This window comes from Pseudonaja textilis, chromosome 6 (genome assembly GCF_049901715.1).
Source record: "Pseudonaja textilis isolate UNSWEBS1 chromosome 6, rPseTex1.2, whole genome shotgun sequence".
NCBI lineage: Eukaryota > Metazoa > Chordata > Lepidosauria > Squamata > Elapidae > Pseudonaja > Pseudonaja textilis.
In genome coordinates this window covers 62,433,542-62,559,122 of record NC_141995.1, presented here as the reverse complement: position 1 = coordinate 62,559,122, position 125,581 = coordinate 62,433,542, and the positions used below count along the sequence as shown (strand labels likewise).

At 39.7% G+C, this 125,581-nt stretch overlaps 2 protein-coding genes and 1 pseudogene across 6 annotated transcripts; 1 reads left to right on the top strand and 2 right to left on the bottom strand.

The window, feature by feature from the left end:
- Positions 1 to 1,357: 1,357 nt before the first annotated feature.
- On the bottom strand, positions 1,358 to 34,443 carry C1QTNF7 (C1q and TNF related 7). 3 transcript variants are annotated; one of them, XM_087936703.1, is made up of 4 exons: positions 34,150 to 34,425; positions 16,980 to 17,175; positions 12,892 to 13,137; positions 1,358 to 2,130 (listed from the first exon to the last, which is right to left on the bottom strand). In XM_087936703.1, the coding sequence occupies exons 3-4, from the start codon at positions 13,127 to 13,129 to the stop codon at positions 1,499 to 1,501; spliced, it is 870 nt and encodes a 289-aa protein (XP_087792829.1). In that variant the 5' UTR covers positions 13,130 to 13,137; positions 16,980 to 17,175; positions 34,150 to 34,425; the 3' UTR covers positions 1,358 to 1,498. The 3 variants fall into 3 exon arrangements, with proteins under 3 accessions (XP_087792829.1, XP_026555431.2, XP_026555433.1); XM_026699646.2 differs by lacking the exon at positions 16,980 to 17,175 and having other exon boundaries at positions 34,150 to 34,443; XM_026699648.2 differs by lacking the exons at positions 16,980 to 17,175; positions 34,150 to 34,425 and adding an exon at positions 21,059 to 21,195.
- A 22,746-nt stretch (positions 34,444 to 57,189) lies between these two features.
- Positions 57,190 to 123,162, top strand: BOD1L1 (biorientation of chromosomes in cell division 1 like 1). 3 transcript variants are annotated; one of them, XM_026699997.2, is made up of 25 exons: positions 57,190 to 57,579; positions 59,578 to 59,702; positions 61,919 to 62,109; positions 64,988 to 65,572; positions 66,896 to 67,033; positions 68,717 to 68,886; positions 70,019 to 70,133; positions 70,279 to 70,423; positions 76,117 to 76,192; positions 81,631 to 87,304; positions 89,779 to 89,846; positions 93,302 to 93,368; positions 97,534 to 97,607; positions 97,974 to 98,043; positions 98,165 to 98,220; positions 98,790 to 98,874; positions 103,786 to 103,865; positions 105,738 to 105,807; positions 105,887 to 105,921; positions 111,118 to 111,166; positions 112,026 to 112,054; positions 112,183 to 112,267; positions 112,660 to 112,831; positions 119,383 to 119,526; positions 122,126 to 123,162. In XM_026699997.2, the coding sequence occupies exons 1-25, from the start codon at positions 57,310 to 57,312 to the stop codon at positions 122,232 to 122,234; spliced, it is 8,682 nt and encodes a 2,893-aa protein (XP_026555782.1). In that variant the 5' UTR covers positions 57,190 to 57,309; the 3' UTR covers positions 122,235 to 123,162. The 3 variants fall into 3 exon arrangements, with proteins under 3 accessions (XP_026555782.1, XP_026555780.1, XP_026555779.1); XM_026699995.2 differs by having other exon boundaries at positions 93,299 to 93,368; positions 105,741 to 105,807; XM_026699994.2 differs by having other exon boundaries at positions 93,299 to 93,368.
- On the bottom strand, positions 113,080 to 119,032 carry LOC148125499 (E3 SUMO-protein ligase KIAA1586 pseudogene; annotated as a pseudogene).
- Positions 123,163 to 125,581: the final 2,419 nt, after the last annotated feature.

The window sequence follows — 125,581 nt, the reverse complement described above, 5'->3', positions numbered from 1 at the left end:
ATGATGCTCCCACAACTTCCAGGGCAACTTCTGTTCCATGGGTTGATTGTTCTCCCTGTCAGAAAATTCCTCCTTATTTCCAGGTTGAATCTCTCCTTGTTCAGTTTCCATCCATTATTCCTTGTCTGGCCTACAGCTTGACCCCTTCCTCTCTGTAATAGCCCCTCAAATATTGGAAAACTGCTATCATGTCTCCCCTGGTCCTTCTCTTTACTGGACTAGCCATGCCCAGTTCCTGCAACTGTTCTTCATGTTTTAGCCTCCAGTCCCCTCATCATCCTGGCTGCTCTTCTCTGCACTTTTTCTAGAGCCTCAACATCTTTTTTATAGTGTGGTGCAGGGATAGGATTCAAAAATCCCAGCAACCGGTTCACTTCCCAGTTGCTGGGTGGGTGTGACCATGGTGGGCGTGGCCTGCTGGAACTTCTGGGAAGGCCGTTTCTCGCTTTCCCGAGGGTCCGGAGTCTTCCCCCGGCCTCTGGGAGGGTGAAAACGGCGTTCCCTAGGCACCGGAGGCCCACCAGAAGCCAGAAACAGGCCCGTTTCTGGACTTTCAGAAGGCCCATTTTCGCCCCTCCCAGAGCCTCCGTGCAAACCCTTCACTTACCTGCATCACGTGGAGATTCCTGGGAGGGGCCAGCCAGTCAATTGAAATACCGGTTCAGCGAACCAGATGAAAACTTACCATCCAGTTCGCTCCAACTGAACCGGTAGAATCCCACCCCTGGTATGGTGACCAAAACTGGTTGCAGTACTCTAGGTGTAGTCTTACTAAGGCTTTATAGAGTGGTATTAGTACCTCACTTGATCTTGATTGTATCCCTCTGTTAATGCAACTTAGGACTGCATTAGCTTTTCTGGCTGCTGCTGCACACGGCTGGCTCCTATTTAACTGGTTGTCCACTAAGAGTCCAAGATCCCTCTCACAGTTCCTGCTATTGAGCCTGATTTCACCCAGTCTATATGTGTACATTTGGTTTGTAGGACTTTACTTTTCTCTACATTTAATTTCATTTTGTTAGATACGGCCCAGTGTTCGACTCTGTCAAGATCCATCTGGATCTTGAGCCTAACTTCTTGGGTGTTAGCTATTCCTGCCAGCTTATCATTCAAAAAGATAATTGTAATAGCATGTCTTATTACCCCAGACTTACCTCTTTTAAAAAATAAAATCTTTACTACTGATATGTTTTCATATTAATCATTGTTAACTAACTGACTCCTGTCATTCACAAGAACCATGTCATTACTCAATATCTATTGTCTAAAATATTATGTTTAAATGTATTTAAATACTATTAAACCTGGTTTTTTATTTCTTGGATTCTAAAAGGAAGCAGACAATAATTAAAGTTGCTATTATTTGAAAATAAGTCTTTTACTTTGGGGCCTTTGGCAACGAAAACAAAATTCCAGATAAAGGCATTGCCTTACAAAGAGGGAAGGGCAGAGTCTATCCACTGCCGTTTGTCCATTTAGAAGTATGTAGCCATCTCCATCACAGGTCATCTTCGTCTGACAGAGCATCAAGGTAGTCTGTATCTACATATAAGAGAAATCCCGAAAACAGACTGTCTGCCCACGTGGGATCAGAAAAAAGGCCATTTTGGTCAGTGTAGAAGATCTCAAGCCACACCTCATCCTCAGGTTGAAGGTAAATCACCGTTGACCCAGATGCCACATCGTGGTTTCCGGTGTTAGCATCAAATGTCTTTATCCGGAACTTCCCATTATGAACTAGACCAATGGCCAGGTGCTTATTTGCCAGTGTGATGTCATAAGAGAAATAATAAATCCCTGGGATGGCACAGATGAACTTTCCCGTTGAAGGATTATAATGTCCCTCTTCGTTAAAAAGGACCTTGTTAAATATGATTGGCAATCTTTCCTCTGGGTAACTTGTAGTAATACCAACAGAGAAAGCTGATCTCAGTATGATTTGCCCACATTTACAGATTCCCGGTGGGCCCGTTTTTCCTCTTTCTCCTTTCTCCCCTTTTGGTCCTACTGGACCAAGAGGTCCCATGTCACCTTTACCTCCTACCGATCCTGTAGGCCCCCTTTTGCCAGGCTGCCCTTGGTCTCCTCGGTCTCCAGTTTGTCCTGCAGGACCCGTCTTTCCTCTTACACCTGAGAAAAAGGAAACCGTTTTAACCACACCATTGTGTCATGGAGTATTATTAAACACAAGATCATAATTCTCTTTGGCAGCAAGCGGGGCATTTGGTTCCAGTAGGAACAGTATCACTGAGGTACAATGAGGGCATTTTATAGAAGTCTTGACTGATGAAAGCTGTAATAGACAGAGGCCAAAACCTCCAACACTCATCTTGTGGGGACCCACAGCCAAGGGTGGGATTCACCAGTGTGGACTGGTTCTATGGAACCGGTTGTTACGATTCTGCATTCAGAGAACCAGCAAATCACCCCATTGGCTGGCTCCTCCCCTCCCCACCTGCCTCTTCCCTGGAGGGGAGAGGCCCAGCTGTCCTGACACCCGGTCAGCCTCTATAGGCTTCAGTTTCCTTCCCTTTCCTTATTTTAACAGATTAACAAACGGACCTTGCGGGTCATCTCGTCCAAACCCTGCCCCGCCCAAGCAGGAGACCCTACAGCATTTCTGACCAATGGCAGTCCAGTCTCTTCTTGAAAACCTCCAGGGACGAAGCTCCCACAACTTCTGAAGGCAACTTGTGTTCCATGGGTTGATTGCTCTCCCTGTCACAGCTTGCGGGGTGGGGGCGTCACACGGTCCCTGGACAGAGCCACTTACCCAAAATTAAGTGAGTGGTGAAGACTGGCAAGCGAAGAAAGCGGGCGAGGAGCGGAGATCAGTAATATCCAGTTACTTTTAAGAGTGTCTGACACTATAGTTAGCATTTAAAAGATGTTATGGAAGAACAAGTTTCACCAGACAAGACAGACTGAGCTGAAAGTGGATTTGAAAACGACAGTCTATAAAAAAAGATGTTACACTATATATATAAAAGAATGGCTGACATTTTCATAACTACAATTAATCAATTGAAAATAAAACAACGGAAATACAATTACCAAACCAAGGGAGTTTGTTATTTTGTGCCAGTATTGGCACAAAAAATGTTTCCTAGCCAAGACTACTTTCTGATTGATTATCTACTACCTACCTGTCCTTCTGGATCCAGAACTCCCACAGATTCTTAGCTCTATTATTCTCCACAATCTTCTGTGGAAACTCCTTGATGGATGGATGGAGAATTTTGGGAGTTAAAGTCCACACATCTTTCAGCTGAGGAACACTGATCTTCCCCTTGGGTTCTATCTAGTGGGGTAAATCCCTGCTTCTATGGATCTGATGCTTTGTGCCTGTTCTTGTGCTGTTATGATCAGTGATTGGTGCTACCTTTTACACACACACCACTTCAGGAATAATTATAAAAATGATGATAAAAATGGTTTTCTCACTCATTTCTTTGCTAGTAGTTGAAACAAAATAAGCAGCGCAGCCATAAATGTCACTTAAAGTTGGGAACTCAAAGTCAGATGTACAGTAAATGTAGACTGATTTTTAGCTACACATCTTCCCAGCAAACAGCAAATTTTGAAGCTCCAGGTAAAGACAATTCATTTTAGGTTGAGTAACCACAGTTTGCATGTTAGAGGTTCTTAAAAGAATGCTGGGAAATTCTGTATTTTAAAGAACATTTGAGGGAGGGATGCAGAATAGCCCTTCTCTGCCTGTGGCTGTAAAGACCCAGCACCAATCCAAACACTGTTTGTGAAGCAACTGATCAACATTGACAGGGTAAGTCACTAGTACATGAAAAAAACAACAACCCTCCACACTCCCTTCTAGTACTGATGATGTTACCCAGTTTAGTAATGAAACATCTGCAAGAAAACCATAAAGCTCAGAGAGCACCAAGGGCTCCCACAGTTCAACCCTGAGCTACAAACATTCTCTTCTATCGATAAACACTTTTTGGTTAGAGGGACTCGGAGCCTGACTTATATGAGATGGCTCCCAGTGGATTTCGTTCTAAATTTTGATATGATTTCTGTAAATAAGGAATGTAGAATTATAATGGCTGAGTATTTGATCCTTCATACATCAAAAAAAATACAAAGCTAAGGGATAAACAAAAACAGATTTGAAAAAGGAAAAGGCTCAGGAAAGAAAAAGTGTAAGTGTAAGAAAGAGGAAAAGAAGGAAAACAGAAAAAGAATAACTTCCAACTTTCTTTGGTACAGATATAAGTAAAAAATATATCAAATTCTTACTCTAAGATTAGCATTTGTCTACATTAGTTGCATAATCCCATATCTAATCATCAAAGCCCAGATCAACTTTTAATTTCACTTTCTCACAAAAAGTCCAGTAATGGTTCATATCGCTTTAATCGCTATCTGTAAAGGAAGCTGATTTATTTAATTGCAACAAACTCTAAATAAAACAGGAATGAAAAATCCTAAACTGTTGAAAAATTTTAAAGCTGCAGGAACAGATGGCTTAACTGGAGAACTATGAAAATAGCTTTTGGTATGCCTATGTGACTATTCTAATATGATGGGAAGACTACATCAGTATCTGAAGATTGGTAGAAAAATGAATATAAAAATTAAAAGAACATTGGTTTAATTAAATAGTCCTGAAAAAGTTTGTAGCAGAAGTCTGATTTGAGGGACTATAAAAGATGACAATGAGCAAAATTTAGGAAATGATGGGCAAGGGGTATAAATGTGGAAAGCTTTATTGTACAAATGTTGATTTTTAAAAAGTATATGTATATGGTAAAGTAAACATACTTCCATTACGGAACATTTTGTGTGCATATGATATTGGAAGCTTATTGGTAAGAGTGACATATGATGTAAATATAGCATAAGCAGGGGGTTCAACTAGAAGATCTCCAAGGTCCCTTCCAACTCTGCTATATGGGAAGAATATATGGGAATCATCAAATGCTTAGCAAATATTTCAGCACTGAGCAAAGAACAAAGATATGTGACATTTACTTGGTTGCTACTATTTATGTGAAATAAATGCTCGCAGCAATATTAAAGTTATGGGTTGTTTGGGAATGTCAATGTACATGTTATTTTGAATGTAGACAATGTTGTTGACTGAGAACCTGAATGATTTTCAGTGACTGTTGGGTGATTTGTCTGACTAGCATGGATATGAAAACTGTTATATCAAAGGTTATGTTAGTTGTTTTTGCCAGAGAAAATGGAGCGAATCGTTAAAAAATCTATTAAAATGGCAGAAAAAGAGCAAGTAGATGGATTTGTGAACTTAGATTGTTACTGAAAAATAAGAAATAGAGACAATTTAAATGCATAAATTATGCTGAAAAGGTAATAGAGTATGTAGAAAGAAGTGAAAATGGCTATATATCAGAAAAGACAGAATTAATAAGTTTAAAGTACAAAAAGCAATTTATGATGCGGTAGATCGGGGTCTCCAACCTTTGGGACCCCAGGGACAACCCAACTCATAATTTTAAATCCTGCAGACAACAGACCCTGGGAAAATCCCCCAAAAAGTCTGCAGGAAAATTCCCCACTCTGTTTTTCTACCGATCGATTGTTCTTTATTTGGGATCGCAAGGATACCATCTCCAGCTTTGTTCTCAGGGAGAGAGAGAAAGAGAGAAAGAGAGACTTTTGGCTTCATGCAAGGAAAGCAGCAGAAGCAGCAAGAAGTCTTTCTTTCTCTCCTCCAAACTCTGCCAGAAATGAGTCTTTGTAAGACTTACCACACCGATGCAGCCTCTTGGAGCAGGATGCCTTGCAGGGTCCCAAAGACTCATTTCTGGTGGAGTTTGGGGGAGAGAAAGAAAGACTTTTGCTGTTTTCCTTGTGTGCAGACAAAAGCAGCAGAAGAAAGAAGTGGAAAGAAGCAGCCCGGTGCCCAGGCCAGGTGCGTGAGGCGAGTGGGGCAAGTTCCCCTCCTCTGCCCTTTCCCCCCTCCCCTCACTGCCTCGTGTTGTTCACAATGCAAGTGATGCAACCCTTGTGTTCCCATGAGCCATGCGGGCAGCACAGCCTTGTGTTTCTGCGCAGCCTGGGTTAATTGCTTTGGTGGGGGTGCTTTGGGGGGTGACATTGCTCTGCAGACCACCAAAATTTTCTCATGGACCACCAGTAGTCCCCGGCCCACTGGTTGGCAACCACTGTGGTAGATAGATATATAGTTGAACGCTGGTTGGCTAGGATGTATTTTTTTCCTTGCATTAAGTTTTATCAATTGATTTATCCATTATTTAAGCAGTATATATTGAAGGAAATCTACATTTTTTGTTAATGAAGGTACTACAAATTGGGTAAACTGATGCAAATTTATAGTTGCACAAATTATATACATTAACACAAATGACATAAGTATATTACTTAGGAATTTATTGCACATTCAGGTTTAATGTGCATCCCACTCTACTTTCATAGGCTGTCAACCCAAGGGTTTCCTGTATTTCATTTTCATTTTTTAATTCATAATTTATCTGACTTATTGCCTTTTATTCCTTTTTAGTGCTTTGTGCATATGCTTTTAATTATAGCTCAAAGAATAGGGTTCCTCCCTTCCTCTAAAAATTTTATCAAGGGAAAAATTTCCTTCATTCACCATCAACAATTTTAGATTTATGTCATTACTACTTAAAGTATGCATTTAATCCTATTAATCTTTTGTATGATCTACTTTAATTAAATGAATGCAAGCATTAGCATGAAAATTACTAAAGTGACTGAAACTGAAATCTGGATACATGAGTATTCACATCTGCCATGAACTGATTTATTTAATTTTATCAAGTGAGAACTGTATATTGTTATTAACAAATTACTTGAATTTTGCTTGATTTTTACTGCTTTTGGACCCAAGAGTTTACAAAGTATTTTAGAATATGGAGACATTTAAACATCTAAACATCAATAAACGTATTTCATTCATTTTGACAATTCCATTGTCTTTACATCTGATTATGAAATTAGACTCCTCCCCTTGAATTAGATCATAATGCACTTAAGACTTCCTTCTTCCCATAGGGATGTATAACTAAAGCAATATTGGAATAAATCCTAATTAGCTGCAGAGGATTCATCAGTAATCGCATTAAATGATTGATAGCTACTTTTGTTCAGGGAAGAGGATACATAACGACACCCAATTCTGATAATGGTAAGATTTTGGTTTCCCCTTAATGTTCCCCAGGCAACTTTCTAAAGAAATCAGATTTTCTTCATTTTTCTCCCTTTCACTAAATGGGCAAGGGCCTAGTTCATCAGGATACTGCTTACAATCCTAAGTTCTTTAGCCATTCTCTTTAGCTAAAAGCAAAATAAGGGAAGATTTCAGAACTTAATATTCTTTCTTTCTTTCTTTCTTTCTTTCTTTCTTTCTTTCTTTCTTTCTTTCTTTCTTTCTTTCTTTCTTTCTTCTTTAGTATCTACAAACACTACATAGCACTTCAAAAATGTCTGCCAGTTGTGTCCTTATCTAAACTGGGAGGCTCTGCACACAGGCACTGATGTCTAGTCATCTCTTGGTTGGATTGCTGCAACATGCTCTACTACATGGGGTATCCTTGAACAGTATTTGGAAGCTACAGCTGGTGCAGAATACAGTGATGTACACAGTTCTGGAAGCCCCTGGAGTGGCACTTATAATACATATTGTGCCAGCTTCATTGATTACAGTTAGCTTCCGGGTCCAATTCAAATCAGGGGTGTATAACTCAATTTCATTGAGGGCCGCATCAGCATTATGGTTGCCCTCAAAGGGCCAATTGCATGAACATAGCTTGAGTTTTAAATCCCACCTTTCACAAGAGACAAACAAACTATTCTGGCTCAATTTGCATCTTTAGATTGCTGGTCCAAAGAACTGTTTCGCCTAACAAGAGGGAGAGTGTTTGAATTGCTGTGAGGGGCCAGAAATTACACATCTCTCAAGGGATAAACAAACAACCTCTTCTCTATCTCTCCCTGCAGCTCTCCAGTCTTCAAACCCTTTACAAATACAGTTGGAAGAGACTGAGTAATCCTTTCTTGTGCCCCAAAACAAAAAAAGCTGTGTTTTCTCTAGCCCTGGACTTGCCTTCAATTCCTTATTGCTTGTACCTTCAAGAGAAATAAAAAAGGCCTCTAGCCAGTTTACAACATGGTTGCAAATCATTAGTGAAGGGCTGTCTCCATAGCAACGGGGCACTCCCCACCCCCGAAAACAGAAGTCTTATCCAGGCGGGCAATTTAAATACAGAAATGCAGTTGTCGTTTTCTCTTTGGTGAAAGAGCCTAGAAGATTTTTCTTCTTTCTCTTTCTTTACTGAAAATCAAATGGTACAACCTACACTGCTAAGCAAAGGGAAATCATTGGACTAAAGTATAACCTTATTTGATGAATTTTCCTCTCAGCATAAGTGTCTGCAACCCAGTTTTTTTTTTCACAGCCCATCTGCTTGCCAACCAACTGCTAGCCTGCAGCACCATCTGGTGGTCAACTATTAATTTGGATCAGATATCAGCAGCAATTGCCGACTTTCTTTAATTGCCGACTCTCAATACTACCTCATTACTTCAATAATCCATCACTGATTACTTCATTACCTCAAAACTTATAACTGTTCTACTTCATTACATAGGTCAATGATTATATAATCAATTTCTATAAAATAATTTATCAATGGTTTAATCGATTTATTGTTTTAATTGATTCATGTGATTAGAGTGTTTAGTGCAAATAGTGTGATTAGTGTAAAAATCAGGATACATGTAATTTAATTGATTAGTAAAATTAGTGATTTACTGAATTTAATTGAACAGTGTGATAAGCAATTAGTGTAATTAATTGATTAGGCTGATTGTTGCTTAGCATAATTATTTGACTAGAGAGATTATTGTGACTGATTAATTGGTGTGATATTGGCTATATTGATTACCCAAAACTGTTTCATTAAGCAATTTAATCAACGTATTATCTCAACCAACCTACCATGCCAGTAAAAAAATCCAGTGCCAAACCACAACGTAAAGAGAAAGAAATCCCCACCAACTACAATGATCTAATATATATCGATTTTACAGAAGACAATGTTGAAAAAGCTCTACGCAATCTAAAACCATCTCTATCTATTGGTCCAGATGGAATATGTGCCTATTTCTTAAAAAAGCTATCCACTGCCATAGCCGAACCTCTAAGCATAATCTTTGAAAAATCTTTCAGGACCAGCCCCTTGCCAAAACTATGGTCACAAGCCACGGTCATCCCCATCTTCAAAAAGGGAGATCCCAGCCTAGTTGAAAATTACAGACCAATCTCCTTATGCTGCGTCACCTGTAAAGTCATGGAATCAATTATTAACCAATCCATCATCCTCCACTTAGAGACAAACAACCCACTCTCTAATAAACAATTTGGTTTCAGAAAAAGCTATCTGCAATCTGCAACTCTTACACTGCAAAAAACATATGGACTACACAACTTGATCAGGGCAAAACAATAGATGCAATCTACATAGACTTCTGTAAAGCCTTTGATTCAGTGGTACATGACAAACTACTACTAAAAATAAAATCCTATGGGATCTCTGGACAACTGCATAACTGGATAGAAGCATTCCTGTCAAACAGACAACAAATGGTCAAAATTGGGAGCATCCTATCAAATTCTGTACCTGTCAACAGTGGTGTCCCCCAAGGTTGTGTTCTCGGACCTATTCTCTTTATACTCTACATAAATGACCTCTGTGATCACATTAAGAGCGACTGCGTTCTCTTCGCTGATGATGTAAAGCTATTCAACACCACAGAAAATACTGCTACCGTTCAAAAAGACCTTGACTATGTATCAGAATGGTCAAACAAATGGCAACTTCAAATCTCAACAAATAAATGCTCTGTCTTAATATTTCAGCAAATTATTTCAGCAAATAATTCCTCAATTATGTCTGCTCCTTTTTTCTTTCCTTTCCTCTTCCTTAAGAAATGTATTCAATCCAAAAGTCCGGTGTATTATTTCAGCTAGTGTCTTTTAAGTTTATTTTCAACAATCAATGTTCTTAAATCTTTGTTTCCAGGTCTTCTAGTTGGTCCTTTCCCAGCTATTTCCCATGGTCACTGGGTGGTTATAACGATGTTTTCAAATATCTTCTCCCTTATAATATTCTAATGTCACTTTCCCAGGTTTTTATTTTATTATAATGGAGTTTCTTTTATTTTCTTTTAAATTCCAAAGTCCAATTTCTTGGAAAGACCAAACACTTTCCAAAAAGTCCCTGAAATTTTTCCTATACCATCAGGTGGTGCTCCTGATTCTTTTCCAAAATCCATTCTTTCTTTTATTTTTGCTTTCTTTTTTAAATATAATACTTTTATTAAGTTAGCTAATTTCAATTATTAGCTATGATTTCTTTTCTTTTAAACACACTCAATTCCAGCATTTAATTATACCTTTTAAGTTCCAAAAATCCAATAGTTATCCAGTTTAATTTCCAAGCCTTTTTTGTGTTCAATTATTTTCCTTTAGATTTTCTTCTCCAAATTAATCTATTACAATAATTCAAGCCAATTTTATAAGATCCAATTTCCTTCTCACTTTTCTTCCACACACTTTCCTCCAAAATAGTCCTTTATTTTTTTAATACTGGGCTACCTTAATGTCCATGCATTTTGCCTAGTTCACACTCCACTTGCTTCTTCTCCTCTCCAGCACAGTCTTAGTTTTCTGGACTGGTCTTCGTCTTCGTGGTGGCCATTTTAGACCACTGCTACAGCTTGCCTTTGGAAGGCTCCCCTCAACCCTCCAGGCAGTTCCCCCTTTTTCCACCACCCCTCCAGGGTGGTTCTGGTCTTGATCGGGACCCTCCAGCAACTTAGCTTGGGGTGAAATCGCATACGATTGCAGATTCCGCCCCGACTCCGATGATGAGTAAAACAGAGGTCCAAACTAACCATGTTCTGAGTGCTTTCCTTTCACCAAGAATACCAGTTCTCATGTGCTTGATGCCTCCTGTGCGTGTACCCAGGGGAAGTGCCTGGCCAGGGTGCGGTAGGCTGGGGTTGATGGATCCTGCCCCTCACTATCTCCAGGGCATCCCTGCAAGCCAGAGCTAATCATATTGCAGGCTGGATCTGGCCCACAGACATTTAGTTTGACATGTCTGTTTTAAATCTATATGGTATGAGTCCAGGGTATCTGAGGAGCTGTTTTGCCCCATTGGTATTAGCCAGGAGTGGGATTCAAATTTCTTAACCACCAGTTCTGTGAGCATGGACTAATTTGTGGGTGTGGCTTGGTGGTCAGGTGACTGGGTGGGTGTTGCTTGCATGTAAATATTGTTAATATTTATGTAAATATTGAATTTTTTATTAAAAAAGAGCAACTATTACCCAAAATCAGGCAAAGCAGGCAGGCAGATTGAATTGCTTGCAGAATCTCAGATTCACTCATAGATCTACCTTTCTGCAATCTGCTGCTTGAGTCCGTCACATAAAATTTGCTAGCAAGCAAACTCACAAAATTAATTCAAAACACACCATATATATGCAAATATTGATTTTTTTTAAAGAGCAACTTTTACCCAAAATTAGGCAAAGCAGGCAGGCAGGCAGACTGAATTGCTTGCAGAATCACAGATTCACTCACAGATCTACCTTTCTGCAATCTGCTGCCTGAATCTGCACTGAAAAATAGAAGCTTCAGTCCTAAGGAAGGTTCAGCTCTGCTCCCAGGCCACTTCCACTGTCAGCTCCCTAAATACCACCCCTGACTGGGCCTCGGGGAAGCCTCCTGAGCAAAGGTGAAACAGTATAACAGTGATTTTGATTAGCTAGAAAGCAAGAAATCCTATGGTTTCCTGCTTTCTAGTTAATCTAAATCACATAGTACAGCTGATAGTCAGAAGAGATGATTGTCGCGGGGGGAGGAGGAAAAATAGCAACTTACCAAAATTTAGGCAAAGGCACAACGTAGGCAAGTTGGATGGCACACATGCGAGGTAAGGAATGACTGGGCGGGGAGGGGAGGGATAGGTGGAGCGGGCGGGGCCAGCCAGTGGAGCAATTTGCCAGTTCTCCAAACTGCGCAGAAACATAACAACCGTTTCTATAGAACTGGTCCGAAGAGGTAGAGTCCCATCCCTGGTATTAGCCCCCTCCGCTCACACCAGTGGAAGAGGTGTGCTGTAGATCCCATCTGCCAAGGAATTCTGGCATGTGGGACCAAGGAGGAGAGTCTTTTCTGCTATACCCTGACCTTGTGGAATACTCTGCCACTGTGGGTGAGAACTGCCCCGTCATTTTGGCCTTCCAGAAGAGCATTAAAATTTGGTTTTGCTGGTTGGTTTGGAGCCCTGGGGCACTTACAACTGTAGATGGTTGATGAGATAAGAAAACCTCATACCTGTACTGTTGGTATCTTGGTTCCTGTTTGTTTACACAGTTTTAAAAAAATTAAGCCCCCCAGTGTCATCGAGGATATGGGTGGCATATAATGTTAATAAATAAAAAGAATCAATTTTCTGGCTGGCTGAAAATATAAATAGGAATGTCATCGTTAGAAACATACAAATCCTCGTATCCATTACCTTTACCACCAGTTACTCTGTCAAGGTCAGTATTATACCCATATTGTAAAAGGGGAATTCACTTTAGGAACAAAGAGCTTGTCAAGATTTAAAATGAGTTTGATAGCTTTCAAGTGTGGTGGATTACAAGTCTACTCTTCTCTGGAGATCCTGAGTAGTAATACTTCTAAAAGGAGGCATATCAACAGGACTGTCATGATTATTATTTTGTAGCCACTTGGCTGCACTAACTGTAGATACTGCTCAGCAAGGTTTAGAAAAACTGAAGGTCTTATTTGCAATAAAGTCTGTTTTGATAATTTTTTAAAAAGGTTTGAATATTCAGTACCTGCGTTTCCTTTCTCACCCTTTTCTCCCTTTTTGCCTTCTCGGCCATCTCGGCCTGGGATCCCAATCCGGCCATGTGGTCCAGGTGAGCCATGGTTTCCAGGAGGGCCTGGGGGCCCAGGTAACCCAGGTATACTACAGACGTATTTTGTGGAGTAGTTTTCTCCTTTAAACTGACTTTGGAGAGGTTGGCCATTGATATAGAAGGCAAAACCTGTTATACAGAGCAGCACAAACATCTCTGGCACTGGAAAAAAGAAGAATGCTAATGTGAGAAAAGTAAAACCCATCTTATTTAAATTAAGTGTTAAGATTAATATACAGCATAATATTTCAGGAGCCTCCCACTAGACATGGTAAAACGTTAATATGGAAACTATGAGAGTATAATCAACGCTCCAATTGTTTTATAAATGTACCACATGTTGCAATAGGCATAACAAGAACAGAGCTTAATCAAACTCTCATGGCTGGCATCTTGGGTTTTTTAATTTTTTTTTTACTGCTCTGTGGCCACCCACAATCACTTGTCAAAAGTACAGTTTTTCATCTATATCTTAAATGTTGACATTACAATATATTCAAGATGTTTGTTTTTGTTTGTTAAAAGAAAGTATGATTGAATGGAGTAAATTAATCTCCAAATAATTTATTTTTTCTTACTAAATAAGATTTCACTGACACATCTTTCCCACAATTTCTACATAGCAAAGAAAATAATTCTCAAGCAATATACAGCATGTGTAGGGTAATATAACTGTATGAAATATTTTTAAAAACTAATTATATACACTTGTATGAAATTTGCCTAAAATACAATTTTAGCTATCAACTTGGGCAACACTTTTATAGTAGTCTAAAGGTTTTTTAAAAAGTACTTTTCACATAAATTATTTCTAAACTACATTAAACATCCATTCTTGAAACTGTTACACCCATCCACAATTTGTAGAAAAAAAGTAGCTGATGGCAGTCATTGCTGTTAGTTGTAATATTCTATAGATCCCATATGGAAACGATATGTAAAGAGCAATATAAAAGGAAATAAATATATTCAGGGCTGTAAATATTTAATACTTCACCAAATGATGTTAAACCTGAGTATTTCTCAACAATGTAATTTTGAAAGTAAATCTCAGGATGTAATACATTGGTGTAATTTAGAATTGTGAACCCAAAGTTATTAATTCCTAGGCTGAGTTAGGGACCTATTTTCCCCTGTCATACATCTTATAGTTTCCAGTTTAATGCCTTTTAATTGGTTCCCATACCCTTAGATATTTTTGTTTAATTTTTATTGCTGTAAATACTTAAAACTATGTAGGATTAGAACTTCATCTCTGGGGTCTTCTGAGATCTCATGTGAAAATCTTTTGGGTTTCATGGCTATCACTTACGGATGTTAAAAGCACAGAGCTGGTGTGATGGCTTTTGTGTGAATTATGCAAGGTGATAATGGTGCAAAGATCCCCTGGTGAAGACTTAGGAGACTGACAAACATGAAAGTTAGAAAGATCAGAAACCAAAAACGTTTGATCTATAAGCAAGGTATCTGCAGCATTGAAATTGGTCTTACTATACACTTAATGTTGTGTTTTATAAAGTTGTTCCATGAATCCAATTCAGTGAGACCTAATTTATGTGGAAAATGAATGAAATGCAACTGTCAGCAACCAAAGACTAGTTATTCCCTTCTTAGTTTTATTGTACAGGTAGTCCTTATTCAGCTACTAAAACTGGGATTGGCAACCTGATCATTAACTGCAGTGGTTACTAAGTGAAACTACAGTTATGCTGATGATCTTACTTCAGCTTTTCTTTGCTTTACGGACCTACAAAGGTTGTAAATATGATATTGGTCATAAAGATACTTCTTCATCTTATAGTAACTGTGAATAGTCACTAAATAAGGTAACTGCTAAATGAGTTGCTGTTGCTCTAAAAATTGAGAGAAATCTTCAAGCTGTGGAGTGGTTCAAGAGTAGAAGAATTAAGAATTTTGTTTCTGTAGCAACTAAACAAAATAGGATATTGGACAAGATGGCTCCATTGTCATCCGCTCTATTCCATTCTGATCTGAAATAATTTGCCTGCTGGAAATAAAGACAAAGGTCCCTCTTCCTGGAATATTGTTGCCTACTCTTAACTTGTACTGCGCTGCCGTGGAATACCACCCCCAACCCACGCTCTGGCCTCTGCTTGTCTTTTCCAAAGTCTCTTCTGTAATTGTGCAGTGCACATTCAGTTTTACTTGGCCTCAATGGGCAGAGCAATTTGTAAGTTTGCCAAAGCCTCGTTGGCTGTGTGCCTGGTTTTGTGGATGATGCTATTTGTTGGATTGTTTTCATTTGTTTTCATTCTATCAAATAGCATTAAAGTGATTATTCATCTCTGTGCCAAATGTTATACAAGGATACACATTAATTGAATCAACATAATCTGCCAACAATCCACTTGCAACAACTTCAAGCTTCATCTTAGATAGAAAGCCACAAGAGAAATAAACCAGACTTTCAGTGCGTCTGTGTTTGGACAAAGGCACAGGAAATGCAACCCTTTGCAATTGCCCTGTGAAGCCACCTCGAACACAGAACACAGAACTCTCACAATTACCGCTATGGATCCAAAATCCACCTATTTTAAACCTGTGCATTTGGCTTTTCTTGCCTAAATGTAAAACGTTACTTTTATCTATATTGATTTTCGTTTTGTTTAGATGGGGCCCAGTGTTCAAATCTGTCAAAATCCTTCTGAATCTTGAGACTATCTTCTGGGGTGTTGGCTATTCTTGCCAGCTTTGTGTCACCTCGTCTTTGATGAGTTCCTCTTTTATCCCTTCAACCAAATCATTTATGAAGATATTGAAGGGTACTGGGCTAAAATGGAGCCTTGGGGTACCCCACTGCTTATTTCCCTCCATGTAGATGTAGTTCCATTAGGGTCTACATGTTGAGTGAAGATTGTCAGCACTCAGTCGGTGGTAATGCTGTTTATCCCACATTTTTCTAACTTCTCAAGAAGTAGACTATGATTTATTTTGTCAAATGAAATCCAAGTATACTATGTCTACGAAGCATTTAGCTAGTCTGTTAATTTAGTCACTTTGTCATGATCTGTTACCGACAAACCCATGTCGGCTTCTGGTCATAACTTTGCTTGCTTCCAATGTTCATAGATCTGTTGTTTGATTTTGTTTTCCAAGATTTTCCCAAGTGTCAGGTTGATTTGGTCTGTAATTTCCTGGATCTACTTTTTCCCCTCTTTTCCTTTTTCCCTCTTTTCCTTTTTCAGTCTAAATCCACGACCTTCTCCTTGAAATCATAACATAGAGATTTGTATGCAGGAAGGCCAGTGGATATCATATGAGAAAGATTTTTTTCTTGTTACGAATTGTTCCAGGATTTAGCATCAAAAGTATAAAATATCACTATATTCATACTGAAACACTGAAATAAATAATACGAATAAATTCTTTCAGCAACAAACAACTCTGCACCTCGATGAAAGGTATCCACACACAGGATGTGGCAAAAATAAGTAAAGATGAAAGGCATAAAGCTCAAACTTTAATAAAGCTCTTTCCTTAATATAAAGGCAGAGCTTCTATCATCCCATCATGGCTACCATCTTGTTTTACTTGGGCACACCTCTGGACAACATCTGTCCTATAGGTTAAATTAAACAAATAAACAACAAAAAAGAATAGTCGACCTTCTCACCATTTATGTCAAAGATTTCAGATCACACTTGCCTTTTACTGTTCAATAAAAAAGAATGATAGTTGTTCATATTATTAAGTATAGTTGTAAGTCAACAGTTTGAAAGCATTATAATTTCATGTGGGAAATTTGTGAAGCTGGAGTTGCTCTTTCCATGTTGGGCTTTTCCCCCAGCAAATAGTTTGAAGACTATGATTTATAAGTTTGTATCTTACCAAAAGATAGATAGATTTTGGCCTTATTCTCAAATGAGTCAATGGGATAAAGGGGTTAGTATACTGTGGGAAAATATACTGAGAAAGGAATAAATTGGTCTGATTAAATAGACTCCAGTGATTTAGGTTTAGTCCAAAATAAAACCCAATGGTACCTGTATTTTCTGTTTGAAGTCTTTTTCCTTTAATATCGTATTATTTAAAGTCCATCTAGATCTCTTTTGTCCTTTCCATGTAACTGTCATTGGATTATGATCTTCCCAAGTACTTGTTTCTATTTCAATTTCTTGTATATTAGAGATCAGTTCTGTTGACATCCATTTCATATCTATTCTGGACCATGACGTATGTCTATTTGAGTGAAAAGTGTATTGTTTATTTTCCGCATTTCTCTCTCTCCATGCATCTTTTAAATTTATTTCCTTTATCATTCAGAAGAAGGATTTTGGCAATGTCTTTCTAATTTTCTTTGTTTTTTTCTTGTGTTTTATAATCCAATTTATCATTAATTATCCCATTAAAATCTCCCATCATACAAAATATTAACATAGTCCAGTTCAATTATTTTCATATGTAATTTCCTATAAAATTCTTCTTGATCCTCATTTGAAGCATAAATTGCTATTAAAAGTGTTTTTATGTTATTGTCCATTATCTCCACCATCAAAATCCTTCCATCATTGAAGTTATTAAAAAATTATGGACTGTGCTGAAATGAGTAAATTGACATTTGAAATTAGAGACAAGAAGATAAACAATATTATATGATATGGGATTTGTTTTATCAATGGTTGGACAAAAGGATATGGTAATGCAACAGAATAGATAATCTTGTTATAGAAGTTTAATAGATTGATATAAAATATAATGTATATATATGTAACCATTGGTTGAAAGTACAATATAAATTTTAAAATAAGATTTGGGATATCTCATATAAAATGATGGAATAAATAGTTTAGTCATGGATGATTAATAACTGATAAATATATAAGCATCTGTTAGTTTGACAACGTGAAATTTATATAAACTGTGAGTAACAACTATGAAAGGAGAGCACAAAAGTTTCATAACCAACTGACACACCGTATGTATAGAAAATGGAAGGTGGTTTTATGTTTTTATGTATTGTTTGTATATGTTTGTCTTAAAAAATAAAAAACTTTTTCAAAAAGAAATCCTTCCATCATCATCTGTATTAAATATGTTCCATAGGAATTGTATCTCTAAAATATAAAACCACTTCTCTCTTTTTACATCATGTCAATGCTGTAAATAATTTCCCTAATTTTGGTTGTTTCAATATTTATTCATGCTGTTTTTTAATATGTACTTCCTCTAGGCAGGTTATATCAAATTTTAGTTTCTCTAGTTTATGAAATATTTTCCTTCTTTTAGTAGCTAAATTAAGTCCATTTATATTGATTGTAATCAATTTTCTCTCATCTATTTTACACTTTATAAGAAGGATTTGTTGCTCTAGTAGATCTCGGTTCTCGTTGCTCTCTGGGTACACCGCTTACGGCTCCTTCTTCTTTTTCAATTGATGTTACACATTTCTCTTGGAATTCGATTAATGACTCTTCTTTTCTTGTATCCTCCTCTTTTCCTCTAAAATATTCTAGATAGAATAGCCCATTTTTTATCTGGCCGTTATGTTTTGGGGCTGTTTAGAGACTACTAACTATGAATGTTATATAAAGATGGGACTCTTGCGGCATTTACAAGAGGACCTCAACTTCTTCAAGAATAGGAGACGGTGGCCCAAAGGGGGCGTGTCTTCAGTTTTTTCTATTCAGTCTATATCCAAACAGAGCTGAATACATCTCATGCATGGATCCTGTCTACACCATCTGAGAAGGCGCATTCTTGGTAAATCTACCAACGCCCTGATAGTGCTGTATTTTTTATTTTTATTTTTTTGCAATAGGAGACACATTGAAACAACCTTCTTTTTTTTTCTTTCTAGCATTTTGTCCCACTTAGTCTTTTTTTTACTGCATTCATATTACTTCATACATACATATCTGCAGTGAAATTATCAATGAACCATGCAATCAGTTGGTTGTTGGAGAGCCTGGCATGGATTTAGACTGGGAGGAAGAGAGTGGGGTTTAGAATAAAATGTTTCAATCTTGTATGAACAACCTGCTGTGAAATGAACAACCATAAACCTCATTTAAATAAATGACGATAAAATAAAATTGCTACACAGGCAACAAGATTATACCCCAAATTCCAGTTGCAAGCTGTTCAGTTTGGAGGCTCACTATTTTCCTCTCAGTACAGTATAATTAGAGAATGAATTTCAGATTAACTCTGAATTTATACAGCTCTGACAAGCATTATTTTGCATTATCGTCTAGATGATACTATCTAGCACATTCTTCCACGCACAAAATATGCAGCCAAAGCATTTGGAGGATTAGGAAGAAATGAAAAGAAACCAGCATCTGCAGACCAAAGGACATCTGTTGAAGCAAAGAGATAAGGAGCATACCGAGGAGCTTTATTCTATAGAACGCGCATCTGTAACGGATCAATGAAACTTATTAGAAATAACTGTGAGCTGCATCGCCCCCTCCCCCGCCTCCCTCTCTCAAAATAAAAACACAGATTTTTGCCTGCTCAAATAGAGTGGAAATGTTGAAGCTTCAAAAAGTTTTCAGTTTATTCTTCACAAATTTATGCCTGGTGAAAAATCCATTTTGTAACCTTCCACAAATGGTGAGAAGGAAAATCGGACTGAACGAGATGCCCCATATAGCATAAGAACATTTTAAGTCCCATGACAAGGGACTAATTTTAGAACTATAACCTTCTGCACGTTCCAGGAAAGCAAGTTATGGTGAACAAAGAGCAAAATATATCTGCATAAAGCTGCAGATGATCACAATATTAATATTTGATCATTGTAGAAAAAGGTAAGTTGTCTAGCATAATATAGGAAATTGCTATAGAAATGACTGTAGATATTCTTTTAAATTATTAGAAAAGAGATTGAAAACAATGGCCCTAAGAATACCAGAATAAATGCTTGTCAGTTGAAATGTTGATTAAAGAGTAATGCATATTTATGAATAAATATTATTCATAAAAGATTATATAAAGTAGGTATAAAGTTAAGAAACAAATGAAAATAAATGGTTTAGCATCAATGCAGTGGTACTCAGTAGTTTAACACCCAAGGAACACCCAAAATTTTATGTTCCCAGGATGTTGTACATCTACATATCTTTTTTTCTTCTGTTTATAATCAAAGGAATTAACTCCCTGATAAAAAAAATCCAGGAACTGACCATACCAGTTCCAAATCAAGTGTCTACAGTAGAGTGCAACTCTTAAGTAGAGCCAGCAATTCTCAAGTAAAAGTCTCCTGCTTATGTAAGAGGCTTCTGGGAGCAAATAGGAAGAAAATGCCCAAGGGCTGTTGAAAGAGTCATCACACTGAACCTAACAAAACATGAAACTTTGAATTCCCTCACTGGGAATTCCTGACATCTGAAATAATATCATGGGCTCAATTTCTCTTATTAGTTTAGCCTCACATATTCAATAAATTCCATGTGGATTAGATCCTAACTGACTAGTTTAATTAAATTGTGAAAAAACTCTCTGTCATGAACAAAGAATATACCCTGACTGTCTAACAAATACATAACTTAACAGGGCAAATATGTCAGAATCTTTGGATTTTCTGAATTCCTCTCAGTAGAGTTATGTAAAAAAAGAAAAAAAAGGTGGTATTTTTTTAATCGTAGGAGCAATATTGTTATCAAGCTTCCTTCTCTATGTTAAATTCATTTTAAATCTAAAGTTACTGGAAAGAGAGTGAGAGAGAGACGAGATGGAGAGGAAAGGAAGGAAGGAAGGAAGGAAGGAAAGAAAGAAAAGAGAAAAGGAAAGGAAGTCTGATATATGCCATACTAATTTCCAGTCTCCTGATAGCATCATCATCTGCAAAGAAATGGTACATATGAGAAAACAAATAATCTTTTTTTTCTTGTAAGGTGAAATGTGGAGTGAAAAATTCAGTGCATTGCAGAGAAATGACTGGCTAAGAAACAGGATAGCAAATCACTAAATTCATATGGAAAACACTCTCCTATCTACCATAGCCAAACATTATCAAGAAAGCAAATGAATAATGTATTTGGAAAATGAAAGTTTTCGGGGTGTGGAAGAATAAAGGGAAAATAAGATTTAAATGAATAAAAGTTATTTTTTTACTTACATAGCTTGAAAGTGTTCTGAACAGCTGGAGCCTCGGGATTATAATGTCTGCAGATGTTGTGTTTGGTTGAGCCTGCCCCCTTCCCCACTCAAACTTTGGCACCAACATTTCCGTAATACTTAAACTTGATAATTTCCTGGTTCCCCTTTCTGAAATTCTCACATATTTGATCACTGGTCCACCCTAATGGCAGAAGAATGCGGACTAGATTAGGCAGCCTGTATTTCTTGCTTAAGAACACAGCCTTTCTAGCTGCCGTGATCCAAAGGAGAGATTATCTCAGCTACACTGCCTACTCCCCCCAAATATTATACCTTGGATCGGTGCTGAATGAATAGTTCTGCAAACACAAGAGAGACACAGTCCCAGAGGAAGATTGGGTGTCCCTAACAGAATGTGGAGCATTTAGGAATCACCTAACTTCATCTGGAATTCAGTTGAACAAAGTAGGTGAATTATGAGATCATATTGAATGTAAACATGGGCAAGTTCTATCTCTCTTCAATCTCTCTTCGATCTTCAAAATTGCAATTGTTTCTCAACAGAGATTTGAATATAGCGATGCATGCACACTTCTATAAGGTGAGCATGATTGCTAGAATGGTCTTATGGTTTTGGTGACCACAACTAGAAGTGCTCATCACTGCCACAAAAAGTTCTTTTTTTTACACTCCAGTATTCTACCTGCAGCATGTGTAGGTTTGAAACAATCTTTCCACACATTAAAGTTAAAAATTAATAGATATTTCCTACTCACCATTCTCTTTAATCACTACTAATCCAGAAGGTAAGCTGTCTGATTCTTCATCTGCATATTTACCAACCTGCCTGTTTTCTATTTGATTTTATAAACCAGTCTTATTATTTCAGTCATTTTCCATCACTTGTCAATTTCACACTTAAAAATTAGCCAGGCCCAATTTTCTCTGCTTTTATAGGTAGTATGAAATTTTCCCAACTACAAGCCCATAGCAGAAACTGGTAGGAAAGCAAGTCATGGTACTCAACTGCATACCAAAACTTTAATTACCTAAAAGAATAACCATCAACCATACGAAAGGGTTAACTACCGATTCGGGATTTACGAGCTTCCCTGCCTGTAAATCGTCATAAATTGTCATTAGCACATCATCAACATGCTGCGTGCTGAGAAACAGCCTTTGAAACAGCCCTCTTTTCTTGTTTTTTTAACTGCAGCTGTGCCTCGTTCGGCAACTGAAGTTGAAAAATCAGGAAATGAAGATCAGGTAAGAGCCCAGGTGGGCGGGTGGGCAAAAACATCAGCAGACATAGAAGAGGAGGAGGGAGGAGGGAGTGGAGGGCGAGGGGCGAGGGCAGCCAGTGGTGGGATCATCCAACAGGGAGCCACAGCGGGGGAACGAAGAAGCTTCATTTATCTGGGAACCTGAAATGACTCTGAATTTAAATCATATGGTAAAAAGCACCCAAAGAAGAAGGAGGAACAACATCAGCAAAAACAACAGCAACCTAACCCTCGCCTGTTTTTGGAAATGGTTCAAGAGGGAAAACATACAAGAGAGAGAGAGACAGAGAGACAGAGAGAATGAGAGAGAGAGACAGAGAGAGAGAGAGAGAGGGAGAGGGAGAGAGAATGGTGATGGGTGACTGTGGAGAAGTGAGTAGCTTGCATTTAAGGCCAGCAGTAGTTTGAATTGAGGTAATTTGGGGTGTGAGTGCCTAGTTTTGAGTGATGGTGGGTTGGATGAGGTAGGGTTGGATGTGGAGTTGTGCATTGTGTAACTTACTTTTGATACAATCAGCACAGTAATCAATGTACAGATCCTTCTCTCCATTGTCTAGATGTCTTTTGAGTTCATTGTGGAGTCCACGGGAGCGGATTCTTTGCGGTATGGATAAGTCTGGTCTTGAGCGAAGTTTTTTGTGGTTGGGATTGGTTTTTGCAACGGCGTTTATTGTATGAATGAATATGCATTTGCTGGACTCATTTTTGCATACAACTCTACACAATTTTGGGGCCATCGAGCCATCATTGTATTTGAACTCAGGGCCACCTCTGGTTATTTCAATGATATACCAAAGTGTCAGCTGAAAAGTGAGCGGTTACCTTCTTGAAGCTTGATCTCATATATTTCTCTTTGGGAATGAAAAATCTGAAGAAAGCTCCCAAACTTCCTTTCCAGTCCGCTCACTTTGCACCTGACATTTGGAGATGGAGATGTGGTATCGTTTTGCTCAGTGCTGCATGCATGTCCACCTTCTGTCACCTGACGTATTGTTAACAGCAGGAACAGCACTCTTTCATTTTTAGAGGTGGGGGAGAGAGATGAGAGGGAAAAAGAGAGAGAGATTAGAGAGAGAGAAAGAGAGACAAAGAGAGAGAGAGAGAGAGAGAGAGAGAGAGAGAGAGAGAGAGAGAGAGAGACACAGAGATACCAGTTTCCCAGAGAAAAGAAAATACTGGGAACCACAAAAGAAAATACTGGGAACCACAAAACCTGGGTAGGCATGGCTGGCGGGGGGGATGTCATGTGACTGGGTTGGAGTGAGTGACATCGAGTTGGACACACCCACCCAGGTTTTGTGGCTCCCAGTGTTTTCTGTGGGAAATGGATCCAAATGGCTCTTTGAGTGCTTACCCATGGTCTAGTCCCATGATGGCGAACCTGTGGAAGTGGCATGCAGAGCCACTTCTGCCGGCACATGAGCAGTTGCCTGGAAGAGCCCCACTGTGCATGCACATGTGCCGCCTGCCCACCAGCTGATTGTCGGGTATCTGGCACGCATGTGCGGGGTCAGGGGGCGGGAGATGGGAGATGCGTATGCACGAGCAGAGACCTGCAGGGCATGGGAGGATTGCACGTGCATGAGCAGAGAGGTGCAGTGCGCACAGGGGGATCCACGTGAGCACACATGTGTGAGTGCACATGCAGTTTTTGGCACGGGAGCCCAAAAAGCTTAGCCACCACTGGTCTAGTCTCTTCTTAAAAACCTCCAGTGATGGAGCGCCTACAAAAAGGCAAGTTATTCCCCTGGTTAATTGTCCTCACTGAAACTCCTAACAGACAGGAGGCAGCAGGTGAAGCTAGGCAGAATCACATCTGATACCTGTACAATCAGCACAGGGGCTCTGTGCTTTCTCTGAAATGACTGCATCTCAAAAGATCCATCTGTTAAAATACTGAAGTTTGCAGATGATACAACAGTGATAGGTCTCATTTGAGACAACAACAAATCTACATACAGATGGGAGGTTGTACAACTTACATCGTGATGTAATCGGAACAATATGGAACTGAACACACTCAAAACCATAGAAATGGTGGAAACCCTCCCATACTACCACCTCTTACAATCCTAGACAACACAGTATCAACAGTAGAGACCTTCACATTTCTAGGTTCTATCATATAACAAGACCTAAAATGGACACCTAACATCAAAAACGTCATCAAAAAAGCACAACAAAGGGAGGGCGTTGCTGGCGTCACGATGGTACGGCATGCGATCTCAGAGGTCTGAGATCGCTGCCAATATCTTTGCTCCTGGACAGTCCAATCAGTTCTAAACCGTCCCGAAGAGACGGTGAATGTAAAGAGCACATCCCGTCGATCCCAGGGATACCGCAAAGTCCCTGGTAGATCCAGGAGAAGCTCTTTTTGCCAGCGGCAAAGAGGCAGCCATTAAAGCTGCTGAAGTTGGGACAGCTCCGAAACGAAAGAGAACGGGAAAAGAAAGTGTGCCGGTTTGGTGAGAACTTTTTCTTTGCTTTAAGATTTGAAAGGACATCCTAAGGAAAAGAAAGAATCTGTAAAAGTTTTGCAAGAAGTGATTAAGCGGTGATTTTAAACAGGAAGTCAAAGTAATATTTTTATTTTTTTCTCTCATTGCTGGATTTTCTATACATGATTTTATATTTTGAAACTGGACTGTTTTTTTTCCTTCTTCCACCTATTCTTTCTCTCCTTTTTGACTTCATAATATTCTAGGTTAGAGACTCCCTTTTAGTCATCTTTTTAAATATCTTTTCCCCTTTTTAATTAATTTTTATTATATTTTGTTTGGAAAAGGAGGGGGAAAGTGAAAGCAAAAGAAACTTGGTAACGCTGCCAACTAGAGGCTTGGAAATATTTTTTTTTCTTGACCAGACAAAGCTGAGAAAGAACTGAGACTTCTTTTCAAGGACTTTGAGCCTGTTTGATAAGATAGAGGGAAGAGCATGGGAGAGTATTATTGCAGGTGCTCTTCTGGGTTTCTATCAGCAGCTGCAGTCTGGTGTTGAAGTTTATAGGAAAAAAAGGTGATAAGACTCTGGAGAAGAGAGTTATAAATTTTAACAAAAGCCTTGGATAACCAAACAAGGTGCAGTGTTTTGTTTTGTTTTTAAGCTGGGCTATTTCTTACTTTAACAAACCCCCTCCTTACTAGCTTACTTTTTGTAATAGCCATTTGGATTTTTGGCCTTTTGGAACTTGTTTTTCTCTTTCTCTTTGTCTTTTGAAGTCTGATTTTTACATTTGCATTTTATTTTAAAGGAAAAGCTTTAATATTAATGATTTCCTTCCTTTTTTTTCTTTTGAAGGGAGTAGTCTCTTTTCTTTTTTCTCTCTCTGTCCCTTGTATTTTTTTTTTCTATTTATCATCCATATTGGTCTAATTGGTCCAGTCGTTAAATTACCCACCACTCTCACTATCAGAGTGGATCCTGGGCATTGCACTGCAATGGAGAAACCGTTAACAGAGCAGTCGGCACGAGGAAAGGAGAAGGCCGCTTTCCCTCTTTCTTTACTCTGCTCCCTGCTTCCCTTGTGCCGGCCACTCTGTTTCCCATTTCTCCATTGTAGCGCAGCACCCAAGATCTACTTTGATAGTGGGGGGTGGGTGGGTGTGGGTAATTTAACAACTGGTTGACCCAGGGTCAGGTTGGCCATCACGGGAGGCTTGTCCTACATGTGCAGCGGAGCTGGGGGATTTGGGATTGGCCCATGCCTCCCACGATAGCCAACCTGACCCTGAGTGAACTGGTTGTTAATGTTTTTTTAATCCCACCACTGGATAAGACCCTACAACCAGAGACAATTTCCCTGTTCTCCTTTTCCTGTTTCTGCCAGGTCTGTGATGAGGGATGGTTTTTCAGAAGCTCTCAAGATCTAAGGAGCCTGCCTCAGATTGTCTGAGAAATCACGCTTTTAGATGATTCATCCCACTTGGGAAATCTGCTCCAGGACATCCTTCAAAATATTTTTATCCTTCCTCCTCATTTCAAACTGGATTCAGAAGAATTTGGCTGATTGTGCGGAAGAGTCATACAGCTGCCCGTGTCACTTGGCAGTCCGGAAAAAGTCCATCAGTTTCTGATTTGAAATTCTGATGAGCAACAGCAAATTAATAATCGGCTGTTCTATAACTTTACAGCCGAGAGGTAGGGTAGAAGTGCCTGTGAGATCCTCTGCATCTGCTACTGACATCCTCTACAATCTCCCCATAGAATTGTGGACTAGATGGGTCCTTGCTTATGTTTATCCAAGATTTTCACCTGCTTTTAGTGCAGGGTCTATGGGTCTCTAACGAAAGAAATGAAGCACCTGGAATATTCCAAATGCCCTTCTGTTCACACGTATTCCTTTTCTGCTGGGTGAAATGTAGAGATGCACAAGCCACAAAAAGAGCTTTGACCACTTGATTGGTATATCTTTAGTTGGATTTTCATTTTCAGTTATGATTTCCTCTCCCACTCCCCACAGCTGATTTATTGCTACTTCTTCCATAGCCAGAAACATGTTAATAAATAAAATACTTCTCAGAGTTGACATTTGAGACAGTTGAGCACAGCACTTTCTGTTACTATGCTGTTGGGTTTATGCTGCCTGTCTCATCCCAACTATTAGGCCTGGCAGCTCCAATTTGTTCTAGTAGTTAGAAAACCTAGGGCTGTGTGAAGGGAACAGTAATGCCCACTTTGGAATAATTTTGGCTAACCTGGAATGTGGCACAAAAACTTTATTTTGTATTGATAGAAAGGGTTAGGCAGACAAGTGCCAGAACACTGCAACAATGAAACCAAATGCTTGAATTTATATTCCCATTTTCACACCAACCCAAATCAATAAGAAGAGGTTGTGAAATCAGTCCAGAGAACAAGATTAAAAAAAATGTATTTGAAATACAAGAAAGGAGATTATGAGAGGCTTTGGGGGGAACTTTCTAACAGGAGAGAGGCCCAGTAGTGAAGCCCCCTCTTCAGTGTGGTGGTAGATTCTCCTTTCTTCGGATACATTCAAGCAGAGCAGTGGTGGGGTTCAAATTTTTTTTACCACCGGTTCTATGGGCGTGGCTTGGTGGGCATGGCAGGGGAAGGATACTGTAAAATCCCCCTTCCCTCCCCACCCACTAACCTGCTTTCCAGCTCCATTCTCCTGTGCAGGGCAACAAAAGAAGACCCAGCCAACCAGCAGGGACTCAATGGGAGGCAGATAATAAATGGGGGCAGGGCCAGTCAGAAGTGGTATTCTGAACTACTCAAAATTCCTCTACCAGATCTCTGAACTACTCAAAAGTTCTGCTACTGGTTCTCCAGAACTGGTCAGAACCTGCTGAACGCCACCTCTGAAGCAGGGGTGAAACAGCTGCTCTGATTCACATTCCTGTGCTGAGCAGGAGGACTGAGATTAATGGGTTCAAAACCTTTTCTAAGTCTTGGATTCCAGGAAATAAAATAAAACAGGCACAATCCAACCAAAATCATATTTAATCTTTAATGAAATAATCTTGATACAAACAATTCCCAAAAGCTCCAAGACTATTATATCATAAAAGTTGAACTAGATAACTGTGCCCATTTTCTCCTAATGTTCAAAAATAAAATATTTTCTTCCTGTATACTGTACTACTTACTTTTTTAAAACTTTTTAAAATAAACTTTAATAAACATTAAAAATATACACATAATACAAAACATTTCATAAAATATGAAAATAAAAAGCTATACATAACCAATAAACATAAAAACATAAACATTTCTAATTGCTTAGATGGTGTGTTCTTATCAAACAATTTTGCAATACTTATTTTCTATATCTGGTAAATACTCATATCATAACCTTTTATATTTTCCCTTTCCTATCTGTTTACTCACTGGTTTCTATCCTTTATCCAATTATACCAGTTTTCCCAAACTGTAAAATATTTTGAGTCTTCCTTATCTTTTAACTTTTGGGTGAGTATATCCATTTCTGCACAGTCGTAGATCTTCTGGATTATCAAGTTATGCGTTGTCATCTGATTACCCTTCCAACATTGAGCTAATGCTATCCTTATTGCAGTGATTATATGTAGAATTAAATATTTTATTTCTTTTGCAATATCACCTTTTATTATTCCCAACAAAAAAATTGCAACCTTGAGTTCTAATTGAATGTTTGTGATTTCTCTTATCCATATTCATATTTTTTCCCAATACTTTTTACTCTTTGGGCAAAGCCACCAAGGTGGGAAGAAGGTACCCCTTGTTTGTTTAAATTTTCAACAGAGTGGGCTTAAATTTGGATACATAGTGGCCAATCTCAAAGGTGCCAGATACTACCGATAGCATATTTTATATTGGTTCTCTTTATTAACCACCAATTTCATTAATTTATAGTTTTGCTTCCAAATTCCTTCCCAGTCTTCCAAATTGATATTTTGTCCTACATTCCTTGCCCACACTATCATTGGACCCTTAACTATTTCCTCTGCCAATTCAAATTCTAATAAGTAGTTGTACATTTTTGAAATTGCTCTTTCATCTGTTCCCTCTAAGAGTTTATTTAATTGATTTGGTTTTGTATCTATTCTGTGTTCCTCTACATCTTTTTTATACCTTTTTTTAAGTTGTAAATATTGCCACCAATCCATCTGTATCCCTTAGTCCCTGAATTCTTGGTTTGTTTTTAACATTCCTTTGGAATCTAAAACATCATAATATTAGTCATAACCTAGGTTATGTAGACAGTAAACACAGTGTCAGACATAAAGATCTCAAGTGCCTATATACAAATGCACAAAGTCTGGGGAACAAACAGTGTGAACTCGAACTATGAATACATGAAGGTAGATATGATATAGTTGGGATAACAGAAACTTGATGGGATGAAACCCATGATTGGAACATACTGGTAGAAGGATACAAACTCTTCAAAAAAACCAGACCCCATAAAAGAGGAGCTGGAGTTGCACTGTATGTAAAGGACCACTATATTGGTGCCGAAATGCATGAAACCAGGGATGGGATTCTACCAGTTCGCACTATTCGCTAGAACTGGATGTTAACATTCTAAGCAGTTTGGAGAACCGGTTGTTAGAAGAAATTACTGGCCTAATCCTGTAAGGAAGACAGGAAGGAAACATTCTGGTGTTGCTTACAGAAACTGCCTCTCTGTTAACTCTTATTACATTCTTGGCAGGACTGGACTTCCTATCTCAAGAATTTCTCTAGAGGTTCCCCCCCCTTGCCCCCTTGCTGGTACTTTGCTTGTGTGATGTGACCATTTAAAGTTACAATGGCACTGAAAAAAGTGACTTATGACCATTTTTCACACTTACAACTATTGTAGCATCGCCACAGTCATGAGACACCAGGTGAGGAGATGTGTGCCTCAATGTGAATGACATTGAGTTGGCCACACCCAGCCAATAACGTGACCACCAAGTCATGTCCACCCAGTCACATGACCACCAAGCCACTCCCACCAACTAAGCCACGCCCATAGAACTGGTTGTTAAAAAATTTGAATCCCACCCCTGCATGAAACCAAAGATGAAAACTTCCTAGAATGCATATGGGTCAATATAAAAAAAAAATGACATGGCCATAGGTGTATATTATAGCTCACCCGATCAAGTAGAAAAAATAGATTCCCTTTTTGCCAACCAACTGGCAAACATGCAAGAAACACACAACAATAGTAATGGGGGCCTTCAATTATCCTGATATCAACTGGAAAACTAATTCTGCACCAAGTGAGAAATCAAATAAGTTCCTAACCAACCTCGCTGACAACTTTGTTGTCCAGAAAGGTAGAGGAGAGAACTAGAGGGACAGCCATACTGGACTTAATTCTTACAATTAGAGAAGACGTGATAGAGGGAGTTGGAACTGCAGGAACCTTGGGTGAGAGTGACCATGACATACTAGAATTCAACATAATGCAAACACAAGCAACAGAACATAATGACACCAGAGTCTTGGATTTTAAAAGAGCTGATTTTAATAAACTCAGAGAGAACTTGGGAAAGATTCCATGGATGAAAATCCTAAAGGAGAAAACAACTCAAGAATCTTGGGAATCTCTGAAAAGTGTGATCATAGAAGCCCAGACCAGCACAATACCACTGAGAAAGAAAAACAAGAAATCCAAGAATAAACCAGCATGGCTACACAAAGATCTCTTTGGCAAATTGAAAGGAAAAAAGAACAAGTACAAAAAATGGAAAGAAGGACATACAACTAAGGCAGAATATCAGCAGATTAAATTTTTGTCCACAAGATGGCACTTTCCGTTATGCAAACTCTTCACCTTTTTTCCCTGTTTTATTATTCAGGGCTTTTCGAGCCTTGATATTCCAGTATGATCAAAATCTCCAATTTGTAGATTCCCCCCCCCCCACTTTTTACACTCTTAAGTCCAGGGGGCTGTGCCCCATTTTGGCTGGCAGAGTGCTGCAGGAGGCCATCCAGGCCGAAAATGGGGTGTGCAAAAACGGGGTGCCCGTGGTCCGTTTTCGCTAGCAGAGGTACCATGGGCTGGTCTTTTGCTATTTCCAGGCCAGCTCCATGGTCCGGATCTAAGCACCCTGCAGGCCGGATCCAGCTCATAGTCCTTGAGTTTGACACCCCTGGCCTAGACAGTCACTTGTCTGAAATGGTATAGGTGCTCCTGCTTGATCAGGGGGCTGGTCCCTTCCAGTTCTATTCTATTCTATTCTATTCTATTCTATTCTATTCTAGCCCTAAGCAAACAGAAGCTACACAATGTTTACATCGCCCAGCATTAAATACATATTTCTACAACTTTTCTGCTAGTTATGTGCAGTTGTTTACATATTCCAAATAAGAAAATAATTAATATGGCAGGTACAGAAATTTGGTTACCCTTTCATTCTGTACTCTACAACACCGCCTTTGCCAGAATTAACAGCTTCCAAACTTCCATATTACTAAGAATTATTTTGTTCTTGATTTTGGAATCTTTTCCCACAAACAAGAAGAAGTTGAAGCTGAAAAAAAGGGAGCATATTTCAGCAAGACAATGAGCCCAAATATATATCCCGATTGGCCATGAAATACAGCCCTTCAGATGTGGGAGTTAACTATTTTGGAATGGCATTTGCCTTCCCAGATCTGGGGATTACTAAAACTCTAAGTTTAGTGCCTGCAAGAAGCAATAAAACTATTTTGAGCAAGAAGAATTCTGCAAGAAACTTTTGCTCACCAAAGTAGCAAGTTTTGAAAGTAATAATAATGAGGATAATGTGTGTAACTATGGAGCAACTAGAGGCCATGCCAGCTGTCCGTTTTGGAAGCCAAATTAGTACCAGAAGCTCCTACACTGCCACATTCCTGTGCCTGGGAAAGTCGGGGGGGGGATTTTTAGAACGTTGGTAGTTAGACATAATAGCATTCTTCTTTTTGGTCAAAGTCGTGTTATTCCTGCACCTGGAGGAGGAGCGGTTGAAGGGATGTCTCTAGCTGGGGTGGATAGTGATTGGACCATGCGATGGACTGATGGGTGCAGGGGTTGGTTTTGCACTTTTGAATTACTAAGGGAAAACCTGTAATTCTCAGATTCCGGGTTTTCCCAGATGTGCCAGTATAACTACTCTAATAAAAGGAAACTTTGAGAAAATGCCTGTCTCAGAGTTTTAAATTGGAGTTGGGTTTTTCTGGAACCCTGACACTAACAGTTCATTGAAACATTCAATTTGACCAATTTTGTATACCACTGCACACTTATTTGGGATTAAACTCACTAATGCAGCCTAAACTAACATATAGAATTGTGCTACAAGTAGAATGAGCCACTGTTCACGGCACAGTTACTTGGCAGGGGATCTGAACTTTTATTGCAACAACAACAACAAAAAAAGAACATGAAATCTCCAGTGTCCTAAAATGGATGCAATGCCAAACATTTTCCTCTTTTGGTATTAGTATTTCAACTAAGGACTGGCTGTTGATATTATTTATGGAAATCAAGATTAATAAATAGTCCAGCAAAGAAAGGAGAGAAACGTTTACATTCCACAGGAGGGGAGAAATCTAGAAAATTTTTAAAATTTGGCGCAGCTATTTTGGGGCTTGGATTCCCGATAACTTCTCTTTTCTGCAATCCAGAAGGTCCTAGGTTCATCTTGCTACCCACACCTTCTTGTCCACTGAAGCAGAAAATGGGTCAATTTTCTCCTTCACCTTCCATTTTTTTCTTTTGATATTTCCTATAAAAGAATATTTACTTAATAACCACCATTTTAGCTGGTTGTAAAGCCCTGTATCCAAGTAAAGAATTGGGTATAAAGTATCCTCTCCTAATTACTGCAGAAGTCAATATTCTTTGTAATTAATTTGAAAATGAGAAATTCCATGCTTGGGTAAGGATTGTAATCCTTGCGTCTGTTTGTAGGCTCCACCAATATTATATCCATACTTCGTTATCCTGTAGAACATGGCGGTTACACCATCTTGTTAATGAGACTCCTGACAATCCTGTCCAGGATAATCCAATATTGTGATATTCCATTTCAGGATATACTGGGAACTTATACACAGATGTCCTATAGCAAAAATCTGGATGAATACTAGGGGGCAGCCAAGAACAACGGTTTTCAATACTTCTTGCATTTGTCTAGATGCTTGCAATCCATGAAGGAAAATGCAGTCAGGTTGGGATTGATTGTACAACTAGACTAGATCCCAACTAGACGAGAATCCAATTCATTGGATTCCCATCCATTGGAAAATTGGACGCAAGGCCTGGAGACCAAACAAAGGCCTGTTTCTGAAGCCATCATTCAAAGCTACAGTTACATCTGTGCACTGTTGGAGCCTCAACATTTTTAATTATGGTGTTGAAATGCTACATTTTAAATGTGAAATGTATACATTATAAGTACCATTGCACTCTCACTGGGCATTTTTCTTCCTCTACTGTCTGATTTGTTTTTCTAATCTTAAATAAAGTAATCACAGAAAACTGGGCGTGGGGTTACCAATCAGACCCTACTTACCAGCTCTTCTTTCCTTTCCCATCACTCCTAAGTCCAATCTCAGTGCACACACACACACACACACACACACACACAAATCAACTCTCTCCCAGTTGTGTTAGCCCCTTTCCTAAATCGGCACTGAGGCAGCATGACAAAGGTGTTTATGAACTTTTCAGAAGTCATTTAACTAATTTTAAAAACAATACAGCAGTATCTGAGTCAACTCATCATGAAAATGTCTACAGACACCACCAACCCCTTCCCCCATCCAGTTAGACCGAGAAGAATCAGGAAAGAATATCCCTGCTTTGCACCCTCTTAAGTGAAAATACTGGAAATACTGGATTCAATTAATAACACAACACTAATTTATTTCCAGAAAAGCGAAACAATTAATAGCTTCTAAATCTGTAAAGATTGCACCAGTCAGGATTGCATATCTACTTTCTAATGAAGTAAGCTAAGTTGCCTTAAATTTCATTTAGTCTTTGTCTAAAATTTCATTATTTTGTATCCTAGCTGGAAAACAAGTTGGAATTTGAAAGGGAAATCAATAGGACTATTTAACCCTTCTCTTCTCACTTCATCATTTGCATAATTAGCAAAATATTTGCAAGCATTGCAGATTTGATGAACTGGAACATAGTCATAAATTTGAAAGAAACAGACAATTACAAATGTTCTGTTCATACAACCAAATAATTAACCAGCCTCCGCACTGTTAAATTTTGGACACTTAGCAGACAGATCTCCACGGGATCCACGGGGTTGCTAAAGCAGCTCTTCTTTTGTGCAAACCTCCATTTCATTTTGCATTTCCCATTAACTGATTTTCAAAGCGCTTCACGAGAAAGTCACCAGCCTCTTACCTTGCTTTGGAGCCATTGAACTCAAATTTTCCAGCAAAGCCATATGTTTCCTTTGGAGTTGCAACATACTTTAAAAAGGCTTAGCAAATAAAGATGTGCCAAACTTATGCAAATCCTTCCAAAAATAAGAAGTATCTTATGAATAATGCAGGCTCAGTGTCCAAGTTGTGCAACGGTCTTTTTTAGCTAAACGAACTCCCACTCGTCTCGTCTTGAACTGCAGCCAAAGACTCTAATTTAAAGCAACTGTCAACTTTGCTATAAAGCTTTCAGAAGAAGTCCACACACACACACACACACACACACACACACACACACACAGCAAAACGGGCAGAAAATCCTCTTGGCTTCCAAACTAAGGAAATGGTTAAATACACTTTAAAATTGTAGCATACTGGGAAGTAAATCTCCCTGAAGTCCATGAGCCCAATTTTTTTCTGAGCACATAAATCTTAAATTATATTGCAAATCTAAGAGGAGAGATTTGCCTCTCCTCTTCCGGGCAATAACGTAGAACAATAATTGTGCATATTAATTGTTTAAATCAGGGAATTCCCCAGCCTCCAGGCTGCAACCCAGTACCGGGCCATGGCACACCCAGAACCAGGTTGTGGAAGTAATGCACAAGCGCAGGTGCGCACGTGCAGTTCTATTTGCATGAGTAGTGGGTGAGTGCCGCACACAGCTTCATTTGTATGATAGGCATGCGTACATGCCTGCTGCTTGCACAAATAGAGCTCTGCACACCACACACAAAACCATCCCCTCCCCCCTCCCCTGCTGACCCCAAAAGCCAGAAAGCTGGTTTAAATTATCTTATGTTAAAAAAAAATACACAAAAGAAGAGAATCTCTTCCACTTCTGGTGGAAGTGAACTGGGGGGACCAGAACAGAACCTGTGAGTGCAGCTCAGCTAAGGGCACTACCATGTTTCCCTGAAAATAAGACCCACCCAAAAACAAGCCCTAGCCTGATTTTTGGGGTGGGCCTAATATAAGCCCTACCCCAAAAATAAACCTGGGGGGTGGACATGGCCAACATGAGAGGCAGCAACTGCGCAGGAGTCAACAGTTTCTGGCTGCAGCCACTGCCCAGTGGCCCCTTGGCCCTGTGCAAATACGGTTAATTCCAAGGGTGCAGGTAGGAGGGGAGGAGACAGGCCACCTGGATGTGCTGTGCAGCTGCCTGACTCACGGGAGGTTTGTACAACAACACCGGCAGCAGGCAGAGGCCTGGGGGGTGGGGGAGGCAGGTGACTCTGAACGATCGGCACAGCTGCGGGCAAGCCAAGAGATGGTGGAACCGAGTGGGTGATACCTTGGGGTCGCCTCTGGTTCCGTCTGGCTCTGCTGCTCACTTTTCGCCCAGAGGGAAGTGAAGCTTCGTGTGCTTGCAAAGGGAATGCTTTGAAATGAACCTAATTACCTTGTTTCAAACTCTCCTCTTTGCAAGCACACAAAGCGTTGAATTTCTGTCATTTCTTCATCCGGGCAAAAAGTATTTGGTCCTCTATTAGGTGTTTGGGAATGGAACAAATCCCTGCTCTGACAGGCACCTGCACAGTGTTGGGATCACCTGCCCCGTCCATCCCCCCTGCTTCTGCCTGCTGCTGGTGTCACCACGAAAGTCTCCCCTGAGTCTCCCCTGAGTTAGGCAGCTGCACAGCACATCCAGATCTCCTGTCCCCTCCCCCCGCCTGTGCCCCCACACTCAGAATTAGGAGTGTTTGCACTGCATCAAGGAGAACAAGGCAAGCCGAGAGCTTGGCCCGTTGCAGCTGCGGCCAAGCAGACAGCGGGGATGGAGAGAACAGAGCCAGCAGTAGCTGTGCTCCTGCTCCCCTTGGCCCCCGTGCTCGCTGCCTCCCGCACTTAAAAAAAACAAGACCTTCCCAAAATAAGCTCAAGTGCTTATTTTCAAGCCCAAAAGAAAATAAGATAGAGTCTTATTTTGGGGGAAACATGGTAATTCATGACTGTCCAAGGTTTGTGGCTTTAAATTTTAATAGTGAAGTAGTAATCCCTTCCATTGGGTCGTTTCAATTGAGAACAGAGTAACTAATGGGACGGGAGAGTTAATTTCACTCCTTCTGGATCATAGCATTGCTGGTTGAATCAGTTGGACAGGACTTCTCAAATCCATCTACAGATTTTTTTACAAAACTTCCCTGCACTTCCATATTGTATGTGACCAAACTGAGATATGCAGCTTTTAATACAAAGAGGGTCCTCTTCGTCCCAAGGAAATTCTTTTTCAAGAGGTCCAGTTATGAAATAGCATAAGAAATTCAGATGGTCGGCAGCCAGGAAGTCAAAACCCGATAGAACAACAGAATAACAGAGTTGGAAGGGATTTAGAAGACTTAGAATAACTTTATTGTCACTTTCAATGTACACTAATCAACATACGTTAAAATGAAATTTCCTTGCATACAGCTCACAAAAAGTCACCCCCTCCAATATACACTACATAAACATGATGAAATAAATAAATAGATAATATTATGCATATGCATAATATTATATGACATATAATATTACATAGTCTAATCCAGAAGTATACATGTAGATGGCAAGAAAAACAAATCTTGTGAGTTTACCAGATGGATGGCATAGGGGAAAAAGTTGTTACAGAATCTGATAATCCTGCTAGAAATACTTCAAAACCTCCTTCCAGAGGAGAGCAACAGAAGCAGACCATGTGTGGGGTCTCTGACAATGCTTTGAGCTCTAAGCACATAACACTTATAAGCAGTATCCTGTGGCAGCTGAATTTCAAAGCTGACAGGCTTTGTGGATGCCTTACATCCTGAATAACAGAAAGCGAGCTTCCTATTATTTTCTCGACTGTCCTTATTACTTTTTGTATGGATTTTGTATCTGAGGCACTGCTGCCACCAAACCAAACAGTGATGCAGTTTGTCAAAATGCTCTCAGTCGTGCCTCTGTAGAAAGTGGCCAGGTGTTCTGACCCACGCCCTTTTCCAACAAATCAAACACAATCCAAAAGGAAAAAAACCTTGTAATGCTTTTGCAAAATAATTAGCTGTGATAAGCCACAAGCCTTGCCACACTGTGCAAGACTTGCCAAAAGATAACAGACAAGAAGTAATTTGCAATACAAGAATCTTCAAATACAAACTCAGGATACTGGAATGTCCACGAGGCTGGAGTTTCAAAACGACTTTGCCTTCTGCAAAGTACATTCGTTTCACAGCTGGCTTTTATCTTCTTGAAGATATTACCTTGCAGTCTTACTCCTGAGTCACCCGTGCTGTTGTAGCTGCTGTTTCCTATGAGCAATCCTGCGTGCGCGCACACTTGGAACAGGCTCCTTGGGAATCTCCTCATCACTGCTGCCAGCCCCCATAATCTCTGAAGGCAGCAGTCCACTCCCTAGGTCCTGGCCCCTCATCTGAGTCCTCACTCTCCTCAGCCGTCCGCACCTGCTGCTGGCTAACCACAACACTAGGACAGAAGGAGAAAGATATGTTCTCCTTATCCAACGCAGGAAATGTAGATGCTAGTTTGTACTGTTACTAAGAATGACATGTGGAGAGACCAGATCGTTAGTTATCTGTACCCCCAGATATTTAATACTGTTGACCACCTCTACAGCTGCATCCTTGAAACTGAGTGGAATATGACTATGCTAAAATCTACAATGATCTCCTTTGTTTTATTAACATTTAGAACCAGGTTACTTTTATTGCACCAATCCACCAGAGCTCTCACTTCTTCCCTATAAGCATTTTCACTATCATCCCAGATAAGACCCAGCACTGCCATGTCATTCACATACTTCACAATATGATTCATAGCAGATTTGGCACAACAGTCATGGGTCATCAGTGTAAACAGTAGTGGACTCAAGAAACAGCCCTGTGGGGAACTTGTACTCATGAGTATTCTACTGCTCCAGGTGTCCCAAGCTAAGATGAAGCATACAGGAAAGTGCAACATCTATGGAGTGGTTCTTCTGATAGGCAAACTGCAATGAGTCAAATGTAGGGGAAAGGCATGAAACCACGCAGTCCTTTACCAATCTCTCAAAACACTTCATCATAATGTAAGTGAGTGTAACTGGATAGTAATCATTAAGGTATGTTAATATAGTTTTGGGGGGGCACTGGTACAATTATTGCAGTCTTAAAACCTGATGAAACCATGGGCTGATGCAATGAGAGATTGAAGAAAATATCTGTGAGAACAGTGGCCAGCTGTTCAGCACGGTCCTTAAGTATTCAGGGATATTATCAGGACCCACAGCTTTTTGAGTATTGGCTTTCTGCGGGACCTTATGAACAGTTGTATCGAACCCGAGCACCTGCTTACCAGGAAGGAGAACAGCCTTCCTTGTTGGAATATTGTTTGTGACCTTGAACCATCCACAAACATACTGTGTTTCCCCAAAATATGACCTACTCAGAAAATAAGTCCTAGCTTGATTTTTACATGTGTGCCCAATATAAGCCCTATCCCCCCAAAATAAGCCCTAATTAAGATCGCCACCCACTCCAGGGTGCACAGATAAAAATTAAGCTAGGCTGGGGGTGGGGGAGGTGGGGCTGCCCTACTACTTACCTTTGGATAGTTGCAGCTAGGCCTCGCACACCTTGGCCCGTTTCTTCTGCAGCCAGCAAAGCTTTCCTGAAGGCCTTTCTAGTCGATAACAGAGCTCTGAATCGATCCGGAACTCTGTTATTGGCTGCAGACAAAGAAGTTGGACAAAGAAGTTTCTGAAGGCCTCTGATAGTGAAAAAGAGGCCAGGGGCAACACACACAAGTGAGGTGCATCAGTGGATGATATTCTGCCCCCAAAATAAGACCTGGTGCCTTTTTTGGTGGCAAAAAAAATAAATAAGACAGGGTCTTATTTTGGGGGAAAACATAGGTATTTAGCTTGGGTAGAGAATCCATGTTACCCTTACGTGTCAGGGAAGCTGCTTTATAGTCCATAATAACTCAAATACCTTGCCACATATCTCAGGTCCATAGGATCTTGAAAGAAATGCTGTACTTTCTGACAGCCCACTTTGCTGTTTTTATAGCATGTCTCAAATCAGCGTTTGCTTTTCTAAGTGCTGCCACATCACTTGATTTGAAAGCAGTGTTTCTCACCTTTAATATTGCACAGACCTCCTGAGACATCTAAGGTTTGCTCGCATAACAATAGTCTTAAGAACACTGACATCCTCCGTACACTTCTGAATATAAGCAGATCCAGTAGAAGCATACTGTTTCACATCAGTATGTTGCCCATTTGTTGCAGCCTGTTTAAGTATGTTCCAATTTGTGAACCCAAAGCAATCCTGTAGAGAAGTGGTTCCCAAAGTGGGCTGTACTGCCTCCTGCGGGGTGGGTGGGATGCCTTAAGGGGGCACTAAGAGGTAAGGGGGCCAGCAGGGGGCACTAAGAGGCAGTCTGCAGGGCCGGCACCTCAAACACCCCCCCCCTGCCGCCTCTTAGCGCCCTCAATTGGGCTGGCAGAGGGGTGCTAAGAAGCGGCGAGGGGCGTTGTTGGATCCCATACATGGTTTTGGGCCTGATTTAAAAAGGACTTCTTGTCACTTGAGATCTCAACTTGCTTCTGGGCTTTTGTCAGAGTAGAGTAAAAGAAACTTCATTGAGCTGAGAAAGTATATACTAATATCTGGTTTTATAGAGCTGAGAGAATGGATTTCCCACCTTCTCCAGCCTTAGTTCAAGTAACTATTTGGCAGGTTTCCACCATTTTCTTTTAACTTCTAAAAAGATCCAATTATCCTGTTTCTGTAGTTCATCCTTCCTTCGTAGCTTAATTATAAGTGAAGACATCTTCCCTGTCCAAATTGAGAATTCCAGATTGCTTTTGAGAACCTCTGCCAAGTATTTGTAGTTTCTGCTTTCTGTTGCAGCCATGCACTCAAAATTCCTGAGATGGTGTAGTCCTGCCTACTACAGTCTCAAGCCTATCCTCACTTCTCCCTTTATACGGATAGTCTGTGTACCTTTTCCACAGCCTCAGACTCAACAATTCTTTTTCAAATCTCATTTTTGACCGAGCAGGGAAATTGTAACAGTGGAATTCTGCGTTCACTAAAAGAGGATTCATACGTATTGCAATCTATAAATTTAAATCTGTCTTGGGCCAAAGAGAGAATTATGAAAGCAGATGGTTTTCCTGATTCTCTTTGCTAGAACAATACGATTCAACATCTCTTTCTCAAATGTAATATTTGACTGAGTTGGGAAATGTAATTCTAATAGTGAAATTCCGCTTTCATTATTAAGGCCGGTTTGAATCGAGCGTAGTCACCTTCATGCTCCTGAGGCAGCAGTAGACAGAGAACCATAACCCTCTTAGAGCAACGTGGTGATGCTCAGAATAAGAGTGTGTTTATAATAAAGTCATGCTTTCAAAATACACACATTTGGGTTCTTTTTATTTCAGTTCCCACTGATATAGAGGCATGCGACCAATTAATTGGCACACTTACCACCTTTGTTTTGAAAGTCTCAAGATATCTGAGGTAGAAATCCTAGGTGGGGGAGACTGACCACTTTTTGTCAACTTGTGCCCAGAAAGGATCCATATCCTTCAACAAATGGCATCACAATCACTGGATCCCGTATGTTAAGGTGAAACATCTTCAACATTTGCTTTTATAGTCACACTGTGAAGGGATTCTGGATCATTCCAGAAGCTGACAGAGTGAGTACCTGTATCTCAGGAGGTGTCCTATCCAAACGTGGTCCTGTGAGAAGTTCCTTGAGTATAAGCATAGGGTGTGTGTGTGGGGGGGGTGCTGAAATCTTAATTTTCAGAAGGTCTCTTCTGTTGGCAGACGCTCAACAGCGTGAGGTTCAAAATAATAGCTGTGATTGTCATGTAGGGTATACTGTTTGGCAGTACTCCATCTTTTACAGTTCACCTTCTGGGAAGTTCATAAGAATTCATTGTCAGCTTTCAAACTAACCAACTCCAAAACAATAACCCCCGAGACAAGCATTTCTTCAAAGTTCCATTTTATTAGAGTTGTCATATTGACACCATCTGGGAAAACCTAATCTGAGAGTCCCAGGTTTTCCCTTCCCAAAAGAAAATCAAAGATCCCTCCCCTGCACCCACCAGTCTATCACATGGCCCAATCGAATTACCATCCCAACTGGAGACATTCCTCCATACACTCCTCTCCCGGTTCAGGGTAACATGTCCTTGACTCTCTGAGAAAGAATGTTGTTGAGTCTAATCTTCTCCCTCACTATGAAGTCCCCCCTCCCAAATTCCCAGGCACTGAATGTGGCAGCCTCAAAGCTTCCAAGTAAACACAGGGCTTCCAAGGCTGACATTCTTGTTCTTCCAAGTGCCAAAGAAATAACTACTCAGTAGTATCAAGAGATATCCGGGTCTTGTTCCTAACAGAGGTTAGAATGGTTGGGACCACAGAATGGAGGAGAAGAGGGAGGCCAATGCCAGCCAGAAACACTCTGGAGAAACGGGGAACAGGGAAGGGAGAGAGGGAGATGATGAAATGCATGTGAAACATCCTGCAAATGCTATGACTTGCACCTGGATGGCTACAATATTATAACAGTGTTTGCAGGGGAGACATTATTATTCTGGGATGCAGTTTGGCACTGATGTGGGGCGAAGGGATAAGAGCATGGAAAAATATTTCAGAAAGTTATGTTGGAACCTAGTGTGAGATTAGTGGGTTTTAATCTTGTCAGAATGAGAGTATTTGTGGGGGAGAGGAGAAGGGGAAGAATAAAGTAAAAATACTTTCCCCCTCATTTTGTCAAAGAAGGCAGATGAATGAAATGACATGAATGAAAGGTTTTACAAGGGATCCCAACAAGATTTGTAGGATCAGCTTGAGAAATTGGTGGAGAGAAGCTATGAAGTTATATGCCTACAACTACAAATATTAGAAGAATCATTTTAGGGAAATGGGGAAAGAACTCACCTGCTTAGGAACCAGTCAGAAGGAATAGAATTAAATGAAAAGAGTATCTGGAGATGGGTAATACAATTATTCTGAATTAAGGAGGTGATCACTTCTTCCCAGGAGTTGGTGTGAGAAGATCAGGACAGTTGCCTTTATTGACTCCAAAGTCAGTATGATTGATTCAGAGACATTTCATGAATAAAATAAAATAAATTGATGGGAGCAACTTCAGTCACGCCAGGAGGAATTTTTCTAATGTGTCTTTTGAGACAAAGTATGGCATTATTTTCAAATTTAATCGAACATAATTTAGAGGTTTGTGTTAAATTAAATTAGAGGCTTGAACATTGAACAAGCAAATAAATAAACCTGGACTGTAAATTTACCAAATGTATTTAACTTTTGATAAATTTTTACCAAATTAAATTAGGTTTAAATCAATTTAAAAACCATCTACAAATCTTGCAGAGTTGATGTTTATAGTCACTGGGCCTGGAGTTCTCAAAAGTTATAAAGGGAGGGGAACCAGGGGTGGGATTCCAATTTTTTAAGAACCGGTTCTGTGGGCATGGCTAGGTGGGCGTGGCCATGTGCCTGAGTGGGCGTGGCTTCTTTTTGAGCAGCAGCGCCCCCCCACTTTTTTTTTGCCTCTGGAGCCTCAGGGGAGCCTCGGGTGCTGGGGGAGCGGGGGCGTGTTTGCTCCCAGAAGGCTTCCCTGTGGCTCAGGAAGGCAAAGAACAGAGCCGGGGGTGGGGGGCGGGGGGACTCTCCTTCCTCTGCCTTCCATTTGGATCCTGCTTTACCGGTAGCATGTCGTCCGAAGTGCAGGAGGCAGCAGCTCTTTCCCAGAGAGCAAAGACAGCGGAGCTTGGAATGTCTGGTGGGCAGAAAGGGAGCAAGGCTGGACTCTCCTTAGCAATTCACAGAGTCTATTTATAGTTATTGCAGAGAATTGCTTAAGTCTGGTAAGAAGTTTGTTTGTAAGTGAATTACTCAGAAGTAACTCCACAGGTCATTCTTGGTTCTTCAAGCCTGACATTTTTTTCATCCATTGTTCAGTCAAACAATCCTTATTAGGGAAAAGGACACTAATTTTATTATAATTGCAGCGCCAAACAATTCCACGATTTTCAGTCCAGTTCTAGGAATATAAAAAGAAAGGTAGGTTGAATTCTTCTGCTCAAAATCTGGAAGTGCAATCTTGACCCAATCTTGAAAGGTAGCTGTGCAACTACAGTCTTTCACATGGGAATGTTTTAATGAAGAATTCCCTTATTAAATAATTGAAGCCAAAGCTCTCTCTATAAAATGGAATATACAGGGGAAAGAGACATAGAAAACCACATAAAATTGGTTTAGCACGAAGGCTCATCACACAAACTTCTAAATAATCAGTAAAACCAGTCTAGCAAAATTCGTCATTGCCTCATTGAATAAATTCATTGATAGATTATAAATACACAAGCCCTTGTTACTCTTCTTTCTTCGTTGCTATCCTCAGGTTTACGGAATACAAAAATAACTAAAAGCCAGTCTCTTCACTAGAAACTGACTATTGCTTTGCCCAATAAAGGAAAACGCTCGGTCTCACTGTGGCCAATGCTGAACTGGTGCAAATCAGCTGAATCCCACCACTGCAATCCCACTGGCTCTGCAATCCACCTGTCAATATGGCTCAACTGCATCTATACTTCTGTTACTTTTTTGCTGAGGGTTTGTCTGGTTTTCCAGAACCAAGTCTGTTGGTGACCTAATTGATGATTGCATCCTGAATAGTTTCATTAAAGCTGTGTATTTAAGTGACATTTAGCCAAGAAGCCAGTCAGATGATCTTAAACTGGTCAGTGTTGAGCTAAACTCTAAACTCTTCCAGTCAGAGTCTGGTGGGGCAACTGTCTGCTCCAGCTGCGTCCGCCATCCCCGGCTCTTCTGCCAGTGTGGCAGCAGCCAGAGGGCACAGGCTGCACAATAGGATTCAGTGGTGTTGGTACCACCATGGTCACATCAGAGGCACCAGGGCAGGCAAGGGGCACTCTGGGCATCGCCCTGCCAACTTGGGCAGGAGCATGGCTGCAGCTACGGTGTGGCAGGATGCATTCTATGTTTCCAGCTGCTGCTGCTATTGCTGGTGGTGGTGTGGTCATTCTCTTGCCAGACCCCACACACCCGCTTGCTCACTGTCTGCCCGGCTCTCCCTCCAGCTGTGGCACGTTGCTATTGTCACTCGGCGCAGAGTGTTTCCATGGCAAGTTGGCCACATGGAGCTGCCCTGCAACAAGTTGGCAGTGGTGAATCAGCAGAGGTGAGTTGAGAGCAGCGAGCTACCCATGGCAAGTTGTCCCATTCCATACTATAGAATATTCCCAGCTTCTTGTATCTGATTATAATAGGGTCATTATATGTGTTCTGTAAAAATCCAGGCAACCTATAAATGGGAGCAAAGAGATATATAAAAAAAATACGAACTCTGATATACATTGTTTTTATTTATTTGTGGTCAATGACTAGTGATGTAACTACAGTATTAAAGCAACTTATAAAAGCAATACCAGCAGAACAATAACCTATCATTTAAAGTTTACAGATATAAAAAGTAAATAAGTATTTTCAAGAATTGCCTGCAATTGTATTTTTAATCTTTCCTTAAGAATAATTTCCCACCCTTATGGGGTACATTGGCATATTGTATCTCCTACCATAAAATCCTGTTTACACTGCTTTAAATTGAACAAAAACTGGTTTTGATTCTTTTTTTTTTTAAGTCCAAGGGATGTGTTTGCCTACACTCCACTTTGGTTTCCTTTAAAATGAAAAAACTGCAAATTATGGAATAATACTCCCCATCTTCTTTCATTTCTACTTCTCTGTTAAATCTGCCGTGTTGGTCATTATCTGGTCGAGAATAACCGATGCTATGTGCCTTCCTCTACCCTGCAGAAGAGAGTTGTCAGCAAGCCAGATTCGGGAATGCCTTGAGTATCCTGTTTGGCAAAGTTTATTTCTTAGCAGATGTTGGGGTAATTAGCCTCCTATGATTGCCCCCAGTTAATTGTTGTTTTTAGGGCAATTTGGATTGAGTCCATAGTGAGAGGATGCAAACCATAGTGGTTCTGTTTTTTATAATGGGAAAAAAAACTGTTAGACGATTCAGTTACAAATTTCCCATAGCATGATTGGTTGGATGCCAAGTTGTGAGCAACAGCTGGAAGAACTTGTTCAAATCTTTCTTCTCAAATCTTTGCCCAGGAGACAAAGCAAAGGAAGGAGACCTATGAGATGGTTTCATTGATCTCCCTTCAAAATGGACTTTGGGATTCTGGACCCTTTGGTAAGTAACTTTAACTTTAGTTAAAGTTACTTAACTAAATTTTAGTTGAGCATCATTACTCCAATGTTTTTCAATAGCGCGCATCAAAAATATCTGGGATCCATAATGCAAAGTAATGCTCCTCCCAATACAAATGGTTATGTCATTACATAATGATGGAATTTATGTTATAAATCATTTTCTAGCAGTTGCTTCTTGATTAGCAAGAAAAGTGACCTTTGGAATAAAGGGAAAAAAATTCAATAGTCATAATTTCTACTAATAATTGTTCCTAGCAAATGCATGCTTTGGGATAGATAGACCTGTTCCTCAGACACCCACGCTACTGAATTGAGGAGTTTTCAATTTTCATTCCTGTATTTTTATAGTGCAATGTAGTTATTTGTTGTGTGGAGGAAGACAATGAATTACATTGCTGCAAAGAGTGAAATGAATTTATTTCTAGACAATCATGCTGATAAAGGCAAATGATATAGTGAGATAGCCAGGAAGAACTTCGTTAAATCTGGGCTTGGAATTGTTCTCATAATTTGGAAGAAACAACATGGGTGGGCCTTGATTTGAATTTGGAATACAGCGCAAGAATCTAATCTTTTCTCACTGCTATTAATCTTCCCATCTGCTATTTGCATCCCATCAGACATCTGAAAACATCGTGTACGAAATGTTTCAAAAGTTTGCACTAAGATACTGTTTGTCTTATGACCTAGCAACAGGCAGGATTAATTTGATTTAGAAATGTTTAAATTACCCAGTCCACATTGGTTATGATCATTAACAAGCTAGAGGTCATGAATCTCATCAGAGAGAGGGTAAGATTTGCAAAGTGTATCTTTAAGCTTTCAAAGAACTCAGAAGATCGTATTACTATTAGACAGCTGGATTAGTACAGTATTAGATAGCTGGATCAGCCTAGGAAGAAAATTTACAGAATTACAGAATAACAAAGTTGGAAGGGGAGGTCTTCTAGTCCAATCCCCTGCTCAGGCAGGAGACCCTATACCAGTGGTCCCCAACCACCGGGCCCCAGACTGGTTCCGGTCCGTGGATCATTTTCTACCGGGCCGCCGGTACTTGGGTGCTGCCATCTTGTTTCGATGGTGCTTGAGAAAGTGCTTCCGGGTGAGCTTGTCGGTCGTCGGTTGGAAAGCGGCGTTTGGGTGTTGAAGGAATCTTCACGCCTTAGTTTCATAACAATTACTGTTTTGAACAATATGCAGGTTGTATTACAAAAAATGGCTATTTTATCTGTGAAATTATGAAATAAATTTGAGTAGAGGTCCTGGGAAAGGTGTCAGAATAACAGAATAACCCTTAGAGGGACCTTGGGGGGACCCTATACCATTTCAGAGAAATGGCTGTCCAGTCTTTTCTGAAAAACTTCCAGTGATTGAGCTCCTAGAACTTCTGGAGACAGGCAGTTCCACTGGTGAATTGTTCTCGCTGTCAGAAAGTTTCTCCTTAGTTTTAAGTTGCTTCTCTCTGTGTTCAGTTTCCATCCATCGCTTCTTGTTTGCTTTCTGATTCTTTGGAAAATACATTGCCCCCCCCCTTCTTTGTGGCAGCCCGTTAAAAGCCTGTTGCTGATCACCCTTTTGGGCAAAGCACGTGAGCCATTTCCTCCTTTCAGTGGTCCATGAAAGGACATCTATAGTACGTAGATAATAAAGTCAAAGAAAGGTGGACAACATTTTTACAGAACTACAGATACCTTGAGGCTGGGTGACAAGGAATGGCTGGGAGGGGAGGGGCCAGGCGAACACCCCTTGACGTGAATGACATTGAGTTGGCCACGCCCACCCAGTCACATGCCCACCAAGCCACACCCACCAAATAAGCCATGCCCACAGAACTGGTAGTAAAAAAAATTGAATCCCACCACTGGCAGTCTCCCTGTAGCAACAAAATTACTTATATTCTTTTCTTTGATCAAAACGATCAAAATCTAGCCATTTCTGCCAAATCCATCAGTTTCCGTAGCCATTTGTCCACGGTGGGAATCGAAGTATCCTTCCATTTTAGTGGGTACAGTAGTCTTGCTGCTGTCCACATATATAAGATCAAAGTTCCAATTTTTCCCCCAAGTCTTTTTTCCATTAAACCCAAAAGAAAAGTTTCTGGTTTCATTATCTTCATTTTAAGAAGGTTCTGTATTACACTATGAATAACTCCAAAATTTCTTTGCTTTATCATAAAGTAAAGAAAGCACCATAAATGATAAAAAAGTCCCTTCTTTACTTTTACATTTCCAACATTCATTTGAAATACCTCTATACATTCTAGATAACTTACCCAGTGTTAAATACCAGTGATATATCATTTTATAGACATTTTCTTTTAAATTATAGTTTAGTGTGAATTTTAAACCTTTCGTCTACAGATTTTCCCACTGTTCAAGCATCACATTATATCCAAAGTTCCTTGCCCACTGAATCATACAATGTTTTACATGTTCTCTTTCCTAATTCAATTCAGTAACATTTTATAAATTTTAGCAATAATATGTTCATCACTACCACACAGTAAGATTCCCAATTCATTTTTATCAAAATCAAACCCATAACTCTTTTTATTTAGTTTAAATAAAACTCTATAAAGTAAGACCTTGCAGAACGGTCTACGATGTCCCGTGGTAGCTTTCTCATAAGTGGCAAATCTGGAGTTTACTCTATAGCAGTGGTCACCAGGTTGTGGGCCGTGAGAAAATTTGGGTGGGCCGCAGCATGCTGAGGCGGGGAGGCGGGGCAAACCTGCAGTCTCCCATGTCATGGCTGCTGCCTCCTGCCTCAGCGCATCGAGGAGACCAAGCAGCAGCGGGAAGAACATGGACCTCCTGAGTCGCAGGAAGCAGCTGCCCTCAGGTGAAGATGTTGTGAGGGGGAGGGTCGACCCCCTCTTCCTCCTTGCCAGAAGCCCTCACATGCTCAGCGGGAAGGAGGCGGCTTGTCGGGGGCCAGAGGGGCAGTGAGCGCTTTGCACGTGAGCACTTCTGGTGAGGAGGAAAAGAAGCTTCAGGGGGGTGTTGAGCCTCCCCCTTACAACATCTTCCCTTGAGGGCATCGCTGGCAGCCGCTCAACCTCCTCAGTGTGTGGAGGAGAGAGGCAGGAGGTGACACCAATTCAGAGGATCCTTTCCCCTCACCCCACCCCCTCCAGGCCGGGCCTATGCGTCTATGTCAGCTTCCTCGGCCCTCTCGGCGCTCTGCTCTTCTGCCCCCCCAGCCCCAGCCATCGCTGCCCGGGGAAAGCACAGGAAAAGCTGGCAGAAACATAGCTCTTGCTGGTGCAGAGAGCTCAGATCGAGGAAGGCACAGGCAAGAGAAGACGGAAGCTGCCACCTTTGAAAAGTGCCACTTTCTCTTGCCTGTGCCTTCTGATCTCTGCTCTTTCACCCCAGCAAGAGCTGTTTCTGATCACTTTCTTTTCCTGGGGGTGGGGGCAGCAGAGACATCAGGGCTGCTCTCCCCCCCTCAGCAAGCCAGTCCTGGAGGAACACGAAGAATTGCGGGCAAGCGCCGGAGAAAGGTGTGTTGGAAATGCCAGCACACGTTTCCAGCATGCTCTCCTCTGTCCGGAAGTAGGATTGAGTGGCGGGAAGGGAAGGAGAAGCCCGGCTGGCTTTCTTTTGGCACGGGGAGGGGGAAGACCAAATGCACAGACCAAAAGAGCCGAGGAAAATGGCACCTAATAGCCAGTCTGTTTGTGCAGGCGAGAGCTCGAGCTTTTCTGGGCTCGACACCCCGACCCTTCGGCCTCCACACAGGGAGGGATCCTTCTCTGCTTGGAAGCAGCGGGAGAAACCTGGAGCTTAGCCTCAGAGGGTCCTCTCCTTATGTGGAGGCCGAAGCGGGGGGTTGTTCCCCGGTTAATAGGAGCCCATCTTCATCGGCCCTTCCAGCCTGGCCCTCCACCCCTCCCCCAACTCCAACGTGGGGAGATACGAGATGGCTCTGCTTCTCTTCCATTTGAGAGGGAGCTGGTTCCTCCCCGTCCAGACCTTCCCAGCCTCCAGGCACCACGTAGCTTCTTAAATCCTCCCTCTTCCCCCCCACAAAGGATGAGAAAGGCCCCTCCTTTCCCTTCACCCTGTCCCACAGTTATGACTAAGCATTTACGATTTTGTTATAATTAAGCATTTTTATATTGTATATATATGTGTGTGTGTGTGTGTGTGTGTGTGTGTATACATAAATCGAATTTTTAATATTAAATTTATATTTAATATAGAAAATATTTTTTTACATTAAATATATTATCTTTTTTAAAAAAAATCGTATTTGTGGTCCTCGGGATTTAAAAGTATGAGTTTGGTGGTCCCTGAGGTCGAAAAGGTTGGCAACCCCTGCTCTATAGACCTTATCCAGGTCTTTATCAATATTTTTTCTTCTTTATTAATCATGGATTGAATCAACTCAACTTTAGCCGTATATTCATCCACAAAAGGGCCTTAGAAGTTCTATATCTCCTGATAATCTTTCAAATTTTTCTGTCGTTTTATAGGTGGCCAGTTGGGTAGAGTATAGCTAAAATTTAAATTTAAAAATTTGAAATTTTAAAATTTAATTTTTAAAGTTAAAAGTTTTAGCGTTATAGATTGGTACCATAAAATCCACATAATGCTAGTAAAATATTTAAAAGAATTAGCAGCAGCATAGTCTTCGGGTTCCCTCTTGTGGTGAATCAACGCAATTATTCGAAAAGCTTAGGCTTGGCATCTTTGTTGAGGAGCCCACACAGCCGGCCCAGTCAAAAGGAGTCAAAATTGAAACCGTTTCACTTCCTCCTCACAGCCCAACTCTTCCCCCCCCCCCCCAGCCATCTTGAAGTCACAAAGCCTCAAAGATGATGATAGTTCCACCAAAAGGAAACAGCAAGCAAGCAAAGAAAGCCTCTTTCATCATGAAAGGCAAATCACGCAGAACAAACGAGTGACTAAGCAGCGGTGGCATCCTTTATTGTCCCTTAAGAATAGCTGATTCTCCCACAGTGAACTTGCACGGTTGCCCTGCCCCGGCCAGGGACTCGCCCAATTGCTTCTATTTCTTCAAGAAGCAGAGCCCCCAGAGCCTGGAGCTGCTCTTTCAACATTTACTCCAGCTGCTCTTACCTTAAGAGTTGACATTTCCAAACAACTTGATGGCCTTCAGCTCTTCACAAAGATAAAAGAAACTTGCCAAGAGATCTTTGGAGAAACCTAACGATGCAGAGAGCCTTGCAGAGAGCCTTTCTGAACATGAATTTGGGGCTCTGAATATGGCTGCCCTACTGTGAAAGAAAGAGTGAGCCGGACTGCTGTACAACCTAAGTCCTTGCTGTAAATTTCCTGGCTTTTGGGGAGATTCTGCAATCCGCAAACAGTTTGTGAAAAATGAAAAGGGCACAACAACACAAACTGATGAGTTGCGGGTCCCAGTGCCGGGATGAGGAGTCAGCTGGTAGCCCACGCCCGGACCGACTGCCCGGACGGGCTTCTCTCGCAGAGGCAATGAAGACAAGGACACAAAGGCATGTTCTTGGGGGAGGAAGCCCAGAGCAAACTTTGCCCCTCTCTTTTATTGTGCAAGTTTAGGGTGGGGTTTAGGGTGTATGAGGAAACATTCCTTTTGGGTACATTTGACCATATAAGGCTATGTATTTGCATATTTGACCATATAAGGAAACTGACCATATAAGGCATACTGACCATATAAGGCATACTGACCATATAAGGTAATACCTATGTTGACCAATCATAGCTTTACACGTGTTGTTGGTTGTTTTGTTACCTGCCTCACTATGTTGACCAATCATAGCTTTACACGTGTTACCTGGCAGGTATGGTATCATTGGATCATTGGGTGATATTGCAACAACAAACCTACACAAATCCTCCAGTGGTGGACAATGAGTTGTTATGGCTAAGCCTACAATTGTTTAAACCCAAGACGGTGCAGCAAAGGTCTGGACCAGGTAAGACAGAGGACACAACTTCCACAACCGTATGTTCCAGAAATCTGCCTGTCCTGAGTCAGCATCTCCTGGCTCTGAGATTGTTTTGTTTCACTGTTCGATAATATTGGTGTTTTCAGTCTTATTTCCTTTAAGTGTGATGTTACCACAAGAACGAAAATACTCAAAGAGTATGCGTGTGGATTCTGAGACAGAATAACAAGGAAAAGTATTTAGTAGAAAAAAATGTCTGCTTTTCCTGCATGTTTTACAACAGAGTTCTAACCATGGATTTTATTTAAAAAGTCGCTTGTGTTTCAGTGTATAAAAACGTCCATTTTGGGATATCTGTTTTATCATCTATTAAATTTTTAAGGGAAAAAAAAAGAAGCAGTCAGAGAACACCTAGCTACTATACAAGGGAGCAAAATGGTTAATTTCCAAAGCATTCCCCACTTTCCCAGGGAGGTTTCTTCTGGGTTAAAAAAAACATTCTAAACCTGTAACTGTGGAGAGTCCGTAGACAGAGGTCAAAAACTGCACTACGTCAAGAATGGGCATTTCCACTGGATGTGGCATCTTGTTGCATAATGCCCAGTGTTCGAATTTGTTAAGATTCTTCTGAATCCTGAGCCTGAATCTTCTAAGGTATTGGCTATTTCCCGTAGCAGGGTGTCATCTCTAAGTTTGATAAATTTCCCACCTATCCCTTCATCTAAATCCTAATCTCAGAACCCCTGAACCCCTGAATCTTTCACAGATTCTGGAGCACCGTGGAAGTACCAGAGGATTGGAAAAGAGCCAATATCCATCTTCAAAAAAGGAAAAAAATGGACCCAGGAAACTACAGACCTATCAGCCTGATATCAATACCTGGGAAGATTCTGGAAAAGATAAGTAAAGAATCTGTGAACACCTACAGGCAAAGAAAGTCATAACCAAAAGCCAATATGGGTTTGTCAAAAACAGATCATGCCAGAGAAAATTTATTGAATTCTTTGACAAAGTAACAAAATTAGTAGACCAGAAAAATACTGTGGATATAATTTACTTCGGTAAGGCATTTGATAAGATAGACCATAACCTACAACTTGATAGGATAGAAAAATGCGGGTTAGACAGCATCACCACCAGATGGATTTGTAACTGACTGGTCAGCTGTACTCAGCATGTAGTCCACAATGGAGTTGCATCTACACGGAGGGGAGTTTGCAGTGGGATACCCCAAGGCTCTGTCTTAGCTCCAGTATTCTTCAATATGTTCAAGCTGTGACAGCCCCGGAACAGAAAAAGTCTGTCGGTTTGGGTGAGAAAATTTTTTTTTCTAAGTAAAGATAGAAGAGTACCCTGTGGAAAAAGAATTATTAAAGAAAGAAGACAGAAAAGTAGAGGGCAGCATTGAAGTAAAACACATGGCTAGCTGTCAAACTTTATTTGGATTTTTTATTTTTAAAGAGAATTTGGTTTGTTTTTTTTTTGACTGACTGGACTGGACTTTAAAATAATAATTTACAGAAGAACCTGAACTTTTGCTTTTATTCTAAAAGCCTTTGGATTATTTTGTCTTTATTTTTACTTTCTAAACTACATGGATACAGTATAACTAGAATATGTGAAAGAAAAAGCTAAGCAATACTGCCATCTAGAGGTCACAGAGATTAAAAATTGAGGACTTTAACAGATTAAATTGTTTTTTTTAAATATAAATTTTATTTGGGTTTTCACAAAAACATAATACAAATAAAACATCTTTTTTGAGAATAGCATGATCCCGGGTTATCACTTCTCCCTACAGACACAAACTCAATTTCATATTCATCTTTGTGTTCTATTCCATATCTTATTACTATTTTAACATTTTCTCCATAATTTTTCCCCTCCCTTGGTCTTCTCAACTTTATTTTTAATTATCTCATGTCTAAATTCAATTATGTATCTTTTTCTAAGTTTCTGTGTCTTTCCAATCATTATATTTATATTTTTGTCTATCCTGTTTCAATTTCATATTATCTTTTCTCATTAAACAAATTTCCCCCTGTAGTTACTAATTGGAGGAGGACACCTTTATATCTTTTAATTTTATCCATTCAACTCTTATTTAAACTTCAATTTATGCCTTTAGAATTATAACATTCAATATAGTACATAACTTCCAATCAAATTCTGTTTGGTACATTCTTAAAATACACACTATGTTCTTTAGATATATGTGTGTGTGTGTGTGTGTGTATGTATATATATATATACACATACATACATAAAGATATATAGATATATATATACACACATACACACACACATATATAAATAGTAAATAGAACACTCATTCCATTCCAATTCAATCATTAATATGTTACAATCTTAACGTCTTTAACATTTCTTTTCAATTGAATATCATACTTTCCATAATTAATTCTTTTTTTCCATATTTCTCTTCACTTATATTTTTATAAATCATTAATAGTAATTAAAATGTTCCCATCCTTTCCTAATTTCATTCTCTTATTTTCTTTATTTCATTTATTTATTAACAAACATTCCATTGCATTACAACAAGTATTTTATCCATCATTTTAATCATACATTGTTTCATATTTTCCAAAATTTCTATTTCTAATATAACAATACTATCTATGTACCTTTGCAGAATCCCTTTTTCAATTAAATTTTCACCCATTATCTCTAAATAGGCTTATACTTTCAATCCTTATACATTTTCACTGTTTCTCTATATCTTATTTCTGTCTTTTATAACTTCTTTTCCTTTCCTTCTTCCCCCTCTTCTTCTCCCTCCCTTTTTTGCCCCCTTGTCTCTCTACTTCTAATTCTCTCTTCTGTAATCCTCTCTTCTGTTGCTTCCTAATGTTGTAATTATTTTTCAAACTATTTTTTTTTCAAATCTTAAACTTTCCACTCTCTTTCCCCGCTTTCCTTTTTTCCCCCACATAAAATTACTTGACCATTAAAGATGGCTTCTTTTTTGTCCCGACCTTCTTGTTCTACAAGCGTTTCTTGTTGTTTCTCATAGTTCCAGATCTCCATTTCTAAAAATTGAAATACAAAGACAAAATAACCTCTTCCTTCTTGTGCATCTTCTTTCTGTTTTTTAAGTCCCATTTTCAATTCTTCCAAAAGTGATGCCATTTTAAACACTTTTAAATAACCACCCAATTGATTTTAAGTCATTTAAGTCCAATAGCCAAAAATCCAAAAATCAGCAAGTAATCCAAATAATCCAAAGCTGTTTCTTCTTACTTCTTTTTTCCACTATCTCTTCCTGGGGTTCTGTTATTTTTTTTCAAGGTTTCAGTTAGAATGTATCTTTTAGGAATCTTGTTAAAGTGTCACTGTAAGTTCCTTTTAGTTCCAGGCAGTCTCCTCCATTTTTCCAGATCCCGCCCTTTTATTCTTTCCTTTTCTCTCCTTTCCTGCTTTTAAAGGTTTTTGAGTATCCCAAAGTCTTTATTATCCCTTTGACATTTTAATTTCAGCTTAAATGCCTGTTGATGTCAAAGTGGATTTTTGTCGATTTCTTACTTAAATCTCTTAACTGTCAGTATAAGGAAGGGAAGAAAAGAAAGCCAAATCCTTTCCCTTTTGTCTCTCCTTCGCTGTTTCAAAATCTTATTTGGGAACAATGTTCAAATTCCAGGGTACCTTATGTTGTTGTTTTTTCAGTTCAACCCAGTCAACCTTCTTATCTTCCTCCTGCACATTCTTTTCCAGTTGATGAATTTTATAAGAAATTACAATAATAAAATAAGTGAATATGCATCCTTGGAGATCTTGATTGTAGATGCAGAACTGGAATGTGTGGAAATGAGTAGATTGACAATGGCAGGTAGAGAATAGGAAGAAAAAGATTATTATAAGATTTGGAATTTGTCCATGAATTGTTAGATAGAAGAGTAAGAAATTTAAACATGCGATAATAGTAATAACATATCATAACTGATTGATTTGGATTGAGTAAGAGAATGAATATAAATTAGGTAAGGATGGAATATATTTTTGAAAGATAATTACAATGATAATGATAATATAACAATTGACTAATGTGACATAAAATATTGATTAGAATGGTTATAAATATAAACAAGAAATGTATGATCATTTTATTATGTGCACAAGAAATATGTACTCAACTGACACACTGTAGAACTGAAAGATGGTTTTATTGGTTGTTTTTATTATAAAATTATTTTTTTAAAAAAAAGAGTCCATGGAGAGGCGTTCCGTTGTTCCACCCAAGTGTTCTGCCACTGCGTTTCCCATATCTGAGCCCATAAGTCCACTGGCTCCTGAACCGTGAAAACAGGCTCTATGGGCAGAAGCGGGAGCTAGTCTTTGGTGTGGTAATACTCTGGTTTCTGTGAGTTGCGACCACTCAGGATGTAAGTGACATGGAAATTAAATCGGGCAAAGAAGAGGGACCACCGAATCTCATGTTGGTTCAGTTTCTGGGCAGTCTGTAGGAACTCCAGGTTTTTGTGGTCCATCCGGACTTCAATTTGATGTCACACCCCCTCCAAATGACGTCTCCAGGCCTCACACACCACCGTCTCCCAGATGGTATAATTGCGCTTGGAAGAATTGAGCTTCTGCGAATAGTATGCGCAAGGGAAGAGGGTACCGCTGGACATGTAAGCCTGGAGTAATACCGCTCCAACTGCAACATCGGACGCATCTGCTTCCACTACAAATGGATGGTGTTGGTTGGGATGCTTCAAGATAGGCTCTTTCATGAAGGCCTGTTTCAAGGCCTGGAATGCCTGTTGCTCGGGAGTAATCCACCGAAATGGGACCTTTTTCTGAAGGAACCTAGGATGAAGGTCTGATAATAGTTGGCAAACCCAAGGAGTCGCTGGATATCCTTCATTCACCGAATAGGCTACCAACTGCACAACAACTTGACCTTGCTTGGCTCTATCACAATGACCTCAGGAGAGATGCGATGCCCCAGGAACTCAATGGTGGACTGGAATAAAGTGGCATTTCTCCAGTTCCGCATACAAGTGGTTCTCCCAGAGCTGTTGCAGAACCAAGCATAGGTGTTGGTGACTTTCCCTCGAGCTAGAGTAGATCAAAATGTCATCGAGGTAAATCATGACAAATTGATCCAAAAGGTCCCAGAAGATGTCATTCATAAAATGTTGGAAGACAATAGGAGCATTGGTCAATCCAAACAGCGTGACAGTGTATTCAAAATGTCCATACTTGGTACCAAACACCATCTTTCACTCATTTCCGGGCCAAAGCCGAACCAAATTATATGCTCCAAGCAGGTCTAACTTGGTGAAAATGGTAGCCCCTCGGAGCCATTCCAACAGTTCAGGAATCAATAGCAAAGGATACTAATTGTGTGCTGTGGTGGCATTTAACTTACGGAAAATGCAACGAAGCCTCAAGACACTGATCTTCTTTTTTACAAATAGGACCAGGGCAGGCAAGGGCGACAATGTGGGTCGGATAAAATCCTGAGCGAGATTCTTGTCCAGAAAGTCCCACAATACGGCCAACTCAGGGTCCAACATCGAGTACAAATGGCCCACAGGGAGTAGCACATCCGGCAGCAAATCAATGGGTCATAGGGCCACTGCAGGGGCAATTGGTCTGCCTCCTGCTCGCTGAAGACATCCGCAAAGTCTGCTAGTTCGGAAGGCAAGGACACTCCGGGTGGACTCAGCAACCGGCCTGGGCATAGCTGGTGGGTGTGGAAGCCACGTGTTACTTAAACACTTCCACACTGGCGGGAAATTCGGAATCCCCTGTGACGTCGTCGCAAGGGGCGTGGCTTAAGGAAGGTCGCCTCCTCCTCCTCCTCCTCCTCCTCCGTGTCGTCAGAGTCTCTTCCGGCTTTTTCCCCCTTCTGCTTCCGGGGTCGCTGACTGTGCGGGAGAGGGTGGAGCCTCACCGCGATCCCGGCTCGGAACCAGCCGCTGAGGGTGACGCCGCCGCCGCCGCCATTGCCATTATGTCCGGCAGTGGTGGCACCCTCGCCGCTCCTGCCGGGGTCCCCGCCGCCGCCGCCGCTTCTCCTCCCGAACAGCCACCTCCTCCACCCCCGCCGCCTCCCCCGCTACCTCCCCCACAACCGCCGCCGCCGCCGCCGCCGGGGAGCTCCGCGGCCACCGCCGCCGCCGCCGCCGAGCCGGAGCTGGTGTCGCTCATCCTGAATCGCCTCAAGAGCCAAGGCCTTTTCGACCAGTTCCGCCGCGATTGCCTGGCGGACGTGGATACCAAGGTGGGAAGCTGCCGTCCGTCCCCCGTCCCCCCCGATGCCGCGGCCCCACATTGCTCGCCTTCCCCGTTGGGCCCCCGTCCGCCAAGCGACCGTCGGGTGTGGGCGGGGGGGGATCGGAGGGGAGCTGGCGATTTTCTGGGGCATGCTTTTCCCCCGCCGTTGGGCCCGAAGAGCCCCTGGCTGAATGAGCCCCGCGCGCCTCGATTCAGCCCCCCCCCCCGCTTCCCCTTCTCCCCAAGCCAGCCCGGTCCTCTCCCCCGTGGGGGCAGCTCTGATCCCGCCGGCCTCCCGGGCCTGATTCCGGGCTGCTCGGTGGGCAGGTGGGCTCCGTTGCCTGACTGACCTAGAAGCCTTTTGCAAGCCTGGATAACTGGTTGCAGATGCGTTTTCTTTCTTTATAAAAAAAAAAGACAGGAAAAAAACCCCCGTTTAACCTGGCTGGGATTTACCTACTCCGAGTCTTCCCTATCAAGGGCAACGGGATGCCTCTGGAAGTTCAAAGGGAGCCTCTTCCCGACCAGGACATCTCAGAACAGGGACCTTGGATGGCTCTGGCTTAGCAACCGAAGTGCCTTGAATTGTGCTTTAAATCGGCTAAAAGCAGAGACGAGCGTTTCTCTTGCACTGTTGCTGGCAGACATAGTTATTATATTCAACTGTCTTTTCAAGAGCCCGGCTGGTTTATATTTGGGTCCTTAGAATTGGAGTTGTATGCAAAGTAGATAATTTCTGGACTCTTTTTACAACAGAAAATATTACAAAAGAGAATAAGTAAAAAATAATTTTATGAATTTTCTCACTCTTTCCTAGATATATTTGAACAACTTGTCTACTGCTCCAATTCTACCTTCAGTACGATGCTGCCTTATTTTACACACTAAATTTTAGAATTAGTGAAAAATACCAGTATTTTTATGCATTCAGAGTATATATAAGTATAGTGTTGTTCCAATGTGTCATGAAAACTATTTTGGATATTGTCGTGTAGTACTTGTGCTATTCTGATTCTAGGACCCAATTGAGGCTGGTCTTGGAAGTTCAAGTTTAGTTACTGAGATTGAAAAATAGTAAATTTCAACAGAACTAGTGTTTCATGTGGCATGAAGTAATTAACTGTTGTTGAATTATAAAAATACAGACATCTCAGTCAGCCTTGACAAAAATAGGACAATTGATATTACTCTTCATTTAAGAGTAAAATTAAGTTTTTCTTAATTTAAATATTTTTACATCAAATTATAAACTGTCTTGTGAATCACTTCGTACACTGATTGGATAAAAATACCTTACTTATGATTTAAGATCATTACCTATTGGACAGAATTTATTGTTGGACTTATTGTCCCAAAGGTACTTTTCAAAAGGCAACTGGACTTTCTTGGGGGTTTATTCCCTGAGTTCCTGAGGTAAAATGAAAAAGTTTGTTGGATGAGAAGCAAAACATTTTCAAGGGGAAAAAATCCAGGAAAGTCCTGTTTCCTTTTGGAAAGCATTTTTGTGACAATCATGACCTGGGTAATAATCCTTAGATATGTTGCAATTACTATAATCGTGCAACATGACTATCATAAAGGAATAAAGAGAGCAACAAATTGGAGCCTCCTTTAACAGAATTGATCTTTCTCAATATAATGGATTATAAAGGATGCCATGTCTTTGTAAAAATAAGACTTTGGAGAAAAGTTCTGGCTTGCTTTTTAGGTAAATAGCATTGGGCTTCTAATTACATTTTACCTCTAGGGAGCATTCAGATGTCAGAGTGTTTGGTAATTGAAATATTTTTCAGAACTTTGGGCAATGAAGGTTTTTTTAAGTCTGTTTTCTTAATCAGTAGTGTTTTTTTCCCTAGTAGATAAGCCTGGAATTATTATAGTGTATACTCCCTCTACTGTTTCTGTATTATTTTAAGCTAAGGTTCTTAAGTGTTTGTGTCCACTGATGAGAATGTGAAGAAATGTCATTCAAGGAGGCTTCACAAGGTATCTGTCTCTTTTTTAGCCTGCATATCAGAATTTAAGGCAGCGGGTGGACAATTTTGTCTCCAACCATCTCGCAACTCACACATGGAGTCCTCATTTGAACAAGAACCAATTAAGAAATAATATCAGGCAGCAGGTCCTTAAGTAAGTTTTACAAACTGTCCTTCTCTATGGCTCTGATCAACTGATTTGATTGGAAATATGCAGGATAAAATGTTATTTGATACATATGTAAATATTTGGAAGATCTTAGACACTGGTTAGGGTTCAAAAATGGCTACATTTCTTATTTTGAAATTCAGTGCGAATGTATGAGGCTGCTATTCAAAATAGCCGAAAATGTTTGGTAAGGAATGATAAGAGTAAAAATTCACCATAGCAAATATATTTCATGTAGCAATTCATGCACTGTACTTAATGAGAATATGGGAAATTCTGTTCTTACTGAAGCATCTTGTGTTTTATATATGAATGTCAGCTTTAAAAGATCATGTCTAGATGTTAACATGCTTAAAAGAAATTAATATTGCCCTTCATGTTTTTAATGATGTGGAGGTTTTTTTTCTCCTAAATGGTTTTTTTCCCCATTTTAACTTGCATTTAAGCAATTTGCAAGATTGTGGTATAGCTGCAGTCCCCAATCTTTACAGCTCCATGGACTTGCAGCAGTGGAAGGGGGTGGAGAGGATGGTTTTGTGCACATGCCCGCCACTTGCACAAATGGAGCTTTGCGTGCTCGCCCACCGCTTGCATGGCCCAGTTCTCAACAGACTGCAACCCTGTCCTGGGCCATGAACCAAAGGTTGCAGCCTCCTACGGTATAATACTGCTGGTGAATGAAAACGTAACTTATTTATAGATTTTGACGATTGAACATTCATTTGTATCAACCTACCAGTATAGCATTAAACTGATTTTTCTGAAGTAATTGAGGTTATTATAGTATGATTTTTATGATCTTAATTGATTTGTGTTTTTACTTGAATAGTTGTAATATATGGTCAGTGATCTCTAATCCACTGCCCAGAGCCTCTCTCTTAAGGGAAATGGGCAGTTTAGAAATAGGAAATATACATAAATTAAATTAAAAAATCTCATTTTCTGGGATGATATAAGGACTCTTCCTTGAGTGGGGGATTGGACTTTGAAGATTTCCAAGCTCCCTTCCGGCACCCTGATTTCAATGATGCTGAAACAGTACTTTAAGGATACATTAAATGAGACAGTGAAAATTTTAGAAAAGCAACAGTAATGCCTTAGGTGGACCCGAAGGACCATGAAAATTAATTATTGAGTCTTACTTTTTTATTATTTCTGAATACAATTTGCATAAATATTTGTTAGAATTATTCAACTATCAGTAATGTGTGATAAAAAAATAGATAGCCTTGTCAGCTGCTACAAAAAGAAAATCATTTTATTTGTGGTGTCTCATGGTGATTTAAGGAAATGCAAGTTATAATAAGCTTATTTTTTAGAAAAAGTTCATGTGAAAGAAAATATGCAGAAAATGAAGAAAATATTATTATACTTTCTTCATGAAGAAAAAGGAAACATGTAAAAATGCCGTGAGAGGAGTCAGTTCTCTTCAAGGAAAGCAAATCTGTATTAATTTTAAGTTTTGCATTTTGAACTACATTATATTGAGGGGTTTTTATATCTTCTTTTGATGGTTTTTATACCTCCCGGGCCCTGTTTTAGCTGGCAGAGGGTAGCAAAACAAACTAAAAACAAAACAGAAGGAGAAACATTTCCCCTTTTGTGTTTGAGATGCAAGAAGGGACAGGAAAGGGAAAGAGGAAGGACAAAGAAAAGATGGGAAAAGAGCAAGCAAGGAAAAATAAGGAAAGGAAGGAAGGCAGAAGAAAGAAGAATGAAGAGGAAAGGAAAAAGAAGGGAAGGAAAGAATGAAGGAAGGAAGGAGAATATAATGAGAGTGAGGGAGGGTCCGAGGGAAGTCCTGCCTTGGCCACAGGTGCCCCCGACACGAGAGATGGTGAGCTGGCCAGCCCCCCCCCCCCAGGTCAGTCACAACTCTGATGTGGCCCTCAATGGAGTTTGAAGCCCCTGATCTATGTGAATGAATTGAACCCCTTCCTTCCCCAATATTTTGCATTGTTTTTCCTAGGATATCTGGGAGTTCTCTTGAATTCTTCATTATATTATCTCGTGATATATGCAAATAATGATTCTTATCCACCTTGTAATCTTGTTAAGATTACCAAGAATGTCCGTAGACGAGACTCGCTATAAAATAGCATTAGTATATCCCTCCTCTTGCATAAATTATTATATTGATTGTGTCAACGTAATTGTGTTAGCTGTGATAGATAAGAAGTTACATTGTCATTTCATTTCAGATCTGGAATGTTAGAATCTGGTATTGACAGAATCATTTCTCAAGTTGTGGATCCAAAGATCAACCACATATTCAGACCACAGGTAGAAAAAGCTGTCCATGAATTTTTGGCGACAATGAATCACCAAGAAGAGACCAATCCCAGCTTTGCCCTGCCTGAAGAAAAATTAGAACCTTCTATTTTGCTGCAAGGTATTTCTTCTTTCTTCCCTTGGCAAAATAAATATGCTTTTAATTTTGGGGTTTTAAAGAGGTGAGTCTAAGGAATCAAAGAATTGAACCAACCAATTTCCAAATTAACGTGCTAAAGGGAAAAAACTTCTTATCCACAGAGGCTTTGATATTATGATATCTCTTTGGAGGCATCCCAACAAGCTGGGTTTATTTTCTAGAGATAGCCTTCCTTGGAAAACTGGTTTATGGAACGCTATTCCTGCTGCTGCCATTGTCTCAATTTTCAGAGTCAAACTACACATTTAGGAATGTGTATTGTCCCTAGAATCCTCTCTTTTTCACCAGATTGCTGTATCTCAAGCATTTCTCTTTTTTTTAACTAAATTCCAGTGCATCCACCCCAAAATTTCCTCAGTAACTTATTCTTGAATTCATGGGGATTAGGATATAGAAGATTCAAATAAAGCTGTATATCAGTCATTGACTGTTGATATTGCAGTTGAAGCGAATGAGGACTATATTTAGGCTATCAAAGTTACTGAGGGTCCATATCAGTCAGCGTGATTGGGCAGAGTGGAAGATAGAGTACAGGCAAAAAAAAAATGTGTTATTGCCTTATTCTTCCACCATCATCACTGTTGCATCATTCAAGTGATACGTTAATCGCTCATTTCTGAATGACCTTTTCTTCGGCCTATTCATACTCATTCCCAAAAAGATATTTAAGGTTTGCACCTGATGTTGCTCCCCTCTAACCAGCCTTCTCTCCAAGGTAGCCGTCATGGTTTCTGATGTAGTGTTGGAGAATTCGAAAATGATGTTCCTTAGCAACTTCTACTTGTCAGGGCTAACTCTTAACTTCCGGGTCTCTATGACAGTCATAAGACTTGAATATGTTGCAGAGCTAACGCATTAAGAAGGCATATTCTTGTTTTGAAAGTGATAATAGTTTTTGCTCTTTAATAAAATTTGGAGGTGAGATCTCACCTGCGTCGAAGATATTGTTAGGAGGATCTGCCTCAAGAGTTGTAGATTCTTGAATGCTGTAGGAATTTTCAAAGTCATAAGACTTGTGGTTTTGTTGAAGCTCTAGTCTAGCTATGGGGATGAGATGAGCACTGATAAATTCCTTGGATCTCAAGAGAAACAGTTTAAAGGTTAGGTGGTTAGTGTGATAGAAGTGACAGAAATCTTGGTACAAAGTTGATCAAATGTAGGTTAGAGCATATTATCTCATATTAATGAGGGGTTTAGGACATCTTAAGTGCCGACCCTTGGCACAGTTGTACTTTCCTCCTCCAGTGACCTTCTGCCAGCAATTGTCCATCGCCGGTGGCCCCCTGGCACCAGGGGAATGGTCCCCTTCATCCCAGCCCGTTCCCTGAGGCATGATTTTACCTGGGTGTTTTGCTGCACCAGACAAGTAGCTGCCAGCCAATTGGGGTGGGCAGCAAGGATGGTACTGAGGGGTAGTGCCCAATTGGCAGTGGGTGGGGTGAGCGAGGGGACTGTGGGGGCAAATGAGGTGCTATGGGAGCAGCACACAATCGCAGGGTGATCGTGGGGGCTATGTGGGTGCATTACATGATTGGCGATGGGCGGGGCAATCACAGGGACATGGGGGCAGCCCGCCATTGATGGCTGGAGGAATGATTGTGGGGCTGTGGTGGGGACAGGCGGGGGGCATGCAAGCCATTGCAAACTAAGACAACCTGGTCCAACTCCACCTCTCATGCAAGTCATAATAGACCTTGCAAGCCATATTGACCTGCATACCCAAATCCCATTCTGGAATGTCTTTGCACGACCGGGAGCCAGAGGGACCTGAGAACATATGAAGCCAGCTAGCTTGGGTGTTTGGCTCGGTCCATCAGCAGTTTAAGCTAAAAGCAGAAAGGCCTCTTGAGCCAGAGGAAGCTGTTGGCTGCCAGGAATTTAATCCTCTTGATTAGCCCGGACCAACTGCAGGAATTGGGAAGTAGTGCCAGCTTACAGGTTTCACGAAACCATAAAAAGGAGAGAAGGTGAAGCCCGACAGCCCCGAGTTTGTCGCAAGTGTGGAGTTCCAGATTAAAGCCAGGCAGCTGGCTTGAAGTCCCCTTGTTTCCCCCCCCCCCAGCACCCGTCCTGCCCATCGCCAAGCGCACGCTGCCCCTCCACAGTCCCTGCAATTACCCTGCCTGCCCCCAATTGCCCATCACCTCTCTATAGCCCCTGTGATCGCCCCATCCACTCCCAATCATGCACCGCCCCATAAGCCCCTGCAATCACCCCACCCGCTGCCAATCACATGACACCCCCCCATAACTCCCACAATTGCCCCGCCTGCTGCCAATCGCCTGCTGCCCCCCATAGCCCCACAATTGCCCTGCCTACTACCAAACACATGCTGCCCCCACAGCCCTCGTGATTGCCCCACCCGCCGCCAATCGCATGCTGGCTCTCCAGCACCGTTACTGCCACCCGCCACCCGACTGGATGTCAGCTACTTGTTTAGAGCAAAAAAACGCACAGGTAAAATGGCGCCTTGGGGAATGGGCTGGGACCCTGGGGCTGGCGGGCCAGAAGGTCACTGACAGTGGACAATGGATGGCAGACAGCAGCGGAGGAAGAAAGCTGGTGCTGCCAAGGGTCGGCACCTAAATGTCCCATTCCAATAATGAGAGTGACAAAAAAAGTTTCCTTGACAGCGTATTGCCATCACTGCTTCCTAGCAGAGTTATTCCACGTGGCTTACTGTCGCAAATGAAATGTTAGTATCTAAGGATGTACCAGAGTGCAGAGTTTGGCTCACACTGAGTATTCTGAACCAAGAGATTCTTTTTTGTTTGGCTTCTTCCGTACATATGCAGTATCTCATACTAATGGTTGTACTTAACCTTATTCCTATTTGAAGGTGTTCCTGCTGTCACTCCCCTTGTAAATATGGCTAATGATGCGCTGTCTATTTTGGAGACCATAACCTCCCTCAACCAAGAAGCCAGTGCCACCAGGGCCTCTACAGAAGCCACCAACACCAAGGCAAATGATCGCTTCTCAAGGAAACTCCTGCACAGTTTGGATGGCAGCCTAGAGAGAGATCGGAATGCGGAAGACGTTGCTGATGGAGAAAATTCTACCGAAGAAAGTTTTGAACCAGCAGTAAACTGTGAAGATACAAGTAACTCCTTTTCTTCAAGTGAGGAAGGAAAAGCTGCATCAAAAGAGGCTAGTAGCCTGCTTAATCCAAGCAAGGACATTGTTCAGGAAAGTGATGAACAGAGAAGCAAAGTGGATAAATATGATAGAAAACTGGAAAGCTTGGAGAAAGGAGAAAAGAAGAAAGAGAAATCTGACAGAAAAGTAGACTTCTCGAAGAGAAACGGGGATGACGTAAAAGCAAAAGAAGAAAAGACGATCAAAGACAAAGAGGCAGAAGCGGCAAAACATTTAACCCTGGAAAAGAACGCTAGTAAAAACAAAAACGAAAGCACGAAAGAAGGTATAATATCACAGGTGTCTATTCATTATGAACAGGTTGAAACAAATGGGAAGATTTTTAATTTATTTGGAAAGTTTTGATATAGGTGAAAAGACACTGGCATTACAGTTTATTGGTTGACTTTAGATATATTTTTATCTGCAGCATGGTAATTTTCTAAAGATTTTAGCTTACTGGACTTGGAGAATATTTCAGAAGGTAACTTGTTTTATAGACAAGAGATAACGTGTTGGCAAGATAATACTAAATATTGTGATGAATGTTTTTATCTAAAACTATACCTGTTCATTGTTTGTAGTTAGTATCTTTGCATTATTTCTTGGTTTTTAATTGCCCTTTTTTTCAGATTGTTACACCAGGATGGTTTCTTTTTACTCTTCTCTACCACCCTGTGCACTACTTATCAAAGGAGACATTACTGCATTTATGTTTTCAGCCAATTTTTCATCAGACTTTTTTTACAATGTCTCATTTTTATGTTGCATTTTGAGATTGTTATCCTTTGCTTTCCCTTTCAGGATCCTTTATATCTCATTTTATGGTGTTTTGCATTTTAATTTCTTTATGTGCCATAAATATTTTCTATAGGATGGTTTTTATACTTGCATGTTTTGACAGTTTCATCAGTTAACAATCTTCCTGAAATACATTAATTCTCACAGAAGATATGCTTAAACTCTTTCATATGTTTTATTCAGTTTACTCTTAGATTACTGTTACTGTCAGGTTCTCTTTCTTTATAGTCTTATCTCGTCTAAAGCAATCGATATCTTTTCTATCTTTTTTGCCAATTTTTTGTCCTCTTTTATAGGTATTATGTTAAAACTTTCTTGCATTATTTTGATTTCTTGTTTTATGTGTTTTATTAAGCTAGTTGTCTCTTCCTACGGCCTTTTTCAGCTTGGTGCCCTCCTGGTTGATGGCACGTCAGACACAGCAACTCCAAGCTGGTTTAACTAATGGCTGTGCTGAGGATTGTGGGAAATTGGGATCCCAGAGTGCCTGGAGGCTACTGGACTAGAGAATGGAAGCCTGAGGGTTGGCATTTCACTGAGGAGGAAGACTTTCATGACCATTCTTAGGACAAAATATTTTCATACCTGTCTTACCTTACAGTGATGCTCAGTTTCTGCACTAAGACCTTTTTATATGCATGCATACTTTTTGCAAACTAAGAGAGAGAGAAACTTTTAAAGGTCATTTTCTTCAATAGCACTATGGAAGGTTGATAGTACCAGGCATGCGTGGAGCTGTTTCCACTTGTGGGATGTTTTGGATTCTGGATCAGATTTTAAGTTGTCTCTGTCTGTTTTTCTCAACTAGTGTTGGAAGATTCTGATCTGGACATACTGAGTGATATTACTGTTAGTTCTGTGCACACCAGTGACCTTTCTTCCTTTGAAGAAGATAGTGAAGATGTGCTTTCTGATAGCACAGAAGAAGGAGAAATAGTTTCTGATGGTAAAGTAATCTTGACCTTCGGCTAGCGAGAAGAATTAAAGAATGAACTTGTTTTTCCTTAAATGCAACTCCCTTATTTACTTAGGATATTATAATTGGAGTGGTTGAATATTACGTACATTCAATGCAGCGTATCACAAAAACCCAAATAAATACATTTCTTCACTTCACAAGACTGTCCCTAAAGTGGATTTAAATGAGCTTGGGTGTGATTTTAAATGCTTGCATGGGCAGAGAATCCAAGCAAAGATTGGTGAGAAAACTCTTCCCGGCAAGACAAGATATAAACATCCCTCTTGCCTTAACAAGTAGCCTCGATTTGTCTATTCTGATATATTTAGATATCACATAAATTAAAATAATGTTACTCCTAAATAGATTTGTTCTTTAATATTATGTTATATTATATTTAGTATAAGTACAAACCATAAGTGAACTCTCATTTACCCAGTTCATTTTATGTTCAATAGCATGAGAGCTACTTTGGTCTAATGGGCTAGAAATCAGGAGGATGTGAGTTCTAGTCGTGCCATAGGTTGGAAAGCCAGTTGGGTGGACTTTGGGCCAGTCATTTTCTCTCAGCCCTCAGTATCAGTTCCTATGGCAACCAATCAATCAACTTTCAGTTCATCTTAAAGCAGAACCTGCACTTGCAGGAAAAAAAATGCTGGGAAGAAAAAAAGTATTTAACAGATAATCAGTCAGGCAAACTATAGGCATAGTGTCTTTGTCTTCATAAGAACAAAGTTACTTGTTAACTTATATGGAAAAGTCATTTGAAAGATTTCGGTATTTTGTTGTTTTTAGGGTTGAATGTTAGTTTCATCTTGATTGATTTGTATTTTATTTTCTATGATAAAACAATATTAAAAAGATTTCAGTATTCTACGTTCAGAAAGCTGCATTCAAATGCTTAGCTGGTTGCTTGCCTTGATCCTCACCATCTATGCTAAAAGGATAATTCTGTGCTTTTACTGGCTGGAATATCTGGAATCATTTCGTAGTTTTCCTAAGATAATTGTAGCTGAGGCTGTCAGATAATAGATAATATGCAATAGAGCAATAGCATTTAGACCGCTTCACTTTACAGCCCCTCTCTAAGCGGTTTGCAGAGTCAGCCTATTGCCCCCAACAATCTGGGTCCTCAATTTACCAATCTCAGAAAGATGGAAGGCTGAGTCAACCTTGAACCTGGTGAGACTCGAACTGCCAAATTGCAGGCAACCGGCAGTCAGCAGAAGTAGCCTGCAGTACTGGATTCTAACTACTGGCTTGTATAGCAATATAGCAATATTACAATTTGAGAATCTTATGGTAAAAATGAAAGCTAAATTTACTCTGATCTGTAGTTCTGGATTTACCATAATATATGGGATAAAAAAATACTGTGGGGCTTTAACATTATTTCTAACAATATATATTAATAAATTGTTATTTTGAACAGATGGAGGATAGCTAAGGCTAGGATCCTGAAATGCAAAAATATTTTTTGCTTTCAGATAGGGTGATGAATTTTCATTTCCAGCTATAGTCCCTTCTCTACAGCATCAGCTTTGAGAAAGGGTTTGGTTGGGAAGGGTGTTTCATCTACCTTGGGGCTAATATCTGGTTCTCTGGATCTCGGCCTATATCTACATTATCAAATGAGCATTTCCTCAGCTTTTGTTCTCAACTTTTATCTAGACGAGGATGATGCAAGCAGCCAGATTAAAGCGAAATCAGAAGCAGAAGGGACAAACGGTCAAAGAGCAAAATCTGGACGACATGCCTACATCCACAAGCCTTACCTTTACTCCAAGTATTACAGTGATTCAGACGATGAAAGAACAGTGGAGCAACGTCGCCAGTCGGTTGTAAGCTGAACTGCTCTTTTATCTCTCTCCTTAACGAGTGGCAGTTTCCCTGGATGAAGGGCACTCTGAAAAACTTCTTCCAACATCACGCGCATCATTTAAAATGCGGCAATTTGTTCTGTGCTCGGAGCTGAGGGTTCTGGGTCACATAAGTTTTCTTATGAATGTCAGTGTGTCAATTTGTCAAAAGGCAGGGGAAGTTTTGTACACATGCGGTCCCCAAGGTGCTTTTTCAAGAGACAACTGGATTTTCTAGTTTTTCTTTGAAGATGTTTCACTTCTCATCCAAGAAGCTTCTTCAGCTCTGACTAGATGGTGGGGGAATGGAAGGATTATACTCTTTGTAGACAAGGGATTATTTGCATTCTTTTAGAGAGTTGTTGAGGCTACAGTTTTATCTGTGTTGTCAGGGTCACCTGAGTGGTGCAAATGGGAGTGGAGCCTCCTTGGAACTGTTGAAAGGACTGTGTTGTAGACTGGAGAGAGATGATACGGTATCCCTCCCCTTCTGTTCAGAGAGGGCCGTTCAGTTTTGACATAGACGGCCTCTTTGACCCCTCTTCCAAACCCCTCTGTCCAAACTGTGGACTTTGCCGTCTTCAAAAGAGTGGCACAAACACAGAACAAATCCATCTGGACAAGATTCAGCAGTTCATCTGCATTTAAAAGACAAAGGCCACACAGTCCTTTCAACCGTTTCAAGAAGGCTCCACGCCCTTTTGCGCTGCTCAGGTGACCCTGATGACACATAAGCCTCCATGTGGCCTCAACAACTTAGTTTGTCAAACTGGATTTCTTCGAGGGCCAGATCAGCCTCGTAGTTCTCTGCAGGCTGGCTGAGGGGATGGAGAGGCAGGTGGGTGTTTCCTGCAGCACCCTGCCAGCCAAAACGGGGCACAGGGGCTGTACTGAATGAAGCTGCCAGGAACGATATTTGGACAACACCTGGAGAGCCACAGGAAGGAAATGTATGGTCTGCGTTGTTTTCCGACACACCAGAATCCAGCTAATAGTGATAGTTCCTGGGGGCTCATGAACTTAGATAATAAAGGGAAACTTGGATGAGGGAACTGAAAGCTTATCCATGTTTTACTCTGGATCACACACTTTCCTACCCTCTTTGTATCTTCAGGCTAGAGAGAAAGAAGAGAGATTTCTGAGGAGACAGCTTAACAGAGAAAAACTTGAAGAAAAGAGGAAGCAGAAGGCTACGGAAAGAACAAAGTCTCTGAAAACCAGCCATCAAGGTACTGAGTTTTACTTTATGCCAATCTTTTTGCACTGCTTCGCTACTGGGTGTATTTTTGGTAAACCGGTGGAAGCCTCCTTTATTCTGAAAACATGGAAATACGAGATACAGCAGCTTGAGATGTTCTGGTATTATTATTTTAGGTAAAAGCATTCAAAACGTGGAAGACCTTTCTGGAAGAAGCTGTGATCTAAAAACTGGTGGTTCCAGCATGAAGGACGTGCTTAAAGAACAAAGATTTTTGGAAAAGAAAGTAGCACTAAGCAGGAAAAGAAAAAGAGAGTCGAGGTATGCCTTCGTTTCCTTTTACGTTAAAGTGGAATTACATTCATGTTGGCATATTACAAAATTGTCTTGTGGTTTTCAGGTAGTAATCACTGAAGACGTGCTTTCTTGTGTGATTTTTAAAAAATCAGTAAATTAGTTATAGGTAGTTCTTGACCTACAACTGTTTTAGTGACCATTTAAAGTTACAGTGGCACTGAAAAAATGATGCATCACACTTACAACCCTTGGCAGCATTTCCATGGTCATGGATCAAAATCCAGCTGACTCATGGCAACTGACTCATATTTATGATAGCTGCAGTGTCCCGGGGTCGTATGATCACCATTTGCAGCCACCTGATCAGCAAAATCAATAGGGGAAGCCAGATTCACATAACAACCGTGTTGCTAACTCAGCTGCAGTGATTCACTTAACAACTGGAACAAGAAAGGTTGCAAAATGAGTCAAAATTCACTTAACAAATGTCTGGCTTAGCAACAGAAATTTGAGCTCAATTATGGTTGTAAGTCAAGGACTAACTCTACTTTGTTGTAGGTAACAGACAGAATATGCATATAAAAAAAAAATTAAATATAATGAAATAAAGAGTGTCAGGCTTGCCCCAGCTAGGCCCTAGGAAAGAAAGACCCTCAACTCCATTTGGTTGAATGGTAGGTTCTATTATTAACGGTTGCAGCAAAAGCAGGCTAGAACTAAAGTTCCCGTGCAAAAGACTACACATGTTCTCTTTCTCCCTAGTCCTCCCCACCCTTGACCGGTTCATCTTGGACCAGTGGTGTGCCAAATAGGTGTTTTGGGAACTGCTCAAATGTTTGGCGTCTGATGGTTCAATTTGCATTCCTTTCTCAGGCTCCATGGGCTTGAAGACTGGAAAAAGCTGGTTCTTACACTTCTGGTTTCTGTCAAACCTGTCACACACACACCCCTCTTTTAGTCATTTCTACCCTCTTCATGCCAATTGCCTAGCTCCTCTTCCCCCCCTTTTAACAATTGATGGCAGGATGCCAGCAAGGCACCAAGCAGAAGATGGCAGACCTGACGATCTGTCCCTCTTTTCAAACACATTAGTCCTGCAAGGAAAACACAAGCAGCAGGGGAAAGAGAGCGACAAATACAAATACAAGATTAATTGATAGGCAATGAGGCTTGTCCAGGTATTGTTCATGGAATTTCTTAAGTCATTTGGAAACTCTTAAAGTAGGGGTGTCAAGCCTGCAGGCACTGGCCACCCCCACCCCCAGTTTAGCAAAGGGGGAAAATGTTGTGATACATTACGTAATGACGCCGTGTCATCGCGGGTTTGACGCTCCTGCTCTAAGGTGTTGTTCTGTTTCGGAAGGTGGAAACTCTTTCCATGCCATTAAGTATCGGGTTTTCACCTAGTGTGTGTGTGAATTCAAAATGTCTTTGATGTTCTACATGAGGGGTAACGGGTAAACATTTTCCACACAAATACCATTAAGGCCACGGGAGTCGATCCATAGATGTAGGGGATCATCTTTGCTCCGAAAAGGATTGGAGTGGCCACCGTGGGGTCTGATTGGTTGTATGAAGCCATGGTTTAGGTTCTTATCTGTGAATCGATTGGAGTTCTTCAAGCTCCCTGGGCCCATCGAATACAGCTTGGGCTTGGGAAGCTAGCCCCCCCCCGTAGGATTTCTATGGCACAGTCTATGAGGTGATGAGGGGTAGCACATCCAAGCCCTTTTCCCTAAACACGGCTTGTAGATCCCAGTACTCCTTGGGTATCCAGGGGTTCCCCTTAGGGCATTCTCACATGGCTGCTTCCATCTCTTTCTTTGTTTTCTCTCCCCAGTGGTGCTCCGCAGCCTCTGCCTGAGTTCATCCCTGGGTGCTTTTTACCAAATCTTTAATAGCCTCCGCCTCCAGTTCACATTAGAGTTCAGTAGCCACAGTAGACCCCGGAATAGGGGCCTCTCCATGTCTGGTGCCACAATGAAGCTTAGCTGGATGTTTCTATGTGGGCCCTATCCTCATCTTTATGGGCTTAGTGACAAACATTGCACACACCTACACACCCCGCCACCAACCCATCCAACTGGCAAAATGGCACGGGCACTTTTAAGTTCTTGAAGCTGTAGGCCCAGCTTCTTAACTAATGTGGAGTTGACCAAGTGTCTCACGCAGCCCAAGTCCAAGAGGGCAACCAAGCTTCTCTTACGCCCCAAGAAGCGCATTATCAGTTCTATGGGAATGGTCACCGGAATTACAGGGAGACTTACCAGGGGGTTGTCTGTTCCTGTCTCGCTCCCCAGTGATTCTCAAGTCAGAGTGGCCAGAAGTCTCACACCATAGTTGGGGGATGGAGTGAACTCAATGATTTCCACTCCTTCCAGGGCCATTTCTCTGATTTTGGGGGCCAGATTCACTGGTTTCTTGGCTGGCCCTGAAAGCAGCTTTTTTGAGCCGGGCCTACAGCTCAGCAATTGGCGGTCCAGCATCATGTCTTCACAATCCGATTCCCCTGGAATCGCTTCCTCCTCTACTTCCGCACATGGCTCCCACTGGCAGCTCACTCAGCTCCCACGTGTGAAAGTCATGTTGGAGGGCTTCTCATTCCATTCTTCTTTCTTCCTGACCTCCAGTGGCCATCGCGGTCTTGGCCGGCAGATATTCTACAAAGAGAATTTCTTTCTAGGGAACTACAGTATTTTCTATCCCAGAGCTTTATTCACCTCCCAGAATCCTCTCATTTATCACTTTCTTTGGCATTCTAAATGCTTACCACCGAGCTGGAAGTTTAGTTCCTAAGAAAATGTGAAGGGAATGGTTGCCTAATTTGACATCACATAATCAAATAGAATTTGTTTTGGTTTTTTATTGTAAATAAATATATATATAAAAGTTATTAAAAGTTGTTAAATTTGTACGCTGCCCAGAGTTGTTGATAGAGTGATGGGCAGCATATAAATTTAATGACTACATGAATTAAAAACAGCTAGGAAATCCTGAGATAGTTTAGTTTAGTTTAATTTAGTTTAGCTTATTGTCATTGCACCTCGTGCAACGAAATCAAACACCATCTTCAGTGCACTTCATGACCGTGAAAATAAACACAAACACACAACCTTCACCCTTCACACATTGAACCGGAAACCCCTGGCACCACACCAACACTGCATTATACAGCAGAATTCAAAAGAGCTACTGCCCTGGGATAGAAGCTGTTTTTCAGCCTATTTGTCCTCATTTTTTAAAAAAAACAAATTTTATTAATTTTAAAAAACAATATACAGACAAACAAAGCATAGGATATAATAACATAAGAGATCTTTTTCTGAAAAAACCAATAAGACATCTTATTTAAAGACAGAATAATTCCAAATTATCACATTTCCATATGAACACAATATATATATTTACCTTATCTGTTCAACTTCATATTTTATCCCAGCTTCTCTTTATTACTCCCTTTCCTTCTATTTATTCAAATTATATCTCTTTTACTTTAGATTGTATACATTTTTTATATCCATCTGTCTTATTTACAATTTCATTGTTCTCTTCCAACATTCTTCTTACATTCTTCTAAAAATTTTATTAATTCAAACGTAAACGTACAAAACATAAATACCTAAAACTTCTTTTGGAAAGCGGCTTACCCCGGGTTACCTCTTTTTATACAGACATAAATCAAATTCATACTCACTTAATATACTGTTTCATGTTTTAATTAACATTCTGTATTTTGTATATATTTTCTCTCTTCTATTCACTCTCATAATTCTATTATATTTATTCCATCTCATTTTGAATAATTACACTTGTATCTTTTGTCTGTTCTCTTCAATTATCTATTTATCTTTTCTTTCTAATACAATATTTCTCCTGTAGTCACTGGTTGAAGTATGACAACTTTTATCTTTCCCCTAAATTTGACACTCGAAATAATACGTACTTTCCATACTGATTCTGCTTAGCACAAAGTACTACATTTTAAAATAATGAAACAACAATAAAAAAGGGATTGAATTTATAGTATAATCAAAACAATATTCCATAGAGAAATAAACTCTTACTTTTAAACAGTTTGTATATTCCCTTTAATACATTATTAACTCATAATATTTCAATTTTCTAACTCAATTTCAAGTACTAACATCTACAATACAATCTTATATACTTTTGCAGAATCATATATTAAATTATAATTTACCCTTTGTCTCTGAAAAAAAAAACATTTTTTTAATATCTTGTTTTAAACCTTTATGGCTTCTCTTCCCTTTTTCCCTCCCTTTCTTATCAATTCTAGTCTTTTTACCCCGCCACCTCTCAAATTCCACTTTTTTGATTTTCCCTCTCTGTAGTGTTTCTCTTTTCTGTTGCTTTCTGGCATTGTATGGATTTTTCATCTTATTTTCCCCTTTCTTGGTTTCTTTTTTAGGTTCTGAATTCTGCATTTTCTTCCCCCCCTTATTCTTTTCAGCTATGATTTTTGTCCATTAAATACTTCCTCTTGAATGTATTGTCCATTAAAGATGGCTTCTCCTTCTTCATCCCAATCCTCTTGTTCTTGTATTTCTTGGTAAGTAGAAATCGCCATTTCCAAAAAACAAAAGATAGATCCAAGAGAGTCCTTGCCTTCTTGTTTATCTTGTTGTAGCTTTTGAAATTCCATTTGTAATTCTTGCACAGATAATGCCATTTTTTATTGTTATTATTGTTATTATTTTTTAAAAGAGCAACCCAAATGTTTCTAGTTTTTCAAGAAATAGTTCCCCAAAAGTCACAAAGTCACAAAGCAATCCAAAACAAAGCAGACTGTTCCATTAACACTTTCTTCTTCTTCTTCTTTTTTCCCCCCCTTTCTCCTGGGGTGAAATTCAATTAGACCGTTTCAAAATAATTTTTTAGAAGCCTTATTGTCATTAATTTCTAATCTTATAAACTTCAAGCACTCTTCTTCAATAAAGTCTTAAGATAATTTTTTTTTACCTCTTCCTTCCCACTTTTAGCAATAAACTTTTAATTTTTAATTTTATCCCCTTGGCTTTAATTTTTAGGTTTATTTACCTTCTTAGCCCAAGCAGGTTTTCCAGATTTCCATCAGCTACTTCCGTAGGGAAGGAGAGTGAAAAGAAATAACTTTCACCTTCTTCAGCTGCTTACACAATCCTTCTGGGAACAATGTAGCAATAGAAAGGCAAATTCCAGGTTTTAAGGGCTCCTCTTTGTCCCGGCTCAGCCAAAGAAAAAACTTTCACTTTCTTCCTCCTGCACTTTCTTATCCAGCTGCAGATTTCTTTGTGACATCCATTGCTGACCGCCGCTGCACCGCCTTGGGAAAAGGGGGTTTTGCCGGCTGGGGAGGGGGTCTGCAACACCTCCAAAACCCTGTCCGGATCCCCCCTGTCTTCAGCTGCCTCTACGGGGCAGCTATATCCCCCAAATCCACCCGGATCAGGGGCACCTCAGCAATAATTATTTGGATGTAGCCTATCATTCCTCTCCTTCTGGTCCCAAAGGCAGCATCTAGCTCTTGGTTCAGGTGGAAAAGAAACTATGGATGCTGTGAATTTGACCTAATTATGAATGCGGTGACCATTTTAACAGAAGGGACAAGTCAACAGATTGTCAGCTGGTTAATTTGCTTAAACATTTAATTAATTAAAAAGCAGGCTATATTTCTATCAAAATAGTTATTTCCAATAACTTTATCCTTATGCTTCTAGGCACGATGAAGAGGGCTGGAAGAAAAAATGTGAACAGCCTGACGAATATTTTGGAGAATTTGAAAAGATAAATGAAGTAAGTCTTAATTTTTAGAAACGGTTTTAAAATTCTTGCTGGCTAAAATTGTTCATTTGATAAATGTCTTCTAAAGTGAATTCTGTTTCTGGTTATTAAAACGCCTGTTTGTATGTGAGCCTTTGCACACGGCATTTGTGAGTCAGTGGGAGACCTGTGTTCTTAGATCAAGAGAATAGAAAAGGGATTCATCTGAATCTACAGCCTTCTTCAGGGAGACGCGCAAGAAATCTTGAAATGAAATGAGCTCTGTTGACTCCACCCAGAAATGACATCCTGAACTAGCCATGAATTTCTTTGTTCTGCTAGATAAATGTCTGGTTTGATTGCTAAGAGTTAGTCTCTGTAGCCAGTTTGCTTCTGGATTGGAAAAGGAGTGACATGAAATTACCCTGAAGTTCCTTGGATGGTTGCCCTTGTGGGAAGAGGGGGGCACTTTCAGTAGATTTCATCTCCCTGGTAAGTTCAGCGGAAGGAGGAGGGTTAACCCTGTCCTTCCAGCCTTCGTTTTCAAAGGACGCCTCTGCTTTGAATTGCTTTGAAAAGGGTTTTTTTCTCCCTGTGTATGAATTGCTGACTGCTGGAAACTCAATACTCTCCCCATATGGAAAATAGACAAACAATAATAAGTTCTCTTAGATTACTGAGAAAATTATTTAACTGCATTGAATTTTCACCAAAAACACTATCTATCTATCTATCTATCTATCTATCTATCTATCTATCTATCTATTTTCTGAGGTTCTCGCGGGTATTTGTATGTGGATCTTTGGTTGTTCGGGTTTTCTCCCGCGTAAGATTCGAAGTATCTAGGCAACGTTTCGATGAAGTCTCATTCATCATCTTCAGGCTTTTGTCTCCGGCTCTGTGCTTCTCAGAGTAATGGAGATTGCAGCTGCTTCCTCCTTTTAACTGCCAGTGGGGTGGGCCTTGATTGGGTGGGGGCTTGGCTGTGTTCTGATTGGGTGGGGTGTGTTCTCATTGGTAGGGGTTTGGCTGTGTTCTGATTGGTTGGGGGGTTAGCCGTGTTCTGATTGGTTGGAGGCGTGTTCTGTTCAGGTGGGGGCTTGGTTGTGCTCAGGTTAGTCTTAGTAGCTGGGGGATTTGAGCTGGAGAGTTGTGATCTTGCTGTTTGGCTTCTAGTTCGTGGTCCTGCTGCATCTTCATAGTGGGTGTCGGTTTGCTTCATGTATGGCTCAGAGGGGTTTGAAGTGGGTAGTGATGCAGCTGCAGTGCAGCTTCTGGTCCATGGTCGTTTCTCATTTTCTGAATGGGTGGGAGTCTGTTTCCTACATGGAAGTGTGGTGGTGGCATCTTGTGTGGCTCTCATGGGTGTGGGTCCGGTGTCCTTCTTCATGTTAGGTACTCGTCGTTAGGTACTCGTCTGTTCATGAGGGCGGGTTTCCAAATGGCTGGAAGGCGGGAGGTGTCATCTCGTTTGTTCATGCTGTGTGGGCGTTTTTCTATCTCTATGGCTTCTCTGATTATTCTGCTGTTGAAGTGTTCGGTTTTGGCGATAGTTCTATACAAAAGATCCAATGGCTCCCTAGGACACACCATCTACCAGAAGAAAACACATACTAACCGCTATCTACATGCACTCTCACACCACCTCCCAGCACAGATCAATTCCGTAGCCAAGACACTCATCTCCAGAACAAAATGCTTAGCCGATGAACAACACCAAAAAACCGAACTACACACTCTCACCAACGTACTTACAGCCAATGGATTCCAAAGAAAGAAGATTACCCACCTAATCCAAAAAGAAACCCCAACCAAAATCCAAGACAGAGAACAAGAAAACGGCAAAGCCCTCCTCCCATATATAAAAGGCACTACAGACAAAATTAGCAAGATCCTCCAAAAACACAACATCAAAACAGCATTCTGCACAAACAGAAAAATATCCACCATCCTAAGAAACCCCAAAGACAAAATCGAATTAGAAAACCAAGGAGTATACGAAATCCCCTGCACTGCCTGCCCTACCACATACATTGGACAAACTAACAGAAGAATAAGTGCACGCATTGAAGAACATAAGAACTCAATCAAAAAAGAAGAAACGACCTCTTCCCTGGTCCAACACCTCAAAGCCACAGGACATGAAATTGATTTTAAAAATACCAGAACTATCGCCAAAACCGAACACTTCAACAGCAGAATAATCAGAGAAGCCATAGAGATAGAAAAACGCCCACACAGCATGAACAAACGAGATGACACCTCCCGCCTTCCAGCCATTTGGAAACCCGCCCTCATGAACAGACGAGTACCTAACATGAAGAAGGACACCGGACCCACACCCATGAGAGCCACACAAGATGCCACCACCACACTTCCATGTAGAAAACAGACTCCCACCCATTCAGAAAATGAGAAACGACCATGGACCAGAAGCTGCACTGCAGCTGCATCACTACCCACTTCAAACCCCTCTGAGCCATACATGAAGCAAACCGACACCCACTATGAAGATGCAGCAGGACCACGAACTAGAAGCCAAACAGCAAGATCACAACTCTCCAGCTCAAATCCCCCAGCTACTAAGACTAACCTGAGCACAACCAAGCCCCCACCTGAACAGAACACGCCTCCAACCAATCAGAACACAGCTAACCCCCCAACCAATCAGAACACAGCCAAACCCCCTACCAATGAGAACACACCCCCACCCAATCAGAACACAGCCAAGCCCCCACCCAATCAAGGCCCACCCCCACTGGCAGTTAAAAGGAGGAAGCAGCTGCAATCTCCATTACTCTGAGAAGCACAGAGCCGGAGACAAAAGCCTGAAGATGATGAATGAGACTTCATCGAAGCGTTGCCTAGATACTTCGAATCTTACGCGGGAGAAAACCCGAACAACCAAAGATCCACATACAAATACCATGAGAACCTCAGAAAACATATATATATATATATATATATATATATATATATATATATATATATATATATATATATATATATATATATATATATATATATATATATTGATTATATATATAAGTTATCAACTTGAAAAGAACACTTATTGTATTTTACTGTATTTTTCTGCATAACTACTGTGTAGTGAACTTTCTATGCTAAAAGTTCAGAAATCCCTTTTTTCCCCTTCACCCTGAGAGCTTGCATATTAACATTACTTTCCCTGGTAGCTGTTTTGTTTTGGGAATTCTCCCTCCGACTTTGAAAAAAGAACTGTGTATCTTTTTCCTTTTTTCTGCTGCCAGCAATTGGCTATAAGAGGGAAATTGCATATGCAGGTAGTTTTCAACTTACAACAGTTCATTTAGTGACCGTTCAAAGTTACAGCGGCATTGAAAAAAGCGACTCATGACCATTTTTCACACTTACAACCATTGCAGCATCCTCATGACTCCGTGATCCAAATTCAGTTGCTTGGCAACTGGTTCATATTTATGATGTTACAGTGTCCCTGGGTCATGTGATCACCTTTTGTGACCTTCTGACCAGCAAAGGGGAAGCCAGATTCACTTAACTATGCTTCTAATTCAATACCTACAGTGAAAGTTTTGGACTCAGTTGTGGATGTAAGTTGATGACTACTTGTATTTACAAAATGCCTCCTAAGAGATAAAGGAGCCAAGACAAGAGTCAAGAGAAATTCAATGCCAAGCTTCTTATGGAAGTATTTGAAAAAAATGTTTTGTACGTGATATGCTACAAGAGATAAATGAAAGATCTGGTAAAAAGTTTGAATTATTACTAACAAGTTAAAACAAACAAAAGAAGATGTTAAAAATATACGCATCAGATTGGATAGGACAGATACAGGGATGTATTTTTTTCATTCACATTTACTATTATTGGATTTGAAACAGAGGGAAATTATTTTGAGACTCAGAGATTTTCCAAGAACATCAAGAGGGGCACAAATTTAAGAGATGTAATTGTAACAGAAATTTCCAAATGGTTTAATGATGTTAGACATCTCTAAAGAAATGGATAATATTTACAGAATAAACTCAGCATATGCAATCAGAATTGCCAAAGATGTCATGATCCAGTTTCTAAGAAAATCTATTAAAGAGCAAGTAATTCAGAAGCATTATCATCAGAGATTTAACAACTTTGGGAAAAAAAACAAATATTTAGAGAAATCCCAATTATAATATTAAAGAAATGCAAAGAATATTCCTTCCTGACAGATCTCTTAAAGCAAAACAGTGTTCCCTTCCGTTGGCATAAACTGGAACAAGTTATCTTTACCTTTAGAAGTCAATGTTTTAGACTAAACTCAATCTCTAAAGCACAAGACTTTTTGGAAAGATGTGGATTGGAATTACATATTTTTCAAAAGACAAAGAACTTCCTCTTAATAATTGCAAGATTCTGACTTGGAATGTCAATGGGGCAAATTCCTTACAAAAGAGAAAAGTTATTTCATTATTTGTTGATTGTTTCCGACTGAAAAGAGACTGAAATACACGAAACAACACTTTTTTAAACATGCAAATAAACCAGGGAGATGGTTGGCATATAAATTAAGAAAACAGATGATAACAATAATAATCACTGGGTACCAGTTTGTTTCTGAGTCCAATTCAAAATGTTAGACATCACCTATACATTTGTACATGGCATAGGACCAGGTTACCTACAAAACTGCCCAATCTCATCAGCCTGCCTCACTTGATCAGGTAGGGAAGAAATGGCACAGACCCTGTTTTGATTGCCAAGGTTTAGAACAAGAACCTGCTCTGCTGCTGTCCCCACTTGGTAAAATACCGTGCCCCAGAGGTGAAGAAAGCTCCCAATCGCTTGGCCTTCCATGAAAGGGTCAAAACGTGGCTCTCTGGCCTTGGATTTTGGGTGTGTGTGTGTACAGAGCACTGCACAATTGTGGGGTGGCTAGTCCCTCGAGAGCCCGCCCGTCTAATAATTCTTTTAACTATTTTTTAATTTTTCTACATTGTTTACTTTTCAGTTACATTACATTGTATACTTCCCAGAACCCCTCTTTGAGGGAGATGGGTGGTTTAGAAATATGAAATATAAATAAATTACCATTTTGAATAGATACATCATTAATTATTCTTCCAATTAAAATGAAGAATTGCAGTTATAAAAGGAACACAAATTGGAGTCAGATTTAATTCAACCATATGTTACATGAGGTTGACAGTAGCAGTTTCTCTGTTTTCCTAAGGACTGCTGTATCTCCCTTATGCACTAACCCTGATCCAGGACTACTTGGGAGAAGTTCCCTCTTTCTAAGAATGGCATAAGCAATTGTATTGGGATGCAGGAACAATTGTGTTGGGGGAAATTGTTTCTAACAATAGCAAAATTCCACTAAGCAGAGCACTGGATGCAATCCATTTTATAAATAATTATAAATTATAAATGAAGTTATCAGTATTTGAACTACAGATGACTTAACAACTTATCCCTTTTTTGTCTTGCAGGGTATTGAAAAGTTGTCTTCAAAAGAAATGAAAGTCAGTCAAGGCAAAAATGGAAATAAAGTTGTCAGAAAAATTGCAGAATTGGGACTTCCACCAGAGGAAAATAAAAGTGAAATCAAAATTGAAAAGGAACACAAGAGAAGAACGTCTGCCTCTTTCCAATTGGAGATTATCCAGCCAGATGTTGAAGGAAAATCTCAGTTTGAGAGGGCAGAGACCAGTCCAGAAGAACCTCAAAAGCAAAGGAATGTACTTAAAAATGAGAAACATATTAAAAAGGATGAGTCAGAAACACCAGGTGTTAAGAATGTACTTAAGAAAGAGGCCAGACCATCAAAAGAGAAAAATGAAAAAGAAAGAAGCCTTTCTGAAGACAAATCATTAATGAAGTATAAATGTAAAGGAGATAATATTCAAAAAACAAATGAAAATGTTGAAAATGTACCATCTGAGAAGAACATGAGAAATGAAGAAACTGTTGTGAAAAATAATCAGCAAGCAAAAGTTTTGCCTGATGATAAAGCTGAAAAGAAAAACAAGCATAGAAGTGAAAGAAAGGCTTCCATGAACAGCAAAGAGATGAAAAACATTTCAGAAAAAAGTGAGATTATACGTAAAGAGAACCGAAAAGAGAGGCAGCTTTCCACAGAGAAATTGAAAGCAGAATACAAATCCAGAAAGTTTCCGAATGATTCTCGGCCACCAAAAGAGTCACAGAGTGTCTCAAAGATTCATGTTTCTTCCATAACATCAAAGCGAAGTGAAGAAGAGAAGCATGATGCAGAATCATCCAATTTGGATCATATTTTGCGGCAAGGTGATAATCTACACAAAGTCCGGCGAAGATCAAAGAGTGGCTTAGAAGAAAGGATCGTATTAAAACCTGTGTCCAAGAGTTCTAACAAATCAGCCAAAGTACCTGAAAGTGAATTACAAGAAAGTTTATCTAAGCAGGAATCTGTGCAGAAATTGGACAAAGATAAACATTCAGAAGAGAGTGATCCAGATAAACAATCTAAGTTCAAACAGGAAATGAAATCTTTTGAAGAAAATTCCACTGAGTTGGAAATTGAAAGTGAAGCACATTCACTTAGTAGCTTCCAAAAAGATTCTAATCATAAACTTAAGGGGCAATTGGGAGAAAAAATGAGAGAGAGAAGTAAAAGTGAGAAATATTTGAGTACTTCCAGATTGGAAAGGAGATTGTCAGCAGGTAATCACAAAAGCAAAAATTTTAAGAGTAATAACAAGGATATGAAAAAGAAAGAAGATGAGGGCAAATCAGAAGACAAAAGCATTAAAGAAATAGAAAATAATGCAAAGATGCCAGAAAATCTGCACACCGAGAAGAAGCCTGTTAAAAGATTAAGTAGTGATCATCGAAAGGTGAATACATTAATCCAAGAAATAGATACGAGAGAGGAAAAAACACCAGCGGTCACAAGTCCTTTCATTTCTTTTCAAAAGACTGCTGGGCACTTACTGTATTCTGATCAAGCCCAGGAGCCAATGGAGGAATCTTGCAATGTTATAGATAATCAACAAAGCCAAATTGAGGAAGAAAGCAGTAATAATTTACAGAGAAAAGCTGGACTGAAAAATATTGTCAAAGACCAAATACATCATGATTTAAGCTCTGAATTCAGTAAAACATTGTATTCAAATTTCAGTAACTTTGAAGAAAAAGTGGAAGATTTTTCTACTAAGGAAATAAATGTATCAAGTGGTAATTTTAAGCAAATTCCAAAGAATTTAAGTTGTTTTGAAAAAGAACATCATGTAAATGCTGCTTATGAAGAAACTGATCGTGTTTTACCTGATGCTGCTCATGAAAATGAAAAATTAAAGTTTCATGGAATGACTGAGGATGGTCATAGTCCAAAGAACCTTACAAGTAGAGGTCATCGAAGTTGGAAAAGTAGTTCTTCAATAAAGAGTTTAACAAGGGAATGTGCACATCAGAAATCTATAGATGCAGATCTTCCAGAAATCACAGAACCTTCAAATAATGGATCTAAAGAGGGATCTTTGAAAAGCTCTTGTGTGAAATATACCATTTCAGATAGTCAAACCCTTCCTGTTAAAATGGAATCTTATGATAACGTTTTACTCAATGAAAACATGAAAGATGATACTGCCAATATAAGAATTAAAAATTCAGAAGACACAATACATTTACCTTCTAAACTAATACCTAGAACAAGAATAAGTGCTGTAGCAGGCATTCAGGAAGTTACTAGACAAAGAAGAACTGGAAGTGCATCAACTAGTATTTTAGAGAGTGATAATCTCATAGGCTCAGCATCTACAAATAGAAGTGCAAACAACTTGGAGAAAATAGAAAAGGATCGTTTCAGTGAGGATATTGCAGAATACAAACTGAAAACAGACAAAGGTCAGAGTACCAGTAATTTAGTAGAATTATCTTCAGGTTCAGTGCCCAAGAATGCTCCAGAAAAAGAAATCAAAGTATCTACTCTTATCAAAGGAGGAGATGATATGAAAGAAGTTGCTGAGGATAATAATGAAAGCAGTATAGTGGGCAGCAGTGTAGAAGGTAGCCATTGCATTGTTAGTCACAGTAGCATGGAAACTGATGCAAATGTTATAGGAACTAGCACAGAAAGACCTACTGGGAACCCTGCCATAGCTGGTCATATTAGAGAAATCCAAGGAGATGAAGACATATCAAATTTGCTGACCGAGGGTGAAGCCATCATTACTTGCTCAGAAGAACAAAGAAACGCTTATTTAACTTGTGCAAGTATAGAGGCAGATGAAGGTTTCACTTTGGGCCCTTGGATCGAAAGTAAAGAAAATACCCATTCTATAACAGAAAAAGCAATTGGTGAGTGGACCGTCACAACAGCTGAAGAAAGTGTTGCTGTTATGGAAGAGCTTGCAGTATGTGAGAGTTCTTCAACCACTACAAAGGAAAAAGAAAGTGGTGAATGCACTGTGAATTACGTAGAAGAAAGTACAAAGAAGGCAGTAAATGGAAGAAGAGAGGAACTTGATCAAAGTGTGAATAGCTGTGTAACAGAAGAGAAAGACGATGCTGTAACCAGTGCAAGCTCTGAACAGAAATGTGTGGCTTCCAACTATGTTGATCTGAACAAATTTGATGGTGATGCTACGTGCACAGGTGAAATAGAAAGTGATGGTGCTGTAACCAGTGCAGGTACTGAAGCTCAGAATCAGTCTATGATTGGTGAAAATCCAGATACATTTCAGAGTAACCCAGTTCGATCTGAGCAATCTAAAGCAGCCGAGGGCACTGTGACTTGTACAGCTATAGACACTGAGCACATTGGTTCTGTTATCTGTTCAGTGACTGGAACAGATTCCCAAGAGAATGCTGTAAGGGGGCTGTGCCCTGAAATGGTAAATAACATAGCAACAATATCCCATGCTGACAAAAGTGAAGACATTGTAAATGGTGAGAGTACTGTCACTAGCACAGGAATAATAGCAGAAGATGATCCTGCTTGTACTCTGGAGGAAAACCAGAAAGGGTTTGTAGGAGTCTCAAACCCAAAAGAAAAGTATCAACTTGCCACAGACAGCACAGAAGTTAGAACTGAAACAAATGCTGTTGAAGTCAGTCAAGGTTCATATATTGATGATGAAGGTTGTGTCACCAGCACAGGTGAAAAAGAAGAGGATGAAGAAAGTGAAAATTGTGTAACTAGTACAGGAAGAGGCAATGAAGAAGCAGAACATGTGTTGGCTTGTACAGGAACAGAAGAAAGTGGAATGTTGCTTATTAACCTGGGAACTACAGAACATGAAAGTTCTGCCTGTCTATCTACAGATCATCTTGGAACGGGGTTGGATGAATATTCTTTAAATGCAAGTAAAAGTTCTATTGATGTTATGGCATGCTTATCAAAAGAAATGAAGGTTGATAGTGTTCACAATAATATAAAGGGGACAGTTGCAAGTAGCACCACTAGCATTGGCATAAGTAATGAAAATATGGCATTTGTCTCCCCAAAAAAGGATTCTCTATTTACCGAGACATGCAAGAGTAACAATGAACTCTTAAATAAACAAAGTATAAATCAGCCATTGGTTAGTGAAGAGAAGAATGAGAACACTGAATCTTCCTTGGACAACAGGAAATGTGGAGGTCTGATTAAGATGGTATCTAAGGAAATAAATATAGTTTCAGCATCTGCTAGTGAAAATGATAAACGTAAAGGTGAGATCATCTCTACAAGTGGGGCCAAGTTGTGGTCTATTTCAGCACATTCTGCCAAGCTCAATGAGCCAACATTACCACTTGTTGCAAGAACAGTTGAAAACTTAGAGAAGGTTAAAGGTCTGCTAATTGAAGATTTCAGTGTTCCTGCACCAAGTACAACTGTCAAATATACGAATCAAGATGGAGATGTTATGAAATCTAATAAAGTTTCTACTAGCATTTTAGAAGAATTTGAAACTCCAAAGCCAATCGTAACAGTGGAAGATACTGACACCGTACTTGCTACTAATAGAATTATAGAGAAAACCAACAGCATGGAGATAAACGCCATTGACATGCCCAGTGTATTCACTGGAGGAAGTGATGAAATCCAGGTGGTTGGTGATAAAGAGGGAAGGGATGAATGTGCGACAATTTCCACAAGTATAATTGAAGATACAGAAACTCCTGTTTCTGAGAAAGGCAATGAAGACATTGCTCAGTGCTTTGATCCAAGACTGGAGCAAACTACTGATACTGCCACAATCTCAACAAGTTCAGTAGAACATTTTGAATTTTCTGCTGAGAAACAAATTAATCAGATCTCTGTAACAGAAGGAAAATTGAATTTTGCTCAGCTTTCAACTGAGATATGTAACAGAGTTATACATAGTGTAGTTGTGCCAATAGAAACAAAACACAGAAATGAAAATACAGTAGAAGTAGAAAAGTACAAGACTGTTCAAGAAGCTACAAGCCAAGAATCTGAACTGGATGAAAGTAACATGCATTTACCTACAAAAGTAGGAATATTTCATGGCCTTGAGTTCAGTATTGCCAATAGCAAATCTGATCAGATGCTTATTGCATCAACTACAGAGGATCTTGCGAAGAATCCTGACAAATCGGGGGCTGCTGCCTCAGAAGAAACTCCGTGTACATTGGCAAGCACAGAAGCGGAAGAGAAAATCAGTAAGTGCCCTGAAGAATTAGATCCCACTATGTCGACAGGTTTAAAAAACAGTAAGAATTTACTGGAGTTGCCTATTGATGGGCAAGGGATCCAGGACAGGGAAGAAAGTAGAGAACCTTCCGTTATATCCAGGACTGATAGCAATTGTGAAAGCATAGAAATTTCCACAAATACAATGGAACTTGTTAACGTAGTTGAACTTCCCTGTGCAGAAATAAGTTTTGATTCCTCTGTCTGTCGTGGCCTATCTGCTGGAAACAGATCCAAAGAAGATGTGAAATATATTGAGGCTCTGTCAAAACCTGCTGGTTTACTAGGGGAAAAAGCGTGGAATGAGAAGATAGACTTTATTATTCACCAACCATTAAAAGCTGAAGTTACTGGGGAAAAGGATGTCTATAACTCCAGTTCATTACCTTCTGAATTAGGAGAAATTTCTGAGAATGCTCAACATAGCAAGGCTGATGTAAATGCCAAAGTACCAGATGCTCTTGGAAATACAGAAAACAATAATGGTAAGAATTAAATAGAAAAATTATCTGTAGCACAACAGTTTTGTTGTGTCTTTGGTGTTCTCTGAGCTTGGTTGCTTGTTTGCAGGTGTTTCATTGTCCAATTAGTTAATATTATCACTGCAAATTAGTTTGGAATTTTCTCCCTGGTTATATTCAGTACATGCCCGGTATATAATGTCCCTTGGATTAGAGTATTGTTTTCTGCGTGATCGTTTGCTCCTGCTTATCTGGCTGCTAGAAAGGATGCGTTTCAGTCTTTTGAATGGTGTGTGAGTATGGTTTATTTCTATGGGTCTCATCTTCCAGAAATTCCCTAGTGGTTTAGCTTGGCCTAAGATGCTCACGGGGGTTTTCCATTTGAAGCTATTATTGATTTTGTCCATGTGCTGTGAATTTTCAACATGTCTTCTGATTGCAAGTTTGTGTTCATTTATGTGCTCTGCCTATCTTCTACCTGTCTGTCCTACATAGTTGTAAGCCCTTAAACTGCACGTTGTAGATGATTCCTGTTTTTTTCTTCTTCTATGGTAGCACTTATCCTTGTTGGTTCTGTACTGGGTTGAGTTATTTTCTGAGTAGCATAATAGATTTGATCACTGTAATGGGTTGATAACTTCTTGATCCTTGATAAAAAGGGTAACACTGCTGTACGTTTCAGAACAGCCAAAAGACTACTACAACCATACAGCACTATTGTAGCATTATTGCAGCATATAAACCAACTAAATACTTCCGAAACATCTTTTTTTTTTTACTAAGGATTAGTGCTTGCAGCAAAAGTGAATCTAGAACTGAGTATTCCCACGCAAACATTAAAAGTTTTCTCTTTCCATGGACCTCCCCCCCTTGACCAGTGTCCAATAGCATCCCAGTGTGATGTTTTGGGAACCACCTTGTTTAAGTATATATTTTGATTTTTACATATATAAATAACGATCGCAATGTGACCATCCTGGCGTTTCTTCTGCCATACATACTGAAGCAAAAAACAGATAACATACATGCTATTTATACAGTATTAGTTTTGTATAGTTATTTTTGACCAATGTATTCATTTTGGTATATATACACTATCACATTCTGGGTCATCTTATCCTCATTATTTTATGTTCTGATTCCTACCTCTCAATTCCAACCATTTGTAAAATCTATTCCATATCATCGTATTCTGTCTCCCTTTTATTTTTTAGTTCTAGTTTTAATCTACCCAATTCTGTGCAAACCAATATTTTCTTTATTATCTCCCTTTCTGAAGGTATATTTTCATTTTTCCATTGCTGGGTGTATACCATTCTCGCTGCTGTCAGAATATGTATTATTAAATATATAGCCCCTTTACTATAGCCCTTGGTTGTAATTCCTGTTGTACTATCCCAGAAATAGTTCTGGCTTAAATTCCAAGTGTTGTCCCACCATTTTTTCAAACCATATCTGAATCCATTGCCAAAATTCCCCTGCTCTATTACACGTCCACCACATGTGGTAATATGTGCCTGGTAGTTGCTTGCATTTCCAACATATTGGGTAACATATTTCTAAACATTTTAGCCAATCTTGCTAGAGGTAGTACCTCCTGTAAAACATTTTACACAAATTCTCTTTATAAGATGTGGCCAGTGTTAGTTTCCTTTCACCTATCCAATTCAATGTTGTATCCAAAATGTTTAACCCATGCCACTATTGTGTCCTTCACTTGTTTTTCCTCCATTTTGTAATCTAATAAGTATTTGTCACTTTTATCAGTTTGTCATCTATGCCCCTAATACTTTATGTAGTATCGTTAGTTCTCTATTCTCCCCACATTTTCATATCTTGCACATATTGTGACTGTATTTGTAGGTATGACCACCATTCCACCCTTGTTCTTTTAATTCCAACCTGATTTTCAGTTCACACTTTTCATTTAGTATATTCATTTAGTAAGAGACAATTTCTCCCATATTTATTAGATTTGGGTGCACCTTTTGATTGTGGCTATTCTGTCCATTAAGGAAAGTTGCAAATTCTTCCAAATCTGACTTTATTTGATTTGTTAGTTTAGTATAGTTGTCCTCTTTAATTGTTATACACCTTGCAGTTAGATATATTCCTAAGTACTGTGTTTCTCAAAAAAATAAGGCTGGGCCTTATTTTCTTTTGACCCCCGAAAGACAGCTAGGCCATCTTTTCGGGGGTGACTTAATTTCTACCCACCCACCCCCCGCACCCTCACCTAGAGCGCCCCGTGGGCAGCCACACCTCACCACCAGCCGCTCCTAACGGCCAATCACGGCGGAGTCTTAAAAGATGGGGAGTGGTTACTTCTTCCATTTAAGGGAATAAATGAACCTTCCAATCCAAACATGAGAAAGGGAATCATCCTACAGATACTTAGCACCCCCTTAAATGCATTTTAGGGTAGAATTGCCAGATAACTGTAAGATTATAACCTACTGTAATCATTGTATTATAATTGCTTAAATTGTTTTCATTAGACAGTAAAGTGATGCTTCCATTAGAGACTGACAATCTGGAACCAAAGATGGAGACAGCAACTGACAAGGTACAGTGGTGTTTTGAAATGTTTAGTTGTTTAAAGTTGTTTGCACTTAATTTAGAAGAAAACAAATATTTGAAATTAAGACTATTCTTAAACATTGATTAAATTGGACTGTAACGTGACAAAACCTTCCATGAGCAGATTCTTACTGGGGGAGTCTGCCCATGCCTATATGCCCCTTATTTGAAATACAGACTCCATACCTATTTGCTTGCCAACATATCGAAAGTAGCACAAAACAGCTGCAATCCAGCAACAGCTTTATAGAACGTAGATTCAGAAGCTTGTAAATAAATAAAAATCTTAAACAACTTATGACCCCTTGAGCTATCATTTTAGAGATATTTCCTTACCTGAACAGAAATTGAATGACCAAGAGCAAAAAAGCAATGGGAGTGGGAATAATTTCATACCAGCTAAACCAGGGCTGACTGATCTACTCAGCCTCCAGAGAACTATGATTGGACCAGTCTAGATGATCTCCAGTGGCCAAAGGAAAGACTGGTCTGCCTAGCCTCCAGAAGACTAGGGCAGAACCAGTCTACTGAACCTCTGGGAAGTGGCACAGTGGCACTTAAGTGACCACAAATTTGGCAGATTTCAATCCTATCGGTTTCTTTGGTCCCCAGTTTTTTACTCATTCCATAAATTAGCTCATTTGAGATATCTCAGTTCACAGTGTGTTGTCTTTTGGTGCACTGTTTTGCCAGTTAAAGGTTACGGACAACCTTTAGTAGTACACCATATAGATGTATATGCTGCATGTATGTAGCTGCACTTTGTTTGAAGTATTCCAGCTGCTAATTCATTTGTTTAATTGAAATATACTTCTTGTGCAGCATAGTCACAATCACCTCATTTCCCTTCCGTTCACTCTGTTGGAAGCGCTCTCTCCCTCTCGCTCTCTTTTTCTATATATATATATATATAAATATATGTTTTCTTATGTTTTTGCGGGTATTTATATGTATGGTATTTAGGTTTCTTTGGGTATTTTCCAAAGAAAATATATATATAAATGTTACATACACATACATACATACATACATACATACATACACACACACAAACACACACACACACATATATATATATATATATATATACACACATATATATATATATACACACACCTCAGAAAACAAATACACACACACATATATATATTTGTTTTCGTAGATTTTCATGGGTGCAGGTATGCAGGTTTTAGTGTGTTCGGGTCTTTTCCCATATAAGATTGAGAGTATCTTGGCGATGTTTCGATGAGGTCCCACTCGCCATCTTCAGGCTGGTACTTTCGGCTTCTAAAGCACAAAGCCGAAAGCACCAGCCTGAAGATGGCGAGTGGGACCTCGTTGAAATGTCACCAAGATACTCTCAATCTTACACAGGAAAAGACCTGAACATGCCAAAACACACATATGGTGGTGGTGGGATTGGGCGCTGAGGAAGTGGTTGCTGTGTGTTTTCTTCTGGTATATGTGGTGACCAGAAGAAAACACACACCAACCGATACCTCAACGCCCAATCCCACCATCACCCAGCACAGATAAACTCTGTGGCCAAAACACTAATCGCCAGAATCAAACGCCTGGCAGACAAGACACACATAAAGACTGAACTATGCACCCTGACTAAAGTACTGACGGCTAATGGCTTCCACAAAAGCAAAATCACCGGCTTGATCCATAAAAACACACTGAGACATAATGGAGACCTAGAAGATGAACAGACCTATGGAACAGCTGTCCTGCCCTACATAAGAGGTACTACAGACAAAATCAGTAAGATACTACATAGGCATCACATCAAGACTGCCTTCAAAACAGACAGAAAAATAGCAGCCATCCTAAGAAACCCCAAAGATAAAATTGACCTGGAAGCCATCCTAAGAAACCCCAAAGATAAAATTGACCTGGAAAACCAAGGCATATACGAAGTCCCCTGTGCATTATGCCCGGCCACATACATTGGTCAGACCAATAGAAGAATAAGTACCCGCCTGGATGAACACAAAAATGCAGTAAAAAAGCTGGAACACACTTCCTCACTAGTCCAACACATGAAAGCCACAGGTCATAGCATGGACTTCAATGGCACCAAAACCCTAGCCACTATAGAAAACCCCAGCCACAGATTTATCAGAGAAGCCATAGAGATTGAAAAAAGACCTGAAAGCATGAATAGAAGAGACGATTCCACCAGACTGTCAATTATCTGGAAGCCTGCACTCTCAAACAAAAAAATCTCCACACCACAAGCCAGGCAAACTCCTGGGCACAAACAGATCCCCCCGATACCTCCAGCTCAAACACACCCCAACCAGGCACCCAGATGAAACCTAGCTTCCTAATAAATGATAGGCGTCCATTTACTCTGAGCCAAGCTGCACTAAAAGCCTCCAATACAGGAACACAATGTTGCCAGCCAATCAAGACAAAAAAAAGCCACAAAACAGACAGAAGATATTAGAAACACCAATCAAGTAGAACACAGCAAACTCCAAGACCAATAAACACAGACCAAAACTCCCAACCAATCAACATGAAGAAAAAAACATTCTGGCATAGCATTGGCTAGCCCCAAATTTAAAACTGAAACGGCTGTGAAAGTCTGACTTACAGACGAACACAATACAGAAGCCGGATGATGGCAGATGAGATTCTGCCGAAATGTTGCTACAACTTTAAAAGCACAACTATAATGACGTGGGAAAATACCCCAACAAAGCTGAATGCCATACATATAAGTACCCGCGAAAACTTAAGAAAAATATATACATATATATATATTTGTTTTTCTAAGTTTTTGCGGGTATCTGTATGTAATGGCTGTGAAAGCCTGACTCTCAGACGAACACAATACAGAAGCCTGATGATAGCAGGTGAGATTCTGCCGAAACGTCACTACAAATACACAAGCCTGAGGATGGCAGGTGAGATTCTGCCGAAACATCGCTATAATAAAAGCACAAATATTAAGACATGGGAAAATACCCGAAGAAACCTAAATACCATACATATAAATACCCGCAAAAACATAAGAAAACTATATTATATTATATTATATTATATTATATTATATTATATTATATTATATATAAATGTTATATATGTGTGTATGTGTGATGTATGTATACGTATGTGTGTGTATATATACATATATACACACACATACATATGTACACATACATACATACATGTGAGAGTGTCTGTCACTCTTGTTTTTCCCCAAGTTGATTTTTTAAAAGGTTTGAAAACTCCCTTAGGATTTAAGCAAAAATGCATTTTCCACGGTCACCATGCTTCCCGCCTTTGCTTTAGAGACAAGACAAGAGTATATTATTGTTGTTATTCTTCTGCCGTTTACCCTGCAGCACGCTTGCTTTCACATAGAGGTGTATTAGGCTTTGATACTATTTAAGCTGAAAGAGATTTCTTCACTTTTCTTCACAGCAGCTGCTGTGTACAAATCCAGAAAAGGAACTTCCCTATGAAGAGAAACACCCCGAAGAGGTTCTCAAAAGTAAATTCACATTTTCATGACAGTAATTTTAATGACAAGTCATAATTTGGTGTCCCAATCAATGAAACTACATTATCTACATTTAACATAGGACTGTATATCCAATGACCTGCAGTGTCTTGAGGTATTAAAAAAGAAGCCTTAAAACTTAGTCCCTCCATTGCATTTCTAGCAGATTTCAGTTGAACTGAAGTGTCAGGGACTTGAGACTAGTGGATCTCTTCCTCCCTGGAAGCTTCAAGCAGAGCAGGATGGCCATTGGCTGACAGTGATATAATTGATTCTTTCCTAAGCAAGAGCTGAACTAATTGAGATCAACAGTCTTTTGTAACTCACATATTCTGGGATTCTAGTTGTAAAAGGTAATCTAAGGGATTTTAATCTATTCGTTTACAACGTATGCCAGTGTGTGAGTGATCATAGAGAAGTGAAAGTTGCCTTCTCGTTGATCTCTTATTAACAATGCAACATTTCACTCAAAGGGCCTGACATAGTTTCCTGCCTAGTTTCAAACTTTTTTCAGGTCATGGAATCTACTGATGAAAAAAATACATTCCCAGAACACCTGACCAGGAGGAGCAACTCTAGTGAATAAAACATTTTTAAAAACCCTCTTCCAGAAATTCTGCATACTCCTATTTGCCCTGTGTTGTGGGTAGAATTGTAGTTCAGATAAATGATGCCTGGACACTTGTTGCTTGTCCTCCACAAAGAATAGCTATAATACATTTTCACATGTAAGTTTCTTACATGGGAATCTATGTATCTATTATTTTACGTGACGCTAAGTGTTACAATTGTATTATTTCCCCCCCCTACAGACATTTTTAGGAAGCTCCTTCTTCATTTGATAAAATTCAGCCTAAGTGAAAGGAAGTTGTTTAAAGGAGAGTCCTGTCTTCCGTCAAAGATGCGTCTGCAGAGCAGACCAAGAGCTTCATAATCCAAAATTGCAAAGAATGTAAACACCCGGTTACTGTTTAACGAACAAAGATCTAACTCTGTATTTGGTGATATATTTTTAAAACTGAAAGATGACTTCCTTTGCATCCTAATGTAATAATAATAAAAGAAACCATGTGCACATTTAAAATGATTTTAAATGAGCACTCACAATGAATAATTAGAATAGCAGAAGTTAGCTGTATTCTAAGTTTATAATAGGACGTTCCAGTAAACTGGAATTTTAAACAACTGGGAGTTATAAGCTTCCTGTCAGTGGCTCACCTTGACCTTTCTATCTCCTGGGCCTCTTTCTGCCTTGGAGTGAACCATTAGGGAGTATCAGAATTGGACCTTTCCAATTCTTTTGTTGCTGCTTTGCTTTCTTAGGCTTTGTGCAATCTGGTTAATAAGAATATGGGAGCCAAGTTAAAGTTCTCTCTTAATCCCAAAATCTCTTCTGCTGCACTTAAACATGGTCGCTCTGTTATCTTTTCAGACAAATGATGAAAGGAGAGAATTGTAATTATTACCTTAGGATACTTTAATGAAAGTAGCTCATTAAATAGAGAACATAACATTTTTCCTTCCCATCCAGGTAGAATTTTTCCAACAAATTACATAAATACAATATGTATGTATGTATGTGTAAGGCCCAGGCTCTCTCCCCTTCAAATGATAAGAATGAACTTCTGAAATCTGGGTGTTTAAAAAGGAATTCTTTATATTGTTGGAAGTTACGATTCACCCCTCTCCAAGGAAAAGAAAAGAAATTTAAAAATATCAAAAGGGGAAGGAAAATTCCCCTAAAAGAAAGGAGAAGTGGAAAACACAAGGAGGAATCCAGCTCCCAGCCCCCACCCTTTGGCCCCCACCTTTGTCAAGTAGGGCCATTGAAATAATTGGAGCTAGCTACTTTCCGCAAAGAAAGGCTAAAATTACACCATGGGATCCAGATAAAAAGCCTACAAATTAGCTAAGATCCTTTCCCATAGAAATCAAATAGATGGCAAGCTATAAAACTTGTAAAAAATAGCAAAAGCAAACTCTCGAAGCAAAAGGAAATTTAAAAACCTTAGACAGGCGAGAAAAGGAGATATTCACCAAAACACAGTCATAAAAAAAGCATGTCGGGAAGGAAAAGATTTACCAAAAGGCATATATGGCAACCAAATGATCGCTACAGAGGATCAAGGAAAAACAGATTGGACTATAAAACAATGACTTCTACCAAGATCCCAGGAAAAGATCCCAATCTCCAGAGACAGGATTCAAAACGCAAAAAAACCTCATCACAAATCAAAGACTTTAAGGGTTCCCACACAAATAAAAAACGTTAACAGATCAAAGACTTCACATTCCAATCAAAAGACCTGAAGGGTATAAGAAAAGAGTTTTTCTACTTACAAAATTAGTCTCAGGAACGCTGTCTTTCTGCCTTCCTATTAATGAAACTGATTCTGGCTTCCAATGCAGCTGACCAATCATTTTGTAGTGAATTTCCCAGCCGGGAAAATTTGAATTCACAAAGGAGAGAGCTCTGCCTTTTTTCTTAAAGGGCAAGGCTCCCTTTTCCTTTCAACAATTGAAAAGGAAGTTATCCAGGTACTAGTCAAAGCAGGGTCTAATATGCCTCCAGGCATACAGCATAGATAAAGGGAGTTAGGACCCCTCCCCCTAGTCCGATGTGGATTTCGTCAATACAAAGAAGCAACAGGTTATTTCCCCCCCCCCTTTTTTTTTTCTGGGAACTAGTTGAGAAAAGTTTCCCAGGAAGTTACTTTTGGAGCTGGAATTTTTATGCCCCCTTCTCTTGCTATCTCCAAGAAGTGACAAGTTTCCAGGCATCTGGGCTCCAATCTCCCAGTTGTATTTCATGTGCAAGTTATATAAATTCAGTACAAGACTTAAGATATTCAGGTTACATCAAAAAGGATTACTTGTACCAACTCCCCCCCCCCCTTCTTCTTTCATTGGAGAATGGCAGATACACAGATCTATGTGATTTATTTATTTATTTATTTGTCAATTGCTTATAAGATAATAGGTATAAGTAAAAAACATAGTTATGAATACATGGATACATATAAGAAAAATAAAAAATATAAAAGAAACAATAGGACAGGGACGGTAGGCACGTTGGTGCGCTTATGCACGCCCCCTACAGACCTCTTAGGGAAGGGGTGAGGTCAATAGTAGACAGTCTTAAGGTTAAAGTTTTTGGGGTTTGGGGAAGAAACCACAGAGTCAGGTAGAGTATTCCAGACATTGACCACTCTGTTGCTGAAGTCGTATTTCCTGCAATCAAGTTTGGTGCGATTAACCTTGAGTTTGTATCTATTGTTTGCTCTTGTATTGTTATGGTTGAAACTGAAGTATTCATTGACAGGTAGGACATTGCAATGTATGATTTTATATACTAAGATCGGATCAAAGGCGGTGTAGTTCTAGGTTTTCTAGGTCTAGAATTTCAAGTCTTCTGGCATAAGGTATTCTGCAACGAGTAGAGGAGTGGAGAACTCTTGTGAAATATTTCTGGACTATTTCAACTGTGTTAATATCAGATATGTAATGTGGGTTCCAGACTGATGAGCTGTATTCGAGTATTGGTCTAGCAAATGTTTTCCTCTAGTTATTAGTGTAATATTATCAGAGAAAAAGCTATGTAAGATTAGGTTAACAACTCTTAATGCCTTTTTCTCATTTTAACTCCTCAGTGCAATATCACTGGGCTCATGGACACAAGATATCTGTTCTAATTAATCATGGGAAATTAGGATTTGGAAGTACAGTTAATGGGAATGAAAAGACTATATGACAAGCATCTCATTATACACAGTCTTGTGGCGCAGTGGTTAGAGTGTAGTACTGTAAGCTACTTCTGCAGCCAGCTGCCTACAATTTGGCAGTTCAAATCCCACCAGGCTCAAGGTTGACTCAGCCTTCCATCCTTCCAAGGTGGGTAAAATGAGGACCCAAATTGTTTGGGGCAATATGCTGACTCTGTAAACTGCTTAGAGAGGGCTGTAAAGCACTATAAAGCAGTATATAAGTCTAAGTGCTATTGCTATCCCTCCATCTCCCGTCCACTAAAATCTAGCAATTGACACAACCTTCAGGGATGACAATTAGATATGTGGGTAGCATGCTTCCAAGCACTCAATATGTCATGTCAACATTAGATTCTGATTAATACTTCTATATTTCTGTTTTTGTTTTTTAGCCTTTGGAAATACAAATGCTACGGTCATGGCAGAAGCAATAGAAGGCCAAATTCTTAAAGAAAGATTATCAAAGGTATGTACTGGAGTTTGGGGTTATAGAATGCTTGCTTGTTTTAATGGTTGTGGGGTTTTGTCTTCATTGGAAGAGAATTTTCTTTTAAAAAAAAATCCTCATTTTTCTGAAAATGGGTAAGCAAAAGTCAATTTCAGATAAATAGCCCAGTATTGTTTTAAAAAATATTCCTGTAAGATCACTCTGTCAAAGGTATAATACTTGATGAAAGCTCCTGGTTCAAAGGCAACACGTTGAAACCCATGAACAACGGTTACTTCATTCTGCTTATGGCTTCTCCCTGGTCTACCTGGAAGGCTGTTGCCAGCTGGCTAATCCAAGAAGGCAGCCCTTGTCCTCATTTCTTCTCTCCTCCTTTGGTTGCAGAAAGAAAGACCTGATCAGGACGAACAGAGTTTCGTGCCAGACGCAACGAGGAGTCCTGCTACTGGAGAGGGTAAAGGAGGGCGTTCAGACCATGGCCTTGCTTGCTTGAGATAATGGCGCAAACAAGTTTCCATCCTTTTTGACTACCCTTTTGGAAATCATTTCAAGAAAACATTGATGTTATTTTACAGGTAGTGATACACAATGCCAGATTTTGGAAGAAGAGGTCAAACAGGAAATTAATGAGGTACCGTGTGATTCATTAAAATACATTGTAAAGTGATATGTATTATGGGCACATAATGATCGCTAATGACAGGTAGTTTTCCTTTTTACATCCAGTATCATTTCTATATCCCTGCTTTTCTATATCATTTTGTATATCCCTGCTTGGGATGGCAATTATTATTTATAAATTAAAAAAGAGAAGAGTCAACTTATTCCATGTCAACTGTACTCAGGCTCACTTGCCAGGTCCAATATAGGCTTGTGGTTACAATTACTGGTTTACAGAGCCATCTTGCTTTGTACCTTCCTCCAGGTGACAGTATGCAGAAAGTCTGAAATTGAGGGGGGGGACAAAGAGAGATTGTAAAACAGCCAAAATTGCTTACGTTTGAAAAGGAGGTGACTTGGTAACCCATGTCAAATGACATTGAAACAGAAAGATCCCAGTCATCCTTTGTCCTGAGGACCTTTCTGAGTAAATAGAACGAGTTAATGCAGAGTGATGCAGAGAGCAAATTGCCAGAGTGTTTTAGCACTATTAAATGGGGATTGTTCCTTTTAATCAGCAGTTATTTATTTATTCTTTAGGAAAAAACTGTCAACAACTCAGAAGAAATGCCTGAATGTCATGCTGTGGCTCAGAAACATTCCTCAGAATCTGTAAAAGAAAAAGGTGATACCAAGTGTGGTGCTTTTGAGTTTTCCATAAAAAATCAGCAACACACAAATAACTATTTGTATGATCCATTACATGAATGAGAATTCATTTACATATATTTCAGTTTTTGAGCTGATAATGGTGATATAAGGCCTTTTTGTTCTGAAAAGCTGTGGTGGCCTAGTGGTTAGAATGCAGTATTGCAAGCTAATTTTGTTCACATTGCCAGAAGTTTGATTCCTTTGATCCTGACTGGCTCAAGGTTGACTCAGCCTTCCATCCTTCCAAGATTGGTAAAATGAGCCAGATTGTTGGGGGCAAAAGCTCTGTAAATTACTTACATTGTGAAGGGGGCATATACGTAAATTTAAGTGCTATTCCAGAAAATTTGAAACTTGAAAAGTCTCAGACAAGTTATTCAAAAAGTTATTCAAAAAAGTGTTTTCTTCCAGCAGTTGGCTGTACAATCTTAGCAGTGGAATTGCAGTATTTATATTTATATTATGATAGTTTCCTTGAATAATTTTTCCTTATACTCCCTACTTAGTGACTGGACATGGAATCTAAAGACATTGCTTAAAAAATTATTTTAGAAGTGACATGGAAAGGAGAATCCATTAACATTTAGCTGTTACTCAGATGTGTCTGCAGAAGGGCGAGGGATAAAACGGGGGTGATGTCACAATGCAGTTGCTGGGATTTGCATCAGATGATGAGAGACAAGTATACAGTCTTAGCATTTTTGTGATGACATTGCTATGTATGTGGTATTAGTTTTACCTATTTTCTACTTAAATGTTATTTGTCTCCTAGGATGTAGGAGCTGTTTCCTACTCCTTTTCAAATAGATAAATTAGAAGCAAGATCAAATTTGGGTTGGCTGTCTGGTCATTGGGACCAGAGATTTACTCTTCCGAGTTAAATAATTGAAGCCTGGGAAATGGATCCCTTGTCAGTTAACAGGAGTGTTGATTTACCACTAGCTTATCAAATATTTAGGAGCTGAGGGTTTGACAGCACAAGGAAACGACAGCCAGTCGCCAGCCATCAACACACCAATCAGCCATTAAGAAGGCGCCACATAGAGACTTTCAGTGGCACGTCCATCGAAATCGGATTGGAGTCCATGATTTTGCGGAACTTTGACCCAAGCTTGACTCGTTGGAGGGTCCCGAATGGGACTGGAACCACCTTGTAGAGCTGATGAAAGAAAGGGGGACTGCCTGTCAGGTTGCGGGGAGCCATATCTCCCCTCCCTGGCTAGGAACACCCACTCCGAAGATGGGCTGTAGCAGTAGCCTAAAATGGCTACCATGAAGACAGGAAGCTGTCCACGAAAATAAGGTTATGCTGGAGTGGAGAAGCGGTGAACGGTGTCTGGACCAGGTGAAATATTTCGGACTTTAAAAGGTAACCGTGGAAAAATAACAGGAAAGAATTCTTGTTAAGGATGGTATTAGCGGCAATATGAAAGAGAGAAAGATTGGAAAACACAAATTGGATTTTGAAAAAGACCAAAACAGAAGTGATATAATTCAGAGAAAAACTTTTAATTGTAACAGATTAAGAAACTGAATTTGGTGATTATATAGAATTTAGCACTAATTGGGCATTGATTAAAATGCTGGAATTGACTATGTTAAAAAGAAATAACAGCTAATAACTGGGTATTAGCAAAGTTAATAAAAGCTTAAAAAGCGGAAAATTAAAAGGTGGAAAGTAGAAAGTGATTTAAGAGCGCCACCTAATGGTAAAGAAAAATTTCTACAGAATTTATAAAAAGTGTGTGGTCTAACTCAGTGGCCCCCAACATTTTTCGAACCAGGGACCGGTTTCACGATTATTTATTCTTCCATGGACCAGTACCTGAGTAACGTGAGACTCCACCGCCATCGGGACAGCTCTTCGTTCGAAGCTGCCCCCCCTTCGATGAAACTAAGGGGCGAGCACCCAAACTCCGCTTTCCAATTGAAAAACCGGAAGCACTTTCCAACAAAAAACCGGAAGCAACCAAAAACCCGGAAGTGCTGTTGAAACAAGATGGCGGCGCCCAAGCTTTGCGGCCCGGTAAAAAATGATCCATGGACCAGTACCGGTCCGGGGACCGGTGGTTGGGGACCCCTGGTCTAACTAAAGTGTGAATTTAAAATGAAATAAGAGGAACTTTAATACAACAAAACTCTGAAAAGTGGAATATTAAAATACTACAGTAAAGGGATACGTGAAGATATTACCTCAGGATTGATTGGTGGCTTTGAAATTGTTTGATAAAGAACAGACAGATTAAAACTGGAAAATAAGGACTTATGGACATTGATTGTAAAAACTAAGAAATAAAAAGATGCTGGTTTAAACAAACTACAGGACAATCAGATTGGATATAAATATTAAAGAAAATAAGAAGTAAGGTAAAATGAGTGAAATATGCAAGGAAATAAGATCGGAACTGCAAAGCGTGAAGGAAATGATAAATAAAAGCTTGGAGATATGGAGCTTTATAGCAGAAACACAAGAAATGGTGACACAAATCACAGAAGAACAAAGAAAGCCCAAGGGGGAGGAGTCAAAGAAGAAATCAGCTTAAAAGAGCAAAAGGAACAACAAACACTAGAAAGGAAAAAAAAGGGGAATTAAGATTTTAATGATTGATGTGATAAACAAAGGGGAAAATATTTTGAAGGTTAAACAAAGGAAGAGGGAGTCACAGAAGAGGAAATTACAAAGAAAAGACCAGGAAAGGGAAGATGTCAGAACAAATAATTGGAGAAAGAAACTCTGGAAAATAACAGAGAAAAGAAGGAAAATCAAGAGAAAGGACCAAAAAATGATAGAAAATGGAAAGCAAGCTAAGATGAGAACTTCATTCAGTCAGGAGACTAAGAAACGATAGTTAAAGAGGGGAAGGATGGGGGATTCCGCATGGAAATGCATTTTGGTATTTAAGAATATAGATACATAGGTTAAGGAGTTTGGAGTTAATATTTGATTAAGAATTATTGTTTAAAATAGATAAATAAATTTATTTGGAATAGACATGGAAATAATTTACTATAAGATTACTACTTAAGATATAATAATGTGATAAGGAAAGTGAATATAGAGCATGAGAATTAAAAATGATTATTAGTTTTTATAATTGGTCAAATGGAAATAAAATGGAAAACAAATTGTTATATAAATGTTTTTGGAAAATTCAAAGAAATTAATATATAAAAAGGAAAAGGGACTATCATGTGGGATCTGGTAGAAAAAATATGTACATATAATATTGTTATGACTCCCCTTCAAAATTCAAACGAACAAAACAGAAAGCAGCCGTTTCACAATTAAATCAAACGGAAAGAAGTCTTACAAGATAACGGCTGGCAGAAACCACAGCATAAATCTTTACTCTGTCCGGCAAACCAGTCCTGGCAATAAATCCTCAGCCTCAGAGCTCTTTACTGTAACGTCCTCACTCAAATAGTTATTTTGTTCCTGGCAAAATGTACCAGCCCAGCTGTGTCCTTTTATACTCATTAAGGCAACGTGCTAATTTACTGACTTGCTCTTCTCATTCGCTCCAGCTGATTTTGCCTTTTCAACCGTCTTCTATTTTTTACATTTAACCACAAATTTTCCAAGTTCTCATCTCCACTAGAAGACTCTCTCAAAACTTCCCTGTCAGCCATTCCCGGCTGTTGATCAGATAAGGAACCAGAGGAGGTCAAAGGTCCTGACAATTCTAATACATCAGGTCTGTCGTCCTTTGTCATGTCCATCTCCTCATCCTGGTTATCAGTCCAATCAGTAAGCCAGGCTGGCTCATATCGTTCTGCCATGACCTCTTCACTTGAACTCATATCAATCACAGGAGCTGAATCCAAGCCCGGAGCCACAACATAATATATAGTAAATGGAATATTGATATTAGAGAACATAAAGGTTAAAAAATGGCTATATTAGTAGTTTTTATAATTGGTTAAAGGGAATAAAATGGGAAAAATGTGTTGCAATGTAACGAGGGTGGCAAGATATTATTCAATACTGACTAATATAAATTAAGATGAATTTTTGGAAATGATGAATGGAATAACATAATATGATAAAACCTGAAAATATGACAAATACAAGAAAATGTGCATAATGAATATAGAGATTGATTAAGAATATAGATAATGTTATAAAGGCATGTATGAGAATATAAAAAGAAAAATGGAATAGGTAGTGATATGGTATGAAATTGGATAAGGAAGCTAAATATGTTACCATGGTCATGTTTGTATTGGAATGTAAAAACGTGGATTCACATGTTCACTCAAAGAGATGTTTAAAAAATAAAACTAAAAAATGTATTGCAAAAAGAAGAAGACGAAGAAGGAGGCCCCACATAAACTCAACTCACAGAACATCCCAACGCATGTATTCCAGTAGAGAGGAGTTCCCTGAAGATTGGCTCCAGCATGAGTCTGAAAGCTCGAAAGAGTAAATCTCTGGTCCTGTTGACCGACTTAAATTTGATCTCACATCATTATCTTGAGACACGGATATTTGCCTTCGTCCATGAGATAAATTATAAACCATTTCACGTTGGGAATATTGTGTTGAACAAGATGAAGTAGATAGGTGGTTTTCTATTATTTGACACTTCTGTCTTGTAGAAGTAATATGCTTATTTCTATTTTGTGGACAGACAGTTCCTGATTAATTTTTAGCATAATAAATAGCCATATGAATGTGAATTTTAGATCCGTGATCCAACAAAATATCAGGCAAATAATTATCTGAAGTTTATGAAGGTTGTCATAGAAGTAAAAATGATGGGGTGTGCAGCAAATGGAAGCCAGACTTTTGCCATTCAGAGGAAGCCAACGGATCATGTGGTTGCTAAAAATAATTATATAAGCATTTCATATAAGTTGGGTTTCTTGAATTTCTTTCCTGCAGATAAAATTATTGGCAAAGTGGATATTTCTAGCACTTCAGGTCCGGAATCCAGTTTGAATCCTGTTGAGAGAAGCAGTCTGGTCAGTACCAGTCACTCATTTGAAAGTTTTTTGTATGTGCTTCAGATGATCATGTTTTGCCCAACTGTAATAATATAAAAGACAAAAAACAGACTAACAAACAATTCACTAATGCTTTTCTAGGTAATCAAGATAATAGCTACGTTGCCGATGACTCATGGATCAAAATCCTAAACTGTTCAGTTTCTAATGCAATCTGAAGGGAGGAAAGAAAGAAAGAAAGAAAAAAAAACATCCTTGTATTGTAAAAAAAATGAACCTTTTTGAGTTCAGGTAGTCCTTAAATTACAATCATAATGGAGACTGCCCATTACGGTTGCAGGTGGTGACTGAAGTTAGGCGAAATGGCCTTACAACAACCCCCAGCCCTTGATCTCTGGTGCCGCTATTAAATGAACTTACGAGGTGTTAAGTGGAGCACAGGATGCTTTGGGGAGGGAGAGACCCTAGGGGGCCCAACGCAGGCCCAGGCTTGCCTGCCCTGAGGTTTCCCCACCTCCTGAAGCGCCCCCGGTCCTCTGCTTCTCACCCTTGCAGTCCTTTAGCTTCCTTTCCAGTCAGCGACCTAGAAGACGGCAGACCAGCTGGTGCTTTCAAGGCAGCCTCATGGCAAATTCACACTTCCGCGACATGCGCTATTCTTGCAATACTGAGGGGGCTCCATTTAAAAGGCTGCCCTCCACAGGTTCGCGAGAATAACAGCTGTTTTGCCACAAAGCTGGCTCAGTAAGGCAGCTGTTCCTGTGTCTCAGAAACTGCAAAAAAGGAAAGTAAGTTGGGTCCTCCTGGGCCCGCAAGTCCCTGGGATGGAAGGCGGCTGGAGGCCTGCAAACTCCTGATGACCTGATGGCTCCCCTTGCTTTCTTGGCGGGAAGGAAACTGGGAAGCTTGCGTGCTTCAGCCAATTTGTGTGTGATGGACTGATCTCCCCTGAGTGGATCAATGGTGGGGCAGGATAGCTGAGTGGGTAGATGCTATGAATGGTTCTAAGGAGAAATGTCTTCAGGGGGTGCCGCAGCATCCATAACTTTGAAACTGAATCATAAGTAGTTGGGGGCGGGGGGGTAGTTAACTTTGAACTAACTTTGCTCAGCAACTGGTCAGAAGTAATTGTGAAGCAACACTCTAAAATGAGTGTTTTAAACTTGGAACACTTCTTTTCCAACCGAAATCAAAATGCTCAGGCTACAAGATAAAGACTTCAATTTATTACTCGGAACGGGTCATTTTTGAAAATTCATGAAATATTTTGCACACCCTAGAGCCGTGATGGCAAACCTATGGCACGTGTGCCAGAAGTGGCACACAGAGCCATCTCTCCGGGCACGCCAGCCATCACCTGTTGCTCTTCTGGGTTCCAGCACATGCATGTGCACCAGCCAGCTGGTCTTTGCGCACGCGGGTGTGCTGGAAAGTGGAAGAGCAGCTCCCCTGGCACATATGCATGCGCCGGGTAGCTAAGTTCCGGGTTTCTGGTGTGCCCATGCATGCTAGTCAGCGAGTCTTCGCATGCGCATGCGTGCCAGAAACAGGAAGACCAGGTGGCCGGCATGCACGAGCGCACCGGAAACCAGAAACTCGGCTTCCCGGTGCTCCCATGCATGTGAGCTGGGGGCACTTCTCTTCTGGTGTCCGGTGCTCTCGCATGCGCATGCCTGTTCCCATTTCGGCACTCGTTGCCAAAAAGGTTCGCCAACACTGCCCTAGAGACTAACGACCACTTTTCATTGGTGCTAACCTGCGAAAAAAAAAAATACCTGTGTTAGTTCTTTGATGTTTCTCAAACTTTTTTCCTTCCTATATTTGTTTTAGAAGATATCTTGAAGCGGTTTTTTTTTTTTAACAAATAATCATTTGGCTTGTTTGATACAGGAGCAAGTAATAGTTAAACGAAAAAGAGGAAGACCTCGCAAATATCCTGTTAATGTAGCAGCAGTGCAGAGTAAGTTTGATAACATCCCTTTCTAAAAAATCGACATCAGTGTTTCACTGAATTCAGGAATTTTATTCTTTCATTCCAGGTCAGGATCCAGCATTGGACCCAGTCATGAGAAATGTAAGCATTTGGTGGGGGTGTTTTGTCTGCACGCAGAGATTGAGAGACTATTGCCTTGCTATGGAACTTATCTTTTATTGTTTGTTTGGTAAAGCAAACATTGGCAGGATCAAGAAGACAATTGCAATTGCATTGAGTGTATCAGTACTGGTCTCCACTCTCATAACACTCTTTCTCTGAGAGGGTCCTGACACTCGTGACCTTCTGAAAGGCCTTGAAGAACTGACTTTCAAGAGGTCTTGTGGTAGTGTGTCGCTGAAACCCGAGAAAATGGTTTTTTCAAAGTGAGCAGAGTATTGCTTGGAAGCACTGGAAGTTTTGTGCTGGTTTTTATGCTTCTTATCATTCCTGTTTGTAAGCTGCCTAAGGTTATGATGTATTAGGGTGGGAGGCTATATAATTCTTTTAAAAAATATGATTCTTTTAAACATGATTCCTTCAACCCCAGAACTTAATTTGTTTTCTCGTGTATAATGGCCTTCACTGTTTAATTACTATATTTATATGCTGCACATTTTCAAGGTTCTAAAATAGCTAACAATCAGAAATAACATTAAAAACAAACATCAATAAAAAAGGAATCCAACCCCAAATAGTAACTATTTCAATAGTACTATTAGCCATGGTGGTGCAGTGGTTAGAATGCAGCATTGCAGGCTAACTCTGTCGACTGCCAGCTGTTCAGTCTTGACCGGCTCATAGTTGACTCAGCCTTCCATCCTTCCAAGGTCTGTAAAATGATGACCCAAATTATTGGGGACAATATGCTGTCTCTATAAACTGCTTAGAGAGGCCTATAAAGGGGTCTCCAAGTCTGCAGGAAAATTTGCCCACCCTGTTTTCCTACCGATGGATCATTCTTTATTTGGGTCCCAAACACGCATTTCTAGCAGAGTTTGGGGGAGAGAAAGAAAGACTTTTGCTGTTTTCCTTGCCTGCAGACAAAAGCAGAAGCAGAAAGAAGCAGCCTGGTGGCCAGGCGAGGCCCTTTCCCCCCTCCCCTCACTACCTCGTTTTGTTTGCAATGCAAGCGACACAAGCCTTGTGTTCCCGCGCAGCCTGGATTAATTGCTTTGGGGGTGACATGGACCACCAAAATTGTCTCGCAGACCACCAAAATTTTCTCGTGGACCACCAGTGGTCCCATGCCCACTGGTTGGTGACCACTGATCAGGATTGTAGGAGGAACCTTTTTTGCAGAGGGTAGACACTGCTACCCAACATGTGTGCTTCCAGGTTCTGATTTAATGTTACATTTATTATGTTAGTTAATGTTAGTGTCTAATTGAAGGTACTAGAGTGTGCCAGTCCTGCCTGAAAAAAACTGGCTGAACGGTTGCTATAGGAGGCAGGTGCTCCCTCAAGTAACCAGGCCCTATGCCATGTAGGCCTTTAAGTAGGTAAACTATGTATAAATAAATAATAGAATGCAGTGCCTTTTTAGGAGTGTGAAATATACTTTCTTTTTGAATCTTTATGCAAAAGCATGGATAACTTTTTATTTTGTGTGAAAAAGGATGTTTTGAGAAATAATTCAAGATCAAACCAGCCATAGTAAATTTAGAAAAGATTTTAGGGTGCTCCGAACAGCCTGTTTGATTTTTGAAGCAGCAGTTTCACACTCAGAAATGGGAATTTCACAAGATTTAATACTCTGAAATGCTTAAATGGAAATGTTTTGGACAACTCCTATTTTTATACCAGTCTATGATTCATACTTATCCTGAAATAACATATGTAATTTTAAAACTATTTTCATGCAGAGGATTTTTTTTTAATGTTTTCATTATAGTACAAACAAAAGCTGCTAAACTTAATGAAGGCATTACATGAGCGAGAGAGAGAGATGAGCTATATATCTTTTTTGCACTACTTATTACTACTGTAATTAATAACTGAATAGTGAACTGATTCCACTAAAAAGCTTTTTTGTCAGAATTTTTATGGAAGTTCTCTCCTTAGTGCTCTGAAATCAATTCACATATACATGCCATTAAATAGGGAACATGATAACAAGAACAAACTGAAATCAAGGGCCTTGTACGGGTTTTTCCCTTTTAAATAGTTATAATTCAAGTTATACATAATTTATATCAATTGCATCTGTATAGCAAGTTTCAAGATGGCCTTCCTTTTGCTCCCTGCTCTGCCCTCTGCCCTCTCATTCCCCTATTCTTCCTCTCCGGGTTCACCCACATTGCTCCCTTCTTCCCCCTTCTTGTTAGCAGTTTTTGTATTTCTACTTCAAGAAATCTTTACCTTAGAAAATAGGAAAGGATCAGTAGTGGGATTCAGCTGGTTTGAACTGGTTCAGCAGAACCAATACCTAATTTTTTGTTTAGTTTGGGGAACCAGTTATGATAAATCTGTTTTCTGGAACACATCTGGTTTTTGTTCAACTTCTTTCCAGAGGGGGGAAACCAAACCCTCCCCAAAAGTCCAAGAGTCCCTAAAAGACAGAAACCAAATGGAGATGCAGCACCTTTGATCACGTCACTCAGGCGAAAACTACGGTGTTTCCTCAAAAATAAGACCAGGTCTTTTGAAAAGACCCACGAGGTCTTATTTTTGGAGGAAGTCTTTACAGGTGGGGGCGGGACAGGGCCAAAGTGCTGGTGGAGCACCAGAGGGCCAGGGAGGGTGCTGAAGCGAGTGAGCGTCCTGCCTACAGCACCCATGCCGGCTGCCCCTTCCCAGCCAGAGTACTGCCGTTTTTAAGTGCCGGTATAGATGCCAGCCTTCCCACCGGTGGACCTGGCCAGCTAGCTGCCTCCGGAGGCGGGCCCGTTTCAGCGCCTGGCGTCCAGATGCCCTCACTTCCCCCAAGCATTTCTTTGCTAACCTGATTTCCAGCTCCATCACATTTCTCCATCATCTTTCTCACTGTTGTGTGCAGGGAAACAAAAATGTGGAACTAAAAAAAAAAAAAGTTCAATCAATTGCAACTTCTCACGAAAAAAAAAATCACACAAAGTCGGAATTGATTGATTGATTGTTTTTTCTTTTAGTCCCACAAACTTTTGTTCCCCTGCGCACTATGGTGAAAAATGCAACGGAGGTGGACATCAAGTGAGCCAAAAAACACGTGGGGAAGTGAGGGCATCTGGGTGGTGGTGAGGGGGGGGGCAAGCTCCACAGCTCAACATTACAGTGGGGGAAGCAGTCCCCGCGAGCAGCCACAAGCGGCCGTCTGAGGGAAGGAGGAGGAGCAGGGAGAAGCCGCCTCCTTCCCTCCTGCCGGCTGCTCCGTTTCCTGTTTCTCTGTTGAAGCACAGTACCCAGGATCCGCTTTGACAGCGGGGTTGAGGGAGTTGGGGGGTGGTCAGTCCCCATCCGTGGTGTAGCTGCTGACCAATCACTGCACCCCCTCTTGGGAGAGCAGTTCTAGCTGCCAGCGCAGCTGCAGGTCAGGCACAAAGCAATCCCACCCACCAGACCAGCTAAACAACCCTCGAAGCTTCCAGAAGCTTCAGGGATCCATAGGTGCTCTTTGCACTCGTCCTGCTCGAAGTCTTGACCGCTGGGCAGGACATCTCCGGACAGAAGCTTCTTCCCCGCTTCCCTTCCAGTGCAAACGGTCATTAGAGCAGAGAACCGGTGGTTAAATTATTTGAATCCCACCACTGGATAAGATTATCCCTATAGCAATAGCACTTAGACTTCATGGTGCTTTACAGCCCTCTCTAAGTGGTTTACAGAGCCCAAATATTGCCCCCAACAATCTGGGTCCTCATTTTACTGACCTTGGAAGGACGGAAGGCTGAGTCGACCCTGAGCTGCTCAAAATCAAACTCCTGGATGAGCAGTGAGTTAATCCTGCAGTGCTGCATTCTAACCACTGTGCCACCACAGCTATGCAGTATAATCTGTCAGCTTCGTGCCACTTAATCCTTGTTTCTAGGTTTTACTATACTGCATTTTGTTCCATGTACAGGAAATTCTCAAGTTATAACAGTTCACGTAGCAACCGTTCCATGTTACAACATTAACCCCCCCCCCCGCCAAGTACTTACGACACAGTCCCGAAGTTAAGAATGTTGCAGCACAACAGCAGTTGTTCACACTTACGAACAATCGCAGAGGTACTGCAACATTCACCCTGCCTATTGCCCCATCCCCATCCCCAGCCAGGTCTCCACAGTCACTGGGCCTGTGGAGACTCACTTTGCAATGATCTAGCGAGGCGTCGGTTCCTTTGTCTGCTTCACTGCATTCGCAGAAAACAGAGGCCTAAAGTAGTGCAAGATCCTGGCCCCGAGAAGCTTCCCGTCTTGGCACAAAAAGTATTTGCAAGCCAATGGGAGGTTTGAAAGCAACGCAATTTCGCTGCCCCAATGTCTCATTAGCTTGCAACTATTTTTCACGCCAAGACTGCAAGCAGACAAAGAAACCGCGGCAGAGAGGCTGGAGAGGAGACAGCTTGCTAGATCTTCACCAGGTAAGTGACCCGGCATGGCAGGAGGGGGGGAGCCATTGTGGGGAGACCAGGGCAGGGAGCCTGAGGTACCTCAGTGGGTTGAGGGAAGCTTTGGGTGGTCTGAAGCAAGTAGCCTGTTCCATTGCTAGACCCCCACCCATGGCTTCCCCATCCTGAGATACCTTATGTGCACTTAGTGACCTGAGTATTCAATTTGGGAATGCATGGGCAAATGTAGGGAGTGATCGTGTTCATTTTATGTGATTCACTCCAATTAATACTTGAGTTAACGAATGTAAGGGTCAGACTCCATTACATTCGTAACTCGAGTATTACCTATATCAAACTATCAAAAATGTCAACGTTGATTGTAGTTTAAATATTCTGAATAATGAGCTGTTCTGTGTATAAAATGTGTTTTACAGTATATTCTAAAATGTAAGCCATGACAAAAATATAATTTAAAAAGTGTGTGTGTGTGTGTGTGTGTTTATGATATTGATAATAAACTCACTATAAGATCATGATCAACCATGGATAGAAATTTCTTTGAGAAACCTAGCTTTGTTCATGGGTTCAGTTGTAAAAAGTATTACATATTATATTTGGGACTATACTAATTGTAGTAGTTGGGCTACTTCTCAGTGTTTAAATGACTTCTGAGAGGACAGTATATCATGAATGTGTTTAAATATAAAGAAATGCTTGAAAGAGCATTTGAATACATTTAATAGGTTTAATTTTTCTGCTGAGAATACCGCTGTTTTGTTCTTAATTAGGTACTGCAGTCTTCAGGCACTAGCAGTAGACCAGTGATAATACCAGAAGGTAATGCTTCGAACATCTGTTCTTAACATGAAAAATAGATGGGATGAAATGCATCAGGCTTTCTTTTTTCTTTTTTTAAATAAAGACTTGCTACTCCATCAATTTGGCTGTCATATTTATAAAGCTTTCTTGTCCAGAGATCCAGGTAGTCGTAACATGTATGCAGTCCCTTTCTCAAACTTGGCAAAATCTGTTGTGTGATTCTGTGGTTTCAGTGGCCAAATAAATCGATCTCTGCCAGCAGGACACAGCTAGGGAACCTAGTTGTGACATCGGTTCCTTCCATACTGCCCCAGGGATACTCACAGTTTGGCCTGTTGATTGATTCAATTTCTGAATTATCAGAATGTATATAGTGCTGTATAGTACTAAATAGAAAAGTGTGCAGAATTCAATAATGAAATAAACTTTAAAACTTTAAACGTCCATAAAACAAACCAAAAAAACAGTAAAAGATTAGTGACTCCCACCCACACCTTTTTCCTGGAATGCAGATTTTCAAGAGGACAGCCTTCCCACACCTATCCAGCCATAGATCAGGTCAACTTGTTGAGTCTTGTTATGGCGGGAGCTGGCTAGAGAAGCAGAACATTTAATCTTTTCATTTGATAACTAGCTCTTAAAGTTAACACCTAGCTTCATAGAATTATATAGAATTCTAATTTTCAAGGAGAATGAAGTTTTACTATTGTCTATCATCCCTGCCACAGTTTACATTTGCATTTAGTACATTGTAGTAAGTTTAGAAGGAGCAGTATGCAAGGAAAAACATTTTTAGTTAAAAGACTAAGTAATATGTTTTGGCTAATTTTAACATCTTAATAAAAATACATTCTTAATTATTATTTTCTTTTTACAGCCAATGATTTTTTGAAAAATACAAGCAATGTAAGTTAAAGAATTTTTAATTCATGCTCTTTTCCAACCCAAATCTAAAATATCTTTTTACAAGATTTTTATAAGAGCTTTTTGGAACTGGATTTTTGTTTTGTTTTGTTTTTATTTCCAATTGTTAGGAAACTGAAAAAGGGAAGAGCAAGGTGATTATGCGATCAAGAGGAAGAAAATCAAAACAGGCTTGTCTTTCATCAGTGGAAACAGGTAGACAGAGAACCTCCTCTCCTTCTCTTAACTTTTTATTTTTTAAGTTGTAACTTGTAAAGAGATCAGCTTTATTCCCTGGGAGAAAAATCATTGGGCTGAAGCTAAAGTAAATGTAAAAAATGTGCAAATCTCTGTAATTTTATGTCAGGATTAGTACAGCCCAGCTGCCTGGGTTCCACCTGAGTTCTCTATGAATTTTGTCTGTGAAAGAAAAAAAGTAAACTATCACAAATGGGTTTAAAGAAATTTAAACAGATACAAATTAAAATATAACGGGATGGAAAATTACATTTTTTATTTACAAGATCCTGTAAGAGCATTCTCTTAAAAAAAAAAAATCTTTTTCTGAGACTTGAGTGGATCTTTGATACTGTCATTAAAATTTGCAGGAAAAAACACACCTGAGTCATCTAAAAAACGTCAGAAGCTACTATCGGTCTCCGAAGAAAGTGTTAAGGGCCGGGATGAAATCAAGGAGAAAGGAGACACTGGTGAAACCGATGGAGATGAGACGCATTCAGGAGCCACAACTAGGTCAGCATCAAGATTAGAAGCAGAAAGGTAATGGCAGCTGTGACAAGACTTGGCAAATCATTTACCGGGACCCTCCCAGTTATGGGGCGATGTTGTGAGAATTGAGTAAAAAGACACTCAGGACTGTCTTTTTCTGTAGTCACTGGTGTATACTTGTCTCAAATCCAGTGGATTTCCCAGCTGATAATGAAGCCTTTCTGGCTTCAGTTACCATATAAATAGAATTTGATGCATTTTAATCCATTTTATATTTATAATTGTTGTGATACATTGTTTCATGAGATAGTTTTAATAATATCTCTAGGCTTTTTAATGCTGAAAGGAATTGTATAATTTTTAGAATCTTTTAGTACATTTTCTATGAAATCACGATAATCATTAATCCTGATTTCATAATTGAAAATTTCACCAAATGCAACCAATTCTCCTTCAGCTGCTCTCCATGGAACCCCCACTTCTTCAATGTTCCAATAATCTGCCTCCAAATAATTTAGAAATTTTAATTTATCAGTGTCTTTAAATTGGCAGACTGTTTTTAAATGTTCGCAATCCATCAATCTTTTCTTCAAATTAGTTACAATGCTTTGTATAAATTTTTCACGAGAAAGTCCCACAAATCGATGATTTTGCATAAAATTTGTATTTTTAAAGGTTTCTGAATTAATTCATCAACCTTATTTTCATATAAACCCTTTTCCTCTATAAGCATTTCAAATGATCTAATTGATCTTATCACAAGTTTTTCAGCCTTCATAATGTCTATGTTTCTCGCTTGCAATGCATTAGAAAGGAGAGATATTTCAGTTAGCACATCAATCATCAAGGCCAAATCAGTGAGAAAATATGAGTTTTCAAGATGGGCAGCCATACCGGAGTATTTTTGATTTGAACAGAAAATCTGATGTAGCGCTGGATAAGCCCACCACACAGCTAGGGTTGATCTTAAACTACAGGCAGCCCATCTTGGTCCAAAAACTCTACCAATTTTTATAATTTCAATCTCAAGTTGTTTGGAAATTTTGTTAAGTTCAATTAGGTTCTTATTCGATGGATGGAAAATAGAATATATTTTATCAATAAAAATTTGAAAATGATTGATTTGCTTTATTTCCCTAATAGAATCATCTAAAACAAGTTGCAGACGATGGTTTAAACAGGGTCATATTATAATGTTTGGAAACTCTGTGGCTCTCCTAGTGCTTACCCCAGATTTTCTCCCAAGCATAACTCTGGCTCCATCAGAGGAAAATCCAATTAAATGTTTCTCCAGATAGTTTCCGTTAAACCCAACTTTATTCAAACTTTCTATAACCAAACAATATATCGACTCTGCATCTGGTTTATCTAATTCTACTAGTTCAAGGAAAATGGTTGGTGAGAAAGCTGGATCCTCAACTTTTAAGTACAGTATAAGAACTGGCTTGGAAGATATTGTTGAGGCTTCGTCAATTAGCAAACAGATTTTGCGAGTTTTCTCAATAATTTTGGTAAATAAATGTTTCCTGATGTCTTTTGCAATGAAATCTACTATTGCAACTGCAGTTTTACGTGAATGCAACCCTGTTCCCAAATCTAAACCATTTGTTATTTGTAATTCAATCAGATCTTCTGTATATGAAAATGGTCTGCACGTTTGTGCCAGACTATACACGCTGTAGTAAACACTCTACATGTACTCCCCAGTTATTTCTCAGTCATCCTCTCCAGTCCTTTGCTTATGGCATCCTGCTCACATTGCTTCAACTTCTCTGTACAGAAGTTGTGAGCCTTAGATGAGAAATGTTCCTTCAATTTCTTTCTGAGGGAAGCTTGTTGTATTTCTTTATTCTTTTCTGATGATTCAATGAGGTAATTCTTCCACTCCTTAGCTCCATGGACACTTTTTTTCTTTGGTCAAAATTTCAAATCTTCTGCAATGCTTGCCAACCTAATTTTTTTCTGGGAAACATCCAGTCCATTATATTTTTCCCTAAAATTATTGTACTGCTGCAGTGTCCAGCAGTCAGGAAGGTTCCCTTCAATGTGTTATTCAGCTCTTCCAGTACCTGATGATGCGCTGGCTTCTTCCTCTGGTCGTGGTGCGAATGATGTGCTGGCTCCGCTTTCCTCAGATTTCAATGGTTGTGGTTGTGACTCTTTTGGATGTCCTTTTTTTGTCTTGCCAAAGAAAGCAGACAAACTCATTTGCCTTTTCATCTTGGCAATATGCTGCAAAAAAAATTCAACAGTGTAGTGGTTTGGACTTGATTGTTGTTCTAAGTTGAGTGGTGAAGGCAGTAGCAAGCGAAGAAAGCAGGCGAGGAACGGAGATCAGTAATATTCAGTTACTTTTAAGAGTCCCTGGCGCTATAGCTAGTTAGTGTTTAAAAGATGTTATGGAAGAGGAACAAGTTTCACCAGACAAGACTGAGACGGAACTGAAAGTGGATTTGAAAATGACAGCCTATTAAAAAAAATGTTGCACTGTGTATATAAAAGAATGGCTGATATTTTCATAATTACAATTTGTTAATTGAAAAAGAAACACTTAAAATGGAAATACTGTTAAGAAACCAAGGGAGTTTGTTATTTTGTGCCAGTAGTGGCACAAATACCTTTCCTAGCCAAGACTACCTACCTGGATCTAATGGAATGCTCCCTCTCTAGCAGAGAGAGAGAAGCCGGGGGAAGCCACGTTTGGTCACCTAACCCTTTTAGAATGCAGCTTAAAAATGTAGTGAAGCTTTTTACAGCTTTATGCAGACATAGTATAAAAAAAAGATAATAGTACAAAATCATCTAAGAAGTTAGATTAAGAATGGAATTGATACGCACATTCACAGAGCAATACTGAATTCTTTTTCTGAAATTTATTCCTTAATTTTAAAAAAACTGGAATATATGAATTCAGTATTGGGCTCTGCTAGTGTAGCTATTCAAGAGGATGTAGTGTCAAGGTTAGCAAAAATGGTAAAGCAACATATAGATTTAAATTTTAAAAGCAGAAATATTTTTGTTGGTACCCACATAAATAAAGGAAGTACACATATTTAATGTTACGCGTGTTAGCAGCGGCTAGAATTATGTTTGCACAACAGTGGAAAAACAAAGAGATCCCCATAGATGAAAATGAAATTAAAAAATTACAATGTGCAGAAATGGATAGAGATAAGAGGTAGAAATTAGGTGGAGAATGATCATTGCTATGTATGAATTAAATACAGAAAGTTGATAATTATAAACATGTTGATATAATTAACAAAATTAGAAATAAGCCAATACAAAGAAATTTAAATAATTTTTGTTACACTGCTGTACTTATTGATATTTGTTTCTGCTTTCCTTTTTCATTTATGAAATATTTTATAATACTTTATAATATACAGAGGTAGGGTAAAGTAAGGATATATTGTTATAGAATAGATTGGTGATGATGAAATGAACATTATAAAGTAGATTAAGTAAAAATGGTGATTTGCTCGCATAAAATGATGTAATATTAGTAAAGTCTACTAAGTATTTAATAATAGCAATAATAGTAATAATATAATAATATAAATATATATAGTGGATTTATGATATAAGGATTAATGCAAATTGGAAGGGAAAATCTGCAGAGATTGTGCACAAGTGATTTGTACCAACCAACACACTGTATGTAACTGATGATGGTTTATGTTTTATGTTTGTTTTGTTTATGTTTAAAAAAAATAAAACACTTTTATTTAAAAAAAATTCCATTTATGTATGCATGCAACTTGTTACATTGATGTTGCTATTTATTGATTTAAGCAGAAACAGATAATGTATAACATCAATGTAACAAGACGTTGCCTGTCTCATTTTTGGTAAGTTGCTTTTTTATTTATTTATGTATTTATTTATTTTTTTACTATCTGTTTTTGTTTTTATTAATCATAAAAACAAAACAGATACTAAAGAAATAAATAAATACTTAAATAAAAATTATTTTGCTATTCATCTTGATGTTTCTTTAAGCAAAGGAGAAAGAAACAAATATGAATAGTAAAATAATTTTTATTTATGTACTTATTTAGTATCTGTTTTGTTTTTAGGATTAATAAAAACAAAAACAGATAGTGAAAAAATAAATACATAAATTTTTAAAAAAAGCAACTTACCAAAAATGAGACTTGGCTAGCCAGCTACGCCGGGGTCCTCCTCAGTCTTCAAGCTTGCTGCAGCGAGGATGGCCGGCCTGGGAGTCGGCTCTTGACTGGGCTGGTGGCGGCGGCAGCAGGAGGAGGTAGGGGACCAGGCCGGTAGGACTTGCTGCTTTGCCTCCTCACTACCAATCGGATGGTAGTGGATTGTATTGAGGAATACACTGGAGGGGCATGATACATAGTTACTTTCAAAGACACTATATCAGAAATTCCTTATTGTTAATTTGGGAGAAAACGAGAGAACAACATTGTTTGACCAGTTTGGCTTTCAACAATGGAAGCACTTATAGACCCAAACATTATTAATAGGGGAAATACCGTTAGATACAAAGATATTTTGAATGAAAAAAGTGAGCTCAAATGAAACAAGAATTAAATGAACAAGGGTTTGATACGGTTTGGTATTTATATACGCAAATACATTCTAGATGTGAAAAAAATGTGAAAACAGGGTTTTTATAAAGAATTGAACAAAATACTAGCAGGAACAGAAGAAAATTTGATTAAAAAATTGTACAATTACTCATTGGGTATTAAAATGGAAGAACAAGTGAAGGAGACGATGATAGCATGGGCAAAAAAATGGATATGCTACAGAACTAGATAAATGGCAGAAACTATAAATTAACAATGTCAACAGCGTATAAAGAAAACTTATATAAGATGTTTTACAGATGGCATCTTGTGCCGGCAAGACTGGCAAAGATGTTGAAAGATAAATCAGCTAAGTGTTGGAAATGCCGTCAGACACCCAGAACATGTGGTGGACATGTGTAAAAGCCAAGAGATATTGAAGAAAAATAAATACCTGGTTGGAAAAGATGATAAAGCAATATATAGACTTAAAACCTGAAATATTTTTGTTAGGGATGATACCTGAAAGTGATAGCAAAGAAAAGACATATTTAATCATTCATATATTAACTGCAGCTAGAATAGTATTTAGTCAAAACTGGAAAAGTGAAAAGATTCCAATAAAAGAAAATGTGATCAGGAAAATATTAGAATGTGCAGAAATGAATAGATTAACACCGGCAATTAAAGAAAAAGAACAGACTGAATATTATATGATATGGGGATTATTTCATCAATGGTTGCAAAAGAAAAACAAATTAGAAATTAAATATATGAAGACGACACACTGTTTAAAGGAAAATGGAATGTTTGTTAAACAAAATAATAAAAAAGATTGAGTAAATTTTAAAAAAAGGTTTAATAGCAGTAACTGTCAAAGACATCTTGGAGTCTTAGTGAACAACCAACTAAATGGGAGCCAGCCGTGTGCAGCAGCAGCCCAAAAAGCCAATGCAATCCTAAGCTGCATTAACAGAGGGATACAATCAAGTTCAAGTGAGGTACTAATACCACTCTAAAAAGCCTTAGTAAGGCCACACCTAGAGTACTGCATCCAGTTTGATCATCACACTGTAAAAAAAGATGCTGAGACTTAAAGTGCAGAGAAGAGCAACCAGGATGATTAGGGGAGGCTAAAACCTAAGATGAATTCAGGCCTGGCTGGTCTAGTGAAGAGAAGGACCAGGGGAGACATGATAGCAGTGCTCCAATATCTGAGGGGCTGCCACAAAGGAAGGGGGTCAACCTATCCTCCAAAGCACCAGAAGGCAAGACAGGGAACAATGCGTGGAAACTAATCAAGGAGAGAAGGAACCCGGAACTAAGGAGCCAGTTCCTAAGAGTGGGAAAAATTAGCCGGTGGGAGGGCTTGCCTTCAGAAATCGTGGGTGCTCTATCACTGGTGGCTTTGAAGAAGAGACTGGACGGCCACTTCTCTGGAATGCTACAGAATTCCCTGCTTCAGCAGGAGATTGAACTACAAGACCTCCAAGGCCCCTTCCAACTCTGTTATTCTGTTACTCAGTGATTGCAGTAGCTGCTTCTGTTAAAACAAGATGTGACAACTGGACTTGTTCTTCACCGGATCAGACATTTTTATGTCTTAGCATTTTTTGCTAGAGTTTCCTAGAACAGGACAATGTTTAGCCACATCCCTTCATGTATTTACAGAAGGAGGCTGACCAATAGCCAATTGCTTGTTGGCCATTCTTGAAATGAAACCACCAGTTCTGCTTTTTTGTCATATTATAATGATAGATCTAGTGTTTTAGAAATATAAGGGTATGTAAAAGGACTACACAAACCACCAAGTTATTATTTTGTTTTGCATCTAAGAGAGCTAGAAGTGATCCACACACCCTTACATTTTTCCTCACTTTAAAATGTCAACCCCATCTCTCTCCCTGTCCCTCCCTCTCCCCCATAATTGAAGTCAGAGGTTTTTAAATAAGAGTGGGAACATTATAGACTCTCCTAAGCTCCATTTTGGGGGATTATGCCTTTAATCATTTTACCTAGAAAAGTCCTTCTTCAGTATTTGTGCTTATTTTTTTTCAGGAAGCAGCCAAACAAGCCAACAACCCGAGCTTCATCAAAAAGCCAGAATTCATCCCCGGCTCTTTCTACAAGTCGTTGGAAATTAGCAGAGAAGAAGCAGTCATCTGCCACTGCAAAAGTGAACAGAAGTCCTCGCTTGGCCCAGTAAGTGGGAAAAAAGTATCTTAAGATTCTCCTCCTTTCTTCTGATCGATCATTACTACCCAAAATGATGCCACAGTACTGGTGGGATAACTACAGGACACGAGTCCTGTCATGGTTCTGAGTAATGCTACAGATCAATTCAAGACTCTGAGGCCTTGGCTTCCTCAAAAATACAGTTTATTGGGTACAACTTATCGGCACGGTCAAATGTGAAACCAACACTGAATAATTCCTGTGATTTTAGTATAATTAAAGAATAGATACTTTCCACACCCCTTGTATCACAGGTCACATTAGCCGACCAAGCAGGTGAGGAACGTCTCGGCAGTCCCTCCAGCCATTGCTAGGGCACGTTGATCCGGCCTTGCTTCTCGGGAGCCTTATCTTTGTTATGTCTGGCACATCCATAAGTCTCCCTCTCCCCATAAGTATGGTAACTAAGAAACGAAGCAAGAAAAATATGGCTTCAGCTAGAGTAATTTCAAGAGTGGACAGTTTATCTCTGTAATGTTCTAGAAGCATCTGGCTGTCCATAACTGAATATCAGATATGATCTGACAGGGGGCTTCTCTGTTACTGTGCTTAAAAGGTAGCCTCCAATATTTACCGAAATTTTGAGGGTAACATTGAGGGAAAATATCTTTTATCCTGTTCATATAAACAACATATTTTGCTTCAGTATGGTTTATTTACTTTTGTTTTTTTAAAAAAATAAGCTTTTTTAATTTTACAATTAAAACAGACAAACAACACATACATAAATGTGAAAAAGAAAATGAAATAAAGAAGGAAAAGTGGAAAAGAAAATTCAGAAAACAATTAAAAACCGTTTCGTCCTAGACAGTTTGTGGGACCTTATTTTCAACCTTATTTTATACCTCATACCCTATTTATACCCTATTTACTTCTATAACATCATAGTTCGAAACCCAAAAATCTCAGCATCTGTATTTCTCTGTAACAGCCTTATGGGGTAGAAAACACTTGTTGACAAGCAACTGGCAGTCCAAAACTCATTTTAAGATGAAGGTGGTTTATTGACCACAGAAAAAGCCAGACACTCAAGCAAGTTTGGAAGATTGAGCATGGAAGATAGTTCTTCATGCTAGCCAAAAACAAAGGAAGTATCCATAGGATCAGGAAATAAGCTATATATGACAAGTATCTCATGGCTCAGCCAGGTATCAGATTGTCATGTGCATGAATCTGTAGTGCTCAGGATCCAAAAAGATCTTAACGGACTTGACCAGTGGGCCCTGTCCCCAAAAATGAAATTTAATGTGAAGAAAAACAAGGCAGGAAAATCCAAAGCTACAAGTGAATCTTAGGCAAAACCTGGCTTAAAAAACAGTAACTGTGACAGGGACTGTGGAGTCATAGTGGCCGACCACTTAAATATGGACCAGCAGTGTGCGGCAAATAGCTAAAAATAGCTAATACAATCCTTGGTTGTATAAACAGAGGCATAGAATCAAAATTATGTGAAGTGTTAGTACCGGTTTATAAAACCTTAGTAAGGCAAGAATACTGAAATACTGCATCCAATTTTTGTCACCACATTACAAAAAAGATGTTGAGACTTTGGAAAAATTGAAGAGAAGAGTAACTTAAGATGATTAAAGGCCTGGAGACTAAATCGTCTGAAGAACGGTTGCAGGAATTGGGTATGGCTGGTCTAGAGAAAAGAAGGACTAGGGTGACATGATAACAGTATTTCAGTGTTTGAGGGGCTGCCCCAAAGAAGATTTAGGGGTCAGTTTATTTTTTCAAAGCCCCAGAAGGCAAGGCAAGAAACAACGGATGGAAACTAATGAAGGAAGAAGCAATCTGAAATGAAGTAGAACTTTCCTAACAGTGAGGACAATTAACCAGTGGAATAGCTTGTCCTCTGAAGTTGTGGGTGCTTCATCATTGTAAGTTTTTAAGAAGTGACTGGACACCCGCTTGTCTGAAATGACACAGGGTCTCCTGCTTGAGCAGGGGGTCAGACTAGAAGACCCCCAAGGTCCTTGTAATCATTGGGCTAAAGAGGAAGGATGCCTGGGATATGCAGTCTCCAGAATCTGTTATAATTGAGGCAATTCATAAATACAATAAGTCAGTAAGCAAGCCAAGAAATAACAGTATTTCATATCATTTTATTTGAAAAATAGAACATTTTTCAAGCATTTAAGCAGAATCCTCAGGGAAGAATTCAGTTTTTTATAGGTTTCAGAGGTCAAGGAGGTCTGATGAGAAGAGCAGTGGGAGGTACCCAGATGTTTGGGATCTGCCAGGGCAAAGCCTCATCCATGACTTGACTGGGAATCCCAGAGGACGCAGTGGTCCAAGTGAGAAGATGGCAGGGGGTCAAGATGCCCAGGGACATGAAGTGGCAGCAGACACTTTTCCAAAGATGCTCTTGATGAGCAGCCAAACAAGCCTCGTCAGGCAGCCGAAAAGAGGCAAAGTGGCATCAAATTCTCTTGCTTCCCAATTTGGCCAGGATCCCAACAATGCCATTGTTGGCGACTGTTTCTCCCAAAGCAGCCATGGGACTGGTTTGATCAAAATCACTGGATTCTGTGCTTACTTTTTTTGTTTGTTTTGATACTTCCAGATCAAAATTTCAACCCACCAAGCGCAGAAGGGAAGCGAGTCCCCCGGTGTCACGTAAGAAGGATCACCCGAGGCCTGAGGAGACTGATATGAAAAAGTCCAAGCGATAGTTGGAAGCCCTGTCAGTGGGGATTCAGGGTCAGAGGGAACATTGTCTGCTCTATAAAGCTTGGGTAGGCTGCATGTGTGTATTTCCAAGATGTAACCTATAACACACATTTAAACAGCTTTATAGACTGTTTGTTTATGAAGAAGATGATATGAATTAATTTGCTGATGCTTCCAATCCACTCTAGTGGCGTCTTAACACCTTTTGTATATAAAACATTTATTTAAAAAAGATTGTATTTTACTGTGTATGAACATAATGGAAACACGTTATTGAACTGCAACACCTGGTATTATATCATATGGTTTTAACTGAATTATTTAATGTTGTGCTTGCCATGCTTAGTGCTGGGTAGGAGTAGGAGAAGGAAGGGCAAAGCTAATTTGGCTCAGAACTTCAGGTCAAGTAGATAGGCATAAGGAGAGCTTTGTTAGTTCCCTTGTTGTGTTTGTAACTTTCTCTATGCTAAGAGTTAAGAGTAACATTTACAGTGTTGAGTTCAACATGCCCTTTCCTTTGGAAATGTATTCTCACTTGTAAAATTTCTCCCAGTGCCCCAGCCGGAACACAGTTCAAGAAGAGTTTTGGACGGGAGAGCTCATCACCTTTCTGTGGAGCTCTGGGTGGTTCTTCTCACATGGCTTTTGTTTCTCCATTGAAAGATGGAAAACAAAAGGACTGAAAAGATTGGCAACGTGCCTACTTTATCCACTAGTATTAAAGAAGGGCGTAGAATATGGCTAGTTGTCCAAACTTTTAGTAGACTTGCATTTTACTCTCTCAAGAACAAATCTTCAATTTGAGTTCCATGTAAAGCTTTTTTATTGTTAATCGCATTTGTCTCTTGCAAAGATGTAAGTTGCCAAATATTATGAGATTATTTTAAAATGTTCATATTCATCTTTTATAACTAAAACCAACATTTTTAATTTGTTGTTGTTTGGATTTTTTTTTTGTTGTACTATGGATATTTCTGTCAAATATTCTGGTTTGTTTCTTATTGATTTTTTATATATAAATTACAAAATACAAAACGAAATGTTTCTAAACTAGAGTCTCAGTATCTGAATTGCTAGGTTTTTGCATGTATTCCTAGTATACGCTCAAAGATTGTCATCCCAAACATTCCTGAATCTTATTGATATCTGTGCAGGTTAAGCACAAGTGAAATCTCTAATGCTCTGAGCCCAGCAATGTAATGATTCTTTGTTTTGGATTGGGCTCATGAAATAGAAGTTACAACCTAGGTCAGTCATGTTCATAGGGGGGGCTGTAGGATACGACCAAAATCAAAATGGTGGCCACGACAGCAGAGTCAAAACTTTGCCTGATTTTTATGTGCAAAGCCTCAATCACATTATTGTGGCTGTCGTTCTGACCTTTTTGATTTAGTGGATGCCCCTGCATTTCGGATAAAACTTCTTAACCCGTTTCTATTTTTAATTGTGACAGATTAAAACTGTTATCATTTTAATGCAGCACCATGGATATTTTTTATCTTTAATTCCAACTGACTGGGTACAGAAAGACTCAACAATTTCGGTTGACCTTCGTAGTTGTTGTCTTGCATGATGTGAAGGCAGGAAATTACAAGTAATTCAAGGCTGCAAAAATGCACCCTTCCTCCCTCCTCCAAATTGTGAAGCCCCACTTCCTGATGCCGAGTCTTACAGCAGGACTGTCAAACTCCTGGCCCAGGGGTCGGGTGTGTCATGTGCTGGCCATGCCTGTGCCTGGTTCAGCGAAGGGGGGAAAAATCCCGATATGTCACATGATGCTGCCATGCCACCATGAGTTTGACCCCCCACTCTTTAAGTTTCAAGCTCTTTTGCAGGGATAGTGGGGGAAGGGAGCAGCCAAAGGGCCTGACCCCTCCCCCTTTTTCCACAGAAAAGCCTTTCCTAAAAAGTTGTCACATTCTTTTATATAGAAAGTTTATTATTGATATTCATTAGCTTTGGTTATCATAGTTCAATCAAATTAATCTCTTCCTTTCATACAGCCATTAGCCATCAGATACGGGCATCTCCTGTTTGGGTCTTTGACTCAATTGCTCTCTCCAACCATGCCTGTGAATTGCATAACCCCAAGGATTTTGGCCAACACCCATCTGGCTTCAGTTGGACTGTCCTAAACTTCATCTATATACAAACGGCCACATCTCTAGCCCAATGAAGTAAAGTAGCAGAGGATAGATTATCCCACCACAGGGTAGTTTTAACTGTATCTTCTATTAAGAAGAATTTCTTCCAACTAGAAATCTAGCTTAGGAACAAATTGACTAGATTTTATTGGAGAGTTCTTTCAGGTTCTTTTTTGGCTTCTAAGACTAGTCTTCAGCTTTGGGATTTTCCAAAGTGGTCTTCTGTTTAAATATCTACCAGTCCTGCTCAGTTTAGCTTTTTTCAAGATCAAAGTCACTAAGATGCAACCATTTGTTGTGACATAGGGAGATGCAACACTTTAGATTAAGCAACTTCCTTGGAGCAGTAATTGTCCCAACTAGAGGGGAAATGATCTTGGATTAAACTTTGATCTTTGGTTTCTCAGCTGAGATAAAAGTAGGGTTTTCTAAGCATCTTAGCAAAGGGTTCTCAAGAGCTTCAGTAGAGGCACACAGTCTGAAAAGCCACCGAAAACTCAGGTCTGGGGGAAAAACATCAGAAGTGCCTCCAGATGCTATTGGAGTCATCTTTATCATGAGCTATTGCACTGGACTATAAATCTTAAAATCTTCATCCTGCTATCCAGAAGAGTCCCTGAAAACCAATGGAAAATGAATTGTATTCTGTCAAGTACCACTGGTAGTACTGCAAGTACTGTTAACATTGCAGGAAAAATGGATTCCTATACCCTGTTACAATACATTAAAGAAAAATAGTGCTTTCTTTATTAGAGGCTACTTTAACGGCAATTGCTGAATCTGTCTCACAGGATCAGATTCCAGTGATTCTGAGCAGTATTTTTAATCACTTTTTGTACATGTGTAATACAACCAAACTCATGGTGCACACTAAGTGTATTACATGGAATGCAGGCAGCTAAAAGTGGAAAGTTTGATTTAGTTATATCTCCTTTGTTCTTTACTTTGTGCATGATCATTTTTTTTATTCTTGATGCCAATTATTTTTAATAGTGCTGATTTATTTTTATTTTTTTACAAGTTAGATGTGGGAGAACAAACCATTCAGATGAGGATTTAGACCAGGGCTGTCCAACCGTGGCCACTTTAAGACTTGTGGACTTCAACTCCCAGAGTTCCTCAGCCAGCAAGCTGGCTGAGGAACTCTGGGAGTTGAAGTCCACAAGTCTTAAAGTGGCCACGGTTGGACAGCCCTGATTTAGACA

Excerpts from the sequence above, each read along its gene's own strand:
- C1QTNF7 (XM_026699646.2), bottom strand. The coding sequence starts at position 34,216 with ATGTTGCAACTCCAAAGGAAACATATGGCTTTGCTGGAAAATTTGAGT. Across the intron at positions 13,138-34,149 it reads TTCAATGGCTCCAAAGCAAG|TGCCAGAGATGTTTGTGCTG; the intron begins GTAAGAGGCTGG and ends TCTTTTTTCCAG. Across the intron at positions 2,131-12,891 it reads GGGTGAGAAAGGAAACGCAG|GTGTAAGAGGAAAGACGGGT; the intron begins GTACTGAATATT and ends CCTTTTTCTCAG.
- BOD1L1 (XM_026699994.2), top strand. The coding sequence starts at position 57,310 with ATGTCCGGCAGTGGTGGCACCCTCGCCGCTCCTGCCGGGGTCCCCGCC. Across the intron at positions 97,608-97,973 it reads TTAAAGAAAGATTATCAAAG|AAAGAAAGACCTGATCAGGA; the intron begins GTATGTACTGGA and ends CTTTGGTTGCAG. Across the intron at positions 119,527-122,125 it reads AGAAGTCCTCGCTTGGCCCA|ATCAAAATTTCAACCCACCA; the intron begins GTAAGTGGGAAA and ends TGATACTTCCAG.